This window comes from Lynx rufus, unplaced genomic scaffold, assembly GCF_022079265.1.
Source record: "Lynx rufus isolate CCGP_SWC_20201006 ecotype Redwood Valley unplaced genomic scaffold, mLynRuf1.p SCAF_13, whole genome shotgun sequence".
NCBI lineage: Eukaryota > Metazoa > Chordata > Mammalia > Carnivora > Felidae > Lynx > Lynx rufus.
Genome location: NW_025814827.1, coordinates 11,515,793 through 11,658,906, shown reverse-complemented (window position 1 = coordinate 11,658,906; position 143,114 = coordinate 11,515,793). Strand labels below are relative to the sequence as shown.

At 44.0% G+C, this 143,114-nt stretch overlaps 3 protein-coding genes across 7 annotated transcripts; 1 reads left to right on the top strand and 2 right to left on the bottom strand.

The window, feature by feature from the left end:
- The first annotated feature begins 38,635 nt into the window (after nucleotides 1–38,635).
- On the top strand, nucleotides 38,636–75,662 carry ANKDD1A (ankyrin repeat and death domain containing 1A). Its single transcript, XM_047074955.1, has 16 exons — nucleotides 38,636–38,669; nucleotides 42,285–42,388; nucleotides 44,422–44,527; nucleotides 47,302–47,435; nucleotides 52,282–52,386; nucleotides 53,120–53,218; nucleotides 57,850–57,948; nucleotides 58,340–58,438; nucleotides 60,441–60,539; nucleotides 67,314–67,412; nucleotides 68,437–68,535; nucleotides 69,567–69,662; nucleotides 69,763–69,773; nucleotides 72,118–72,296; nucleotides 74,437–74,568; nucleotides 75,529–75,662. The coding sequence occupies exons 1-16, from the start codon at nucleotides 38,636–38,638 to the stop codon at nucleotides 75,588–75,590; spliced, it is 1,557 nt and encodes a 518-aa protein (XP_046930911.1). The 3' UTR covers nucleotides 75,591–75,662.
- A 4,413-nt stretch (nucleotides 75,663–80,075) lies between these two features.
- On the bottom strand, nucleotides 80,076–100,289 carry SPG21 (SPG21 abhydrolase domain containing, maspardin). Of its 5 annotated transcripts, none has more exons than XM_047074950.1 (10): nucleotides 100,044–100,289; nucleotides 97,664–98,038; nucleotides 96,428–96,514; nucleotides 93,552–93,713; nucleotides 89,204–89,284; nucleotides 87,793–87,938; nucleotides 85,228–85,351; nucleotides 84,321–84,428; nucleotides 82,112–82,252; nucleotides 80,076–80,783 (listed from the first exon to the last, which is right to left on the bottom strand). In XM_047074950.1, the coding sequence occupies exons 3-10, from the start codon at nucleotides 96,488–96,490 to the stop codon at nucleotides 80,667–80,669; spliced, it is 942 nt and encodes a 313-aa protein (XP_046930906.1). In that variant the 5' UTR covers nucleotides 96,491–96,514; nucleotides 97,664–98,038; nucleotides 100,044–100,289; the 3' UTR covers nucleotides 80,076–80,666. The 5 variants fall into 5 exon arrangements, with proteins under 5 accessions (XP_046930906.1, XP_046930908.1, XP_046930909.1 ...); XM_047074952.1 differs by having other exon boundaries at nucleotides 97,664–97,919; XM_047074953.1 differs by having other exon boundaries at nucleotides 97,664–97,829.
- A 9,762-nt stretch (nucleotides 100,290–110,051) lies between these two features.
- On the bottom strand, nucleotides 110,052–132,932 carry MTFMT (mitochondrial methionyl-tRNA formyltransferase). Its single transcript, XM_047074949.1, has 9 exons — nucleotides 132,696–132,932; nucleotides 130,703–130,912; nucleotides 128,075–128,197; nucleotides 126,472–126,574; nucleotides 125,017–125,092; nucleotides 120,800–120,891; nucleotides 113,779–113,857; nucleotides 112,843–112,925; nucleotides 110,052–110,495 (listed from the first exon to the last, which is right to left on the bottom strand). Exons 1-9 carry the CDS (start codon nucleotides 132,914–132,916, stop codon nucleotides 110,298–110,300), a joined length of 1,185 nt encoding a protein of 394 aa, XP_046930905.1. The 5' UTR covers nucleotides 132,917–132,932; the 3' UTR covers nucleotides 110,052–110,297.
- Between the last annotated feature and the right edge of the window lie 10,182 nt (nucleotides 132,933–143,114).

Genomic DNA, 143,114 nt, shown 5'->3' with positions numbered 1-143,114 from the left:
GAGACAGAGGGAACAGCAGGCTACTGGCTTAAGAGCAAATTCTTTGTGTGGTATCCTGCAGGAGGAGATGCTGAGGAAGGGGTGGGGGGCTGGGACACGGGGTGGCAGAAGGTTGTGATGTTCATTCAGAAAGCTTGGACTTTGTCCTAGAGACCGAGGGGAGTCATGGGTGGGTTTTAAAGAGGGTAGAGACAGGCTGTGGTGTGGAGACTGGAGGCAGGGAGACCAGTTAGGTGGCAATGGACAAGGTGTGGAAGAGTAGAATATTTTAGGAAGCAGGATGGCTGGGGTGGGGGCGGGGAGGGTGGGTGTTGGGTCTCATGGATGTGGGAGGGCTAGAATAGGAGGGAGGAAAATCACATGACTCACAGAGTACTTGGGATATGGAGGTGCCCTTTCCTGAGATGGGGAGCACCAGGGAAGAGGCAGGTTGAGGAGAGGATGGAAGCTACATGGAGGGGTCCAGTGAACTACCAGAACTGAACTGGAGCAAATCTGAAGATCATGCGCATGCAGACAATGGGTGATTGAAGCCATGAGTATGGTAGAGTTATATCTTAGATGTTGTAGGATTAGATTTGACTGTGACTGGCTAGAGGCCATGGTGTCAGGAGAGTTCATCAGGGGCCAGAATCTGGGCTCTGGGGGTGTTAGGCCAAGATAACAGTGACACAAGTTTAATTTTTCTCATGTGAGTCAAGTCCGGCAGTTGAGTCCATCCCTATTATAGCAGCTCCATGATCATCTATTATAGCACCTCTTCTCTTACTGTTCTGCCATCTTATCACTTGACTCCTACTTCATGACCTACAAGCAACAAGATGCCAGTCACATAACTTGTATTCTAACTTCTGGGAAGGGAGAAGGGATCATAAGGACATACACCTTCCCTTTAAAGACACTTCCTGGATGGGGCGCCTGGGTGGCGCAGTCGGTTAAGCGTCCGACTTCAGCCAGGTCACGATCTCGCGGTCCGGGAGTTCGAGCCCCGCGTCAGGCTCTGGGCTGATGGCTCAGAGCCTGGAGCCTGTTTCCGATTCTGTGTCTCCCTCTCTCTCTGCCCCTCCCCCGTTCATGCTCTGTCTCTCTCTGTCCCAAAAATAAATAAACGTTGAAAAAAAAAAATTAAAAAAAAAAAATAATAAAGACACTTCCTGGAAAAAAAAGAGACACTTCCTGGAAGTTGCACTTTGCCGACCTCTCATTGATCACAAATGGCCACACCTAGCTGCAGGGGTGATCTTGCATTTTCTTGGTCTTTTTTTCCCTGGTGACTGTGTGCCAGCTGGAAATCAAAAGTCCTATTACCAAAGAAGACAGAAGAATGCATCTAGAGCAGTGGTGTCAACTGGGGGCCATGTTGCCCTCCAGGGAACATTTGGCAAAAACTGGAGGTATTTTTGTTTGTCACAACTGCGAGGGGTGCTACTGGCATCCAGTGGGTGAAGGCCAGGGATGCTGCTAAACGTCCTACAATGTACAGGATACCCCACCCCGTGCCCCCCCCCCCATGCCACAACATTTGGCCCAAGATGTCGGGGGTGCTGAGCTTGAGAAACCCTGACCTAGATGGACAATTTCTAGTCTCATTGCTGTAACCAGGAGAGCATGCGGAGTGAGCGGACAAGTCGCTTGTGGCCGTGTAAGACACCTGTCCCTGGCAGGCCACAATATCAGGGGAGTTCAGCAGCTCAGACTTAGGCTCTGGGCATTTGTTAGATTTGCCCCAGCTTGGTGGGGCTCCTGCCCTCACAGAAAAGCAAAGAAGCTTTGTTTGTGTCTCTTTGTTTCATTCATTTCTTTATAGTGAGCTCAGAAGTGCAGAGTTACAGGCTAGACTCTCAGGGAAGGGCTTATTTAACATATGGGCATTTCTTTGCCCACCAACCCGACTTGGCTGCTGGTGGAGGGAAAGCCCTATACACTGGGCCACCAGGGCCAGACACTGGTTCAGTCCCTTATTTTCAGTGTGACACTTCCCCCAGTGTGTTCAGGACTCTCACAGGACTCAGTGTTCAGGACTCTTCCCCCAGCCTCTTGGCCACAAACAGTGCTGGGTGGTCAAGGAGAGGCTCTTGTGGCCCTGAATCCACAGAGATACCCAGGCAGCTTTTCTGGCTTTGCCCATAGCGCTGGGCTGGGCCCTTCTGTGCTTCTTCCCTCTCAGTCAGCCTTCCAACCAAGTCAGCATTTCTGGGCCCCTCCCACCTTCATTTCCTTCCCGGCCTGTGGCCTTGGGACTGAAGGGAAGCCGACCTGCCCCAGCTGGGGCCAGTGCCAGGCCATGCTGAGGCTGAGGCCTGTGGGTCCCCAGAATCCCCAGGATGTGGTATGGCTGAGAGTGTGCCTATCAGTGGGGTGGGGAGTGTGTGAACAACTCTGTCTCTGGGGAGGGCTTTGGGAAAGGAATAGCCTCCAAGCCATTCTGAACTGTTTGGGGTCCTTGCTATGGGTGAGCAAAGGTCTCCCCAGGCCAAAGAGCCCCCCACTCTTGTCTGGCTGTAAAAAGTCCCCTGAAAGGAATTGGTCTCAGAATGACCCACTGGGCCTGGGCTAGGCCAATCCTTTCAGTGGGCCTGAGAATCACCGCCTCCATGAGCTTAGGAAGGGTTAAGCTCCCACCTTCCAACCTATTTCTGGAAGCCCAGAGGGACTCTGGAGGTTTTCAGCATTTTCAAATATCTTAGCTCTTCAACGGGACTGGGTGATGGATTTGATTGGTGGTACAGATCTTCTGCCCTGTGATCTCTGACCAGTTGCTGAACCTCTCTGATCCTCCAGTTTCCTCATTTGTTAAATGAGGAGAATAACACCCAGCTGAGGGTTGCGAGGATTAAGTAGGATCGTGCATGCATAGCATCACTGTGTTGTCGCCCTGTCTTTCTGGAGAGCGTCACTACTCCTCATCAGAAAGTCCTCCCCTGAGAGAGAGCCAAAGCATAAGAGACTGTTAAAAACTGAGAACAAACTGAGGGTTGATGGGGGGTGGGAGGGAGGGGAGGGTGGGTGATGGGTATTGAGGAGGGCACCTTTTGGGATGAGCACTGGGTGTTGTATGGAAACCAACTTGTCAATAAATTTCATATATATATATATAAAAAAAAAAAAAGAAAGTCCTCCCCTGAGCTGCCACTCTAATTCTTAGCATGGAAAGTTTACAGTGGGAATGACCCTGATAACCTGCAATTTACAGATGGAGAGGCCAGGGAAGAGAGTTGCCCAAGGTCACACAGGAGCCTGTGGCAGGGCATCAACCAGGTGGAATCTGCGCGCAACACTCTTCTCCTGCTCTCCCAAGGCTCTCATTTCCCACTCCCGCTCTTCTCGTTTGCACCCTTGTTGGCAAGAGCCCCAGACACCAAAAGGTTGTTTTCCTTCTGTCCAGTTCAGTGTTGATGCCTGCAGTCAGGAAATGGGGTGATGGGATGTCCTTTCTGACATCCTCCTGGGTCGGCGGGGAGCGGAGGGGGGGGAGGTTGGCGGCAACCCCACAGGGCTGGGCTTCCTGAAATATAGCTGCGGCAGCAGCTGCAGGAATTGGCATAACATTTAGCATTCGTTTTTAAAAAGTCAAATACTGAGAATGGGGTAAGAAGGGAGGAGAGACGGGGCAGATGCAAGGAAACTAACTTTTCCAGCAGAGAATGAATAGTTATTCTAGGGTGGATACATCAAGAAACAGAGGCATTAAGCATACCACTTGCAGATAGGGAGAGAATTCACAAAAGGTAAAAATCACTTACTACTAAAGTGGTACCTCTGGGCAGTGGTTCTGGAAGTGGGAGAATTTAACCTTTCATCTGATACTTTTCAGTACTATTTGAATTATTACCATTCGTATTATTATTTGCCATATATGTATGTTATGCCTACTAATGAAATAGTTAATGCTGAGCTCAGAAGCAGGCAGGTGTTACTTGGGCAAAGATGCAATGTGGTCTTTTTTTTGTCTCTAGACTCCTTGGATATGACCCCCTCAAGAAGTCCTTGGTCAGGTTTAGAGGGAATTCTGTGTCAGTCGGACTTCGCTGGGCCCTTCCTCCCTACCCCCTCAAAATCAGTTAAGATTGGTTCCAGGAAAAGAAAAAGAAAAAGATTGGCTCTAAGACTGTTCAACCTAGAAAATTCAGTTATCCATATGGAAGAGAAAGAACTCCTACCTCACACCACATACAAAAAAATCACTTTAGACTGGAGTGATGGATCGAGAACTTCAAAGTTAAACATGAAGCCCTTTAGAAAAAATCCGATATCTTTTTTTTTTTTTAATTTTTTTTTTCAACGTTTATTTATTTTTGGGACAGAGAGAGACAGAGCATGAACGGGGGAGGGGCAGAGAGAGAGGGAGACACAGAATCGGAAACAGTCTCCAGGCTCCGAGCCATCAGCCCAGAGCCCGACGCGGGGCTCGAACTCACGGACCGCGAGATCGTGACCTGGCTGAAGTCGGACGCTTAACCGACTGCGCCACCCAGGCGCCCCAAAAATCCGATATCTTAATTTGTTACAATTAAGAACTTCTCATCAAAAGATACGTTGAATAAAGTGAAAAGATAAGGCTACAACCTGGGAGAAGAGAAATTATTTTATATAACCAAAGGATTAGTAGTAAGAATATATAAGAAAAAATAGAGAACTCCTACAAATCAGTTAATAAAAAACATAAACAATACAAGAGAAAAATGAACCAAAGATATGAATAGGCATTTTACTGAAGGGAAAATATAAATGGCTAATAAACATGTGAGGGCATACCTAACCTCATCAGCATTCAGGAAAAGCAAATAAGCACCATAATAAATACCACTGTACATCCATTTTGCTGACAAAGTTTTCAAAGTTTGACAATACAAAGGTAGAAGGGGATGTGGACCATAACATATCTTAGGCAGTTATTGGGGATATAAATTGGCACAACCCCCTCAGAAAACAATTTGACAGGGGCGCCTGGGTGGCTCAGTCGGTTAAGCGTCCCACTTCACCTCAGGTCATGATCTCACAGTTTGTGGGTTCGAGCCCCGTGTCAGGCTCTATGCTGACAGCTCAGAGCCTGAAGCCCACTTCAGATTCTGTGTCTCCCTCTTTCTCTGCCCCTTCTCCACTCATGCTCTATTTCTCTCAAAACTAAATAAACTTAAAAAAAAAAAAAAAGAAAACCTGACATTTCTTAAAGGCTAAATATACTTCTATCCAATAGTAGATTGAATTATTATTCCCATTTTACAGAAGAGGAAACTCAGGCACAGAACGGTTAAGTGAGTTGGCCAAGGTTATAGCTAGTAAGTAACAGAGCTGGGGCTTGAATCAGACTGGCTCTAAGGAAGGAGAAAGGGCACTGATGAAACATTCCCAGACACTGGGCAACCGCTGGCTGGGCCCGAGGTTGTCTGTGACCCCAGAGGAGAACGCTAAATGAAATTTCTGAAAGCAACACAAATGCAGACATGTGATCATAGCCTCACAGGGAGGAAGGGGACTTCCCGAGCTTCTGGCCCTGCTGCAATGTGAGTTCTGGAATAGTAATCACAGGTGCACCGCCTTCCCTGCCTCCACTTGGCCAGTGTGCACAGTGGATGTGAGTATAAGATGGGAAGGCGCTGCTCTCTCGCAGGAATCAGCCCAACAAGGAGACAGACATGTAGGAAGCCTAGACAAGGGCTGTGCTGGGTGGAAGCATTGGCCCTGCAAACACTGGGAGGCAGGGTGGGTGCGCACCTTTCCCTGCAACTCACCTGTCTTGGGAACCCATAAATGCTCAGAAGATTCTGCTAACTTGAGGATTATCACAGGCCTTGTATAGGAAATCTAGGTCCAGAGATGACCAGCAACCTACCCACAGGCACACAGTTTGGGTGTGGCTTAGCAGGGTCTGCCATCCAGGCGTTCTGGGGCTAAACCCTGCAAGATTCCTAGCAGGTCACACTCCAAGCACCCAAGCCAACAAGTGGTTTGAAAATGCCTTCCTGTGAGCCAACAGCTCCGCACCTCCCAGGCTTTCCTCCTCAGAAACAGATGTTTCATTATTCCATTGTCTCTCCCCTCAACAATGGTTGAGACAGGCTGGGTGAATCACATCTAAAGCAGAAGCAAGTCTCTATCAACCCCAGTATCTACTCTGTCAATTTCCTGTTTTGGGTTGGGGGTGGTAGTGGTCATTCTTTGGGAGTTTTCAAACTCCTACCCATATTCAAGACCAGACTCTGCCTACATGTGTGGAGATATGATTTCAGGGCTGGGTAGGAATATGTGGTAGGGCCCTCTGGTTAGATGGATCTCCCCACCAACCACCACCCACCTGAAACACCATCCATTGTGTCATTTCTCCAGAAAGGCCCTGCTAATTGAACTTGTCAGCCATGAGTCCCATATTATAGCCATAAAAGTGCTTTATAGTTTATAAAGTGATTTCACATCTAAAAATGTTTTTGATTCTCATAACAGCTATGAATTTAAACATGGGTAACAATTTAAACTTGTCCATGCAATAGATGAGGACACTGAACAAGAATCCAAGAGGCAGTGGACTTTGTAGTTAATCAGATCCAATACTTGAATACAGATCTTTAATTCCAAATTCCATGTACCTCAGGTAACTGGGAGTTGTTCTGGAGAGCAGGGGCTGAAGGGACACAAAACAACTGTTTTTTATTTTTCATTGTTTGAGCAGGTGGGTTTTGATAAGAAAGCAGAAAGGAAAGGATGAGGGGAAGATGTTCAGGAGCAAGCAAGGATGGTGGTGGACCTGGGTCACATGGATGGGCACAAGTCCCCAGGTCACTGACAATGTGGGCATGGGGAAGAGTGTCCCAGCGGTGGGTAGGACGCTGCAAAGGAGTGGGGGATGAGCTCTGGGGAGTCAGAGCCTTGAGTTCTGGCTGAGCCACTTCCTGAGGCCTGAGGGGCCGGAGGGGACCTCTTCTCTAGGCTTCTGTTTGTTCCCTGGGCTCTGCGGGCCTCCCAGCTTGCCGCCAATGTCTGTGGCCTGATTCCCAGCCAAGTGTCTTGTGAGCCTGTCAGCGCTGACCTAGTCACACTGGCTCGTGACTGTGCTCCTCCTGCACGCGAATGAGTCAAGAGGGGAAACAGGCGCCTAAAGGCTTCCGGGGGATTCCCGTGATGCAGGCAGCTCTGGGCCCTGGGTGCAGAAGGCCTTGAGAGGCCTCAGAGTCCCCGGGAGGCTGGAGGTTCCCAGGGCTGGGCTGTGAAGCCACCCTTCTTCCTGGGTTGAGGGCAAGTCAAAATAACCCCAGACTTAACTCGATTCCTCTCCAGCTGACTGGTATCAGTGTGAGAAGGGACACATAAGCCACTCTGGTGGAGGAAGGTCTGGCTCAGGGCTGAGCAGTCTGTGGGCATCTGGGGCACAGTGCTTCAATGTAGCCCTAGGAGTCCATTTTCCCCAGAAGAATGCTGAGTGGAGTAACCACAGTAGATGCCTGAGGAGACTCTCAGTTATTGAAATCTACTATCTGCCAGGCACTTTGTTTGTAAATTTAATCAGATTTTTAAGAACTATGATATAGGGACGTCTGGGTGGCTCAGCCGGTTAAGTGTCCAACTTTGGCTCAGTCATGAACTCACAGTTTGTGAGTTCAAGCCCTGCACTGGGCTCTCTGGTCAGCACAGAGCCTGCTTCAGATTCTCTGTCCCCCCTCTCCCTCCCCCTCCCCCACTCATTCCCTCTTTCTCTCTCTCTCTAAATACAAATAAACAAACTTAAAAAAAAAAACAAAACTATGATACAATTACATATACATGCTATGAAATAAAAGCTAGAACTAGACCAGGAGTTCTAGTCTAGGAGTTGGGGAGTTGGGGTCTGTGGAATCCTCAAAGATCTGAGAATAGAATTCAAGGACTCTAACAATTTGGAAGAGAAAAAAAATACATCTTTATTTTCACTGAACTCTACCTGAATTTTTTCTCTTCAATGATGTGGCAACAAACCACAGCACTGTAGGCAGGACCTGGGATGGTGTCACTGATAGAATTACTGATATTTTCAAATCACCATTACGGCTTTTTCAGATATTTCACAATATGGTTTACGCTCATCACTATTTCAAAATTATAGTAGTTATCAGACCTATTGCTAGATCTTGGTATTTTGTGCATCAATTAGGAAGCACTGTTACTATATCAATGTTTTTTTTAATAAATTTTTGATAAATATATTTCAATATAGTTATTTTCCTGTATGTTATGTTATTTTATTGTGTGCATTTAACATTATTCTGAGACAGGGTCTATAGGTTTTACCAGATGACAAAGGAGGCTATGGCATGTTCTCACACAAAGGGTATGACCCCCTGATGTAGGCCTGTCCTGCAATATTTAGGAGATACCCACATTTAAAAAGTGGATCCTGGGGGCGCCTGGGTGGCGCAGTCGGTTAAGCGTCCGACTTCAGCCAGGTCACGATCTCGCGGTCCGGGAGTTCGGGCCCCGCGTCAGGCTCTGGGCTGATGGCTCAGAGCCTGGAGCCTGTTTCCGATTCTGTGTCTCCCTCTCTCTCTGCCCCTCCCCCGTTCATGCTCTGTCTCTCTCTGTCCCAAAAATAAATAAAAACGTTGAAAAAAAATAAAAAATAAAAATAAATAAATAAATAAAAAGTGGATCCTGATTTTTTTTAAGATTATTTTCCAGTTACATTGGAAAGTTGAACACTGATCTGGGTATTTTACTTAATCAAGTGAAATTCAACTCTCCACCATCACTGGACAGTGAGCAATCCACAGCTCTCCAGCTGAATGCTTCTAATAGTCCATTAGCCGAAAAATCTTTCCCCCAAACAGGCATTTACATTGTTGAACTTAACTGAAACAGCCTTGAGTCTTCTGTACATTTTTCTTCCTTTACATGTACACTCACCATAATTAGACAATGTCCTAAGAGGAATGGTTAAGGAACTGAAGGTCTTTTGGCTAGAAAACAGGCTGACAGTGGGAGAGCTAGTGGGGGAAGAGGACAAAGGAAGCTGTTTAGCTTTCACAAAGGGTCGTCCTCACATTCCTGCAGGTCCCTAGGAAGCCTAGGAAGGGCGTGAGGTTTAAAATTCAGGACGGCCCTAATGTCCAGAAAGTCTCTGTTCTCTCCTTACAGCCCACTTGTTCCCCCCCGCCCCCTTCCCGCTCCCAGGGCCCTGGGCCCTCCTGCTAGCTCCTCTCCCATCTATCAAAATGTGCTCTGGGAGAAAGGTCCAGAGAGAGACGGGCTGGCCAGGGCACTGCAGGACCCATCACCACTTTCCTGGGTCTTGGTTTCCTCTGTAAAATGGACATTATATCTGCTCTTGTTGGCATGGACTAAATGAGATGGTACGAAAACACTTATGATACTAAGGTCACAATGGTCATCAACTCACACTAAAGTAGAAAAAAGTGATAAAGCTTCAAGGGTGGCTTTTCCCAGTGAAAAAGCCCACCAGTGGGTGGGCTTTGTATTTAAACTGAGGATCAAGTGGGGTGCCTGGGTGGCTCAGTAGGTTAAGCGTCTGACTCTTGATTTTGGTTCAGGTCATGATCTCACAATTCATGGATTCAAGACCCATATCGGACTCCGTGCTGGCAACGCAGAGCCTGCTTGCTTGGGATTCTCTGTCTCCCTCTCTCTCTGCCTCTCCCCTGCTCTCTCTCCCTCTCTCCAAAAAAACAAAACAAAACAAAACAAAACAAAACAAAACAAAAAAACCACACCACTTTAAATTGGGGGTCAAGTCTAAGTTGAAGGACTGACTTCTTTTCCAATGGTGAGCTCTCCTTTCACGGGGATGGGGGAAACAGCAGAGGTTTAGAATCAGATTGAATCCTGGCTCTTTCTAGCCTTATGTCTGGCCTTGGGCAAGATAGCTCACTTCTCTGAAATACCATTATTCAGTGTTCCAGTCCTGAGTGAGTGAATAGGTCATGAGTGATTAAGGCAGACTGGGCAGGTCCGAGGGCTAGAATGGTAAGGGGGCTTAAGGAGAAATGGAGCTCCTCCCCATACCCCACACCACAGCTTTCTACTGACAGGGAAGATGCTGTCCTGCTGCCCCAGGGGCTCTTCTATGTTAGCTTTGGAGCGAGACACTCGACCTCCTTGATGACCTGCCCCCAAGGGACTGACCCCCAGACTGCAGGGTCAGCCAGGCAGGCCCTCGCTGGGCTCTGCATCCTCCCTCAGTCCCCTGGGTCCAGGAGGCCGGCCAGCTGCCAGGCTTGCTCTTCGGCCGTATGGAACTGGCTCCCTTGGCCAGGCCCCGAATGGAGGGCCCAGGAATGGAGTTGCCTCCTTAGGGAGGCCTAGAGCTTCCCTCTTGCCTGGATGGCTCCTCAGACAATGAGCAAAGCTGAAACTGATACACGGACAGAGGAGAGTAGGAACTGGGACTTAAAAACGAGGACCTAAAACTGAGGGAGGAAGGGACACCCACACTGGGCAGGCCAAGTGGAGAGCTTCAGCCTCTCCTCAGAGCTGACTGCAGGTGTTCTGTGGCTATATCTCATACTTCTGAGCCCCCACAGGCCTGCCCTTCTTCCTGCACAGTGCCTCCTTCCTCAGAAGCTGGGCCCATCCCCTTCCCCATCTCACATCTCCCTGGGAGTGGTGTTACCCAGGATGAACTGCCCCCTCCACACACACACACCTGATCCCAGGCCTGCATGGCCCAAAGGACTTGGGGGGGGGGGAGGGGCACGCTCAGGAATCACTCAGGTATTTGCCAACTAGGGTGGCCAGGCAAAGACCCACAGGCCTCTGACTAGGTAGTTTCAAGCACTGTTTCTAAATCTCCAGCCATTCACTCATCATTTTCCAGATTTTTGCTACCTAAATTATTATCCATTTAATATTTTTCTTTGAATCAACTCCTTTTCAAAACTTAGTCTAGAGAAAGAAGAACAAAGTTGTAGGTATCATGCTCCCTGATTTAAATCTCTATTACAAAGCAACAGTAATCAGTACAGTATTGGCATAAAAACAGACAGATCAATGGAACAGAATAGAGAGCCCAGAAATAAGCCCATGCATATATGGTCAATTAATTTTCAATAAAGGAGGCAAGAATATACAATGGGAAAAGGACAGTCTCTTTAATAAATGGTGTCAGGGAAACTGGACAACAGAATACAAAAGAATGAAACTGGGCTGTTATCTTATAGTACATACAAAAATTAACTCAAATTAGATTAAAGACTTGAATGTAAGACCTGAAACCACAAAACTCTTACAAGAAAACATAGGAGGTTGGGGCACCTGGGTGGCTCAGTCGGTTAAGTGTCTGACTTTGGCTCAGGTTATGATCTCACGGTTTGTGGGTTCGAGCCCCACATTGGGCTCTGTACTGACAGCTCAGAGCCTGGAGCCTGCTGCAGATTCTGCGTTTCCCTCTCTTTCTGCCCTATTCCAATCACACTCTGTCTCTGTCTCTCTCTCTTTCTCTCAAAAATAAATAAACATTAAAAAAAGAAAACGTAGGAGGCAAACCCCTTGACATAGGTCTTGGTGATGGTTTTTTGAATTTGACACCGAAAGTAACAAAAGGAAAAACAAATAGGACTACATCAAAATGAAAAGCTTCTGCACAGCAAAGGAAACCATCAACAAAAGAAAAAGGCAACTTCCTGAATAGGAGAAAATATTTGCCAATCATTTATCTGATAAGGAATTAGTATCTAAAATATATAGGGGTGCCTGGGTGGCTCAGTTGGTTAAGCATCCAACTTCGGCTCAGGTATGGTCTCACAGTTGGTGAGTTTGAACCCACATTGGCAGGCTCTGTGCTGTCAGTGCAGAGCCTGCTTCAGATCCTCTGTCTCCCTCTCTCTCTGTCCCTCCCCTGTTCTTGTGCACAAGCTCTCTCTTTCTCTCAGAAAAGTAAACATTAAAAAAAAAGTAAAATATATAAAGAACTCATACAACTCAGTAGCAAAAACACACAAACGATGTGATGGAAAAATGGGCAGAAGATCTGAATATGTATATTTCCAAACAAGATGGCTGACAGGTACATGGAAAAGCTGCTCAACAGCACTAACCATCAGGGAAATGCAAATCAGAACCACAATGAGATACCACCTCACACCAATCAGAATGGTTAGTATCAAAAAGACAAGAAATAACAAGTGTTGATGAGGATGTGGAGAAAAGGGAACCTTTGTGCACTCTTGGTGGGAATGTAAATTGGTGCAACCACTATGGAAAACAGTAGGGTGGTTCCTCAAAAAATTGAAAATAGAATGACCCTATGATCCAGCAGTTCCACTTCTGGGTATTTATCTGAAGAAAATGAAAACACTAATTTGAGAAGATATCTGCACTCCCATATTCACTGCAGCATTATTTACAATAGCCAAGATGAAAACAACCTGAGTGTCCACTGATGTATGAATAGATAAAGAAATTGGGGTGTATGTATGCAACAGAATATCATTCAGCCACAAAAAGGAATGAAGATCTGCTCATCTTGCTGCCATCTAAGACACACTTCTGTATGTAAGTCCCCTTAAATAAACCATTGCTTGTCAAACTGGAAAAAAGGATGAGATCTTGCCATTTGTGACAACACGGATAGGTCTCGAGGGCATTATGCTAAGTGCAATAAGTTGGATAGAGAAAGATAAATACCATATGACTTCTCTTACATATGAAATCTAAAAAAACAAAAACAAAACAACCTCAAGCCCCAAGCTCATAGAAAGAGAACAGACTGGTGGTTGCCAGAAGTGGGGGTTAGAGGGTGGCAGAAATGGGTGAAGGGCATCAAAAGATAAACAAAACATTTTTTCAGCCTATTTCTAAGCAATAATATCTGTGAAATCTTCAGTTTGATGAGCTGATTTATCTTTACTGACTTGCATTTGGATCAATGTATTATTAAAAGAAAAAAAAAAAAACAGTTCACACACCTATCACCTAAACTCATCTAATGGACCATGTTTTGAAATTCATCTTGTGGTCCATGTTTTGGGAAGTCATTTAGTGGAAAGAACAAAGATTTTGGCGTTGTACCACACAGGTCCTACAATAGCTGACCCTTGAACAGTATGGGTTTGAACTGTGCAGGTCTGCTTATATGCAGATTTTTTGTTTTACACAGTACAGTACTGTAAATGTATTTTCTCTCTTTTTTTAATTTTAAAAAATTATTTGTTTATTTATTTATTTATTTTGAGAGACAGAGACAGTGTGAGTGGAGAAGAGGCAGAGAGGGAGGAGGAAGAGAAAGACAGAATCCTAAGCAGGCTGCATGCTGCCAGCACAGAGCCTGATGCGAGGCTCAAACACACTAACTGTGAGTTCATGACCTAAGCCAAAATCAAGAGTCAGATACTTAACTGACTGAGCCACCCAGGTGCCCGTCTTATGATTTTATTAATAACATTTTATTTTCTCTAGCTTACTTTATTGTAAGACTGCAGTATATAATATGTATAATATACAAAATACATGTTAATAAAAAAAACCTAAACAAAAAAGCACCAAAATACATGTTAATCAACTGTTAATCAACTTATCAGTAAGGCTTTAGGTCAACAGTACACTATCAGTAGTTAAGTTTTGGGAGAATCAAAAGTTATACTTGCATTTTCAACTGTGCGGGGATGGTCAGCACCCTTAACCCCTGAGTTATTCAAGGATCAACTGTACTTTCTGGCTGTGTGACCTTGGGAAACTCACTTAACCTCTCTGAGCTTCAGTTTCCTCATCTAAAAATAGGGATTCTCTCTTCTACAGCTGTCATAGGCATAGGTGTGAGTCCTGAACATGGGGCCTGGCCAAAGTAGATTTCTTCCTCCTTCTAAAATCTTGCCCCCTTCCCTGCAAGATAACTTAAGCAGGAAACCTGGTCTCTCCAGCCATCTTCCTAACCACAAGGAGCTACTGCATTCCAGTGTATTCTACTTTAAAAACACATCTGGGAAGAGGTGTTACTTTGGCACCTGTCCAAGTCTATAAATCCTAGGTATAGAAGTGCTTCCTGGCATCTGCTCCAAGTCTCTGTGCTGCAATGTCAGCTCCTTTTCTTGTGCTCTACCCTCAGTAGAAATGAGAATTAGTTAGGGAGACTTCTTCATGGAGGGGTGGCCTGATGGTGTACAAAAGCCTGTGGGATTTTGCCTGTGGCAATTCTGGCATTGCCACCATCTCAACTGTGTGTCTTTGGCAAGTCACTGGTCCTCTTTGTTATATGGGTTTTCTCATCTGTTAAACGAGGGGGCCAGCTTTGACTGTGAAACCAGACTCTGCCCCGTGTATTCTCGCCCACTGTAGATGGGGTGGGTGGAAGGGGCAGGGACTCCTGCCTTTTCCTATTGAGGAACTAACTTGTTTCTCTTCTGGTTGAGGATGTGGGAACTGGGAGGGAGCAGGGCATGGTGGGGATGGGGGCGAAGAGGAAGTTACTGATGAGGGTGAGAGACTGGCTGCCACCAACTCCTTCCCAGTGGAAACTTCCTTCCTGTCCCCTCCCCTATAAAACCACAAGGAAGAGTCTAGGTGTTTCCAAGGATGGCCTGAGAAGGGTTAGATCAACAGAATGAGGGACACACTCCGTGGGATATCTGGATTGTGAGTGGTGTCTCCCTCTGAAGAGTATACTCTGGATACCAATCTGGGTCTCCAAAACTGAGGGAGTAGGAGGGTTCAGAGATCACCCAGTCTAATCCCCCATCCTTTTACAGAAAGGGAAACTGAGGCCCAGAGAGGTAGAGTGACTTGTTTAGGGTCATGCAATGACCTGGCAGCAGAAATAGGTAAGAACCTAGGACTCCTGCCCTCTGCTCCCATCCTCCTGCCCTGCCTTCCCACCTCTCTTCCCCCAACTCTGATGACACTTCTAGGGAGATGTGGGGCTTCTATAAAAAATGTTCTAATTGATACTCAACAGGAAGTGTGGGCTTTTTTGCTCTGAGTTGACAACCACAGCAATTACACACATACACACAAACAAGCACACGTGCCCCCACATAGACACACTCTCACACACCCCCAAATCTGTACACAGCTCTGTGTACACAAAGCCACTTGCTTATACTCATCAGCATTTAGGCGCACAGATGGGACACACCTATGCACTTCCTCCTGGGTGCCATGAGATGCCAAACTAGAGGCTCCCAGCTTGTCCCCTCTGACCTGCCTCACGCTTCCATAGTGGAAAGTGGATTTGAAAGGCAGAGAGCTGAGACATGGAGACCAGGACAGCTTCAGCAGGTAGCAAAGGCCCCCATGCCCCAGACAGTCTTGGGCCTAGAGGGGCTGCTCATAGTTCACAGGGCAGACTGATGGGGAAACCACCAATTTGTCACAGGGTTCCCAACGAGGCTGAAGAAATGGGGCATTGGAGGAGAGTCTGGGTGGCTCAGTCAGTTAAGCTTCCAACTTGATTTCAGCTCAGGTCATGATCTCACGGTCCATGGGTTTGAGTGCTGTGTCTGGCTCTGCACTGACAGTGCAGAGTCTGCTTGGGATTCTTTCTCTCCCTTGCTCTCTGCCCCTCCCCCACTCACTCACAGGCATGTTAGCATGTGCTGTCTCTCAAAATAAATAAATAGACTTAAAAAAAAAATTAATGGAGCGTTGGAAAGGTTAACTGACTTGCCCACAATGGCTCAGCATGCAAATGCAAAGCCTAGATTTGAACCTGGGTCTCTCTGACCAAGAGCCCAAGTTCTTGGTCCCACAACCAAACTTTTGTCATAACAAAGTACCTGGTCCAGGCAGTAGCAAACTTGTGTACCTATAAAATACCACAGAACTTCTCAACAACAAAATAAAGGAATCAATAATAGTACTGGGAGTCTAGGTAGGGTTGAGGGAAGCTTCATGGATGAGTTGGCATTTGAAACTAGTTTAAGGATTTGGAGGTGTCAGGGTGGCTCAGCCAGTTAAGCAACTTACTCTTGGTTTTGGCTCAGGTCATGATCTCATAGTTCAGAGGTTGTGGTTTAAGCTCTGCATTGGGCTCTGCACTGGCAGTGCGGAGAGCCTCCTCGGTATTTTCTCTCCCTTTCTTTGTCCCTTCCCCCCTCGTGTTCTCTCTCTCTCTCTCTCAAAATAAATAAATATTTAAAAAATTAAAAAAAAAAAGAACGAATGAAACTTTATTAGAGAGAAGAGTAGAAGGGATAGGGAAGGGCATTCCTAGCAGAGGGAACAGCACAAGCAAAGGCAGTACAAGAAAGTGTGAGGGGCAGGGCACAGAGGCAATGGAGTATGGGAGACTGGACAAACAGGTGTGGAGCCAGAACTCTGGGACAGGGCTGGAGGACTGACATGCATAGTCATGGGGGTTTTAAGGGCCTTGGGTGCCAGGCATGGCATTTGTGGGTGAGAATATCCTGGCAAATACTTAAGGAAAGGTGGGACTCCATTAGTCCTGTGTCCCAGAGGTTCACCCTGACTCCAGGAAGAAGGATGGTAGTGAGTAGATGCAAAGACACAAAGCTGAGGCAGGGAGACCTAGGAGCTGTTACAGGTGTTCAGGCAGAGGTCATGGGGCTAGAACTAGGCAGAGATCAGTAGGATGGAGAGGAGGGTGGGTGGGAGAAAAGGGATTGCATGAGAACAGACAGGGGCTCTCCAGGGGTTCAGGCAGGGATGATTATGCAGCCACAAGGTGGAGTCTTCGGAGACCACCCAGTGCCCACATCCACCCCAGCTCAGGCCACTGGGCTCAGGCTGGAAGGCCTCAGAGAAAGTCTCAACATCACCCCAGACCCCCTGCCATTTCTAGGTTCTACCCACCAACTCACTTCCTCTGGGGGGAAGCAGCAGGGATCCCCACCTACAGGCAGGGCAGGATTTTCTCCTTTCTCCACTAGCTCTAATGTTCAATCTCTCCACAGAGCTGGAAGGACAATACTACCTGCCACCATTGGGCACAGACGTTGGCTCCACCAGCAGTGAATGAGAGACTCTGTCCCTATGAATGGTTGTTGGTGTCTCTGGAAGCCAGATGGGGCTCCTATTGTCCTTAACTGACTGCCACGATGAATCAGTACAGTTACTGCTTCAACACAGAGTCTGGGGTGGTTGTACTAATCGGTCAAAGTTGGTCACATGCCCAGCCTCAAGCTGCATGGTAGGCTGAGAAATGGAGTATCTGGCATACTTAGTCTCAGTAGTGGAAGCTGGGCTCTTCCTCATGAGTGAAGAATACCCCCACACATAGGAAGGGATTTCAGGTGCTGGGTGGCCAACACAAACGACAAATGTCCAATATGCTACCTTATGGGGATGCTGGTGAGAATTAAAGTAATATTCCATGTAAAAGTGCTTTGTAAAGCATCTGGTGTACAGAACATGCTCAGGGGTGCCTGGATGGCTCAGTCGGTTAATCTTCTGACTCTCAATTTTGACTCAGGTCATGATGTCACAATGAGATTGAGCCCCAGGTAGGGCTCCATGCTGACAGTGCAGAGCCTGCTTGGGATTCTCTCTCTCCCTTTCTCTGCCCCTCCCCTGCTTGTGCTCAAGCACATGTGAGCACACAGATGCACTCACTCTCTCTTTCAAAATAAATAAACTTAAAAAACAAAACCATCCCCAATAAAAGTTAACTCTCATTCCATTTAACTGTAGAGCTCCATGGAGGCAGAAAGTGGACTTTTTGCTCCCTGCTATATCTCTAGTGTCCACTGTGGTGCCTGGTACATAGTAGGAGCTTGATAAGTGTTTGTTGCATGAATGTCTTGTTCTTTAAATCTGCGCTCTGTCCAACCTTTCTGTCTTCCCCTGTCTCTTTTTTGCCTTGGATGCAACCACAGCATTTTCCAAGGAGGAAATACATGCTAGAGGAGGAAGAACATCGTAGGAGGAGTCAGGTACCCACACCTCAGCTCCACAACCAGCTCACTGTGTGATCTTGGGCAAGACCTCACCTCTCTTGGTCTGGGTTTTGAATCTGCAAAATGGGTACAATAACTTCGCTGCTCTGCCCTGTATCTCTGGCGTAAAGGACAAATAGGAACCTGTGAGAAGCTGATTGTAAAGCAGCAAAAAGTCTTCTGCACCAAGGCAGGAGAGGAAACAGCTGCTGAAGCCATCCGCGGAGAAGTGTTAGGACTCCACCCCAGAGGATCCACTTTTGAAGAGGGGCTGAGGGAGAATACAGTGGAGAAATGGCCTTCCTCTTTGCTAAGTAGAAAGGCCTGGTGATCATGTAGCGTCTGTGAACTGAAGCTATTTTTAGGTAGCACAACTGCGATTATAACATGTCCTCTTCCTGAAGGGGAAGGGTGGGGAGTAGACCTGAGTCATCAGTGGGGTGGCAGGCTGCACAGGCTGCTACAAGGCTGCCCATGAAAATCAGACCTATCTCCCCAAAATTACTCCTTGCCTCTGCCTTCCTCAGAGAGAGGCTCCAAAAAGGGAAGTGGGGGGGGGGGGCCACTTGCTCCAGCAAGGACTAGGTCAATCATTGGATTTGGAGCCTGTCAATCATTGTTGGTGTCCAATGAGCAGTGGGCTGGAAGCGTCCCGGGGTGGGAAGAGCAGGAATAAATGGATGGAAAGGATGCCTGATCCACCCTTCCTGCTCCCTGCAGGGTTGGCTGGCTGGAATTGAACGTTCAGCTAGGGGTTATTGGGCATGGACTGCATGCCCACCCTATGCTTAGGGGCTTCATGTGTCCCCTTTTATTGAAGTCTTCCAACACCGTCCCCCTTAGGAATAGGTGATTTGCCAACATTTCGTAGGTAAGGGCACTGAGACCGGGGTGGGGGGGGGGGGGGAGTTTGGGGGGGGGGAGGCGCGATTGACGCAGCCCCACAGCACTCCTCACTGTGAGCCCTGAGTTGATGGAGCCAACAGGAAGGGTGATTATTTTCTTTACTGGGACGACAGGGAAAGGCTTCCCAGAGAAGGTGACATTTGAGCTGGCCTCTAAACAATGAATGGGATTTAGCTCCCTTGTGAGGCAGGGAGAGGGGAGAAGGCAGGGCATGTGACACAGAAGGGATAGAGCATGGCAAAGGCATGGAGGTGTGACAATGCTTGGCTTGTTTGGGGGTGTCAGGTGACTCAAGGTCGCTGGTGAACAGAAGGAGTGGTAGGGCAGAGGGTGGGGCTTGCATGCCAGGCTAAAGAGTTTGGGCCTTTTGGGGTTCCTGCAGAGCTGCGCAGTCCCTAGGCATACTGCCGGAAGTGTGGTCATGCAAAGAGGGGGTGGGGTAGCCCACAGCGGAGGAAGGATAGGGGGTGGCCTGTCAGGCCCAAAGGAAACCAGGTAGGTTTCCTGCTCTGGAGCATGAGCTCAGACCTTGCCAGGCCTGGTGGTCCTGCTGTGCTCCACAGGCCCAGCCTGAATCAGGGCTCTAGGGCTTGGCTCCTTGAGTCCTGCAGGGCCCCTCTCCTCTACTCTCTGAGCACCTTCTCTGTGCCAGCACGGCTGCATGGGGTATTCCCTTTATTCCACACACTTTCAAGGTGAGTATTAACACCCCCACTTCATTGGGGGAGGGGGCTGAGGTTTAGAGACGTTAGGGGACCTGCCCAGGTCACACAGCCTCTCTGGGTGACTTCATGGGGCTCCTACCATCATTCCACTTCCTTCCTTCAGGGTGAAAGGGACCCTGCCACTGAATTCAACTGTAACTTATTTGCTTCCCAGGCACCCTCAGCACAAACTCAAGATGTTAAATCTGGAGGGCCCTTTAGTGATCATTTTGTCCACTACACATATTACAGATGTGGAAACTGAGGCCTAGAAAGGAAGAGACTTGTTTTGGGGTGGTGCGAATTGCCCTGGAGGTGATTGGCCAGTCCATTTTGAACCAGTCTCTAACTGGAACTCTAGTCCAGCTGAGAAGTTGAGGAGTGAGGGACAAGTAGGTTAGAATGCAAGGATTTGGAGCTGGGAGGAAGTACGGGGTGGGGACAGGGGACAGCCTGGGGCTTCTGGGGGAATCAGAGCCCAAATCCACTTGGCCCCTTCATCTCACTTGAAACACCTCAGACAATTCAGGAAAAAAAATGCCTCTTCTCAGGACACTTTGATCTTCCTGAAAAGTATGCTAATAATGCAAACTTTGGTGGCATTGAAGGGACTGCGCCCCCTAGAGTTGTACAGTGCACAATTTGCACAACCGTGAGCAGCCTTGAAAATGGAGTGAGGTCTCTGGTAATTCTCTTCACTTCCCTATCCCCTCCCCTCTTTTCCTTACCCTTCCCTACAGAGCCAGGGACCAGAGGGCCATTTCTGACCAGGAAGGGAGAGGGGAAGGAAGGGCGGAGACAGAGGAAGAGAAAGGACAGTGTGAGGGGCAGCAGAGGGAAGGGGCAGGACTTGTTTCAACTTTCAGAAACTGAAACCAAAAGTCCTGACAGGAGTCCATGTGAAAGGCAGGTCTGCAGCAAAATGCTAAGGTTGCAAAGCTGTGCAGAGAGAACAAAGCCATTGTACCTGGGCAGCAGGTCCAGTCAGAGACACTCTAGGTGCAACCTTTTGATGCCTATGCCAGGCCTTGCCCCTCATCCTGACAAGAATTGTGCAAGGCAAGAGTCTGTTTTCTCTGAAGATTCAAACAGCCCCTCCAGACATCACAGTGCCCAGCACTGGGGTTAGGATCATTGCTTGAGTGGGGAGTGGGTGCTTACCCAAGCCAATGAGTCACTTAATGACCCCAGAATGGGTGACCCTCAGCTTTGGTTGGTGTTAGAGTCTGTGTGGACATACACACACCCATAAAGCTGAGACAGGTGGCATCTGTGTGGCTGGCCCTATTTCTCCAAGTTAAGCTGAGGACATGTGAAGTAACATAGATTTTTGTTGTGAGAGGTCATTTAGGTGCCACCATATTGAATTCTTTGGGGGCACTTGAAGCTTTATCCAATAATGGATTAGAATGGTTAAAACTTGGACTGTCTTAAAAAATTCAGATTGTGTGGTCACCATTTCTTGTGACCCATATGATTCAATGAGCCAACAACTGTGTCCTCTCCCTGGAGGTTTCCTGGATCTTCTATGTAGGGAAGGATGCTGCTCCTGGAGGTCTGTGGCTCCCAGCTCCAGACTGAGCGGCCCTTTGTGAGCTGAGACTGTGTTTCATTCATCTTTGTATCTCCCATGATGACAGGTGTCTTCCCTCCCTTAGGGGATTCTCAGAGTGTAAGCTTCTAGCTTCTCCATTTGCCTCCTCGTGGGCTGACACTCACCCTGTGCTGGCCTCAGACAGGGAAGAAGGGGACAAATACATGGGTGGGGATAGACTGATGGATCAGGGCACAGGGGAAACTGGTTCCACCATTTCCCAGCCTTGTGGCCTTGTACAAGTTCTATCCTCTCTGAGCCTCAGTTTCTTCATCTGGAGACAGGGATGATATTTAAAAAAAAAAATTTAATGTTTATTTATTTTTGAGAAAGAGAGAGAGAACACAAGCAGGGGATGGGCACAGAGAGAGGGAGACACATAGTCCGAGGCAGGCTCAAGGCTCTGATCTGTCAGTACAGAGCCTGATGTGGAGCTCAAACTCATGATCAGCAAGATCATGACCTGAGCTGAAGTCAGATGCTCAACTGACTGAGCCACCCAGGCACCCCATGAGATGAGGATGATTTAAATAGCTGACTTTTACCAAGTACGTACTGTGGGTCAAGCACTGTGTTAAGCATATTGCATTCAGTGACTTATTCAGAAAGTGCTTATGAGGGTCTCCAATGCAAGAGGGCCACCAGGAGGTCAGCTGAGGAAATGGAGGCTTGGAGAGTTAGGTGACTGTTCAAGGTCATATGCAGATGAGTGACAGAGTATGTACCCCAGAACCCACTCTTATAACCAGCCCTCTGTGCTGGATGGATGCCAGCAGACTTGGGTGGATAGCCTGAGGAGAGCTCGGCATGGAGCCGGCTCAGCGGAAGTCTATATGGTGGTTCTATTATCAATGGACGCCAGGCCCAGTTGGCCCAGAAGGCACTCAGCTGGTATCCAGTGGCTGGGCAGTGACAGCTTCACCAAGTGACCCCACAGGATGCTGTGGGAGGAGGCCCTCCAAACCGGAATTCTGAAAGACCATGTCCAGCAGGAGGGGCCAAGCACCACAATGTCCCTGAGGAAGGGCTGGGCCAGCCGTGGGCAGGCTCTTCACTTGTGGCCTCAGATGGCCCCACAGAGACCTGGAGCCTGAGAAGAAGCCAGCCGAGAGAGTGATGGAAGAAGAAGCAGGTCATATTGGGTCTGGCTGACCCATAGGGCTCAGGCTGAAGAGTGTGGATCTGGGAGTACCCCATAAAGCAGGTCACTGAAGCGGCAATAGTCAACTCACTGGGACTGCCTCTTGGGATCTGGCTTAGCCTCTGTTCCCAGTGCCCCAGGGGCAGAATCCACTCCTAACACTGGACCAAGGACTGGCAGAGAGATGGTCCCAAGCAGAGGGCACTGCAACTTGTTCAAGGATCCCTCCTGGCAGCGGCTGGCAGGCCTCTCAGAGAAGAGATGGGTCTGTGGTACCCAGAGGGATGGGACGTGAAGGCCAGGCTGGGTGGATGCAGGGAAGCCACAAGAAGCCTAGCAGCCCTGCTAAATCCAACAGGCCAGAAACCTTGAAGCATCCTTGCCTCCTTTCTCTAGCAGCCCACATCCAACCCTTTAGCAAATCCTGGGGGCTCATTCCTTCCTTGCTGCCATCCGAGCCACCAGGGATACTGCAAAGGCCTCCTCACTGGCCTCCCTGTTTCCACCCTTGAACTCTCACAGTTGGTTCTCCGTATGCAGCCAGAACGATAGTGTTAAAGATCAGTCTCTCCTCAGTCAGGGCCCTGCCTCCCAACACACACCTCTTTGATACCATGTTATACTCCTCCCCCCTTCCCTCTGCTCCAGCCACCCTGGCTTCTTGCTTTTCTTCAAAACGTTCAGACTTGCCTTCCCCTCTCCAGGCCTTTGTCCTGATATTTCCCCCTGCTCAGAACACTCTTCCCTTAGGTACCTACATGGCAGACCACCTTCCTGCCTTCCAGCCTGCTCAAATGCCACTGTATTTTCCAGTGTTCCAGCAGAATACAGAACTCAGATTAGGATTATTTGATGAATATTCACAAAGATGTGGATGTAAGGAAGCCCCAAGGGAGAGTGTAATGCCCAGGCCCAGAAGCATGGGGCACCTTTACTACTCCAGGCTTGAGGGGGAGGGAAGGAAATGGCTGCTGAAAATAGGAAGAAGAGCACTGTGGGAGAGGGCCACCTGACAGGAGCTGAGACTATGCAGGGAGGGAGCCAGGGGAGTGAGCACCTTCGTCATCTTCTTGGCTTTCCTGCATGGGTTCCCCACTGGTGGACCAGGCTGGAGGGCAAATGGATGTTCCCCAGCAATACTGACTGCCTTCTCTGCTGCTCCCACCCCAAACCCCAAGGCCTTTTACCTTGCCCTATTTTCTTCCGTGGCTTCTATCTCCTAACATTTTATATATCACCATAGTTATTTTATGTCTGTAAACTCCACAAGGGCAGGGATTTTGGTCTACTGCATCCCAAGAACATGGACTGGCACATCCCAAGCACTCATCAAATGATCCCTGAATAAATGAGTGCCCACTCAGGCTCCCTGGGTGCCTCTGGAAAAGCCTTTGGGTAAGCCTCAGTAAGGAGGGGGTGGAGAGAAGACAGCGGAGCCCAGCAGGGTTGGGAAGGCAAGCCTGAAACTCTGTGCTCAGAGCAGCCACGTGTACCTGTGGTTCCCAGAGCAGATCCCTGCCTCTCCCCAAGGCTGTGATGTGGAGACCAGTAGGATTGTCCTTGGCAAATGCCTTACTACTTGGTTTCTTGAACAAGGCGCCACTCTGTGAAATCTCCTACCTCATGAATCAGCTCTTTGAGGAAACATTTGGCCCCTCTCCTTGGCCTCTAAGGAATGTTTCCTTTAAGGAGGCCTGAACTCACCATGCATGGAGGTCCAGAGTTGTAGTGTGGGGTTCTATTGTAGGCCTCCCTTGGCCAAGCCTTGGGTTCCCAGGGATAGGCCTGTGCAGGGCCTGCCTGACCCCAGGGCTGCCTTTACTGGGCTCTTGGGCACCCTCCCTCAAGGTGCCCAGGGTACTGGGGCATTCCTGAGATGGCACTCTCACTCTCTCAATACGCCTCAATGTCCTACAGAAGAGAAGACTCAAAACAAGGTAACAATCAGCCCTGCCCTCCAATTCTAAAGTTGTGCATTTTCTCTAACGGGTTTATCAACTGAAAGTAATTTCAATCCAAATACCAATAAGATGGGGGAGGGAGCCTCAGAAAATGATATTAATCTTCCTCTGGAAAAATAAACAGTTGAAATGAGCAGAAAAATTCTGAAAAAGGAAAGGAACACACCACACAAAACCCAGAAGTGTTAAAGTAAGACTGACCATTTGAACATGTAACTAATTAAACCAAACGGAGAAAATTATCAAAAAACAAAGTCAAAAGGCTACACACTGGGGAAAACTATTTGTAACATAATGTCAGCTAAAGAGCTAGTTTCCTCAGTATACACATTTTAGATATTAACATGAAAAAAAGAGTACCCAAATTTTAAAATGGGCAATTTACAAGGAAAGAAAAGCTTCAGATGAACAGTAAATACATGAAAAGACGCTCACCTTCACTCATAATGAAAGAAACACATAACAAAATAACAGTGAAATGCCATTTTCCACTGCCAGATTAGCACCAGTGAAATGTTATACGATGTATAGTGTTGGTGAGGGGATGGGGAAAGACAGACCCAAACACTGTGGGAATGTAAATTGACCAGCATTTGGGAGGGCAATTTGGGAAAAGCTACCATGGTGGAGTAAAGATGGGCACAAATTCTTTGACACTTCGTCCATAGAGAGATGGGGTTGATGTTCCCTTCCCTTGAATTGGGCTGGTCTGTAAGTTCTCTGACCAACAAAATCTAGCAAAAGTGCTACTGTTCTAGTTTGAAGCATATCCCTTAATTTGCCCAGCAAGTTCCACTTCCCGCCTCTTACCTGAACTGCAATAACCTGACATCACCATGCTGTGAGAAGCCCAAACCATGTGGGGGAGCCCCGGAGGGTATGACATCACTTGGAGAGAGAGGTCAAGAAGTACTGAGACCTTGTCCTGTGAGTGATGAAGCCAGCCTGGCACAGAAGCAAAGATAAACCATCTCGCTGAGCCCTTCTTGAATTCCTCACCTACAAAATTATGAATAAAATAAAATGGTGGTAAGCATTGAGTTTAGGAGTGGTTTGTCATACAGCAATAGGTGTCTAGAGTAGCTATCCAAATTTAAATTTACCCTTTAACCCAGCAATTTCACTTCTGTGAATCTAATCTACCAAACTGTTTGCATAAGTGCACAAAAACACCTGATCAAAGACGTTCACTGCAGCAATGTTTGTGATAGCACAAGACTGGAAACAATCAATCTGTCCTCATTAGGGGAAAGGCTAACATATCTAGTTAATGGTATACGCTGTACCCATGGAAAGCCTGAACCAAGAAAAAGCACCATTTGTGGCCCTATGAGCCTAGAGTAACATAACAGAATAGTTAAAGGCATAGGTTCTGAAACTGTAAACACTGATTCTGCCATCTGTGATATGTGTGACTTTGGGAAAATTGTTTAACCTATCTATCCCATAATTTCTTTATCTGTAAATTGAGGATGATACTCATAGTGCCTATTTCAGAGGGCTGTGTCAGGAAAGAAATGTTTTGAAATGATAAGCCTGGTATGGATCGGTGCTATATGTACTTTGAAGATGCAAAGAGCTTGAATTTAAAGTGGGTTGGACCATGGGGGCACCTGGGTGGCTCAGTCGGTTGAGCGTCCGACTTCGGCTCAGGTCATGATCTCTCAGTCTGTGAGTTTGAGCCCCGCGTCAGGCTCTGTGCTGACAGCTCAGAGCCTGGAGCCCGATTCAGATTCTGTGTCTCCCTCTCTCTCTGCCCCTCCCCTGCTCATGCTCTGTCTCTGTCAAAAATAAATAAACATGAAAAAAAATTTTTTAAGTGGGTTGGACCAGACTTTTAATGTCCTTAAGGGACCACAAAGCAAAGGATCTGCCAGATTGCCATCCTGAGACGGGTTAGGGAGATGTGACAACTTGAAGGCAGTGGTGGGAGAATGTTTTTAAAGAAAGGGACTCATACTATACTTCCTGTTCTGTTTCTTGCTGTCTCTTAGACATTCTTCCTACCTCAGCACTTATAGACCCATTCATTTCTTTTTAACAACTGCTCAGTATTGCACTGTATGGCTGCATCTCCGTTTACTTGACCGTCCTCTATTTTTTTCCAGATTTATTGAGAAATAACTGACATATCACTGTGTAAGTTTAAAGCACACAGTGTGATGGTTTGATTTACATATACTGTAAAATGACCACCAATCCCTATTAGTGGTCTCTTGGGTTGTTTCCAGTTCTTTCCTGCAGTTACAAATAATACTGCAGCAAATGCCCTTGAACATTTATCTTGGCCCTATCACTGCTATTATTTGTGTGAAGGTTCTGCAAAATGGAGTTATTGAGTGTAAAGTATATGTACACTTAAAAAAAATTCTGATAGCTCTTTTTCAAATTGTCTCAATATCTGGTCCCATCCCCCATCCCCACTGCATTTGTTTTCACAACTCTGCTCCTTCTTTGTACTTTTTTTTTTTTTTAATGAACTTTAGTATCATTTTGCAAAGTATTATCTGGCCTTGTTTTTGAATTAATGCAGAGATGAATCAGCCACCATGTCTGCCTTGAGAAATTCAGTCTGGCAGGGATGTGGGCAGGAAAAGCGGTATAGTGGGATGGTGGTAGCTGCAAAATAAACAGTCACCCCATCAAGGCTATAGGTCTGGTATGGAAGGCTGGACCATGTGCTCTGGGAGCCCCCAGGAAAGAGCAGCATTCAGGGTCTGAGGCAATCAGGTAGGCTTCTATGGAAGAGGTTTCCTGCCTAGCCTTTGCACTGGTTACAGAGAATTATCTAGAACACTGACTCATTGAATGCTCACAGTAGCCCTTAGCATTATTATCTCCATCTTCCAGATGAGGAAACTGAGGCCTGGAGAACGAAGGTCTTGCCTAGCTCCAGCCTCTGAGCTCTTAACTTCCCTTTTCCTCTCTCATCACTGTGCTTCCACTATCATCCCACCAGCCCCAGCCTCTCCTGCCCGGACTCTGAGCCATGCTGGCAGGGCAGGCAGAGCCCTGGGTCTTTAGCACTGCTTCTGGACACTGCCTGTGGTTGGGTGACCTTCTGACAGAGGCTGAGACGCAGACCCCTTGTGCCCAGGTGGCACCCTGCCCCACCCTGCAGCCCATGTCACGCCGCGCTGCCTCACTTCCCAGCATGCAACACCCTATCATCCCAGCCCTCCTCCAGGGAAACACCTCTCAGAAATTGGGCCTTTAGAAGTTCTTCTGGGTGAAGCATTTGCTCCATGCTGCAGTGTTCTAAATGCCCATTACTCTGACAGGAGCCCATAGTCAGTTGCCAAACTTTCTATTTGAATAGCGTTATTGTATCTTTTCGCTCAGGTGGATGAAGGCCTGAGGCTCTCTGAGAGGCCCTTAGTGAAGGGGTAAGTCAGGGGACGGGGAATTAAACATGCAATTCCCCCTTCGGTCCTTACATCCCTGCAACTCTGCCCCTCTTTCACCCGCCCCCAAGGACCTGCACCTCGATTCTGGGGAAAGACTCAGAAAACAGAGCAGCAGCCAGTAGGCGTGAAGGACCAGCTCCGAGAGAGACTCGGAGCTGGCGGGCGGGAACCCGCTTCTCCGCGTGGAGCGTCCTCCTTGGCGGGCGGACCCAGCCAACCTCAGGTCAGACTACCGCCCCGTCATCCCCGGCAGCTCCCTCCTCACGCACTCTGGCTTCTGTCACGCTGGTGCCCGTGGTGGGGGCCCACTAGGGTGCGCACACCCGAGGCAATGAAAGTATTCACCGCCAGCAGCTCTTGGCCGGCTCTGGTTCTCCCGCGTGTAGACCACAGGAACGGCAGTCGGACGAGCTGCACAGCTGCAGAAGCGACGTGCGCGTCCTCTGCGTGCTTCCCACGTCTGGCTCCTCCGCTCCGGAGTACGTGACTGCGCTTGAGGTTTTCCTCCAAAACGCTTTCCTACCCCCGCGAGAGAGCGCCCCCTAGAGTCGGGGCGCCTCTGGGGACGCGACGGAAGAGACGTTCTTGGCCTCGCCTGGGGGCTACAGTGCCCTGTGGATCACCGAGTTAGCCTTCGGAGAGAGGCACCCCTGGATTCCAAGCTCAACTCCCCTGTTCGCAGTGTGCCCCTGGGCAAGTCATTAACCTCTCTGAACCTCACTTGCCTTGTCTGTAAAATGGAGCTTAGATTTACTAGTTCTTGCCTCACAGGATTGTCCGGATGATTCAGTGGGACGAGGTGGAGGGTAGAAAGCAGGGAGATAATAATTATCACGGTGATGAGTCACTCAGTATGTGCCGGGGACTGCTTTAGGCAGTTTGAAATGACCCTATAAAAAAGTATTATCCAAAGATGAAGAAATCGAGGGAAGAAATTGAGATGTAGTGATTTGCCCAAGGTCACACAGCTAGAGAGTGGCAGAGCTGGAACTAGCCTCAGGAAGACATGAGTACACAAGTGTTGGGAAGTGTGGGTGGGGTCCAAGGTTTGTAAGTTGAGGGGCTGCCCAGGGGCCTGAAAAAGAAAACAGCCCTGCCTTCCTTTGGGTCCTTAATCAATGCTTTCTTTTTCTAATGAATTATTCATCCCATCTTAGTATGATGCTTGCGTGGGCAGGGAACTAAAAGACCATCCAGGCCTATTTCCTTATGAGGAAATGGGGAGACTTTTCCAGGGTCACATGGATGGGCACTGCAGAACAGCACTGGAGCCCAGTTCCAACCTTGTGCTGCCTCCCCCTACCCTTCCCCTCTGGGTAAGCAACACTCAAACTACCCACTCAGTACTGGCACCTCTCCAGGGGCTGCCCACTGGCCACTCCTCACCCTACTTGGTCAGAACCTTCTGCCATCACCCTTCTCTTCTTTTTCCCAGGCATTCCAGGCCTCTCTCCCCCAACAGGGCTGATGTTCTAAGCAGAGAGACCAGTGCAGCCTCTGGCTTCCACGTGCTGGCACATGACCAGTAAATATTTTGCCGTTGCGTATGTGTGTGCTCGCGCGAGTATCTTCTTTCTTTTGTTAGAATGGAGCTAGCTATGGTAGCTACACTTATGGTGAGCATAGCATAACTTATAAACTTGTCCAAGGGTGCCTGGGTGGCTCAGTTGGTTAAGCATCTGACTTTGGCTCAGGTCATGATCTCGCAGTTTGTGAGTTTGTGTCGGGCTCTGTGTTAACAGCTCAGAGCCTGGAAGCCTGCTTCGGATTCTGTGTCTCCCTTTCTCTCTGCCCCTCCCCCACTCGTTGTCGTTCTTTCTCTCTCTCTCAAAAATAAATAAACCTTACAAAAATTCTTTTAAATTAAAAAAAATAAACTTGTCTAAACTTGCCGAATCATGATGTTGTTCATCTGAAACTAATGTAACACTGTGTGTCAGCTAAACTATACTCAGAAAAAAGAAAAAAGAAAGGAAAAGAGAAAGAGAAAGAAAGGGGCTAGCATAATATACAGCAAGTGATTACCAGTGTCATTTTTGGGTATATGAATTGTGGGTATAGTTTTCCTTGTTTAAAGCTGTACTTTAAATTTTCTTTGATAGGGGCGCCTGGGTGGCGCAGTCGGTTAAGCGTCCGACTTCAGCCAGGTCACGATCTCGTCGTCCGTGGGTTCAAGCCCCGCGTCAGGCTCTGGGCTGATGGCTCAGAGCCTGGAGCCTGTTTCCGATTCTGTGTCTCCCTCTCTCTCTGCCCCTCCCCCGTTCATGCTCTGTCTCTCTCTGTCCCAAAAATAAATAAACGTTGAAAAAAAAATTTTTTTTTTAAAAAATAAATTTTCTTTGATAATGAACAAACGTTTCTTCATTAATAAGACAGGAAATAAAAATTGTTTTAAAATTCTTTTAAGGAAAAGGCCAACAATCATAAAGAAAATGAGCTAGAAATAAGAACAGATTGTCCTCGGGGGGCCTGGGTTGCTCAGTTGGTTGGGTGTCCTACTCTGTCTCAGGTCATGATCTCACAGTTTGTGGGTTCGAGCCCTGAGTCAGGCTCTGTGCTGACGGCTCAAGGCCTGGAGCCTGCTTCAGATACTGTGTCTTCCTCTCTGCTTCTCCCCTGCTCACATTCTGTCTCTCTCTCAAAAATAAATAAATGTTAATTTAAAAAAAAAAAAAAGAACAGATTCTTCTCAGGAAAAAAATGAAAATAGTTCTTAAACATAGACAAGATAACCAACTTTGCTCAAAACACAAATTAAAATTACATGGAGTTACCATTTTTTACCTATCATATTGGCAAAAATCTGAGTTTGACAGCATGTTCTGTTGGGAAAGCTGTGAGGAAACAGGCACTCTCATACATTGCTGATAGAGTGCAAAATAGTACAGATTCCATGGAAGGGATTTGGCAATTGCTAGCAAAATCACATGTGCGTTTACCCTTTAACACAGCAACCCCGCTTCTAAGAATAGATCCCATAGATGCGCTGGTAAAAAAAAAAAAAATGCCAATGATACATGCATGAGGCTATTCATTATAACTATTGTAATAGCAAAAGATTGGAAATAGGGCACGTATCCATCAGCAGGGACTGGTTGACTAAGCCACACAATGAAGGACTCGGGCTGCAAAAAGAATAGGGAAGATCGCGACATACCCCTGCAGACAGATCACCCTGGTGGGTTCTATGAATAAAGCAATGTGGGTGTCCACAGTAGGCAAATCTGTAGAGACAGAAAGTAGGTTAGTGGTTGCCGGGGCCATGGTGGCAGCAGTAGTGGGATAACAAGAGCTATAAGGTATGGTGTTTCTTTTTTGGGTGATGAAAATGTTCTGAAATTGAATGGTGATGACAATACAACTCTGAACAATACTAAAAACCATTGGAATGAACACTTAAATGGGTGACTTGTATGGTCTCAATAAAGCTGTTCAAAAAAAGGCAAGGTGAGACAATTGTATATAGTATGCTATCGTAGGAAAGGGAGAAAAATATATGTTTACATCATGTTACATATACGTATATATGATTGAATTAAACAATATAAGGGTAAGCAACAACAACAAAAAAGTTTATTGTAGTCCATTAGGATTCAGTTGGAGAGCAAAATCACTCTGACATTACAGGATAGGGATTTTCTTTTCTCTTTTTTTTTTTTTAGGATGCAGACTTTCTTAATAGTAATTTGCTTTGCACAGTTGTGGAAGGAGCTGGCAAAGATAGTGACTGCAAGGGGGAGTTGGGGGATCAGAGGAGTCACTAGCAAGCCAATATGAGAAACCAAGTATGTCCAGCTGCCCAAACGATTACAGGGGAAGCTGCAGGGAGGTCTATAGGAAGCTCTTTCCTCAATAGAAGATGCCTCTCGGTCTGCTTCTGAGCATCTGTGGTGGCCTAGGGCCACTGTTGGTCAGTAGGGCCATCAAGTGGGAAGAAAAGCTAGACGTGAATGAAGGAGAGCAAGAACCAGCTGGAAGCTGCTGGTCTATGACAACTGACCATGACAACCTTCACAGACTTGACTTTGAAACTATATAAATATTTTACATATTATAAACAAAATTAACATTTAAAAAAAGCAAAAATGAAAGAGACCTATGCATTTTTTTTTTCAAACCTATGCACATTGAGTTGGTGGCATACCCACACAGGAACTATTCCAAGTGACTTCAAAATAGTGATGTGATTATATGCCCCTAGTGGGGTATATCCAAATGACAAGACAAACTTTTATACATTTTTTTACTTGCAAGTAATCTCTACACCCAACATGGGCTCGAACTCACAACCTCAAGACCAAGAGTGGCATGCTCTACCAGGCACCCCAACAAGACAAACTTAAAAATACCTAAACAGTTTTTAGGAATCGTGTTGTTGTTTTCTATGCTGGAATTGTTATTCTCAGACTGTTGTGAGTACTTTATAGGTAAAGTGAATGAGGAATTATGTTGGAGTCACTGAGAAGTGGGACTTCCAATATGGGAGAAAGAAAATACAGATGTAATTTTGATAATGTTAGGTAAAACCCTGTTGTCTTGAATTTGAGCTTATATTCAGTCATGAGTATGAATGCATTTCATCAGGAATGATAAATGATGCATTTTATCAGGAAACAAATGAAACATTTCCTAGCTCTATCCACTGAAAGGTCCTAGAAATAAGACCAACCCAGTAGCAGTGACCATCTCTAGAGCCCAGACTGGTCTCTAAAAATCTTTCCCATTAAAGGACCCAAGACTCCCTGGAGAGATGGCTGATTCCAGGTCTGGTGAGAGGAATGTGCTAGATGAATCTGGAGTATCTTGTCACACCAGAAGCAGGGAAGCTGACTATGGTTGAGGTAAAAAGGTTTAGGTGCCAGTTGGCCAAAGAGGACATAATTTGAGCATCAATAAGGAAAATAACTTCAATGGATAAAGCACATTGAATATGGTTGAATATGAATTTACTTCAAAATAATGCAGGGGAGGGCGCCTGGGTGGCTCAGTCCATGAAGCTTCAGACTTCAGGTCATGATCTCGCGGTTCATGGGTTCGAGCCCCGCGTCAGGCTCTGTGCTGAGAGCTCAGAGCCTGGAGCCTGCTTCAGAATCTGTGTCTCTCTCTCTGCCCCTCCCCTGCTCATGCTCATGCTCTGTCTCTCAAAAATAAGTAAACATTAAAAAAATTTTTCAAAATAGTGCAAGGGAGAGAAGGAAGTTAGGATTGTTAACAGCTAAATCTGGATGGTAGGTATATGAGGATTATTATATCATTCACTCTACTTTTATGTATATTTGAAATTTTCTATAGTAAAATTTTGTGTTTTTTTTTTTTTTCAACGTTTATTTATTTTTGGGACAGAGAGAGACAGAGCATGAACGGGGGAGGGGCAGAGAGAGAGGGAGACACAGAATCGGAAACGGGCTCCAGGCTCTGAGCCATCAGCCCAGAGCCCGACGCGGGGCTCGAACTCACGGACCGCGAGATCGTGACCTGGCTGAAGTCGGACGCTTAACCGACTGCGCCACCCAGGCGCCCCTGTGTTTTTTTTTTTTTTACAAAATTCCTGTCTCTTAGATAAGGCAAATATGGCAAAATATTAATATGTGGTACTATTCCTTCAACTCTTCTGTAAGTTTGAAATTTTTCTAAGTAAAACATTAGGAGAAAAAAATCGTCTCTTTGTCTTGATCCTTTTATCTCAGCTAGAGGCCTCACAGCTCAGACCTCGGGGCCCCAGGAACCACTCTGAGCAGTTCTTTGGAACTGAGAGAAGTCTTATGGTCACCGACCACCAAATGGAGCAGCCCCCAAACCCAGCAAGGTCAGAGCGAGGAGTAAAATCTAGGAGTCTCTGGACTCCTTCTAAATGTTGCTTGGGGCACTTAGAACTTCAAATCTACATGTCAGAGCTTCCATCAACTGAGTTGTGTGCTATTAAGACTTGCCTTCTACTGACCCTCTCATTGTCCTTCCCTCTCTCCCCATGATTTAGTGGTGAATAGAAGTAATTAAAGAAGTAGAGGAGGGGGCACCTGGCTTCCTTAGTCAGTGGAGCCTGGGATTACTCTTTAAGCCTCATGTTGGGTATAGAAATTGCTTTAAAAAAAAAGGGTGGGGCTGGTAAATAACAAGCAAGTAGACAAATAAATATTCACATGGCATGTTCAAAAGTATTAAACTATAAGTCTTTACAGCGTCTGAAGGAGGTGACTGGCTGCTTGTGGACACCCCATAGGGCTGTTGGGGTGATGGGGAAGATCCCAGTGGCAGGACTAGCTGAGCAGACAAAATTATTCTATATGAAAATTCAGGCTGTGCAGTGAACATTTGGACATTACAAACAGAGAATCTGATTAGAAGAGAAGCAGAGATTTGGGAGAAATGGGGGCCCCACTGGAATCAGTAGACCTTTGGGGAAAGAGATACTGAAGTATGGCTTTCAGGAAGTTTGGCTGTGTCTTGTTAAAAAAATGAAAAATCAACTGAGTAAAGTTTAAGATCTAATTGGCTTTCTTAAGCGCTTCAAGAATCAAACCACAGCTCATCTAGCACATAGAGGGGAGCTCCTGAGGAGTGCTACAAAAGGGAAGGTTTTTATAGGAAGGAGGGTGGGACAAGAAATTATTAGCAAAAGAAAAGAAAGGATTGTTCCAGGCAAGGAGAGGGCTCCTGTGACGGATTACCTCATTGGTGCTGACCAGAAAATTCCTGGCTGACCAGTTAGGACTACGTTTGGGGGGGGGGGGGACGTCAAAATTGCACTTAGGTATTAAGCTCCTGTTTGGTGACTTGGCCTAGCATAAGTGACACCATCTTGGACCTGCGATTTTCTTTTTAACAGTCTGAACTGTCCTGAATTCCCTGCCACTTTAAAAATAATGACTTGCATTATTTTTCAAGGCTTTGGACCAGACGAGTGTTTCTTTTGTGCGTGAAATGACAGGGCAATGAACTCTGAGTAGGAATAGGTAGACCCAGCTTGTTTTTTTTTTTTATCTTTTTTAAATCTTTATTTATACATATGTATACGTGTATATATATGGTTTTTTGGGGTTTTTTTTGTTTTTTTTTGAGAGAGAGAGCGTGCGCGCGCGGGGTGGAGGGGCAGAGAGAAAGACACAGAATCCGAAGCAGGCTCCAGGCTCTGAGCTGTCAGCACAGAGCCCAATGCAGGGCTCAGACTCATGGACTGTGAGATAGTGACTGAGCCAAAGTCAGATGCTTAATCGACTGAGCCACCCAGGTGCCCCGTCCCAGTGTTATTTGTGAGTCACAGAATTACAAATTGTAGCTGTGTCCTGGAGGAAAAGGCTGCTATGAGAGGGACAGTGAGGGTAGTGGTGGCACAACTAACATTGGGAAATTGACACTTAGGCCAGTCAAAAAATGACAAAGAGCTAGTCATGGAAAAGGAATGGGGAAGAATTGTTCCAAGTAAAAGGAAATGGTAAGTGCAAAGCTCCTGAGGCAGGGCAGAGAAAATTTCATTCTACTGAAGGAACTTTAGCAAGTTTAATTGTTTTTTTTCCTCCCCCAGAAAGAGGACTTCAACTACCTCCCTTTGACTCCATCTGTTCTTGATTGATTGATTTGTTGATTAAGTTCTTTCCAGTTTATCTCTTAACTCAGGCAAAAGACCCTGCAGGCAAAGCATCCGGTGAACCAAAACCACCCCCTCAAGCAATAGGGACTGCTCGAAGCCAGCGTGACTGACCCCAGGACAATGATGGACCTGACCTGTACTGCCCACCTGCACGTACCCACCAACCTTTGTCCCACATTTTCCTTATACAATCCTGCAAGTATTTTCAGCGCTTTGGAGATGCTAGTCCGCTATCTTCCCGGTGTTGGCCTCACTGAAATAAATTCCTTTCTTGTTCCACCACCACTCGTCTCTCTGCCTTTGGATTTTGTCTGCAGCCGTGGTCGGGCCTGGTCTGTCTGGGACCCCCAGAGCCACGTGCTCTTGCACCCCTGTGCCTCAGTTACATGGGGATTGAAAAACATTGAAATGATGTGCGTCATTACTAAGCTACAAAAAGGCTAAAACGATATGTAGAGCTCATAAATGACTCTAATTGACATTATTTTTCCACAGTCAAACCAGGTTTTCCATCTGTGTTTCCTCACTTTGATATTTCTTCATTATTTCTAGTCAGTGTTTAGGTCAATCATGTCCCCCTATCACACACACTCACACGGGTCCTGGAGCCACCCCACATGCCCTACCCCAAGCTCCAGCAACTGTGTTCTGAGGCTCTCTCCCTATCCCTGTCAACTGTGCTGGTCTCTGATTTACCTCTTCTTGTCCTCTGACCCCACAGTCCCTAATGCTAAAGGGATGGAGGCAGCATGTATGTGTGGAACTGGGTACTGTCTTCTTTGAGAATGACCTGGGGGTCACCAGAGTGAGTGAGTGCGTGGGGGAGGATGGGTGGGGGGGTTAGGCTGAAGACTGGAGAAGCAGAGTGAAAATGGGCTCTGCATACCCTCAGAGACAGGAAAAAGACAGAGCCAGGGTTTGGTTCCCCCAAATATCTCCCTCCAAATATTCCCAAAGATAGAGCAGTGTGAACACCCAAGACTCTGCGGCCCTTGTCCAAAGTGGCCCACTGGATTTTGCATCTTACTCTCTTGCTCATATAACCTTGGTTATTTAAAACTTTAAAAAATATTTTATTTATTATTGAGAGACAGAGAGAGAGAGAGAGCACACTCACCCATGCATACACACACGTAGAGGAGGGGCAGAGAGACAGGGACAGAGGACTGGAAGATGGCTCTGCACTGATAGCAGAGAGCCGGATGCAGGGCTTAAACTCATGAACTGTGAGATCATGAACTGAGCCAAAGTCGGACACTTAACCAACTGAGCCACCCAGGCGCCCCAACCATTTTTATGTTTTAATAAAAATGCAACTTTTCTATCCTCTTCCGGGCATCATGTAAAATTGAAGTCCTGACCGTGGTTTCTGTGGCCCTCATTCACCACCGTGTATCCCAAGATATGAGCATCCTTGTTTGAGATGCAGAAAGCAGCAGCCACTTCTTTCTGCTGGCCCAGGGCAGTGGATATCATAGATGGCAGGTGGACAGTCATGCCAGCCAACTGCTCCCTGGCACTTCTGCATCCATCTGGGAAGCCAGGGCTTACAGAGTGACTGACTGCCTGCTGTCTGTGCTTTGACTCCATCAGAGTCCTCTCCACCTGCCAGATGCTCCTGCTCTGGCTCTTGAATCAGACCACCCTGGCTCCAGCATTTACCCATGTGAGGAAGGGAGAGTTATTTACCCTCTTGTGCTTCAGTTTCTCTTCCATAAAATGGTAATGCCCATTTCACATAGGGTGGTTTTGGAGACAAAATGAGATAATTCACACAACGTGCTTAGCTTGAGGCTCATTAATTATTAGCTATTTTCATTATGTTATTTTTCAAAAGCCATCCCCAATACTTCCTCCTCCAGGAAGCCCTCCTGAACTACACTAACGACTAAAATATATTCTTCCTTCTCTGATCCCAGAACTAGTAACAGCTCTTTGCCTTGGGGTAGAGATGCCTGGGACTTCACTATCCCTAAATCTAAAAGGGCTGTAAATGCCTTAAAGCCAAAAAGGCAAAGAAGAGAAGACATGGACAGTCCCTCAGGGGTCTGATATGCCACCCATTCTGATGTTTAATGTGTATCTTTCTGTTTGTGTCTTTTCAATCTGTGTTGTCTTGTGTGCATGCGTTTATTGGTATTGTATTAAGGGTCTCATTGGGTTCTTCTACTTTTTCAGCTCAGCACTGGATGTTTGTTTGAATCCCCGTTGCTATGAACACACCTGGTTGTAGAGGCTGCTTTTAGGTAACAGACTTGAGCAATGGAAACTTGAGCAAGGCAAAAGGACCCACAGTGACCACCAAGCTGAATACAAACAGGCTCATTAAGTGACCCACCTCGAAACAGCCCTAAATGACCAATGGGTTACTTGTATACAACCAAGCACAGTTACCAAAAAAGGGGAAAATTCCATATATTCCCATACTCCCTCACTCCACCCTATAACTATACCCTCCCCGCCCATCGCCTTGTTGCAGTCTCTCCTTTGTTGTCCTGCCCCCTGCTCCCTTGCAGTGTATCCAAGAAACTTCTATCTCTTTTGTTCTGCCTTGAGTGAATTCTTTCATGGTCTGTGCCCTCAGCCCCCACCCAAACCGGAGGCCTCACACTGATATCTCTGGTTGTATACTACCACATTTTACCCATCCACTCCCTCAATGCTGACCCTCAAGTCACCTCCAACTCCCAGCAACCACAAAACAACAACACAGCGAAGAACATCCTTTTACATGTCCTTTTCTGAGGCTGTAACAGAAAGAGCTGCATTTTAGGGCCAAAGTTCGCTGTGTTTAGTTTCCTTCATTACTGCCAGACTGTTTTTCCAGAATGGTTGCCCCAGGGTACTCCCACCAGCAGTCCACCTGACTGTCACAGCTCCTCATTCCCCTACCTACCAACATCTACCTTTCTAATTTTGCCAGTCTAATTGAAAATTATATTTCATTGTCATTTTAACTTGTATTTTTCTGATCATAAATAATCTGACCATCTCTTCATATGCTTACAGGCTTGCTGGGGTGTCTGTGCCTTAAATGCCCGCCTAAGCCCTTGAAGTCTTTTAGCTTCTCCGGGCAGCTGAGCAGGCTCCAGAGTCTTGAGGATGGGGCCTGCCAGAGGCCTTGCACGAATGTCCAGGCCCTGGAGGCTGGGACAATCCCCCCCCCCCCAACCACGGGGACCTGCAGAGCCCAGAGTGGCCCCGACCCCCCAGACTTGGATGTGAAAGGCGCGGGGCCATCGGCATGGGATGTCGAGGGAGCTCCAGGAGGCACCTGCAGCCTGGTCGGGGATGGGGACGGGGGTAGGTGATGTGCAGCTGCGCCCACATCATGCTCAAGGGCCAGGAGGGACCGAAGGGTCTGGAGCAGCGGCTTTCGCGCGCACCCTGGCGCTCCTGGGAACCCATGCCCTTCGATCCCAACTCAGCGCCCCCTTCCCTCCGCTCGCGGCGCCGCGCCCAGGCGGACGCGCGGCGGGCGGCGGGCGGTGGGGCAGAGGCGCGCGCCCGGGCTGCGGAGCGGCGGCATGGAGGAGCCCCCGGCGTGGGAGAACGACGGCCGTGAGTCAGCCGCGCCGCGGGACCCGGGGGCGGGCGCGGGCAGAGCCCAGAGGATCCCCGAACCCCCGCGGGGAGCGACCAAGCCTGCGATTGGCGCTGTCCTCGTGGCCACCTCGGTCGTGGGCTTCTTTGTGGCGCCCAGAGGAACGCACACCGGGGTGGGGGGAGCATTGGCTGCGCGTCTGGGACTTGGCGGCGCCATCGGTCCCGAGAGCAGGGAGCTGCTGCGGTGGAGACATTAGCTAGAAATAAGATGGTTATGCGATCCTTTATTGAGTACTTACTTTGTGTGCCGGGAAGAGCCAGGACAGGCATGTTATTTGATCTTCACAGAGGCCCTATGGGTAAGACATATTGTTATCGCCATTTTGCAGAAGAGAAAGCTGAGGCCCAGGGTGATTAAATAAGTTACCCAAGGTCACACAGCCGTTAAGTGGTAGAAATGCTGAAGGCCCCAGCTCTGCCAGAATGTTGAGATTGGTTGGGGAATGAAGACCATAGTAGATGGGGAAAATGAAACCCACAGGAGGGGAGCTGTGGTGTGCTGCAGGTGGGATGAGGGCACCTGAGAGTCTTGCTCAAGGAGTGTGCTCAGTGCCAGTGTCTCTGGGCCGGACAGCATCTATGTGGGCATCAGCCAGCCTGGGAGGCTTTGGCTGCACACCCTGGGAGGGGGAGAGAGAAAGATTGTGCCAATGTCCTCACACTGGGTTAAGGGGCTCTATCAAGGTGCTGTTTCAAAGGGTGCAGGGTTCTGCCTGGGTCAGAGGATCTCTTGAACCCACCCTCAAAGAATGTACAGCAATGGAGCATTAGTGTGTGGGGGAGGGAATTCTGGGCAGACCATGCATCATGGGGAAGGTCTCCCAGGCCAGGGTACAGTGTATATTTGATGTGGCCAGAAAGAGGATGCATGGGTTGAGATGGATGGTAAAGAGATTAGGGTTGATTTCACTGGGGTCATGCAGGGTCTGCTTGCTCCCATTCAGACCCTTGGCTGTTTGCTGACACAAGCCACTAAAAGGCCACCTGTAGGCTTCCACTAAGAGAAAGGGAGTCAGAGCTGGAAGGGATCTCTACAGATACCTTTCTTCACCCTTCTGCAGTTTTACAACCAAAGAAACCAAGGCCTCTGAGGGTCACATGGCTAGCCTTAGGAACTGCTAGAAAGTAGCAGACTGGGTACTAGATCCCCAGCTTCTCTAAACTCACATCTAAAGTGCTAGCTTTTTTCCTGAACTTGGATCATGGTGTTGTTCAGCCAAGAGGTTAAGGAAACAAAAGCTCGGGACCCAGTGCTTTTGGAGGTGTTTGAGATCTGAGAAGGGTTCTTCCAGAAGAGCCCTCTTCTCACCTTTAAGAAAGGCATCCCCGGGGCGCCTGGGTGGCGCAGTCGGTTAAACGTCCGACTTCAGCCAGGTCACGATCTCGCGGTCCGTGAGTTCGAGCCCCGCGTCGGGCTCTGGGCTGATGGCTCGGAGCCTGGAGCCTGTTTCCGATTCTGTGTCTCCCTCTCTCTCTGCCCCTCCCCCGTTCATGCTCTGTCTCTCTCTGTCCCCCCAAAAAATAAATAAACGTTGAAAAAAAAAAAAAAAAAAAGAAAGGCATCCCCTTTGGGGGTGGGAAAGCTAGCAGTGGAGACCACACTTGGAAGATGGTGTTTTCCCCACTCCCCTGCAATATTGACCTGAAGCTGCCTCTCCCTCAAAGCCTCTTTCCTTCCATTTACTTGAGCTTGTGGTTTGATTTTCTAGGGGACTAATGAGTCTTAATTGGGACAGCATCTTATGGTTCCAATGCCTGTGAAGAGTTTTAATGATTTGTATGTCACTCATTCATTCAACAAATGTGTGCCAAGGCCTGAATTTGGGGATTCAGCAATTAACAAATAAGACCTCCCCTGTCATGGGCTTATAATGGGGGAAGCAGACAATAAACCTCATCAATATGTAAGTATAGCATATGTCTGTGGTGAGGGGTGCTATAGAAAAAATAATGCAGGGGGGCAGGTAGGAAAGGTGCTTTCTTTGGTTGGGATTTCACAGGCTTAGAGAGCCCTGAGTGAAGGAGGCCCTGCCACTTCCATGTCTTTGGCCACCAGAATTTATTCTCTGACCCCTTTGCCTTGGAGAAATAATAGTGATGATGATGATGATGGCTCTATTTGCCAGATACCATGCTAGGGGCTTTTCATATCTTATATCTAATCATTACAATAACCCTACAGGGTGGCACACGTTCCCCATTTTGCAGATGAGGGAACTGAGGCACAGGATAATTAAGTAACTCAAGTCACATGGCCGGGAAGTGACTCAGAGCTGAACTTAGGGCCATGTGATCGCCCAAGGGCAGCAGCTCCAAGGTCCTTAGGTTTTATCTATGAGGCCCAGGAAAGCACAAGACCCTCTCCCATATCTGGAAAGCAAATTGATGGCAGGCCTGTCACCTCAGTGCTTTCCAGCCTTCTCTAACAGGTCACTGGCCACCTGTCCCTGGATACACCAATGGGCTAGATCTGGACATTCACATTGGACCAAACATGTAGGATGATGTGGGTTTGGGGGCAATCAAACCACAGATTACCTGCCCTGTGATGACTGTGCAAAGGGCCAGCAAATATTTGTGCCTTGTGCTAGTGTATCTAAACCTTTCTGGAGGAGGGACAGGTATCTATTAGTCTGAGGATTTTTGTGTCACTGATAGAAGCAGAATCTTATGGGTTCTTCCTTATGCCCAGCTTTGGGCCTGCTGTGAGCTGTAGGTGGATCAGCAAGGGTCAGATGTGGCCAGGGCCCCAAGGAGCTTGCAGTCCAGCCAAGGACACCAGACATCCTCACAAGACAAGAGCAGTCAGGATGACAGCAGTGTGGGGGTCTGGTGAGAGGTGCCCTGGACCACATCACCAGGCCTGGATCCTCCTGGCTTGGCCACCACCCCTCTGAGCAGAGCCCACCGCTGCCAATGGCAGGAGGCCAGCAGGGGGAGCTCTGAGGCTCCCTCTAGTCGGAGATGATGGTGCAGCATTGAGGCAAGAGGAGCCCTGAGAGAAGGCAAATCAGGGTGGGCCCCACAGCTGGGAGGCAACAGCTGGTTAGGATTGGGGATGAAGAGAGATGAGATGGAGGGACGAGGACAGAGAAGCCGGGTGATATGCCTCTGGCCTTGCCCGTGCCTGATGAAGTAGGTGGCTCAGTAAATCCTGGCTGCCTTCTTCACTGGACAAAGCCATAGAAAGGTAGTCATCAACTCCAGTGGGAATGAATTCCATTCCCTTCCTCAAGAGCTGCTCTTAGGGTCGTGAAAACTGGATGATGGGGCACCTCTGAGGGCCATGACAGGCACACACCTGGCTCCTGTGGATGGTCTTGCCGTGCTGTCCCATCTTTAGGGTTTTGCTGAGTCCTGGTTGTGTGGACATGGGTTGAGTTAGTGAAGAAAAGCAGCTTGTCTGGGGACGTCCCCTAAAAGGGGGGAGAGGCATTCCTGCCACCATTTCCAGCTGGAAGACCCCCTGTCTGGGACACGTTCAGGGCCAGGGAGGAGCTGTTCACCTCTCCTCTGTATGCAGTGTGGGGTGCTCTCCCCCTCATTCCATATCCCCTTTTCTGCCCCTAGTGCTTCCTCTGGAAAGGCAGCTCCATGAAGCTGCCCGTCGGAACAACATCGGAAGGATGAAGGAACTGATCGAGAGGAAAGTCAACATCAGGGCCAGAAACCACGTTCGTAAAGGGGCTCTTCCAAATCAGGGTGCCTGGATAGGAATAGTGCCTGCATGATGACACCTCCACGCAGGAGGAACAGTTCCTGGAGCCGGAGGCAGGAGCATTTGCATATGTTACTTGGGGGAGGCTCAGATTGTCCACTTTGGCTTAAGGTCTCTGAGGCCTCTCTGAAGTCAGGGATTCCTAGCCAGGCTTGGGCAATTTGAGAACTCACGCGCTCAATCCCCATCCCCCACCTGAAAGGCACACACAAGGAACAAAGGTTAGAGTCAGGAGGGCAGGGGGGTTGAAGGTCAGGAATCAGAGGCTGACAGATAGGCAGATAGGGGCAGAAGACTGGAGGGAGAAAGATGAAATGATGCCTATGGTCAGAAATCCAGGGGTTCAAGACCATGAAAGGCCAGACCAAGACAGGCTGAGCATGTGTGAGGAAGCAATTTAGTTTAGATCTCTGAGCGCCCACTATGGGCCCAGGCAGGTCCTGGGGGGCTCAAAGACCAGACAGGGAGGCAGACCTAGCCCACTGATCAGACCTCAGGGAAGGCTGCCGATGGGGTGATCTATAGCCCCGCTGGGGGAGGAGACAGAGAAAAGCCATTCCTTCTGATGGGGAGCCCTGGGGATAGTCCTGGGTGCCACTCAGGGTAGCTTTTCCCTACCTTGGGGCTTCTGGCTGCCAGGCTTGTCTTAGGGGGATGTCAGCCTGGGTGGGAGGTCAGCGGAGGCTGAAAGGGTTGGATGTAGGATTCCTGCATGCAGCAGAGGCTGCTCTGTCTGGGGCGACACGACAAGGGTATGACCTGGGTCTTCAGGGCCTGCCTGGGGCCCAGTAAGAGTAAGAGGAATTCCCAGGGATGTCTGATGTGCTCATCCACCTGTTTCCTGGTGGTCCTCACTCACCCCCTTAGAGGTGAGGAGGGCAGGAAGGATTAGTCCTATTTATAGATCAAGGCAGGCACAGACAGTCAACAAGTCACCTCAGGTCACACATTTCATGGATAATTGGAGCCTCAGTCTCAGCTCCTGGGCAAACACTTGCAAGGAAGCATGGACTTGTAGGATGATAGGATGCTAATGCCAGATTCATTCATTTACTTGTTTGTTTATTCATTCAATCCGTCAGTATTTCTGAAGGGCTTACTCTGTGCCGACACTGTGCTAGGTGCTGGGGACAGAGCAGAACTTGTGCAGATGGCGTCCCTGCCCTCTTGGAGTCTGGGTGGGGAGAACAGATATTAAACAATGTGTCTCATGAACAGTTGTTCCCACTGTGATTAAGTTGAGAGCATGTGGAGGGTCTGAGGGGGCCCCCCTACCTGTAGCAACCAGGGATTTTTGCAGGAGCCTGAGTGAACACAGGAAGAGGGGATAGTGTGGGCAGAAGCCTTGAGGAAGGAAGACCACACAGAAAATTAGCATTTCCTTTCGTTGTTCCCTTATAAGCTAAAAACTGCAGGTCATGAGCTGGAGGAAGGAGGATTCCCCCAGTCCTGCTCACATGTGCTGAGGCCAAAGACCATGATGAACTTCCAGGGTAGTCTGACAAAGGGGTGGGGGACCAGGCCCCTTCAGCCCATTCTGAAGGAAGAAGGGGATTGACCCAGGTAGTCAGGGGCTCTCAGGGACTAGGACAATAATCCTCCGACTGGTGGCTGTCCAGCAGAGGGAGCAGCAGGAACAAAGACAGGCCGTGGGGGAGTAGTTTGGCATTTCTAAGCCGTGCCAGGCAGGGCCTCACAGGGCCTAGGGTTAGGAGTTTGTCCCAAGAGCAGTGGGAAGCTGTGCAGTTTTAGGTGAGAGACGGATGGGTCTAGTCATTGTGTTTGACTATGTTCATTTCAGCTGCTGTCATGTGGAGGAGGAGGAAGGGGCCTGAGTGGGGCTGGGGCCCTGCCCTCTTGTCACTAGAGCCAGCAAAGGCCCTTCCACCCTGCAGACCAGCTGAATTGCAGCTAAGGAAGTGGGAGGGGGTGGGGAGGTGGGCCAGGCAGGCAGCTGGTGCCTCACAGCTCTTCTCTCCCTCCTGGCAGGTGGGCAGGGTAGCCCTGCACTGGGCTGCGGGTGCAGGGCATGAGCAAGCTGTGCGGCTGCTCCTGGAGCATGAGGTTGCTGTGGACGATGAGGATGCGGTAGGGGACCCCTCATTCGGGTTAATATTTCCAAATGATCCTGAGATCATATTGTCTGCCTCTCTGCCTCTCTGCCTCTCCCCTCACCCCTCTCCCCTCAGTCTTCAAGGGCCAGTGACACTGCAATGATCCCAGTTTTCCCCTGTACAGCCATAAGGACCTCTCCATTTTCAAGAGCTTTTTAGTTCTCAGCCTTTCAGTCCCACATGATACCATGTGAACAGGGAGAGATATGGGCTGTAGAACAAATAATTGGGTGGATTGATAAAGGACTTTTTAGTAAAATACTCAGGAGGTAGGTCTCTCATGATATGCCACGGGACTCTGCTCTTTAACACTTTAACCAGAGACTGGAATGAAGACTAACAGTCTTACTAACAAATTGGCAGGTGACACATTGCCGAGAGAGAGCACTAAAGAATAACAGGGTCTAGGTTTGAGGAAAGGGCTGGGTCTGACAATGACATTTGACAGCGATACACTTAAGAATCTAAGCTTAGGGGCACGTGGGTAGCTCAGGGGATTGAATGTCCAACTCCTAATGTATTATTATTTTTAATTTTTTTAAATGTTTATTTATTTTTGAGAGAGAGAGAGAGAGAGAGAGAGAGAGAGCAGGGGAGGGCCAGAGAGAGAGGGAGACACAGAATCTGAAGCAGCCTCCAGGCTCTGAGCGGTCAGCACAGAGCCGGATGCAGGGCTTGAACTCAAGAACGGTGAGATCATGACCTGAGCCAAAGTAGATGCTCAACCAACTGAGCCACCCAGGCACTCCTGAGTGTTCAACTCTTGATTTCGGCTCAGGTCATAATCCCAGCACTGTGGGATCAAACCCCATGTCGGGCTCCATGCTGAGTGTGGCGCCTGCTTAAGATTCTCTCTTTCTCTCCCTCTGCCCCTCTCCCCAGTTCACTCTCTCTCTCACTCTAAAATTAAAAAAAAAAAAGGGACACCTGGGTGGCTCAGTCTAAGTATCTGACTCTTGATTTTGAAGGCTCAGGTCATGATCTCACAGTTTGTAAGTTTGAGCCCTGTGTCGGGCTCCGTGCTGACAGTGTAGAGCCTGCTTGGAATTCTCTCCCTCTCTCTTTGCCCCTCCTCTGCTTGCATTCTCCTTGTCTCTCACAAAATAATTAAATAATGGGGTGCCTGGGTGGCTCCTCTCTGTCTGCCCATCCCCCCACCCCCCCACTCACATTCTATCTCTCTCTGTCTCTCAAAAATAAATAAATTAAAAAAAATCTCTTAAAAGGAGAATATCTAGGATCCTTAGTCTGAGTTTTCCAATAAAATACTGGAATGTCATGCGATAGGCCTTTGCCCCCAAAGACCCCTCCACTGTCACCACTGTGCTCTGTTATTTCTTATTTCTTCCTTGAGGGAATGAGTGAGAAAAGAAGGTATGAGGAAGAATAGTTAAGAGAGAGTGCTTTTATAACTCTTCTCTATTTTCTTTGCAAATAGTAATAAATGTATTTTGAAAATTAAGAAAGGTGATGAATATGCCTACTTTAGTAACAGAAGGGTGAGGGAGACAAGAGAGGGAAATCCTGCTGTTGGGGGGAAGGTCTCTAGGGATATGCCCTAGGGCTCTGTCCTGGACAGTTCTTGGAACTAGGATGCAGAAATATCCCTGGGGTTCCCACTGATAGGAGGCTCTGGCTCTCATGACTCTCCTCTCCCAGCCCTGAGCCTTGATCCTTTTCATTCCTTCCCAGTTTCCTGTGGGCTTCCCGCCCCCACCCGCCCGGGGCTGGGGATGAGTATACATTCTCTCCCTCAGCCAGCCAGCCCACAATTACTGATATTCTACCCAGTGCTGGGTCTTCCGCATAACCCCATGAGGGCGGAGGTCAGGGAAGGGGCTCTGATGATCTCAGAGTGCTTCACAGATGCTGGGGAAGAGCTCCTGCAAACAGGTGGTGAGCCGCCATCAGAAAAGGGCCCAGACATATTCTCAGTTGTTCCAAAGGGCATGTGGGGTGGAAAGCACCAGGGATTCAGATTTTAGTACAGCGGAAAGAGGGACTTTCCAACAGTGAGTGGTGTTTTTCAGTTCAGTGGATGTCTTTGTAAGGTGGCAAGGCGTCTGCTGGCTTAAGCCATCTGCCTGGAGGACGTCCTGTAGGAGATTCAAACAGTTGGTTCTCAAACACCAGTCCAGGGTGAGGTCTTTACCAGTCACAGCAAATCAGAAAATAAGAACAATGTAGTGTGTTTTTCATGAAGCTGTATTTGGAAAGAGCATCTTCTCTAATTAGTTTCTCCCCAACTTTTTGTATTAAAATGTTCCTGCTTTTTTTTTTAAAGAACTTTTTTAGTGTTTATTCATTTTTGAGGGGGGGATGAGGGGCAGACAGAGAGGAGGACAGAGGATCCAAACCAGGTTCTGTGCTGACAGCACAGACAGTGTGGGGCTTGAACTCATGAACTGTGAGATCATGACCCGACCTGAAGTTGGACGCTCACCCGACTGAGCCACCCAGGCATCCCTAAAATGTTCCTTGTTTATTACATGATGGGGAGAATAGATGGTAGCTGTTTTCTTTTTAAATTTTATTTAGCAAAAACAAAAGTTTGCAATAATCAGCTCCTATTTTGGGCTTTACTAAAAAGTCCTATTTCTATATTTTGTCTCAGCCCCTATTTTTAAAAAATGCCATGGTTTTTATATTCCTAAATCTTGGTGCTCCCCAGCCTGGGTGGCACTTATGGTCCCTTATGGTTGTATGATTTTCAGTGCAGACATGGGCCCAGGTGGCACAGCCATACCTGCTTACATTCTTCTCACCTCCTCCCTGTGTCCTCTCCCCCAGTTTGGGATGAACTCGCTTCTCCTGTCTGCCTGGTTCGGCCACTTACAGATCCTGCAGATCTTGGTCAACTCTGGGGCCAAGATCCATTGCAAGAACAAGGTAAGGCCTCGGATGGCAGACCCCTTGCTCCCGGAGTCTCTGCCGCCTCTGTGCCCTGCCCCTGCAGCATGGGTCTGCCCCCACCTCTGCTCCCTCCTACTCCCCAGGTGACTCTGCTGCCCCAGCTTGCCCCTGCCTTCTGAGAACCCTCTGGAAGTCGCAGCTGAGCTCAGCCCCGTGAAGTTGGGACGCTCAGTGTTTCCACTGGGGCTGGGAGAAGCTGCTGGGGTGGTTCTTCCATCAGCATTAAAAGCCTCTTTCTTCTAATGCCCCCGACCCTTTACCACTCTGCCATGTTGGAACAGTCCCTAGCCCTCTGGGCAGCCTCCTTATTCACACAGGAGGAGTCAAAGTAACACCCTCAGAGGGTGGTTAGGAAGATTTAATGAGAGAGGTTGGGGCCTCCTCCCCTCTTCTTCTGGGCCCTGTCTCCCTTGTGGGGTGGAAGGAGGAAAGTTCTGGTTACCAAACCCTGGGACCTTGGGCAAATTACTTCAGCATCCTGAGCCTCAGTTTTCACAGTGGGGAAATGGGGACGCTAGTACCCACCTCTGAGCTGAGGGAGAAACTCAGTACTCTGTGTAAAGTACCTGGCTCAGTGCCTGGCACATTAGGGAACCTGGCAGTCTCTCCCGGCTCATTGGTGTGCTCTGTGGTATGAGGGAGGAGGGTCCCCAGCAAGTCAGATCTCTGCTGGGGATCTCTGCACTGGTGTCTCACCTTTTAGGGGGTCATTGGCCCTTATGAAAATGCAAACATTTCTGGACCAAACGCTGTCAGCCAGGGGTTCTCAATCTGGAGATCCTTAGAACTCAGTGTGGGGAAAAAAGGGACATTTTTATTTTTACAAACTTCTATTTAAAGGTTTAGTATTAGTTGCAATGATGAGCGAATGCAAGAGTGGAAGTGGCATGGTCTTTTGAAGCCAAGGCTGGGAAGTCACACGATACCACTTCGACCATATTTTATTGCTTGAAGCCCCTTGCAGGGCCAGCCTGGATTCAGGGGATAGAGAATATTGGATTCTCCCCCTTAATGAGAAGAGTACACAATCCCATTGCTTTGGGTGTTTCCAGAGGTGTGAGGAATAGTTGTGTCCATCTTTGCAAGCAGTCCCACCCACTACTTTTCTATTCCTTGTTCGAGGACCTCCCTGGAGGTATTTATCTCACCTGTAGAGGAACCTTGAGCCAGGCCATGACTGCGCCACACTCTGTTTGGCCCTGGAGTTTTCTTTTCCCCCGCTGTTTACCTGGCTGTACTTTGCCAGGTACCGGTGATATCTAGAGTTTTACGAAACTATAGGCTGTATTAACATTTCAGCAGTTTTTCTGTTAATGTCCTACAAAGTATTTAATCATCTTGTCTCCTTACTCTCCACCAATTTTATGACAATTTCTCAGTCTTTCCTTGTTTTTCACGACCTTGACACTTTTGAATAGCACTGGTCAGGTATTGTGCACAATGTCCTTTAATGTGGGTTTGTCTGATGTTTTTCTCATGATTAGAATGGGGTCATGGAATTTGGAGTAGAAAACCACAGAGGTTAAGTGTCCTTCATTGCCTCCTGTCAGGGGATATATGATACTGTCCAGTGACAAAACAAAAATAATTTATTTAAATAAACTCTGCCATTGAGCCACCCAGGCACTCCTGAGTGTCCAATGCAAGGCCTTGGTAGTGTGGGACTCGAACTCCCAACCTAAAGATCAACTGAGCCAGCCAGGTGCCCCCAAAAGGCAGCTTTGTAGCAAGTTTGATGTCCTTTATTCGAAAGAAAACAGTCCCTGGGTTGGGGGAGTACAGCCCTTCACAACAATTGAACACTCTTCTGGAGAGATTTTGGGTAAGAGCGAATTTTATAGAGCCCCCAAAGCAGCAACACAGAAATGGCAGGATTGGCTGCTAGAGGGATTTCTTTGTAAGGCTAGTGGGTCCTGTTTTCTAGGGTCAAGGGAGCTAGTACAGCTGAGTGTGTGTTAGATTGTCATTGTTCTACGTTAGGTTTCCTGTAAGTGCAGGCTGAGGTAGATTTAGATTTGTGACCTGGGCCAGGTCACTGGTGATGTTACCTTGATCCAGTTCTGACACCAACTCCAATGTGTGTGCTTTTTTCCACACCACCGAGCAATTAAGTCAATTCTCCATGGACACTCCAGATCACTGGTGATGTTACCTTGATCCAGTTCTGACACCAACTCCAATGTGTGTGCTTTTTTCCACACCACCGAGCAATTAAGTCAATTCTCCATGGACACTGACTGGGTTTCCCACAAATTTAACTCAATTCCAATACTATCTGCCTAAAGATAGTGTCAGATTCCACTGGTTAAGGGTTTAGACCTCCAAGACCACCCCCATTTCAGAAGCCAATCCCAAGTCCAGGCTGTTACCTGGGCTTCTGACCGATTAGCTATAAATCAGAGGTTCCTACCACCCCCTCCTCAGTTTTGATTAATTTGCTAGAGCAGCTCACAGAACTCAGGAAACTGGTTTACTCACTAGATCATAAATGTATTACAAAGGATATTAAAGGATACAAATCAATAGCCAGATGAAGAGATACATAAGGTGAGGTCCTGAACAAAGGAATTTCTGTCCTTGTGGATCATGGGACCCAGCACGTGGCTGTGTTCTTGAGTTCACCAACCTGGAAGTTCTCCGAACCCGGTCTTTTCCCGTTTTTATGGCGGCTTCGTTTCATAGACAGGATAGATTAAATTCTTGACCATTGGTGATTGACTCAACCTCCAGCCTCTCTCCCCTCCCTGGAGGTCAGGGGGTGGGGCTGAAAGTTCCAACCCTCTGGTCTAGTTGGTTCCCCAGGCAACCAGTCCCCCATCCCCCTCCCCCCACCACGTCTTCAGTTACCTTGGGGCTTCCCTTGTCACCAAATTAACGTTAACAATAGACGTCTTAACCGCCCTGTACACTTAGAAAATTCCAAAGGTTTTAGGACCTATGTGCCAGAAACAGGATCAAGCCCAAATATATATTTCTTATTATAAACCATAATTTCACGCTTGATCACGTGGTTAAGTGGTGTCGCCCAGGTTTCTCCATTGGAGTGTTAGCATTTTTCCCTTCCCAAACTCTATTGTCAGAAATGCTTTGTGGTTTTAATTTACATTTCAATAATGACTAATGATGTTAGATATCTTTTCATATGCTTCTTTGCCACCTATATATCTTCTTTGTGTCCAAATGACTTTTTAATTGGGTTGTTTAATATCTCATCGATGAGTTTTTAGAGTTCTTTATAAATTTTGGAAGTGTTTCAAGATAAATTATAGACATCACTATACTTCCCTCTAAATACTCCTTATGCATAACATTCACTAGAATTCAATTTCTTTGCTTAAAATGAAATATACACGTCTTAAGTTTATATTCACTGGGATTTGACAAATTTTACTTCAGCGTAATCCAAATTACTGTCAAGATGTACAACATCATTCTGTTGATTTTTATGATCTATCGATGGTTGCAATCCATTTGAAAAACAGTGCTCTAAACAATCTAGCTATAATGCAATGCCTTGGTAGAAGCTCTGGGCTATAAACAGGATTTGCAAACCTCCCTCACTAAAATATTGCTTCTGGAGCCAAGAGACCATCTTTCTGCCGACCCCTTTTCCCACCCTGGCCACTTCTGTCTGTTAAAGAACAAAATTCAAGTGAGTAAATTTAAAGATCTAATTGGCTTTATTCAATGATTCATGAATTGGGCAGCATCCCATCTAGCAAATAGAAAGGAGCTCCAGGGAGCTGTATAAAATGAAAGACTTTTATAGGCAAAAGGAAGTGGGGCAAAGAAGTTATTCCAGCAAAGACTGGATTGTTTTAGGAAAGATCACCTTCCTTCAGGGGACAGTGGGGGTGGTCTATCAGGTGGTTGTTTGTTTTTTTTAAGTTTATTTATTTATTTGGAGAATGGGGGAGTGACAGAGAGAGAGAGGGAGAAAGAGAGAGAGAGAGAGAGAGGGAAAATCCCAGGCAGGCTCTGCACTGTCAGTGCAGAGCCCAATGCAGGGCTCCAACTCATGAACCATTAGACCCTTAACCAACTAAGCCATTCAGGTGCCCCTGTCAGGTGGATTTCCTCCCTATTGTTGACCAGGAAGATCCAGACTGACTGGCTAAGATGACTTATCTGGGAGAGGCTGAAGCTGCAGTTAGCTTAGGTATTAAAGTCTAGATTTGGTGATGGGTGGGCCTTAGCACAGGTGACTCCATTTTGGGTCTGTTTTCTCCTTTTTAACACCTCCTAGTCCTTGCAGACCCCATCAGCTCTCACTCCTCCCCAGAAGGTTAGGAGGTTATCACCTAGAGACAGACACTGGGTGCTTAGTCACCTCCTTCTTCTTTTGGGGCCGTGTCAAGGTAAGCAGATGCTAGAACCTTATAACAATGTCCTGTGGTGGGTAGTATTCTGAGGACTATTAGTGCTATACAGCGTCACCTTACATCCCGAATTATTTTTCAGCGTATAACAAAACTTGCTGTAGAGGATGCTGTCCAACCCCCTCAGCCACCCACTGAGGTAGTCAGGGGTTATTATCCTGATTTGACCTATAAGAAAATGGAGGCTTATAGAGGTACAGATAACTTGGTCAAGACCAGACTGCATTGCTGACTGGAGCTGGGATTTTAACTCTGGCATCCCAATTCCTACCAGGCTCTGTGAGGCTGAGTGGGCACTTGTGGTTTTCCCCATTTATATACTGTGTTGTTTCCATGGTAAAGCTGTGTTCTAGGTTGCAAACATTCACCGTTTGGGAGACAGCCAGTGGGTGAGAAGGGTCCTCCTTGGTAGACTGTAGGGACCACCCTGGGCTTGTTTCCAGGACGGCCTGACATTACTACACTGTGCAGCCCAAAAAGGCCACGTGCCAGTGCTCGCATTCATAATAGAAGACCTGGAGGATGTGCCCCTGGACCAAGCTGACAAGGTAAGAGTGGCCTCAAGGCTGTTTGTCCTTCCCGTTGGGCTTGGGGCTCCTGGGGCCACTCCTGCCCATTCCTTAAGTGCATCCTTTGGGCTATGAGGGTAGTGCAGACTGGACCCTCCCTCAGGGAACTGAGGGCCTAGAAGGGGCATTAGGGCACAGATGAGTCAGATAAAGGAGGAACATGATCAGTTCCCTCAGAGAGGTTCTGATAAGGACTAACTAGGTAGGTTAGAGATTGGAGCCACTGCTTTCTGCTCCCTGGAAGAGGTGGCATTTGGTGAATGAACTGGGTTAATGAACTGGGTTTTGTTGGTAAGATTGGAAAGCGGGGAGGTTTTATAGAGAGAAGAGCATTGCTAAAGCTTTAGAGGTAGAAAAGGGCCCTTTGTGTGTGAGTTTGGATGGTTTGGGATTTGGGGAGTGAGAGCCAGGGGGCTTGTTGGGAACCCCGCATGGAAATCTCCGCTGACTTCAAGCCTCAGAAATCTGTCCTTTATTCAGTATGCAGCAGGGAGCCACAGAAGGATTTAAGTGGGGGAGGAACCCCACCCAGTGGGATCTTGTTGGAGAGTTCAGTCTGGGCTTTCCAGGGAAAGCATGTAGGGGAAGGGGAAGGGAGAGCTTCTGGGTCAGGAGAGGCCCTCCGCAAGCCCAGAGTAGTTGGCTAGGTGGGCAGGGTGGGCGTGCCCACTGCAGGGTGCAGAAGGGCCACTTTCTTCCCCTCCCCCGTCAGCTGGGAAGGACAGCGTTTCACAGGGCTGCTGAGCATGGGCAGCTGGACGCTCTGGACTTCCTTGTGGGCTCTGGCTGCGAGCACAGTGTGAAAGACAAGGTACTGTAACTGGGTCCCAGGGGAGGGAGGTGACCAGTGTGGCACTGGCAGCTTACCTGTGCTGCCTTCTTCTTCTTCGTCTTCTTCTTCTTTTAAAAGCTTATTTATTTATTTTGAGAGAGAGCGCAAGAGATCATGCATGCAAATGCATGCAAGCTGGGGAGGGGCAGAGAGAGAGGGAGAGAGACAATCCCAAGCAGGCCCCGCACTGTTGACACGGGGCTTGAACCCATGAGCCATGAGATCATGACCTGAGCTGAAATCAAGAGTTGGATGCTTAACTGACTGAGCCACCTAGGCGTCCCTTACCTGCACCTACTTCTGACTCCAGTGTGCTGGAGGGGCAGGCAGCTTAAGGATCAGAGAGTGTCTGATGTTCACCCGGCAGCCATTTCTTGAGCACATGCTATGGGTCCTCCCTGTGCTGCTGGTGAGAAGCACAGATATCCAAGAGTCATAGTTTTGTTTTTTTTTTCTTAACTTTTTTATATTTATTTTTGAGAGAGAGAGCGAGTGAGCAGGGGAGGGGCAGAGAGAGAGGGAGACACAGAATCAGAAGCAGGCTCCAGGCTTCACACTGTCAGCACAGAGCCTGACACGGGGCTCGAACCCACGAACCGTGAGATCATGACCTGAGCTGAAGTCAGGCGCTTAACCAACTGAGCCACCCAGGCGTCCCCCTAAGACATAGTTTTTCACTCAAGGAACCTGATGCCACAGCCCTAGTGGAAACCTGTGATCAGATGTGGGGAGCCAGGATGGCACATCTTTTGGCTGGTGGTGCTGTCTGGAGTGGTTTTGAGCAGCACTGTGATGCCCCTGAGGATGTCTATTGTTGGGGGTGAGGGGAAGAGTTAGGGGGTGGTGGTGGCCCCACACCTGCTGGTTATTTGCTTTCTTTGTGATTTAGTCTTCTACTATAGTTATGGCAAAAATAGAATGAGAGCCGGAGGAGGGAGCAGTTCGTTCAGGGTGGAGAGTTTATTAGCAGGATTTCACCAATCTGAGAAGAGGGGAGGGCTGGGGATTGAAGAGGTGACCCTGCAAATGACTCCTATCAGGGGCCATTGTGAATCATTAGGCAAGTATGTTGCAGCAAATCCTAAACAATGCTTCCAACAAAGGGACAGACTTCATTATTTTTTTATTAAAAAAATTTTTTTTTAAGTTTATTTTGAGAGAGAAATAGAGCACAAGCGGGGGAGGGGCAGAGAGAGAGGAAGAGAGAGAATCCTAAGCAACTTCATGCTGTTAGGCTTAGGAGTGAGACTTGAACACATAAATTGTGAGATCATGACCTGAGCTGAAACCCAGAGTCGAAAGCTTAACTGACTGAGCCACCTAGGCACCCTGGGACCGACTTCATTATTAATCTTCTGATTAATGTGCTTGGCCAGCATAAAGGAGTTCTGTTTATAAGTTAGTGACAGAGAGCTCATAGATAAATTCACCACAGGGTCTTAGAACTGGAAGTGTTCTTCATTAAGGGCCAATTCAACATTCTCATTTTATAGATGTGGAAACTAAGGTCCAGAGAGGGGGATGCTTTAGCCAAGGTCACACAGCAAAGACAGAGGTTCATCTGGGTTTGGAATTAGTAACCTAATGTCCAGCCCTGGGCTGCTGCCTCTCTTCAAGCTGCCTCATGAGGCACTAAGCCCTTGGGGTCTGCACTCAATCCAGCTGTCCACACTCATCCTTTTGGTCCTGAGAATCAGATCAGGCTGATTTCCTTCATTCTGGAAACATGGGCTGAGCAGGTCACGCTCTGGACTAGGCTGTGGGCCAGGAACTGGGAGTACAGAGAGGAGTAAAGGACTGCGCCTGCCAGGACCCATCTACCCAGGAGGCAAAAACATGATTGTACTCAGGGTGCCAGGAAGGCTGCAGCACCAAAACCGGAAACCAAGCAAAGCCCAGCTTTGATGAGCTTACCCAGAATCTTGCAATCAGAAATTCTAGAAAGAAGATTTTAAAATTGCATGCCCCTGTTATGTTTTGTATTTTCAGGTGAAAAGTGTTTTTATTTTGAATTTCTTTGAGGGAGGAGGCATAGTAAGCTTCTCTAGGCTCTGGGCCACTGAATGTCTGACTCCTGCTAGGACCCCACGGCCTGCTAAGGTAGACCTCTAAGAACCCTGCCCCCCCCCCCCCCCCAGCAACAACACAGGGCACACCACAGGCCTTGTGATGATAAGGAAGCTTTGAGAGCCCGAGAGAGTGATTAGTTCCACTGGGAACAAGGAGGAGCTGCTGACAAGGCCTCCCAGAGGTGGACAGGCTGGGCATCCTCACAGGAGGAGAGAAGACGGCAGGCACTGGGCCCAAGGCCATGGCCTCCTTCTGCCTAGCTCCCCTGCCTCTGAGCCCCCCTGCCCTGCTCAGATAGAGAGCTGAGTGCTCTGTTAGGGGGTCTGTGCCACCTGCACCCTCAAAGAGCATGATGTGGATATTTATAACCCAGAAGGAGGACAAAACTCTGCCCCTGTCTCCACAGTCCTGCTACCTGGGGCGTGTGTTGGCCCCCCACGGCTCACCACTTCCTTTGTGTCTCTTTGAACACAGACTTCACAGCGTGGCCACCTTCCCACAGCCTGGTCCTTGCTTGCAGCAGCCAGGCAGCTGTGTGCACATCTGCAGAGAAGGTGAGAAAGGAGTGAACAAAGCTGTCCAGGGGATATTTCATTGTTGTTGAGAGGATGTTTTAAACTCAACTTTTATTTATTAACACAAAATGGTAATGATCATAGAAGAAATTTAAATGTTTCATCTTGCAGCCCAGAAGGTAGTTATAGTTGTTTTATGTATGTGTGGACTTACCTTGAGGGGAGGTATGTCTATATCTATTTAAAGTACTCCTTTGGCATTGGCATATGTTCACACCCTCATTGGGCCCTTAAGAGTTCCGTGCCCTGGGGCACCGGGATGGCTCTGTTGGTTAAGCGTTGACTTCAGCTTAGGTCATGATCTCATGGTTTGTGAGTTTGAGCCCCCTGTTGGGCTCTGTGCTGATAACTCAGATCCTGGAGCCTACTTCGGATTCTGTGTCCCTCTCTCTCTGCCCCTCTTGGCTCACAATCTGTCACTCTCTCTCTCTCAAAAATAAATACAACTTTAAAAAAGTTTTTTCAAAAAGAGTTCTGTGCCTGATGTGAATATCTTGATTCCTTCCTCAGGAAGGTACTGAGGTAGACCAGGGCTGAGGAAAAGACCTTGAGCTAGAAGCCCCCATGACTGGTAGAGCTAGATATGTCCTAGAGCCCTTGTGGGTATGATGAATGGCTAAAGCTGGATTATCTCTTCTCATGCCTTTGTGGGTTCCCTCAGGGGCCACTGCTCTGGTCTTCCATCTGTGGTTCTTCCTTAGGGACATACTTCTTCTCTGGCTGGTCCCTTCCAGCTCTTCTCCTTCTTGCTTGGGCCCCTTTACCATCCACTTGCCCTCTGCAGAAAGATCCTTTTAAGGACAACCCCACCAGGGGCACATGGGTGGCTCAGTTGGTTAAGCGTCTGAGTCTGGCTCAGATCATGATCTCACAGTTTGTGGGTTCAAGACCCACGTTGGGCTGTGTGCTGACGGCCTGGAGCCTGCTTTGGATTCTGTGTCTCTCTTTCTGTCTCTCTGTCCCTCCCCTATTCCCCCCCTTCACTTGCTCTCTTTCTCTCAAAAATAAATAAACATTTTTTAAAAAATTAAAAAAAAAGGACAACCCCACCTGACTACCCTTGACAGGAGCCAATTGTGATACAAAGAAGTTGGGGAGCCTTTGCCCCACCCAGTGGCACCACCTCTCTTGGCTCTGTTGCTGTCACCTTTGGACTTCTCAAGTGTGAGACAACTACCAGCCCTGTGGCTCTCAAGTTCCAGGAGACACATGTCAGTCTCTCCATCATAGTATTTACTCATTGAACAACTATTTTATTGAATGTCTGGCACATGCCCCAGGCCCCAAACATTGAAGAACAAAGTAGACAGAAATCCCTGCCCTTGAGGCATTTATGTTCTAGCAGGAAGAGTCAGACAATAAACAATAAGCAAAGTATATAAGCAAATTATAGAATGTGTTAGGTTATCAGTGCTATGGGGGAAGAGGGAGAGAAGAGCAGAGCAGGATCAGGGGATCAGGAGGACACGGGGTGGAAGTTGCGGTTTTAAATAGTGTGGTCAGTGTGGCCACACTATTCGGTGAGAAGCTACCATCTTGAACTAGGCCATGTGGCTGGCTGCCTGGGCACAGCCTGAGCGTAGAGGAGAGCCTTGGCCTTGAGCAGGGGAGGGGATGGATCTAGGAGCGACTGGCTTTAGAGAGGAGCATGGAAAGGTTTTTTGTTTTTTGTTTTTTTCCCCAGGTAATGTATCTGCCTTGACATGTAATAGGAAAAACCAGGACTTGGCCCTTGTAAGTGCCCCTGGTTGTAGTTTGAGGCACACTTCTCAGGGGCAGGGAGATACTGGCCCAGTGTTCAGGGCTGCAGTTTGTTATACACTTGCTCTGTGACCCTAGATAAGTCACTTCCCCTCTTTGGAACTCAGCTTCCATATCTATAAAATGAGGGTGGTTCCAGCAGGTCCCCGTGGCCTTCAAGGGTCTATGATTCTACTGGTCCCTCAGGAGCCCTTCTGCCTGCAGGAGGGGAACACAGCCCTTCACCTGGCTGCTAGCCGCGGCCACCTGACTGTGTTGCAGCGACTCGTGGACATCAGGCTGGACCTGGAGGAGCAGAATGTGGTGAGTCACCACCCAGAAGATGCAGAGATGCGTGATGCTTGCTCACTCCCTGCTTTCAAGGAACCCCAGCCTGTGGTGCAGCCTGATTTTCCCCTGCTAGAGACTTTCTGGAGTAAAAGGGAATAGACAGAGGGCAGGGGGTGAGGCAGCTTGGAGGGTGAGAACATGAGCAGGGGTGTGGGGGCGGGAGTGAATATATCACATGCTCCTCAAGGTGAGAAAATCAGGTATGGGGCTCAGGGAACCACAAATAACCCAGGTTATTGTCCTGAGTAGCATGGTGGTGGAGAGCTTCAATAGCCCTGGAGCCATGGTGCCAGGGGGGCCTTCTCATCTCAGGGCCTGGCCTCAGCCTCCCTGCCATCCTCATACCTCTCCCCTTGTGTTTCAGGAAGGTCTGACTGCCCTACACGCAGCGGTTGAAGGCAGCCACCCTGACTGTGTGCAGCTGCTCCTTGAGGCTGGGAGCAGCGTGAACGCCCTCACCCAGGTAGTCAGGCCTCCCCAGGACTAATGTCTTCCCTTGGCTACTGAGCTCGCCCTGACCCTAATTGTGTGGGAATAGAGGCTCTGAGGGCAGGCCCAGGGTGTGGTCTTGGCTTCTCCACTACTGAGCACTGTGACAGTGGGCAAGTTACTTAAATTCTCTGAGCCTCATTTCCCAAAATGGAGATGCTATGTAGTTACTTTTTTTACATTGCTGTTGAGGAGTAAATACCCCTCATGGTGTCTGGGATGTATTAGGAGCTCAACACCTGTTGGTGTCTTCTTATTGCTGGGTATGTGGTAGTTCATGAGTCCCCTTGATAACTATTACTTCAGAAAAATTTCCCCTGTTTTACCTATGAAGAAACTGAAGCTGTAGAGAGATTCAGTGCCTTTGCAGGTCACAAGCTGGTAAGAAGCAAAGCTGAGTCTGAAAAGCCCATTCCCCTGACCCCAGAGCTCATGGCCTGGAAAGTTTGCCCTGTCTGTGAAGGGGCCACACCAGCCCTCAGAGCTGGAGCCTGGGAGAGGCCTCCTCTCTCTCACTACTGTATTCCTTAAGTCAGCTGTTGGAAATTCTCCTCTGTGCCCTGGAAAGGGAGGTTGTAGCCTTTCTTTAGGTAGGAAGTTGGTGTTTTTGTTTTGTTTTGTTTTTGCTTTTTGTTTTTAGATCAATGACCAATCATCTTTCTTGGCTGATTGAATGGCTTCAGGATCTGGAATTCTCTATTTGTTCTAAATTTCAATCAGAAGGCGATAATACTAATAAATAAAAATAATAGCAAAAATAGTTAAAGAGCAGAGGAATTAAAATATGCTAAAAATGTTTAACACAAAAGAAGGCAGTCAAGGAGAAGCAGAAGAGCAAAAAAGACAGGAGACATATAGAAAATAAATAGAAAAATGGCAAATGTAAATTTAATAATGATATCAGTGTTAAAGTCCCCTGAATGTGAATAATGCTTAAAAGTCACAAAACACTTAATTTGCAGAACTTCCCTAGCAGGTAGCACCCTCTGCCCCAGGGTGTCGGGGTGACACCAAGGCCCACCCAGAGGGGGAAAGCACCTGCCCCAGGGCACCCAACTATGTCCTTCCATCTGCCCGACATTGCTCTTTGGTCAGCAGCCCTTTCTCTGTGCCCAGCACAGTGCTCAGTACTGAGAGGGGGCAAAAGAAGTGAAATGTCAAGGCTATCTCCCCAACAGTAGCAGCATAGAAGTTGAGAGACTGGGGAGGTGGTGTCCAGCTGGCAGTCATTGGCAGGGCTGGAGCTGCCCACTGCACTGGGCCTCATGCTCCAGCCTTGGCTTGAGGTTTCTGGCAGAAGGCACATTCTATTTGGACACTCCCACCCCTTGCAGGCTCTCTGAGAAGGGGGCTGACCCAAAGCGATTACATTTCCCATTGGGAGGTGGACTGGTTCCCATTCACCCTTGTGCACTCAGCTCAGATAGGACTTTGGGAGGACGACCAGCTCGTCCCACTTTGCCCCATACTGGCCTGGTTTTGAAAGTGAAAGTCCTGGGGAACAGTCTGGGCAGTCTGCAACAGTTGGCTACCTAGAAGGGTCTGCCCGGAGGAGTGGAGGGGTATTTCACGTGAGCTCGTCGTTTGGCCAGGGGCGTGCTCTGATTGAAGAAGAGCACTTAGAAAGCCCATCAAGGTGAAGCCCTTGCACTGGCTCTGCCAGGCTCCTGCCTGGGCACGTTGAGACCCACTCCAGCAGGTGTGCACCAGGTGGGGTTTACTCTGTACTGACAAATCTTATTTGTTCCCCTCTTTGATGTACATTCTCAAGTTTGTGAAAGAAGGCACGGAAAAGCTCAGACCACAGTGAGCTCCTCTTACCAGTCACCAGGCCTAGGCAAGACATTGATTTCTCCAGCTTCAGGGTTTAATGGGGTAATAGTCCCGGGGTTGTGAGACATAAATGGAATAATGGATCCCAAAGCCCCACTGTGAGGGGCTTTCAGGACATTGCACTGATGCCTGTTTCCCTCTAGAAAAAGCAAAGCTGCCTCCACTACGCAGCCCTTGGTGGCTCTGAGGATGTGGCCCGGGCCCTCATCCATGCAGGAGGCCACACCAACATAGCTGATCATGTAAGTGTGGGGGCTTGGGTTGAGGGGGGTCCCCACTGCAAAGTCTTCATGACCTCACTGGTGAAGCACAACAGGCAGAGATGAGCACTTTAGGTCCTTGGGGTTGGGATGGGGGCCAGGACTGGGGGACCTGGCCACATGAGGGTGGGCCAGATAAGCTTCTAGCTAGAACAGGGTTAGCAACCAAGTTGCATTTCCTCCCAAGTGAATTATCTGCTTGTGTTCTCCACTCATTTATCCATTGGGACCTAGTGATGATCTTTCATATTACAAATCTAGCCTCTTGGTTGTTCATTTTGTCCTGTTATATTGTGTGGTATACTCACAGGTGACAGTATATCCTGTGGTTAAGACATGGACTTTGTCAGATAACCTGGCTTGGAGGCCTAGCCCTGCCATGCACTGAACGACCTTGGGCAAGTTGCTTTGACCTCCCTGGGCCTTTGTTTCTTTATCTATAGGCACTCTTATTATTCCCATTATGTAAATGAGGAACTATCTGTTGTTTAGATTAGAAAGAGGTCATATTGTAGCTGAAATAAACACTATATTTAAAATTACTGTAAAAGCAGTATAACACAATTCTTTGGAATATAGAGATCCCTAATCCCAGCACCCTAGTAAAGCAATGACTTTTCCTTATTCCCTACCAGTTTTCCTCATATGTGTGGTAACTAGGCTAAGGCAGAATTCTGGAAAGGGTGATGCTTATTTGTTTTTACCCATAAAGACATCAGAAGTTTGATTCCAGTCCAGTGGAGATTATCCAGCTCAGGTATCAAAGGTTACGAGTTTTTCTAGCAACCATTTTTAATGCCAGATGTAGTTCAGTGACCACATCACACTTAACGGTACTTCAACTGTTTGGTATTTAAGTTGTTTCTAACTTTGCCAGGATAAATGATGATTTTATGAACATTTTTTTTTTTGAGAGAGAGAGAGGGTGCAAGTGAGCGAGGGTGGAGAGAGAGAGAATCCCATGAGGGGCAGAGAGAGAGATAGGGAGAGAGAGAAGTGGGGCTCACCCAAAGCGGAGCTTGAGCTCACCCAAAGCAGGCCTCAGTATCTTCTAGTTATGATTTGATTTTTTATGTTTAACTCTTTAATTCTCCTAAAGTGAATTTTTGTATATGGTGTGATATATTACTCAATAGATTTCCCCTCCAATTTTTTAATACTTCTATGTCAAGTGAATTTATTAAATAATTATAACATTTCTTAGTGCTTTTTCCTTCTTTCCTTTATCACATATTTGCAGTTTGATATATGATGGGCTTTATATCTGGGCAAGTGATTCTCTTTCGGTAAGTTGTATATCTAATCTTGAGCTGGTACCATATTATTTTAATTATTATTGCCTTATAATTTATTTTAAAGGCATATAAAGTTAGTCTCCTTTAATTATCCTTGTCTCTTAGTATAATCTTTTATCCTTTTGTATTCTCAAATTTTTTTTCCCCAGCTGAAATTTAAAGTATTTTTTCAATTAAAAAATTCAACTTAAGGATACAAAATCAATGTACAGAAATCTGTTGCATTCCTGTATACTCATAATGAAACAGCAGGGTGAAATTAAGAAAAAAAATCCCATATCACATCAGTAAGAGAAAGTATAGAAACCATATGATCATTTCAATAGACGCAAAAAAGCATTTGACAAAGTACACATCCATTCATGATAAAAACCCTCTGCAAAGTAGGTCTAGCGGGAACATATATCAACATAATAAAAGGCTTTATATGAAAAGCCCACAGCCAATGGTGAAAAACTGAGAGTTTTCCACTAAGGTCAGGAATAAGACAAGGATATCCATTCTCACCACTTTTATTCAACTTAGCACTGGAAGTCCTAGCCCTAGCAATTAGACAACATAAAGAAATAAAAGGCATCCAAATTGGTCAGGAAGAAGTAAAACCTTCATTATTTGCAGATGACGTGATACTACATATAGAAAACCCAAAAGATTCCATCAAAAAAACTACTAGAGTTGATAAATGAATTCAGTAAAGTCACAGGATATAAAATCAATGTACAGAAATCTGTTGCTTTCCTATACACTAATAATGAAACCGCAGAAAGTGAAACTAAGAAAATAATCCCATCTGCAATTGCACTAAAAACAATAAAATATCTAGGAATAAACTTAACCAAAGAGATAAAAGACCTACGCTCTGAAAGCTATAAAACACTGATGAAAGAAATTCCAGACAATGCAAAGAAATGGAAAGATATTCTATGCTCATGGGTTGGAAGAACAAATATTGTTAAGATGTCCATATTACCCAAATCAATGTACAGATTTAATGGAATCCCTATCAAAATACCAACAGCATTTTTCACAGAACTAGAACAAAAAATCCCCAAAATTGTATGACACCCAAAAGACCCTGAATAGCCAAAGGAATCTTAAAAAAGGAAAACAAAACGGGCGGTATCAAGTTGTATTTCAAAGCTGTAGTAATTAAAACAGTATAGTACTGGCATAAAAATAAACACAAAGATCAATAGAATAGAAAGGAAAACCCAGAAATGAACCCACAATGTCATGGTCAATTAGTTTTTGACAAAGGAGCAATGAACATACAATGGGAAAAAGTCTCTTCAACAAATGGTGTGGGGAAATCTGGACAGCCACATGCAAAAGAATGAAACTGGATCCCTTTCTTTCACCATACACAAAAATAAGCTCAAAATGGATTAAAGAACTCAATGTGACACTTGGAACCATAAAAATCCTTGAAGAGAGCACAGACAGTAATTTCTCTGACATCAACCATAGCAACTTTTTTCTACTTAGGTGTCCTGACACAAAGGAATCAAAAGCAAAAGTAAACTATTGGGACTACATCAAAATAAAAAGTTTCTACACAGTGAAGGAAACAGTCAACAAAACTAATAAGGAACCTACAGAATGGGAGAAGATATTTGTAAATGACATATCTGATAAAGGGTTAGTATCCAAAATATATAAAGAACTGATACAACTCAACACCCCCCAAAATAAATAATCCAATTAAAAAACAGGCAGAAGAAATGAACAGACATTTCTCCAAAGATGACATATGGATGGACAACAGACATATGAAAAGATGTTCAACATCACTCATTGTCAGGGAAATGCAAATCAAAACTACAATGAGAGATCACCTCACACCAATCAGAATGGCTAAAATCAAAAACATAAGAAATAAGTGTTGGCGAGGGTATGGACAAAAAGGAACCCTCATGCCCTGTTGGTGGGAATGCACACTGTGCAGCCACTGTGAAGAACAGCATGGAGGTTCCTCAGAGCCTACTGATGATGACATTTGGTCTGATGAATGGAGGCACCATGATTTATTAACCTCCTCGACTGTGGTAGAGCATCAGGTTTACTTGCTAATGCAGGTAGCATAGTTTTGTGTATATGACCTCTTTGGGGGCAAGATTCTCAGAAATAGGGAATTTGAGGTCAAATATTGTGAGCATCTTTCTAGCTCTTGATATGTAAGCCGAACCCTTCCTAGAAGTGTTGTGCCAATCTGCAGAGTCACTGGCAGTGTCCAGGCTGCTTGTTTCTTAGTCCTCTCACCCGAAGTGTGTATTAGCTTTTTCGTTTTCTCCCAATTAAAAAAGACCCCAGGAGTGCCTGGCTGGCTCAGTCAGAAAGAGCATGGGACCCTTGATCTTGGAGCCATGAGTTCAAGCCCCACGTTGGGTGTAGAGATTACTTTAAAAAATGAACACCTGGGTGCCTCAGTCCGTTACTCAGTGTATGACTCTTGATTTCATCTTAGGACATCATCTCACAGTTCATAGGTTCAAGCCCCCACATTGGGCTCTGCACTGATGGTGCAGAGACTTCTTGGAATTCTCTCTCCCCAGTGCTCTCAAAAATAAACATAAATAAATAAATAAATAAACTTAAAAAATTAAGATCTTAAAAAAAAAGAACAACACAGGACCTTGTGAGGAAACTGTTGTGTATCTTGACTATGTAGTGGATACATGAACATACACATGTGATAAAATGGTGTAGAACTAAACGTACATGTACAAATGACTACAAGTGAAGCTGGGGGATCTGAATAAGATGGTGGATGTTGTCAGAGTCATTATCCTGCTTGGGATATTACTAGGGTTTTGTAAGATATTACCATTGGGGAAAAGTGGGTGAAGGATACACCAGAACTCTCTATATTATTTCTTTTTTTTTTTTTAATTTTTTTTAACGTTTATTTATTTTTGAGACAGAGAGAGACAGAGCATGAACAGGGGAGGGGCAGAGAGAGAGGGAGACACAGAATCCGAAGCAGGCTCCAGGCTCTGAGCCATCAGCCCAGAGCCCGATGCGGGGCTCGAACTCACGGACCGCGAGATCGTGACCTGAGCCGAAGTCGGACGCTTAACCAACTGAGCCACCCAGGCGCCCCTCTATATTATTTCTTAATTGCATGTGATGCTATAATTATTTCAAAATAAAAATAGAAAGTTCTGCCCCGTTAAAAAAATTTAAAAGTCTCTGGAAGGATACACATAAAAGCAGAGATTTAGGTTACCGATGGGGTTTAGGAGTAGGGGGTATGAGCAGGTGTGTGAATGCAGGTAGAAGAAAGCTTTTCACTAGATACCTGTGTACTTTTTGGCTCTTTTGGTTTTTATAAATAAAATGTAAAACAACTAAAAGCCATATTTGCTCTCTTTCCACTCCCCTTTCTGACCACATTCCCCCAGATGCATTTCCAGGACGACTGAGGCTATATCCAGTGTATTTGGTTGTTTTATCTTCATGGCCTTCTGCTTCCTGGAAAGCCCAGACTTGTAGTTCTGGACAGATTTCCAGGCTCACCTGAGTCGTGCATTTGAGCCAGTTTCTAGTTTTTGCCCGTTCACTGTCACAGCAGACCTTTTTGGGGCCTGATTTTTATTTCTATTATCTGGCAATGATCTGAGGCCATTGTTGAAGTTGAAATTCTTGTGGTAGTTTTTACCTGTGTTCAAATTTTTTTTCTAGACGTGTTTCAGAATAATTTTTGGTATTTATTGAAATTTGAGTTTGGGATTACGTTAAGCTTATAAATAATATAAAATAGTCATCTTTGTAATATGTTTTTTTATACATTTTTTTCAATGTTTATTTTTGAGAGAGCGTGAGCAGGGGAGGGGCATAGAGAGAAGGAGAGACAGAAGCCGAGGCAAGCTTTAGGTCTGAGCTGTCAGCACAGAGCCTGATGCAGGGCTCGAACTCACAAACCATGAGATCATGACCTGAGCCTAAGTCAGATGTTTAACTGTCTGAGCCACCCAGGAGCCCCTCTAATATATTTTCACTAGGAGCATGAAGTCTTGCCATTTCTTTATGTCTTATTTTATATCCTTCAGTGATGTTATATAGCTTTTAGTTTGCCTTTGATATGTCCATTTCCAATTATACTCTACATAAATACTTGATATTGTGAATATTTTTTTTAATTATGTCATTTCTTGTAGCATTCAATATAGGAATGCTCTATGACTTTTAATTTTACTAGAGTTTTTTTTTTTTTAGGGGGTAATAGCTTTTTTAAACCTGTCTAGATATACAATCACATTGCCTACAAATAATTGTATAGTTTAAATATTCTTTTCCAATATCAATAAACCTTTTTTTTTTTAATTTGCTGGCCTAAACGAATAGACATTGGTAGTGGACATTTTTGGGGTGTGTGTCTATGTGTGTGTGTGTGTGTACTCTGTTCTGTAATCTTTTTACACTTAAAATGTGAGCCTGTTTTTCCACCATCAGTGTTTTGGCTTTGTACTCTTCCACTATGTGTGTGTCACTATATCACCTAGAGGGAAGAAAGCTATTGCAGTATCTCTACTTTGCCATGTGGTCAGGCATCAGAGGGGACGACTGATGAAGGAGTCTTCCAGCCTTGAGTGAGGCCTTGGATGTGTGTTGCCTTGGAGTGAGGTCTCTGTTCTGGTCCTGGCTGGCTCCCTCGTTCCTTCCTTCCACTACATTACATAACAGTAATCAGGCACCTACCTGAGTATTGAAGGGAGAAACTCCAATAACACAAGGTTCCTATTAGCTGTTGGGCAAGTCACTTACGTCTTGTGAACCTCAGTGTTCTTGTCTGTAAGTTGAAAATACTAGTAACACCATTCCTATATGGTGAGGCCTTGGATGTGTGTTGCCTTGGAGTGAGGTCTCTGTTCTGGTCCTGGCTGGCTCCCTCGTTCCTTCCTTCCACTTCCATTACATAAACAGTAATCAGGCACCTACCTGAGTATTGAAGGGAGAAACTCCAATAACACAAGGTTCCTATTAGCTGTTGGGCAAGTCACTTACGTCTTGTGAACCTCAGTGTTCTTGTCTGTAAGTTGAAAATACTAGTAACACCATTCCTATATATACTTCCTAGGTTCGTGTGTGGATTCAATAAGATATTAGAGAAGTTTAAGTGTGGTTGCTACAAGGGACCTCAGCAAACGTTACTTGCTAGGTGAAGAGGAGCAGAGAAGGGAAATGACTTGCCCACAGTTCCACAGTGAGTTTCTGGCATAGCAAGGTCTCAAACTTGGGTCTTCAAGCTCCCACCCACCTTGAGGATCAGTTTTGGGCTCCAGGGATTCAGCCTTTGGGGTTATAGATTCCTCAAGCCACCCATGTCCTCTGAGGAGCAAGAAGGGACAAACCTAGAAGCACTATATCTATATACTCCTCCCTACTTCGATCCCCCAGCACCAAGCTGTGCTGGACAGTCCTGGAGGGACCGTTCAATTGATTCATGTGTTTTCTCCCCCAGCAGGGAGCCTCTCCTATGCACCTCGCTGTGAGGCACAACTTCCCCGCCTTGGTCCAGCTCCTCATTGACGCAGGCAGTGACCTGGATGCCACTGACAATGTAAGTGGTTGCACAAACCATCTGGGCACCCTCCCAGGTGGGCAGGGCTTGGCTGTAATCTCCTAGCATGGCCTAGAGTTGAGGAATTAATTTTTTGAGCTTGTAAAAAGCTGTCTAATATTTGTTGAAGAGAACATCATTTTATGAACCACTCTATTTTGAACATTTTGGTGGTTTTCAAGCTGTTGCCATGGTCTATATAACACTGTAGTAAACATCTTCCTGTGTTCAACCATTTCCTTTTATTGATTCTATTTTCCTTTGGGAAAATTCCCAGGACAGGGGTGACTGGGGCAGTCTTGTGTAACAAGAAGCTTCTGAGTCCTGAAGTTGTGCTCAGTCAGGCACCCTTTTAATTCCCCATCCCCACAACTCTCCCCCTGACCATCTAGTAGTCCTCAGTGCCAGCACGTACAGCCACTAGTGGTGGAAAGCAGCTTTGCAGGATATATCACGTACCTTCAAAATTGTATTTGCACTTCAGCAAATTGAGCCTCAAGAAATACATTAAAAGCTCATGCACAAAGATATCTATTGCAGCATTGCTTATCAATCTTCAACATCAATCTTGCCCAAATATTTAATAAGAGAGAAGTGGTCAGGTAGACTATGGTTATAGACGTAGACTACTATGGAGCTGTTAAAAACAGTGTTTATAATATGTGGAAATGTTATGTTAGGTAGAAAAATGAATGCAAAATGTATATACGGGATGATCTCATATAAAACCAGTAAACCAAAAGCATTCTGCATTAAAGACTAGAAGAAATATATTAGGATCATTACAGAGGTTGACTTAGCCAGCAAGTGGTATTTTTTCCTTTGTTCTTTCTGCTTTTTGTTTTTACCAAGTTTTCTCTGGTATTAGGCTTATGACTAAACCCAGCCTACCCTCTCCCATAACTTCTTAGAGAAACTTTTTAAGGCCCAGGTAAGAGTGTACTCACCTTGGAACTGTCCTGGCTTTGAGTCTTGGGCCACTCATACATGCTTTTGTACTCCCCTGTCCCTTTGGCTTCTCCAGAGGCAGCAGACGCCCCTCCACCTTGCTGCTGAGCACGCCTGGCAGGACATAGCAGAGATGCTCCTCGTCACTGGGGTTAACTTAAACCTGAGAGATAAGGTACCTCTCCTCCCAACCAGCCTCCCTTTCAAGCTTTCATGGCTCCCTCTTTGCCAGAGACCCTATTACAAATGCCTCGTGCTCTCAGACTATTCAAGGCTTCCCATCCTTTATATACTAGCTCAAAAGCATCCTCCTCCGGGAAGTCTTCCTGCCCCTCCATTACTTTCCCCTTCCTCCTCTGAGGTCCCTCAGGACTTGGCCTGCCCTTCTCCTGGTCTAGAATTGTGATGTGGTCACCTTCTGTTTCATGGCTCCTCAGACTTTGAGCTCCTTGAGTCGCCTGGTGGGGAGGGGGAGAGGGAGTAGAGGAGCAGGGTCCCACAGCCCCCTAAATATAGGACAGGGGTGGGGAAGCTACCTGGCTCTTTGTGCCTCTGGGCTGACTACTTCCTCAGGTGCTGGAGGTTCCAGACCAGCTGAAGATTTGGTCTGAGGCCGAGAATGTCACAGGCTCATGAGTGGAAGGGGCTTGCACCTGTGGCCCAGTATGGTGTGGGGAAGAATTGGGGGCAGAAATGGGCCCTGAGGCTGAATCTGGGAGGGGCTCCCTGCTTTGAGCTGGGCCCTAGCGTAGCTGGCCATATGTAAAGAGGAGCTTCCCAGCTCCCTGCAGGTGCCTGGAGAGATTGAGGCCAGCCCTGTGCCGGAGGTCTGGAGCGAAGGGCCTGGGAGCATGAAGTGAGGAGGACAAATGGACCTAATGAACCTGGTCCCCTTCCCTGGGCTCTGGTTTCATCTGAGAAGTGGGGCAGGTAACCGCTATTTCAGAGGTAATGTTGAGGAGTTGTGTAGGCTGAGTTTCATAAGCTCTAAGACTTTCTAAATTCTAAAGAAACAAGAGGTGGTTACTGGAATTATTATTATTGCCTCGTTCAATCCTTCCCTATGCCCAGAAAACTTTTCTGCTCTCTGGTGTAGACTGCTGGAAACTGCTTTCTTTGGGCAGGAATGTTTGCAGTCAGTACTAGAGGCTACCCTATGCCCCACCTGTAGCAACTTTGGCTTCCATTCTTACTTCTTACTTGCAGCAAGGGAAAACTGCCCTGGCAGTGGCCGCCCGCAGCAACCACATCAGCCTGGTGGACATGATTATAAAAGCTGATCGCCTCTACAAATGGGAGAAGGTACTGAGACCCTGCACTTGGTCTCTCCATGTTGCAAAGGGACTGTGTGGGCTTGGCTGTAGGTGGGGCTGGCTTTGAACCCCAGCCCTGACCAATTCAGGACCACCCTCAGTTTCTGAGGAGGTGATAATCCCTGCCTTACCTAACACCAGGGTTGTTTGTGAGCATCTGGAGATGAGTGAGCACCTAAACCACACTGAAACAAAGCAGACTGAGGTCCATGCCAGTGTGGAGATGTTACTGGACACTGTTACAGCCCCTGGTTGATGGATTCATGTGTGCATGCCAGCATGCATGAATAAAGAGATGGCAAGTTGGTTTTAGCTCACTGCCATCTTCAGGTGATTGGAATTGCTGTTCGGGGTGTTCTATTCAGGCAACTTTCTGAGCCCAGAAGGAAAGTGTGCTGGGATTAATTAGTGATGTCTGCTAAAGAACTGGGGAAGAGTAGCAGGTGTTAAGGCTATGTTTTTCCAGTCCTCAGGAAATGGGGGTGGGGTGGGGTTTTTTTTTTGACATCTTTGAAGGTTGTTTTTGTATACAGAAAACAATTTTTGCATTTACTTGAGTTTTAAAAATTAATACTAAATTTATTATGAACTTGAAAACCTAGTTTTCCTTAAACTTTTAAAATTATTTTATAAATCTTTTTTTTTTAATGTGTATTTATTTTTGAGAGAGACGGAGACAGAATGAGAGTGGGGAAGGGGCAGAGAGAGGGAGACACAGAATCTGAAGCAGGCTCCAGGCTCTGAGCTGTCAGCACAGAGCCCGACGCAGGGCTCGAACTCACGGACCGTGAGATCATGACCTGAGCCGCAGTCGGACGCTCAACAGACTGAGCCCCCCAGGCGCCCCTCATGTTATAAATCTTATTCCATTTATACAGCTACTATATTTTAGGAATTTTAGGAATTTCCACTTTCAAGGAAGCCTTTTGATTAATGTTTGGATCCATGTTTAAACTTAGTTAATTAAACTATCTTAAACATTCTAAACTGAGTGAATAATAGATTTTTTTTTTTAAATTTTTTTTTTTCAACGTTTATTTATTTTTGGGACAGAGAGAGACAGAGCATGAACGGGGGAGGGGCAGAGAGAGAGGGAGACACAGAATCGGAAACAGGCTCCAGGCTCTGAGCCATCAGCCCAGAGCCCGACGCGGGGCTCGAACTCGCGGACCGCGAGATCGTGACCTGGCTGAAGTCGGACGCTTAACCGACTGCGCCACCCAGGCGCCCCAATAATAGATTTTTAAAAGTACTTTGAATGCTTCCTAAATTCTTAAGTTATCCTAGTATATCCAGTAAATTAAACCTATAAATAAAGTAAGTCTCAAATATCTTAAACATTTCAATATTGTTTGCAAACTGAGTAAACTTCTCTTATACCTCTCAAATTAAAAAAAAAAATCACTATTCCAAAATTAGTTAATAACACATTTCAATAGCAATCATAAGATATTCTCTTTCATGGACATGCTAGATTCTCAAAAACATTATAGCCCCTTTATGTCTAACAGGTTACTCCTCAATGTAACCCCAAAATATTAATACCAAGGGTGTGATTAACTGATTCATCTCTGTGTGTAATTCTAACACCTCACACTTCAAAAGTTCTCAACGTCAAGGTGGCGGGGTGGTGAGAATCACAGCCTGCCCCCCACTCCCACCCTAAGGCCAGTTCATTCAGAATCTCTGGTGTGTGAACCAAGCATCAGTAGTTCTTAAAGCTCCTGGATGATCCCAATGTACAGATGCGGCTAAGAACACTGCTCTGAGGAACCACCCACATGAGAACCAGTCTCCCTGGTCACCATGTCATAGGTGACTGAACATTGTTGACCAGGATGTAAGATTTGCAGCTGCAGACACCATAACTCACCTGAGCTTTTTAACAACCAGAACTCTGTATCCACATCCTTTAGAGGGGCTTACTTAGGCTTTTGTGGGTTTAACCGATGCTATCACATAGTTCTTTTATAACTTCTCATTTTATCACCTGCTTTGCATAGAAAGAATTCTGTAACCCCACCCTTCACTACTTGTTGAGATTCTGCAAATCTGCTTAAGTACCTGATCCTTGGCTTGACTGGTGTTAGCCACAGCTGCTGAGTCCTTCTGCTGGCACTTGTGCTGTGAGAACACAGAGAAAAGAGAGGAATTGGGAAGGCTGCCTGGAAGAGATGGCATGTAGATGGTCTCTTGACTGTGGTGATGGGGTTGAGGGACAGGGAGGTGAGAAAAGGAGTTCTGGATGGAGGAACAAAGTGAGCAGCTGGGGTTCTAGAGGTCAAAGCAAGGCACAGAGTGAGAAACCAGAAACCCCAGGCCTGTGATGATGCCAGTACCCCATCCAGGATCCCGAGGGAGAGCCTGGCAGGGATGTCCCCCCGGGTGGCAGCTGCACTTTTGGGATCTGCCCCACAGGATCACGTGTTGTGCAGGGACCCCAGGGATCCCTCTGGGAAGAACTTGACCTTTAAGCAGGACCATCGGCAGGAAACGCAGCAATTCCACTCTGTGCTGTGGCGACTGGCTTCCAGGCATCTGCGGCCTCAAGAGTGGAAGAAGCTTGCATATTGCTGGGAGTTCACCGAGGCCCACGTCCATGCCATCGAGCAGCAGTGGACAGGTACCACCCGGCCTCTCCCCACCCCAGAGCAACCAGTGGGTGGAAGGGGGGCACTTGTGTGTTCAGTTTTCTGCATTTCTGGGGGAAAAGCCAGTGCAACCTGGCAAAGTTGGATGGCAAGCCACATGTCATCGCCAACATCCCGTGTGCTCCTCCATCCTTCCAGGCCTTTGCTCAGGCTGAGCCCTCTGCCTCTCCCTCTCCCTTGACCTGTAAACTTCACATTCTTTGTGAATGAGCTCATCATTTACACAAACTAAAGGCACTCTCCATAAAAAGTAGAAGACCAGCTCTTGCCACCAGTATTTAACTTCTACTTGGAAATGTTGGCTCTGGTACTAAGGGAGAAAACAGAAACAGAAATAAAGACTGAAAATATTGGAAAGGAAGAGAGATTTACTAACTTCAGGTGCTATAATCCTATACATGAGCAGTCCAGAAGAATCAGCTGAAAAACTTAGCATAAAATAATTCAGTGAAATGGCTAAAGATATGATAAAGTATACAAACACCACAGTATTCCTATGTACTATCAGTAAGTGGGGAAAAATATATAGGGGTATTTTTGAAAAGATATTCCATTTACAATAGTGTTTCTAAAAAGAAGTATGAATGGCATATGAGTAAAACAGTAAAAATTAGTTCAACTATTAAAAAAAGACTTGGGTAAATGGAATGACATTCTGTATTCTTGGCTAGAAAGTGTCAGGTAGACATTGATTTTTCCCAAACTAGATTAAAAATTTGAATCAGTTTTTTAAAAAGTTTTTTTTAATGTTTATATATTTTATTTTATTTTTAAAACTTTTAAATTAAGTTTATTTATTTATTTTGGAAGAGAGAGCAAGCAGGGTAGGGGCAGAGAGAGAGAGAGGAGAGAGAGAATCCCAAGCAGGCTCTGCACTGTCAGCACAGAGCCCAATGCGGGCTCAAACTCATGAAACTATGAGATCATGACCTTAGCCAAAATCAAGAGATGCTTAACCGACTAAGCCACCACCCAGGTGTCCCCAAAATTGATTGTTTAAATCAAATCAAATCAAAATAGAAAGTTTTTGAAACTTGACTAAAGGATTCTAGAGTTCACTTGAGAGAATAAAGAGGGAATATTTAAATGAATATTCTGGGGGGGAAAGTGAAGAAGGTCTAATCCAACCAGACCCAACCTTTTATAAAGCTCCAATAAAGCACAGAGAGATACCCGACATATATTTTCCCAAACATAAAAATATGCACACCAGTTAGTGAAATAGAGCAGGGAGTCCAAAAGTAGCATCTATAATGGATAAGAACTTTCACAGATGATAAAGGAGTACTGGTAAATTATGGGGCTGGGGCGAGGAATAGTGAATAAATGGGTCAAATGAAACAGCTACACCAAGGGCAGCACCATGAGGAAGTGCCTGCTGAATGTGCCAGTGAATGGACTGATTTGGCCCTGATGGCTGTGCCCAAACATGTGTGTCCCGACTGGGAGAGCAGACCTTGTCACAGAGTTTAGTAACAAGTTAACGCCCTCCTCCGGCACTGAAGAGTGTGGGCAATTATTTTCAAACATGGCTGTACATTGGAATTACCTGGGAAGATGTAACACTGCTTAGCGCCCAGGCTGCACCCAGACCCAAGTAGGTTGGAATCTCTGGGGAGGGTAATGGAACCCAGGTGTCAGTGTTTTCTAAGACTTCCCAAGGGTTTCCAATGAGCAGTTACAGCTAAGAATCACTGGTGCAGGGGCGAGAATATGGCCACCTGTGTCTCCCACTATGCTGGTTTTCTCATCTGTAAAATAGGGCCGCTAGCGTGCAAGGCACAGATGAGCAGCCAGAGATGAAGGGAACAGTCATGTGCATCACATGATGTGAATCACAACAACAAGTGCCAAATCTTTCTCTCTTCAGAGCAACACCAACAGGATGCATGGTGGATGCTCAGGAGAAAGCCTGGGGTTGGGGACGTTCTAGGATACAAAACCTCCACCCTCACCCCATCTGAGGCTGTCTCTTCCCTCCTCTCCCCATCTCTGGGCTGAGCTCCACCGGAGCTTGGAAAAGGGCCTCTTGGCTCTTTCCCACCTGGACATGTGTACTACAGACATCTGCTCAGACTTGGCTCCTTCTCTTTCTCTCCTCATGGTCCTCAGGCATCAAGAGCTACCAGGAGCATGGCCACCGGATGCTGCTTATCTGGCTGCACGGTGTGGCCATAGCCGGTGAGAACCCCAACAAAGCACTGTTCGAGGGCCTCGTGGCCATTGGCAGGAGGGACCTGGCTGGTAAGAGTGTCCTCTGCTCAGGGCAATAGTGGGCCCCAGAGTCAGAGCTGCATGGCCCACCTTGGAGTGTGACAGGGTCCCCAAAGTTCTGCCCAGGCCATAATGCTGTGGGGCAGCACCTTCCAGATTGCTGGTCCTAGCCTTGTCTACTGGAATTCAGGCAGAGCCCTGAGCAAACCACAGTACCTCCTGGCCCCCATTTCCCCATCTGTGCCATGAGGGTTTGGGCTCAGATGATGCCTGCAACTTTCACAGCCCCAAAGCCACTGGTGTTATCATCTCTGGCCCTCTGTACTTTGATTTTTGTTTTTGTTTCTAGTTTAAAATAAGGCTGGAACAGCCTATAGACTTCTTTTTTCACAAGCAGTAATATATATAGGCCAGAAGTAGCTTAATATGAGTTGAACCAGTCAGAGCTGGTCAAATAAATAAAATATCTGAGGCCATCACGACCTTTTGAGTCTGTCAATTCCAAAAGCCTGGTTTGAGATTCAGGGCACCCTGTGGAATCATCAGGCAAGCGAGATAAAAGATTCAGTACTAATCCCTCATTAAAAACAAAATCAGCTCATGATGAAAGAACCTTAAATACTGTAATACACGTCCCTGGCATGGTGCATTACGGGGCTACCACAGGACAGGGTGTTAGGCGGTCACCAATAATAACGAAGGCTAGGTTAGTCACGCACCAACAGTAAAAACATGGGTAGCATGTTATTGAGAGGAAAAAGGAAAGCCCCCCTTTGTAGTATCTCACAGCTGCTGCAGGCAAAGTGGGAAACAGTTACTTCAGAGTGGAGGAATTAGGGATGACTTTTTCTTTTTCAAAACGTTCTTAAATATTATTGCTCTATCTTTTTTTTAACACAAACTCTGGCAGGCAATTAAAACATTTTTAAAACCAGCTCTGTGAGGCAGAGCTTAGGCAACATGAAGCAATAGGATTCTTCTGTCTTGCAGAAAGCATCAGGAAGAAAGCAAATGCTGACCCGGGTACCCCCAGGAGGTGTACAGCCATGTAACTGGAGAGGCCAGACCTTCAGGGGCATGGAGACTCAGAATGGGGGCCCCTGAACAGAAGAGGACCACCATTTAAGGGCTTTTAAAAAATCACTGTTAACAGACCTCCAGCTGCTTGTACTGAAACACCCAGCCCTGCAGGACCAGCAGGCACTGTTTGTAATCTCTTTCACAGGGGTTAGTCCAGGGGCCAGTTCAGGTTTTGCAGGTAATCCCTTCCCACAGGTGCAGTCCTTTGCAGCTCTTGGAGCATCACAGCAGTCCCCTGAGATGCAAGGGCCATCTTTTCAGAAAGGACACTGAGGCTCAGAATGGATAAGCAGCTAATCGGCTGTTGAGGTCAGGTGCCAAACCCAGCATTCCTGTCTCCCCAACCTGGCAAAAGGACTCCAACTGTCACTTACAAAACGGACCTCCTTTAACTCATTCACTGGCTTTTAATGAATGCTGTGCTTACAAAAACAGTGTTTCTGTTCACAAGCTTATTTATATACTTTGACAGTTCTAAGAGGTACACACATTCTTTTTTCCCCATTTTGTTTAGAAATTTAATTTTAAAAATTTATTTTTATTATTTTTTTGAGAGAGAGAGAGAGAGAGCACGCACATGCATGGGAGAGAGGGAGAGAGAGAATCCCAAGCAGGTTCCATGCTCGGTGCACAGCCCCACGTGGGGCTCAATCCTACAACTAAGATCATGATCTGAGCTGAAATCAAGAGTTGGATGCTTAACCGACTAAGCCACCCAGGCACCCCTAGAATTATTTTTAACTTTAAAATTTTATTTTGAAATCATTTCAGACTTACAAAAACATTGCAGAAACAGTATGAAGAATTTCTGAATATGCTTCACAATACAGCTTCCCCAAATATTACCATCTTATGTAATCACAGTATAATTTTCAAAACCAGGAAATTAACACTGATACCATACTATTAACTCATCTTCAGACCTTATTCCAATTTTGTTAGTTGAACCGTTCATGTCCTTTTTCTGGACCAGGATCCAGTCCAGAATCACACCTTGCATTTAGTTGTCATTCTTTTTTTTTTTTTTTTAAGTTGTTTTTAAAAGACAGAGAGACTGCGTGTGCACAGGGTGGGAGGGGCAGAGAGAGAGGGAGAGACAGAATTCCAAGCAGTCTCCACACCCTCAGCGCAGAGGCTGATGCAGGGCTTGAACTCCTAAATTCAAGACCTGAGCCAAGATCAAGAGCTGGATGCTTAATCAACTGAGCTACCCAGGTGCCCCAGGGACCCCTGTCTTAGAAAAACTCCCCACAGAGTTATCCACTGGGTCTGAGTCTCAGGAGGGAGAGACAGAATAAAAAATGTTAAGAGCTGAAAGGGGCTTCAACCGTCACACATGGCCAGTGGGAGGTCACAGTGGAACAATCCTCTGAAAGGCAGGCGGCATTATATCTACCAAAATTACAAATGCATTTGCCCTTTGACCCAGCAATCCCACGTGGAGGAATTTATCCTACAGATAAACCTGCAAACATTAGATACCAAGACCAATGCAAGTTAGTATGGCAGAAATTGCTGGGCAGAGGGGTGTATGGGAACTCTGTGCTATCTGCTCAGATTTTTATTTTTTATTTTTACTATTAACATTTTTGAGAGACAGAGTGTGAGTGGGGGAGGGGCAGAGAGAGAAGACACAGAATCCAAAGCAGGCTTTAAGGTCTGAGCTGTCAGCACAGGGCCCAACACGAGGCTCAAACCCACAAACCATGAGATCATGACCTGAGCTGAAGTTGGACACTTAAGTGACTGAGCCACCCAGGCATCCCTGCTCAGGTTTTATTTTTAACTGTTTTTAAAAATAAAGCCTATTAACAATTTTTAAAAAATACCCAAGGCTTATGAAAAGAAAGAAAAAGAGGCTTTGAAACCAACCTATTTTACACACAATCACCTATAGGACTGAGGCTGCACAGTCACAGCATGATTTGGATCCCCAGTGCAGCATGTGGCCTCTATGCCCTTCCTCTTCAAGTGCTGTGTTGAGGGGGAGAAACCTTCTCTTCTATATATTCCATTTAGGAAATGTATTTTGTACCACATGGGATTTAGACTATTTATCTGGATGAATTTTGTGAAATGGATTTTGTGTTTTGAGACAAAAAAGCAAGTTCTTAAAGAAAATAAAATTGAAATGTTGAAATACATCTTTCACATTCAATATGGTTTTTTTGTTTGGGAGAAGTATGGCAAAATTTCAAGTCAGACAAGCTGTTGTGGATTGGTTCTCTGTAACCACACCACTCAACTCACTACCACCAGTCAATATTTACTGAGTGTGTTCCATGCCGGGCAGTCTGCTGGGAGCTGGGCTGCAGAGCTGAATAGCCACAGTTCCTGCCCTCTGAGACCTTGTGATGGGGTGAGGGGGGGCTGGGACAACAATAATGTACTATCATGTGTTGGGTGTATACAGAAAACTGTGGGATTTGTTCTTCCTCGGGGAAGGGAAAGGGGAAGAGAAAGAGGAAGGAGAAGGGGAAGGGAAAGGAGAGGAAGGTCTGAGAAGCTCACAGAGAAGGCAGAAGTGGGGGGAAGCACATTCCAAGCAAAAAAACCAGTCTGCGTGATGGCGAGGAGGTGTGATGTATCTATTTGGGGGATGGTGTGGTTGGAACACAGGAAGCATGGAAAGAGGAGGAGAGAGGAGCTGGAGAGGCAGGAGGGCCTGGCTATTTCAGCCCCTCGGGAGACTATTCCAATGGGCACTCTTAGCTCAAGAGCCCTCTATGTGGTCAGCCGGTGCTTGGGGACGCCTGTATCACAGCTCAGCTTCTCCCCTGCCCAATCCACTTCCCTTCACAACCTCTTCTCTTTGACCCTAAATAACCATCTTGCTCCCAAAGTTTCATCTTGGTATCTGCTTCACCTTGAGACTTGGGGATGGGGTGGGATCCAAGATGGCTGTTTCTAGCTGGGGCATCTGGGGAACAGTGATGCTGGGAGTTGGGGCGGTGGGTTAAGGAGAGAAGGGTTAGATTTGGGCAGTGGGGTCATGGGTGTGGCTTTTGACAGGTGGAGTCTGGTGTGCCTGTAGAAGGCTGGCCTGATGTACAGGCATTCAAGGCCAGCTCAGAATCCGTTGGGGCTGGAAATGGCAATCCTCAGGGCAGAGAACCAGGGAGTAGTTAAAGCTGTTAGGGAAAAATGGCTCCCACGGGGAGAATGTGAAAAGAAAGCAGAGGGCAGTCTCACAGTTCATTGCTGTACCAGGAGAGGAAGGGGCTACTGGCCATGTGTGGCCTGGCTCTGCCCAGAGGAGTTCCTGTTGGTTGGGAAGTAGTCTCAGATGCTAATAGTTAAAAACATTAAGCTCCTACCTTCATGGCTTCCCAAGTGCTTCCCATAACTCACGACTGTTCTCGAGTCACAAGACAGTCAGAGCAGACACTGGCCTACGTGGAAAGATCCTTGGTTTTGTGATGGTCAGATCCAAGTTAACATCCCAGATCTGCCCTTTCCTGTGTGATGATGAGCAAGTCTCTTGGCTCCTCCCAGTCTCCATGACCTCACCTGTAAAAATCAGTTTAATCAGGGTTGTGGTGGCGATTAAGTCAGAAATAGGATGGCTAACTCAATATTCTTAAAACTTAAAGGGAAAGAAGCATTCATGATGATTTTTCTGTCTCACTTGTACCTCAGAGAAACCAAATAATTGATGAGGGGAAGACTTTTGTTTTTAAATCAGAGAACTCTAGTTAATAAATGGAATGATAAAAATTAGAGTTATTGTCACTGTTTTGCATCCTCCAATGAAACAACACATCTGTGCCGTGATAAGCAGGGGCAGCTAAACCATCATGTTAACCACTTAGAAACCACCAGATGTTATGTGCCTCCTGAATGACATAATGGGAAGCACGCAGCCGTATGAAGCATTCCTGCCAAAAAGACTGAATTTGAGCCTGACTGACCCTCTAGATGTATGTACCAGCTTATGGGAAATACCAGGGACACAGAAACAAGTTAAAGGACACCATGAGGCTGCAATCAGCCAAATCTAGATCGTGGGGAATTCCATAGAGCAAATGAGCCTATTTCTTCAACAAATTAATGGCAAGGAAAAAAAAAAAAGGAATATATAGTTTGAAAGAGATTTGGGGCAGTTGGCTGGTTCAGTAGGTGCAGCATGCAACTCTCAATCTCAGGGTCATGAGTTCAAGCTCCAAGTTGGGCGTGGAACCTACTTTAAAAAAATGTAAAAAAAAAAAATTAAAAGAGTTTTAAGACACATTCCCATTGAGGGGGAAGAAAGAAGGTATGAAAAGTAACTGGCACATAGTAACAGCTCAATAAATGAGACCTACTGTTACTTTACAATGAGCAAACTGCAACTTAGAGAGATTAAGTAACTTATGTAATGTCATACCAAATTGGCCAACACCACCACGGTTTCTTGTCAGAAAGTCCTATGTCTATGTAGCCCAGTTGGGCAGCTACAATAATCACCAAAGCCATTTGCTGAAAGTGAGTTTTTATTCCAAATGACTCTAATGGCTAGAAAGACAACAGATAAAACTGAAAATGATTCTGCATAATTGGAAAGTAGAAGTAGTTGATGTTGCAGGGAGCACACAGTAGGGTAACAGCTTGGCACTTGATAACGGCAATAACCAAGAATTCATAAAAATAACTGATGTCCTTCTGATACACAATCTGGATGTGCAGCATTTACAGCAAATAACATAAAAAGAAAGAAAGGAGGAAAGAAAAAGGAAACAAACCCTCACAAAATCCCAAACTTCAGAAATTAATATTTGCTTAAGAACACAGTGGTGATGACTTTTGGTAGCAAAATTTTCACAATTCTTAAAATGGGAGTCTTCAAAAGTACTTCCTCAAATTCAAAAGCTAAAAAAACCGAAGAGGGAACAGTTACACTGGCTTAGAAGAGCTGCCGCCTGTCACAAAGACGACAATCAGTCCTACTTCCAAACACAGTGATAACCGGTGAACCTGACAGCCGAATGGAGAGGCCACCGGGCGGGCACTGACGCCATGATTGTACAAGAACTCTCTGGGTCACGCATCATTAACAACGAACACCACAACTATTGCTCCTCCTGACTGACGCTGAGGCTGCCTTTCTGCACCTCAAGTTCCTCGGCACTGACCATCGACGGATCAATGGCCGCGTATTTGGTTCCATGGAATTGCAGCAAATGTATCTGTAGAAACACAGAATTGTTCTTTTAAATGTCACTATGGCATATTTTATACTTCTAAAATTACGCAGTAATATGTACTAATAAGAGACAAATTGGAAAACAAAGAGAAAAACAAGTATTTTTAAAAACCACAATTTGAGGGACGCCTGGGTGGCTCAGTCAGTTAGGCATCTGATTCTTGATTTTGGGCCTGGGTCATGATCTTGCAGTTTTTGAGTTCAAGCTCTGTGTCAGATTCTGCGCTGACAGAGCAGAGCCCGTGTGGGATTCTCTTTTCCTCTCTCTCTGCTCCTCCCGATCCCCTCTCTCAAAATAAATAAGCATTAAAAAATAACACCCACAATTTGGGATCTTTGTTCCTTATTTAACATGTAACAGGTCTCTCCCAAGTTCCTATAAATTTCATCATCTTAAATGGTGGCACACCACTCCATAAGTTGTTGTTTACCCTCCTGTCCTGCTGCTGTGACTCAGGTCTTTCCCATCCTCTGCTGTTCAGAGCAAGATCATCACGAAGGGCTCCAGGCATCAAGTTTTTCTGAATTTAGGGTCCTCTACTTAGGATCCACTGCCACAAGTGGATGACAGGACCAAAGGACATGACTGTTTTTTGAAGTTCTTGATACTTCTTGCCAAACTGCCAAAGCAGTAATTTCTCATTGCTATTTAAACTTAAAAAAAAAAAAATTTTTTTTTAATGTTTATTTATTTTTGAGAAAGAGAGAGGGAACACAAGTGGGGGAGGGGCAGAGAGAGAGAGGGAGACACAGAATCTGAAGCAGGCTCCAGGCTCCAAGCTGTTGGCACAGAGCCCTATGCAGGGTTTGAACCCATGAACCGTGAGATCATGACCTGAGCCCAAGTTGGACGTTTAGCCGACTGAGCCACCCACACACCCCCTCACTGCTATTTTAATATCCATTTAAGGTAGAGGACAAAGTGGCAGTTTTTGTCAGTTTTTGCGTGTATTATTTTAATGCACTAAAAATGGATCAGGAAGTTGCTTCATGAATCTGGTATCCTGTTCTGATTGAATTCATTGTATCCAGGAGGCAAGGTCACATCATACCAAATGGCTACTTCTAGGTATGTGGATATAGGCCTGCTGTTCTTAGAAAAGAGATGGTAGGCAGAGAGTCACCTGTCTCTAACACACCTGCTTGAATTCTGCTTTAAATTAATGCAAACCACTTTTCTCAAGCAAGTGCCTCATTCTTACAGAGAATTCTGTAGTTCTCCTATTCCACCATTAAAAAAAAAAACAAGCTTTGTGTTTCAAACTATACACTGTGGGTTCAAAGTGCCCTGGCTTCCAAGCTGGGACTTACCTGTACATAAAGATTCACCTCTGCACTTCTGCACAGGTATGGGAAATTGCCTCCTGTTTTAAGGTGAGCCCTCCGGGCATTAGGATACAGTTTGTACATTTCTTCTTTAGCTTCGGTTGAAAGTGCACTCTGGTCAAATACCTTTAAAAAAAAAACAAAGGCTGAAACCTACTGGTATTTTAATATGTTCTTTCCACATCATGGAAAATGCTTCCCAAAGCATTTCTTTCTTGTGAAGAGATGCTGCTGAACCTTGGCCAGCCTGGGCCACCTCCTCCTACTGATCCCTGGTGATTTCTAACATAAGCTACAGAATTTGTTGTTGCATTCTTTGGGAGAAAAGTCTACCATGAATTTTTTCCCCTCAAACAGAGTTAACTGAATTAAAAGAATATTAATAGTGAACAATCATTATTGAAAATGCCAGTTAATTTCAAAAAGATCACTAAAATCCCAAAAGAACGTGTGAATTTTATTACTACTTAAAAACAGTTACATAAATACTATATGCTTAGTGAAAAACAAAAATAAAAACAAAAAACAAAATTTTTAAGAGTATAAGAAAAAGTCCAGATCCTTTCCTGGGGGAACTACTGTTAACAGTTTGGAGTGTATGATTCTAGACATCATTTACTGCCCACATAAACTTATGTTTACACACACATTCAAGCAAGTTTTCAGAAAGTAATTTTTTTTCAAAAAGTAATTTTTTTAATCGTGCGCGCACGCACACACACGCACACACACACGGCACTTCCAACTTGCCAAAGCTTAAACAGTTTCCAGTGACCCAAGCTTTGGGTACATGAGCTCAGCTTTGAAAGATGGGCAAACAGAGCAAACGCACTGTGAGGACCAAATATTTTACCAACAGTACTGAAAAGCTTGTTCTGTGTCATGGTCAATGTCAGAATGTAGAGATTACAGTGAAGAATGAGAAGTTATTATTTACATGCTTGTAAATTTCTGGACAAAAATCAATTCTTAAAAAACATTATTTGAATCTAGGAATAAACCCGTTTATGAGGCAAAAATAGTTACATGATTTAAAAAAAAAAATAAGCCAAACCACAATGAAATACCACTTCACATCCATTAGAATCACCATTATCAAAAAACAAAAAATAACGAGTGTTGGGGAGGATGTGGAACAATTCGACCCCTTGTGCATTGCTGGTGGGAATGTAAAATGGTACAACCACTGTGGAAGATGGTACCACGGTTTCTCAAAAAGTTAAACACAGAATTACATATGGCTCAGCAATTCCACTTCTCCGTATATACCCACAAGATGTGAAAGTAGGTACTCAAACAGATATTTGTACACCAATGCTCACAGCAGCATTATTCACAATAGCCCAGAGGTGGAATAACCCAAATGTCCATCAACAGATGCTGGATAAACCAAATGTGGTACCTGCATACAAGAGAGTATTATTCAGCGTTTAATACACGCCACGACATGAATAGACTTTGAAAACATTCTGCTAAGTGAATTCAGCCAGACACAGAAGTACAAATATTATGTGATTCCTTACAGTCTATGTACCTTACGTGAGGTACATAGAATAGTCAAATACATAGAGACAGAAAGTATAATGTTGGGTACCAGGGTCTGGAAGGAGGGGGGAATGGCGAGCTAGTGTTTAATGGGTACAGAGCTTCAGTTTGGGATGATGAAAAGTTCTGGAAATGGATGATGGTGACGGTTGCACAACACTGTAAATGTACTTAATGCCACTTAAGTTTACTTAATATACACTTAAAAATGGTTAAAATGGTAAATTTTGTAACATATATTTTACCACAACTCGAGCATATAAGAAGCAAGCTTTTGTGCTAATTAGATTTTATGGAATTCTTGATTCTCTGCCTCCATGAGGCAACTTTTCTTTGCTACATAGATGTGTAATAGCTAAAGTGCAATATCTGTTGATGACTGTAGCAAAAATATATCAGAATGGGTAAGGACTACCATGTTTGTTTATGTTTATTCCTACTTCAATGGTGTTAATTCCTATCAGGAAAAAAATAGGGTAAGCAATACGTTGATTGTTTTAGAACTGAAAAAGTGGGTGGGGGGAGGGTGTAAAAAAAATCCAAGGCAGCATTGGAAGAGGTACACTGAAAAATTATAAAATAATTATGAGGATTTTGATATATACAGTTAAAAGGGTAAAGCATCTATTTGACTTAAAAGGAAGCTTACATCCATAATGGTTACAGGGATGTCCCGAATTTTATGAGGTTCCACATAAGAATTTTGACAATTCAGGGTCAGTCTTGAAGCCAGTTCACTCTGACCCAAACTTTCCAGCTGTAGGAAGAAACACAGGCAAAGGTTTTGAATTAATTTTGTTTCCCACATTTCCATTAAGTGTAATATTTGTGCTTATAAAGGTGGTATCACGTGTGGTGGGTCCAGAAAGATCACCAAGGAGGAAATATAATGTATCTGTGAGACCATGGGCCTCCCAGGTGGTGGCATTTTTCTACTGTGGGAACCTGGCATCCAGAGCCCTCAACATGAATTGCTTCTTCAACCAGGTACCTGTGGGCAGCAAGCCACTTCCTATAACTCACAAGTGACAGATAAACATTTTTAAGAGATTTTGGAGCTGGAAGAGACCTCAGAAAAACCAACTAGCCCCGTAGTCCCTAAATCCAAGTCTGTAGACCTGCTACTTCAGATTCACCTCAAGGAGAAAGAGGGGAAACAGAGTAAAAATACAGGTTCCCAGATCCCACACCCAGGGATTCCAGTTCAATGGGCTGGAGAGGCCTTGGAATCTGTTTTTGTTTTTTTTTTTTAAATGTAGGCTCCATGCCCAACATGGGGCTCGAACTCATGATCCCCAGATCAAGAGTCCCATGCTATACTGACTGAGCCAGTCAGGTGCCCCTGGAATCTGTATTTTTAAAAGCTTCCCCCAAGTGATTCTGTTGAATTACTTACCAACAGTAATAATCTGTGTGGCTGTGTTAAAGTTAATATGGAAGGCTGTTTAGCAAACATCTCTAATACATACTCAATGAGACAGATATATCATCAGGAAGCAAGGAGACACAAAAATTTCTAGTATAAGGTGTCCCCACCCCAACGCCATGATCCTTACCCTGTCCACCATGAAATCAATAGCATCAGCCATCAAAGGGTCCACTGGGCCAGATGAAAAGTTTCCAAGAACTATTTTTTTGAGCATAAATGATGGCATCAGCCAAAAGCTGTAAAACAAGGACCTGATAATTTAAATTTGCAAGGTTACACAAAAGTAGCAAATATTCATTCAATATTGAAGCTTTGTATTAGCTATGTTCTTGGGATCTAGAGATAAAAAGACCTATCTCTTCTTCCAAAGAGCTAGCTTTAAAGCATCTTGTTTTTATATACATTTTCCCGAGCTCCCAAAGAGTTATGGTTTAATATGATTAAAGTTTTATTTGAGAATTTAGAATAATTATAAGTGGTATTTCAAGTTTCTTTGCCAAGGTAGACATTTTGATAATACTGATAATTTTTTATTTATTATTATTATTATTATTACTATTTTTTTTCTTTTTTTACTATTTGGCTTTATTTCCAATGGCTAAACTATTTCCTTTAGAAAAGTGAAAAATTAAGATCCCAACCTTCAGGTTTATATCACCTTGATTGATTGATATTTCAAAATAGCAAAATGAAGGAGCTGTTATATTGCCAAAGTTTTCTCCTAGTAGATTCAATTAGGCTAATTCAAGGCAATTCAATCTATGGATTTCTGTAAGTGATTTTTAGTTGATATTTATTCCATTAATTACAAGAATTGAGCGCCATTATATACAGTAAACACTACTTTCTCTAAACCTATGGTGAAAATGACTTATAAAAAGTGCAGACCACCTTCTGATGCGTGTTCTCAATGGACTGGCTTGTTGGAAGTTGAGCTTCCCTCACAAGGCCAGTGGGCCCTCTTTCAGTTAACTTTCTCCATCCCGCCCATGGGTTTCCTTATTTTCTCAAGGTGATGTTGCCTAGGTACCCTCTGTGAGGGGTAGACCCTGTTGGCTTTGCTTGCCCCTGTAGCCTCAATGTGTGGCACAAAGTAAGCACTCAGATATTTGATAAAATGTAGCTCATATGCAGGGGCACAAACAAAGTAGGGGCAGTCTTGGCTTGTGACAGTTAAAACAACATTAAAAATCATCAAAAATAATCAATGAGCTTTAGTGCATTGTCCGGACATGAACTATTTGTAGCTAATGTATGTAAGAAATTGTTGCACAGATGCTGAGTAAACTACTGAGATAACACCAGAAAACATTTTTAAAGAGAACAGAGTACAACTTGTTTTTGAGTAAGCTATACACCCAATGTGGTGCTCAAACTCATGATCCAGAGATCAAGAGTTGCATGCTCTACCTACAATTTTAAAGAAATGTGAAAATAACAAACACAATGTTTACCTAGAGAATTCTGTGAAAAATCAACCTGATCATACAGGTATGATGTCTTTGTCTTTTAGGGTAGAGTCTAACCTTGCTAGCAATGAAGAAAAATCACATTAAATTAGCTTTAAGGTACTATCAGATACTTATCAAATTACTTAAAATGTTATCTTCAGGGTGCCTGGGTGGCTCAGTCGGTTAAGCATTTGACTTGAGCTCAGGTCATGATCTTGAGGTCTGTGGGTTCGAGCTCCATGTCAGGCTCTCTACCGATAGCTCAGAGCCTGGAGCCTACTTTGGATTCTGTATCTGTCTCCCTCCCTCTCTCTCTCTCTCTGCCCCTCCCCCGCTCATGCTAGGTCTCTGTCTCTTAAAAAAATGAATAAACATTGAAAAAAATTAAAAATAAACAAAATGTTATCTTCAATAACTTTTCTTTTTCCAGTGGGGGGAGGGGGAGGGGGATAGGAAGAGAAAGAGAATCCCAAGCAGGCTCCACACTGTCAGAGCAGAGCCTGACATGGGGCTCAATCCCACAAACTGTGAGATTATGACCCGAGTCAAAATCAAGAGTCGGACACTCAACTGACTGAGGCACCCAGGCACTCCTAAAGTGGAATCTTCAATGAAAGGATGACTCAGAGGAAACAAGCGCCCCATGGGTGGCCCCACAAAGCAGGCCACCATTTCCATCTTTCCGAAAGCAGACTAACGCTAAAGTGTCATGATGTGCAAGACGTGCTGGCAGACGAAATGTATTCTCTCTGTTTTTGGAAACGCATTTCAAGGAAATAACCCAGAAAGGGAAGAAAAAAAGCAACGTGTACAATGATTTGCAGAACGTGATGAAAAATTGGGGGAAGCCAAAATGCCTAAAAACACCGTGTCAGTCAATATACAGAACTGTTTAACAACACAGTAGGCGGAACAAGCAGAACACCATATTAGTTACATATGCAACTGAAGAGGACCTGTTAGGATCACATGAATGTATAGTAAACAAAGCTAACCCATAATTCAGAGTAATAGAAATAGCTAAATTCAGAGTTCATTCCATTCTTTTCTTTGGCAAAGGTGATTGTTTCTAGTTTTAAAAGCCAGGGCAGTTTCAGAAGACAGAGGTAGATACAAGCCCTTTCCACCCCCACACCCCCACCGCTTAGTGCAACAACCCCCCGCCCCCCGCCAAGCCAACATTTTCAAAATTCCACTGAATGAAAATCCTAAGAATTTTGGCCAAATGTTCATGTTCTTACCTGTTTGCAGTCCAAGTTTGGTTGAAGATGGAGGTGTCACTGAAAGAATTGCAGAGGATGAGGGAATGGACTCTGGGAGATGTGTGTGTGTATTCAGCAAATTTCTGGGCCAAAAAGCCTCCCAAAGAAGCCCCAAACAGGTGAACCTAATTGCAAACAAACACAAGAAGGATACTACAACAACAATCAATCCTGAACATAAATACCAAAAAAAAAAAAAAAAAAAGTAGTTTTACTTCTCACCAACCACAGAATACATAACGTCATCATAGTCCTTAGATGAAAATATCAATAGCAGTTCAACATTTAGGAAACACTGCACTTAAGTACCATTTATACATCCCGTCAAGAAAACAATCTGTGCATGCAAATACAAGTAAGAAAATATTATCTACAGATTACACTAGAAAATGAAACCACTCAGTAATTTATATTTAAGAAAACTATGATTTGGTAATTCTACTCCTAGGTACAAACTCAAAAGAACTGAAAACACATGTCCACGTTCGTGTGTCCACGAATGTTCACAGCAGTGTTCTTTTTTTTTTTTTAATTTTTAAAAATGTTTTACTTTTTATTTTTGAGAGAGAGAGAGACAGAGAGAGAGACAGAGTGCAGCGGAGGGGCAAAGAGACAGAGAGACACAGAATCTGAAGCAGGCTCCAGGCTCTGAGCTGTCAGCACAGACCCTGATGCAGGGCTCAAACTCACAAGCTGTGAGATCATGACCTGAGTCGAAGTCAGATGCTTAACCGACTGAGCCACCCAGGCACCCCACAGCAGTGTTACTTCTAATAGCCAAACAATGGCAACAATCCAAACGTGCATCAACTGACAAATGGATAAATAAAATGGGGTACACCTATATAGTGGGATATTATTTGACAATAAAAAGGTGGAGTACTGATACACACTACAACATAGACGGGCCTTGCAAACTTTATGCTAAATGAAAGAAGTCAGTTAGAAAAGATGAACACTAAGAAAGAAAATTAAAAAAAAAAGATGAATACTGTATGATTCCATTTATATAAAATACCTAGAATGGGTACATCTACACAGGCAGAAAGGAGATTAAGTTGTCAGGGGTAGGAGAAGAAAGGTGAGGAGTCAGTAATAATGAATATGCGGTTTCTTTTTGGGGTGAAAAAAATGACCTAAAATTGACCCTATTTGTGAATATATTATATTTATTTATATATAAATATATTTATGTTTACATATAAATATATATCGCACCTATCTACGAATATATTAAAAACCAAACTCACACACTTGAAAAGGGTAAATTGTATGGTATGTGAATTATATCTCAAAAGAAGTATCATTTAAAAACAAAGACAATACCAGGCTTTACAATGTAAATGCTGCATTAAAATCACATGTAAATATTTAGTTTTAGGGTACTCACTTTATCCAGTTGTAAATGATCTAAAAGTTTTCTAAATCCATCACAGAATTCAAGATGGTCCCAATAAACTGGATACTGCAACTGAAATAATAACATTATTAATTAATAATAAATATAGGGGAGCCTGAGTGGCTCAGTCAATTCAAGCGTCTGACTTTGGCTCAGGTCAAGATCTCACAGCTCGTGAATTTGAGCCCCATGTCGGGCATTGTGCTAACAGCTCAGAGCCTGGAACCTGCTTCGGACTCTGTGTCTCCCTCTCTGCCCCTCCCACACTTGCACTCTGTCTCTCAAAAATAAATAAATATTTAAAAATTAAAAAAAAATATATATATATGCAAAATTTAGGACTCCCATAATAGCATTTCTCATTTGCTCAAGCTCTGCTCCTTTTATTTTTGAGAGAGAGAGAGACACACACACACACACACACAGCATGAGCAGGGGACGGGCAGAGAGAGAGGGAGACACACAATCTGAAGCAGGCTCCAGGCTCTGAGCTGACAGCACAGAGCCCAATGCAGGGCTCACACCCATGAACCATGAGATCATGACCTGAGCTGAAGTCAAATGCTTAACCAACTAAGCCACCCAGGTGCCCCTAGACCAATTTATTTTATTATTATTATTTTTTCAATGTTTTATTTATTTTTTGAGAAAGAGAGGGTAAGTAGGGCAAGGGCAGAGAGAGTGGGGGACAGAGGATCTGAAGCAGGCTCCGCACTGAAAGCAGCAAGCCCAATGTGAGGCTTGAACCCATGAACGGCAAGATCAAGACCTAAACTGGTCTGCTGTTCAACCGAGTGAGCCTCCCAGGTGCCCCCCTAACAGACCAATTTAAAAAAAGAATAGCACACAAGAGATATTATGTGAATAATAATTTCAATTCATGTCTGTTTCCTTTCCAAATAGCTAAGAAACTCTGAGGTTCAAGGGTGAATAGGAGCAGAACCCTTTCAAGTAAAAAAATACTGTTTTCCCTTTAATCCAATTTAATTCTAAAAGTATGGCCCAGGAGAACTCGAAATAAAATCCTAAGGAGAATTCCCTCTCTTTTTGGCAGCATTGCTTGAAGTGCGTATTCAATAAAATTGTTCCTCTTTTCTTAATTGACTCAGGCATTATATCTGATTTCTTGTACCTTTATTTGTGGCCAAAAAAGTATGGTGCTTGACCTTAAGTAGCCTATAAAAGCTGAGGAGGGGGAGGAAAAGAAATACAAGTCACTACCTCCTTTCTAGAGGACTCCAGCTTGTCACCAAAGAATTTCACTCTCTTTAATAATAAGCAAAACCTGTCTGACAGGCTAGTTGTTTCAAGAACTTAGATTCCTTTTGTCATTAACAAGTTGCTGGAATTGATACTATCATGTATATAATAGGATAACTTTAGATTTGTTGTAATTATGTTACTTTTACTATTAAAAATTTCATTTGTGGATGAGATTCCACTATTCTGACAGGATGAAGAACAGCTGCTCACTAGCAGATAATCTGAGAACTGGAGTCAGATGATAGAAAAGAAAGCTATTATAGGGCATCTGGGTGGCTCAATCAGTTAAGTGTCTGACTTTGGCTCAGGTCATGCTATCTTGGTTTGTGGGATCGAACCCCGCGTCAGGCACTACGCTGACAGCTTGGAGCCTGGCGCCTGCTTCGGATTCTCTGTCTCCCTCTCTCTCTACCCGACCCCCAAATGTGCTCTCTCTCTCTCAAAAATAAACAAACATTAAAAACAAAACAAAAAAAAAAAAAAGGAAAAGAAACCTATATTGTAAAAATATTTTTTTTATGAAGCCTTTAATTTAAAAATATCTATGCCCAAGATAGGGGATAAAACTGTACACAACTTAACACACACACACATACACACACACACACACTGAGTACAAGTAAAACTGGAAATCTAAGATTGGTGGATTGTATTAATATCATACCCTGATTACAATATCCTACTACAGTTTTATAAAATGTTACTATTGAGACAAATTGGGCAAAGTATAAAAGGGATATCTCTGTATCATTTCTGAAAACTACAGGTGAACCTATAATTATCTCAATAAAAATGTAAATGACAAAAAGACTGGTACCTTTCAACTGCTAGATAAGTATGTAATAAGTTTTAAAATCTTGTGAGGTAGGGGCACCTGGGTGGCTCAGTGGGTTAGCCAAAACAGACATGTTTTGGCTCAGGTCATGATCTCACGGTTCATGGGTTCAAGCCCCTCATTGGGCTCCTTGCTGACAGTGTGGAGACTGCTTGGGATTCTCTCTCTCTGCCTCCCTCTCTGCCCCTTTCTCACTCTCTCAAAAATGAATACATACATTTTAATAACTACATAAATAAAACCTCGTGGGGTTAGGCACATAAGGACAAAGTAACTTTGAAGACATCACTGGCCTTTTCTTTTTTAAGTTTTATTTTTAAGTAATCTCTGCACCCAATATGGGGCTCAAACCCACAACCCCGAGATCAAGGGTTACATGCTGCACCAGCTGAGCCAGCCAGGTGCCCCTGGCCCTTTCTTGATTCATTATCTACCTAATGAAATAAGGAAATCCCACATCAAGAAGCTTGAGGGCAAGAAGAAATATCCAGCCAAAAGGCAAAGCAATTTGGACTTGCCAGCTTGGAGCAAAAAACACACAGTCAACTTCAGACAGTGCTCTGAAGTGGGAGAGACGTCTGTGGCCGCTCAGTTTCCCCTCCCCGGCTGATCAACAGGCTACCAGGAAAGGTACTGTCGTATCTTAGGCTGTGGAGGGCTGGGATGAGTGTGCTTGCCACCCCGCTTTCTTGAAATGCCGTCAACCAAGAGGAATTATGAAAACCCAGAACAAGGGAGGATTATGTTGCAGAGACTCAAAACATGCCACATGAAGAATGATCAAAGAATGTGGAGAATTTCTCCTGAAAGAAAAGACCTGGGGGGAAGGCAGCAAGCTGACAATAACTAGTTTTCTCGAGAAGGGCTGTCAGGAAGAAGAACTGGATTTGTTCCGTGTGGCCCCAGTTGGTGGTAAACCCAGTAAAACTTAAAGTTACCTTCCGAGAAAAGAGATCTGGTCCACATTTTCTCTCCTTCAGATAGTAAATAAAATGTACAGTAACAGCAATATTCCCACAGGGAGACCCGTTTTACATGTTACTGTTCCGGCTCCCGGAAACAAGTGCCAACTCCAAAGCCCAAGAGTCTCTCCTTCCTGAGAAGTAAGGAGACCAGCCTCCATTATTTTTTGTTTTTAACGTTTATTTATTTATTATTGAGAGAGAGAGAGACAGACAGAGAGGCAGATTGTGAGATCAGGTTTGATCTCACAAACCTGAGCAGAAATCAAGAGTTGTACACTCAACCGACTGAGCCACCCAGGAGCCCCTGGCCAGCCTCCGTTGTTACACAGTCGAGGCGTCATGAACAATGGTGCCTTCCTCACCTACACTGTTCTTCCAGAAGAGATTCAAGAATGACCAATGGGAAACTAGATTTAGACCAAACTCAGTGATAAAATAACAATTAGAAACAAAAAACTTCTTAAGTAAATGCTGAGAGTATGGGCTATAATAAGACCCATCCCAACAGTCAAAGACTTACATTAAAGCAAGCTTTCAGTCAGTTGAATGTCAGCAGACCCCTCTGCTGTATAATATTGCACATTCAGCTCCCTTGCAGGCAGTGGTGTAATGAACCAGGAGTGGAAATGGAGTCAGAAGACTCAGACTGGTTCTCCTTCCACCACCTAGTGGTCATGGCCTGCCACGATCACCAAAATGGCTGGACCTCCATTTCCTCATCTATAAACAAGGACAATGCTTCCTACCATTCAGAGTTAAGAGAATGTACATAAAAGCTGGGCACTGAGGTTTCCATAGAAGTTTGTATCCTCTGCATCTCTGTATGTCTGTGTACTACACCGCCTTCCTTCCAAAGGCTTTATTTCACATTTTATTTCTCTTTTTTTTTTTTTTTTTTCAACGTTTATTTATTTTTGGGACAGAGAGAGACAGAGCATGAACGGGGGAGGGGCAGAGAGAGAGGGAGACACAGAATCGGAAACAGGTTCCAGGCTCTGAGCCATCAGCCCAGAGCCTGATGCGGGGCTCGAACTCACGGACCGTGAGATCGTGACCTGGCTGAAGTCGGACGCCTAACCGACTGCGCCACCCAGGCGCCCCTATTTCACATTTTAAAGAAGGAAAACAATCTTACCTCAACTAAAAAAAAAAAAAAAAGCCCATTATGATAGTTAATCAGGAACAGAAGTACCCACATACAAAACAAAAACAAAAACACACAAATAAACCCAAAAAGTGTGGACTTGAACTGTAATACTGAATCAATAATACTTACAGCTATAACCCGGTAACCCCATCCAGTCAAAGCCAAAATCTGCCGGAAAAATACATCTGCAGTTCCGCTGACAGGGGGAAGAAATATCAGAGGACACCTGATATTTCTGGGGCCTGCATCATAGAGCGACCATATTTTACTATCATCATCATCCACGATAATCTGGAGGGAAAGTTATAAGAAAAAAAATGGAAAACCTTATGGATTTGGTTTGATATTGTTACTTTACACTATAATTTCTGTGACAATTTTAATGCCACCGCCTTGGTTGTTACAAGGTACCGTGGGGATCACACCAGACTAGCGTGTATAATAAATAAACTGCTTTGGTCTCTTTTTCCTTCTTCTATGTGCTAACATACTGTACAGAATTGCCTTATATCCTTCCAAAGACTATAAAGCTTTTTTTAAAATCAGTTTTTCATTTTCCTTCCCATCCATGATTATAAAAGCCTGTTTTGTTTACCATTAAACAGTAAACCCTGTAATTGGCATCTTATTTCTTCCCCATACTTCTGGCTTTGTGTGTGTGTAGGAGGCAATTTGCAGAGTCATTCTCCAGTGCTGTCCGGAGGGGAGGAAAGACTCCAGGCTCTAGGGACAAACTAGGGAGAGATGGTACCACTCAGGAGATGGTTCTGGAACCTGATCTACACCACGTCTTTGAGGGGGAGACTTTTGCTAAAGAGGAAGGACACAGCAGGTGTAGGTGTCCCTGTTCTGGAAGAATGTTTCAAACCAGTCAGTCAGGTGTAGGGAATGGGCACAGGGAAAAACTGGTTTTCTTGAGAAAAGAGGGTTGGGAGGAGGAAGGGCATCAGAAACCTTCCTGAATTAGTAGTTCTTAACCCAAAGGGAAAAAAGATGAGCATTAAGTGAGCTGAGACAAGTCAAGGGCTCAGCGTGGAGTTTGGCAGGGAGAGTTTCAGTGAGTGTTAGATATTAGTATTATTCACTGCATGATAGTTTACTTTTTGTTTTCTGTGGCTGACTTTTTCGTGATATTTGGAAAAGTACCTGAAATTCCTGAACTTTTGCCAGTGCAAATCAATTATTTATCCTACTTTTACATTAAAAAATTCAAGGCCTCCAGGTTCTATTTTCTGAGAGCTCCTAGCTGGCAGTGCTGTGGGCCCCTGGTGTCACTGTGGATGGCAACACACTGACTGGGATCACTGGCATCACTGGGAGCAGACAAACGGGGCAAGGCACAGTCCAGAGGAACCTAACAATTCCCTTTTAGACATCCCCAGGTCACAGATGATGACAGTAATATCTCATACTCATGTTTCTGCCCTTGGTATCTTGCCACGCACAATTTTGCTCTTATTTTATTTTGGGAGGCTATGATTGTGGTAAAAATCTCTTAATGGCTTTTGACAGTGCACACAGTAAATCCCAATCTTGTAATAATAAAACTAATATGAGGTAAGAATATTTAGATCTCTGAAATTTTCCAGGAAGTTATTTCAATAATCTATTTGGGAGAAAAGTAACAAAAATAGCATGTTCTCTCCCCCCCTTTACTGAGATATAATTGACATAGTATGTTCTGAATATAAGCCATAAATACTTAAAAGTTGTTTATCACTTCAATTTTCTCAGAGTTCTCTGAATGGCAATTTTGTCAGAAATCCCTTAGAAGATGCAATATCTACCTGATAATTTAAAATCTAGCACCACGAAATTTCAAGCAAACTTATCATGACTTGTGGACCAAACTGATCTCACAACTGGAGAAAATCACATCAACCAAACTACCTCCTATAACTACTCCTAAGAATATTTAGAGAAGTGTGGGTTGTTTGGGGTCTGGTGATCAGCTTGCTGAGAAAGTGAGCTATCAAGATGAGCGCACATGAATTATTTGAGGGGATGGGACAAGGCAGAGGGACTGCAAGACCCAATTATCATTTAGTACGGGCAGGAGTTTCCCAGAGAACAAGAAGGAAGGGCAGCTCCCTTTGGTAAGCAGTCAAGTACTTCTGACTCTGAAGTCAGATTAATTTGATTTTAATGGGCAGACTCTACCAGGCTGAGTGACCTTTAACATGTTAACCTCTCTGGACCTTGGTTTTCTTATCTGCAAGAGGGGCACATCACTACCAGCTTTGTTAAACTGTTAAGAATGAAATAAGGTATCTGCTGACCTCCTACAACAGTGCCAGTTGTCTAGCAGATACTCTGTTTACACTTGGAGAACTGTATCTCAAGTTTCTATATGGAGAATAGTTTTGTTGTTAATTCAAACCTGCATGGCACTTCCACAGATGTCTACCCTGACAAAATAATTATAACAGAGACATAGATGATTTTCATCTCATACTTTTGCAAAGGGATCAGCAAAGACTTTGCTCTGTGACTTAACTAGCTTTTGTCCAGTATGATCCCCAAACATTTGGGATTAATTAGGGACTCAGAGTCGACAGTCAAACTTCACTGTGAATGACATCTCAGGCAAATAAGATTTCCTGAAAATGGCTACCATTACAGAGGACCTATAATGTGGCCCATTGAAAATCTTAAATCTGAGGAACAGGAAAAGGCTTTATAATCGAATCTGACTGCACGTACTATATAGTTGCTGTTGCGGCAAGCTTTCCACTATCTACAGAGTACACATATTCCTGTTTGCTTGAATACACAAAAGCAATTATAAACTAATGAGTACAGTTATACCCACTTTTACTCTTGAATGCGTCTCAAGAGTTCACTGCACTTGACAAAGAAGGGGTGAACTTTATGCCCTACGACCCAGACTCCTGATATTTGGCAATAACCGTTACTCTCAAACACTGTTAAGGCATAACATCTAAGTCACAAACAAAAACAATACAAGATTTTGCAAATAAGAGGTGTAGTAAAACCATACATACCTTTTTAAGGGGAACTGTACTTCTAAACCAGTTATAATCAGGAGAGACTTTAATCTCTCCCATGATTAGCTGAAATGGAGGTTAACCCTGAAATAAAAGCATGTGATGTTTCATGTCAAGAATTCATGTTTACATCAGAACCAAATGTAGAGTCTGGTCTAGCTATAAAAACAATACTTTAAATGGTAAAACCAAAGAAATGGGCTATTTTACCTTGTCAGTATATACTTAAACTACAGAAAACAATTTGGTGAAGTCCTAAAGTCACAGAGCAGGAGGGGGCCCTGAGAGATAATTACTTTCTTAGTTCCTCCGGATGAAGAACCTGGTCTAGAAAACTTAAATGACTTACCAGCGATCTCCTGTCTATTGCAGAGCTAGGACCAGAGGTAGGACAGTGTGTTCTGACACCAGAATGCCTGTCCTAGGTAAATGATTCCAAACTGCAGTACCATCACCTATGTGTTGACAGTATCTTAAGAATCCATTTTAACAAAGATGTCTGATAGAGTTTCAGGGAACAGTCCACACTAGAGAAAGGGGGTAATAGAAGCCTGCGTCCTGATCAAGTCACAAAATGCCATAAATCTAACTCTAGCAGAACATAGTTTCAGAACCTCACATGTAGTTCTTAATGCAGTTCTTGATGTGATTAAATGTGATATACCCTCCTCTGAAAGATCTATGATCAAATACCAGGACAGGCTTGAAGGTACTATAACCAGCAACAAAACATGGGTCTTTAGAAGAAATACGCAGTCTCTTGTGGTGAGATTAGTGATTTCTAGCTTTATTATAGCTGCGTGACCTTGGAAGAGTCACTGACCTTCTTTGAGCTTGCTTTCCCATCTATGACTGTTTCACCACTGTATTTTCAAAGCCTAGAACAGTGCTTGGCACAGAACAGGCATTATCTGTTGACTAAATGGATGACTATGTCCTAAGGAGACTGGATCAGGCAATCCTAGAGTCTCTTCTGACCCAGGGATCTAACAGCTTTGGAATGGCTGGGCATCTTCAAGGGAAAGGCTGCCCCTCCTTGCTCAGGCATCTGTATTGTCGTAACAGGAACTTGAAATTATAGCTCCCTGTTGCAGATTCTTATTGCCAAACGAGGAACTTCCACCCCCTGGTTTGGAAGGATTCAAATACTTGCTGTGTATCCTGTCCTCTACCCCCAGAGCAAGTCAGGATTTCCTAACAAGGCTAGGATGTGTTCAAGACCATAACACTTACCTCCTGGGCTGACTCTGAATTGTTATTTTGAGTGGTTGGTCAGCGGGTGCAGTTCTCTGGACTGGCCAGGAGCTGGGGACTCCTTTTTGGCCCTCCACATCTGCCAACTCAGGAGTTCAGGGAACTTAGCAATCATAACAGTTACCTCTAATCTTGGGGGGGGTTACTAAACCCCAAGGAGATGGGAGACGTAGGCATCCGTTATTAAACTTGATTTACAACCTTGACATTGCAATAATGGTCTGTTCCCTCAAGGCTAGGATGGTAATTTTAGAAAAGTTTGTTAAAATCATAAGCTGTTCTCAAAAGTACCAAGAATATCATTAGCCAGTCTTATGCTGAAATCAGTGTGCACAGATGTAGTTATAATTCATCCTGGAATAAAGAAAATCGTTCTTTGCATATCCATTTTCTCTTAACGAATATTAACATGTTAAAAAAAAATCTAAGCCACTGGAATCTACTCAGTAGGTTTATAAAACATCTAAGCTACTTAAAGCCAGAAAGGCAGCTTCTAGATTTGCCAGACTTGGGATAAATTAATTCAGTTTTGGAATCAGCTGCAAGGTACAAACCAAACTATCATAGACATACAGATCATACACAGGCACACACATTCACTGACATCCACTTCTTCCCAGAGCAACAAGTAGAAAGATGTGTCTTACCACAGTCCTCAGCATTATTCACAACCACCTCAGTATAACATTTTATAACAAATCTCACTGGATGGAGAGATTCCACCCAACTGTGACCAAATTTTTGTAGAGGCAAGTGATTTTAACACTTGTGTTAGTTTGGCAATACATGAAAGGTAAGATAGATACCAAATGTTGCATCTGACCAACTGACATCTAAGTTTAAAAAAAAAACAACAACAACAAAACTCACTGCTGCAAAGAGAAAGCAGCTGTGAGTGGTATGAAAAGGAAGTCTGTTCTCCGAGCTCTCTTTCATTCACTAAAGGGGTATACTTTTCCAAGTCACGAGAGGAACATTCTGTATATGGCAAAAAAAGGTTAACTGAGATTGTGACCAAACTGGTCAGTATTAAATAAGAAAGAATGTCGACCAGGAGCTCAACACTGATCTGATCTCTCACAATTCAATTCTTCGCAAAAACAAAAGCACCTGTTCATGCTGGTGGGAAAAGGGCTACAGAGATCAGCCTTAATCTTGCCTAAAGAAATCCCTCCTCAGGGAGTACTTTGGACAGTCAGTCCTCTCTGGCCCTGTGGTGCTAGACAATAAAATTGCCAATTGTGAGTGTGCATCAGGAATTACATGCACTTACCCCTCAGGGATTCAACAGAACCTGCCAGTTTACAGTCAATGAAATCATCTTTAAAAATGTTTAAGTCACATAACCAGATTAACTAGCCACAGGTTTTTGGATCCTTTATCTCAATCTGTAGTTGATCCACATATGGACAGTCTGTGATTATTAATGCCAGCAGTAACTAAATATTAGGACCTGAGAGTCTCTAGGCAATGCAGTTGGCTTTTTTAATGCAAATCTCAACAGCTCACCACACCAGTACACAGCTATCCTTTCTTCCTCCAGATTTCTTTAGGGGAACATTTATCCCTCTTTTCTTCAGGAACTTACTCCATTATTGTCTAAACCTCATGGGAGGAAAAGCTGCCAACTTGACATTTCTTCTGTGACACCTCATCTTGTACTGTCTTGGTATAAAAGCTCTTGGAAATTTGCACACAGCTATTAAGTTACTCCTCGGTCTCTTGAATCATGCTGCTAACAGGAGCTGGAACATTGTACAAGGAGACAAAGCAGCAGCATAAATGCAGAATTTATAACTCCCTAGGAAAGCCAGAAGAAGGAAAGCAACGCACTCTAGTCCTGTTACTTTCCTCATCCCCCATTCACAAGTCTCACACCAGGTACTGAGCAATGACAAAGACATTTGTCACTTTCAGGCTGAGGTGCAATCTTCAAAATAACTAGCTTCTGCTCAGAGTTCTTAAAAGTTGAAAAACATATTCCTGGGCTGCAGCAGTGTATCCCCGGGACCAGATTACAATAGTATGCCCTGGTCAAGAGACCCGCACCCCCATCCCCAGATGATCCAAACACAGACCCCACCCTTTCCCAGTCCCGCCTGTGAAAGCCACAACAAGGCAGGGTCACAGTACAACGACCACCTCAGGAAGTCAAACTTGACCTCAGACAGATAGACAGATACACATACACAGAGGGACATGCGGTCACGTGCATGATCACATGGACCGGCCCACTAGGGGCCACACTAACAAAGTCACACCAACAGAGGCAGCCGCACACAGTACATACACACCCACCTGCAAACCTATACACATCACACACCCACACCCCGCTTCCAGGGCCTCGCCCACCCCTCACCTGCCGTGGCCTCCCCCACGTCCCTTTCCCTCCTCCCCAAAGCGGCTCTTCCCTCCAGTAGGGGCGCGGGCCGGGGAGGCGGCTGGTCCGGATCACCGCCGGCTGCCGGAGCGCTCAGTACCCGCAGGCACAGCGGGCTGTGGGGGCGAGCTGGAGGGCGGGCCTCAGAGGGGCGGGGCGCGCGGCCCGGCGAGCCTCAGCTGCCGCGCTCCCCCCTCCCGAACGGTTCGAGCAGTGGGCGCGAGCCTCGCGCTTCCGGGTTCGGAGGAGGCGGGGCCACGTCATGAGGAAGGGGCGGGGCTGCGTGGCTCCGGCGGTCACCATGACGACAGCGAGGGATGGAGACCAAGGTGAGACCCTCCCGGCCGGCTCGGTACATCCTGCCGGTTGGGAGTCGGCGTCCGCCCTGGAGGTGGTGGAGGGCGCGGGGAGGAGGTTCGAGTTCCCTTTGGGTCAGCTCTAGGTCACCCATTTGATGTGGGCACCGAGGGAGAGATTGTGCGAGTGGCAGAAGGAGACGCCTGGCCCCTTGGGACCTCCCTCTGCCTTCAGTTCGCGCCCTCCTGGAGGAAGCAGGTGCGGACCATTTTCTCTCCGCTACGTAAAGCTTTGAGGGGACCCCCTTTGGGTCACAGGCTTTAGTGAGCAGCGCTTTGTATACTCTCTTTGCTTGGCAAGATTTTTTCCTCTTGGCACGAGCATAGTCGTCCTCCATAGTCCTCCACTGTAACACCCCTCACAGCACTTTGCAGACTTGTGCTGTCATTCTCCAACCACGCCTCCAGCTCCTGCATCACTTTCCTTTAAAAGAATAGAGAATATTAATATATTTATAAACTTTCTTCTTAAGCAAAATGTAATGGAGATTACTCAGTAAAACATTTGCAGTTTGCTGAAAGAATGTATGATAAGGATGGATAACATGGAAATCTTGTTTGAAGTCTTTTTGTGATCCTGCAACAAGGTCCTGTTGGAAGTGCCTGCCCTAATCTTGTTTTAGGGAAAGCTTATACCCTATTTTAAAGGCCTTTGGTTTTTGCCCTTACCCAGGCAACTGTTTATGGGATTAAGGTCAGGGGAGAATCTGAGTAAATTGCATCCTTAGTCATGACCTCTGCTTTCCTGCTCTTGAGTGTTGGGTCCTAGTCTAGAACTTTGACAAATCCCAGATGCATTCCCCAGGAGCACAGTAACTCGTTAGCCTCTGGCTCCCCACCCCATTACTTCTTTCAGAATTTCCAGTCAGTGTAATGACCAGGAAGTGGTCATTTATTATAAGTACCACATAAGTGTATAGGGCATGTTTCTACAGAAGATTTTTAACCTTGTGGCTTTTTTTCAAAACTTCAGAATAGTTTAATGAATGGAATAACTGGCAAATCACTGGTTGCACGTAAAGACCACTATGGGTACTCATTACATTATTTGTGTCTCCCCGGGTGTGTTGTGAACTTCACTTTAGGGCAAAAGGAACAAACCAGTGTCTTAGTACATGATTTGGCTCATAGGAGGTACTAAATGTATATTCAGTGAGTTAATGAGAGAATAAATAAATCTATCCACATGTATTCCTAACTCCGGATTCCTTATGTCCCACGCCCCCAGACCTCACTCTAGTAATACCCTAATGAGATTTAAGGTATGGATATGCCTAATTAGAAGTCCTTATTCTGTTAATTTGATAATAATTTTTAACTCAACTGTTGATAATGAATAGCCATTTCATTATGTAGACTTTTTGTTGCATGTGAACTTTTGTTACAGTGTAAAAGATCAAACCCAAAGTAATGAATGTTTTTTTTTCCCCTGAGAAAAGGACCCCATGGTCATGTTTGGATATTCAGTTGCTCTATAACACATGGCAGGCACATTATCCATTCCCTAATCTGAACAAGGAACATTTAATCTCTGTGAATTCCAGCTGTCCTGTAATTGCACAACTGCAGGGAGCAAACTTTTGACCCAGGGCAGGCCATAGTGCAGGCAGACCCAGTGGATATGGCTTTGAGGGTTTGCAGCTGTCATGGTTGGGGTCTTCCAGATGGTTCCCACACACCAATCCCTGTGTGAGAATCTCACTTAAAAACTGGAATGTTCACAAAATACTCTGTGAACACCAACAAAGTAAACAGATGGCCAGCTGGTTCTCAGAATTGTCCAAACCGAGCTCTAACCTTCAAATTGATCTTTTGGTAGAATAGTACTTGTTTTAAAACACTTGTGCAAAATAATCCTAGCTGTATATCCTATGCATGTATGTATATACACCAAATGGAATAGTGGTTACCTCTGAGGAAAACCAGAGGATGGAAGGGTAAAGAACCTTGGCTTTAGATTTAGTATTTGTTTTCATTTTCATTTTTATTTTTGAGGGGGGGGGCAAAGAGAGAGGGAGACAGAGGATCTGAAGCAGGCTCTGTGCTGATAGCAGAGAGCCCGATGTGGGGCTCGAACCCACAAACCATGAGATCATGACCTGAGCCCAAGTCGGACACTTAACTGACGGAGCCACCCAGGTATCTCTAGATTTAGTATTTCAATTTATGTAAGAATGTATTCATATATTATTGTGTGATTCAAAAATAATTAAGGGCCGTCTGGGTGACTCAGTTGGTTAAGTGTCTGACTCTTGATTTCAGCTCAGGTCACGATCTCAGGGTCGTGAGATCGAGCCCCACGTTGGGCTCCATGCTCAGCATGGACCCTGCTTGGGATCATCTCTCTTTCTCCCTCTCTGCCCCTTACCCATTCATGTTCTCCCTCCCTCTCTCTCTCAAATAAAAAATAATAATAATTAAAAGCAACTATATTCATACCCTAAACCCTGCTCTTCCTTTAATAGTTCCCTACTGCCTTCAAACTAAAGTCCAAGGTCCACAGGCGAGAGAAGGTCAGGCTCTCTGAAAGGACCCCAAATACCCAATGAGGTCTCAAACCTCTGGGTGATTATATACTTTTCCCTCCATTTAGAATGCCTCCTCCACTTAACCCACTGGAGTGAAATACCTCTATTTTATCCCAGAAACCATGGATGTGTGAAAAAGTGAAACAGAAACAAAACACGTAAGTTTTTTAAACTAATACCAGTTCTTGGAATACCATCCTTTAAAGCTGTCCAGGATACATTATATGTCAGCATTGTATATCAAATTATGCTGAGATCCAAGACTGAAAAATGAATGCTGTTTCCTTATTGCCAGACCCAGTCTGTGTCAGATACATACTACACTGAATTATGGGGATCAGACACAGAATGGGGATTCGGGAACTGCCCAAGAAAGATGCTGACATGTCTACTCTATAGCTTGCTTCCTAACGAACAAAGGTCATATCAAACAAGTTATATACAGTTATTTATAATTAATAATTCATTATCATCTGGGAGTTAAGAAATCTGAGTTCTATTTTTGGGCGAGACATTTCTTCTCTCCAGTGTGGTTTCCTTCTCTGTAAAATGAGTCCAAGGTTAGACTAAATGATCTCTAAATTCTTTGCAAATCTGAGATTTTATTTTATATATTTTTAATATTTTTACTTTGTTTTGTTTGAGAGAGAGAAAGAGCACGTGAGTGGGAGAGAGGGGCAGAGGAAAAGAGAGAGAGAGAATTTTAAGCAGACTCCATGCTCAGTGCAGAGCCTGACATGGGGCTCGATCCCACGACCCTGGGATCATGACCTGAGCCAAAATCAAGAGTTAGACACTCAACTTGCTCAACTGACTGAGCCACCCAGGTGCCTCTCCTTTTCTGAGATTTTAGATTCTATATATTTATGACAGATATATCACAGAATCTTTATAAATAGCCTTGCCTCAAAGCTGCTCTTCTCTGATAGTCTCCCACTGCCTCTCCCTTCCAATCAAACTTACCAAAAAAAAGTAGCCTGCACACAAAAATGCTTCTCTACAGAAACAATATTTTAACTTCTTGGATAACACTTGTCCATTGTTTTTTTAAAAAAAATTATTTCTTTATTTTTGAGAGAGACAGAGATAGAATGCGAGTGGGTTAGGGGCAGAGAGAGAGGGAGACACAGAATCCGAAGAAGGCTCCAGGCTCTGAGCTGTCAGCATGGGGCTGATGCGGGGCTGAAGTCACGAGCTGAGCCGTGAGATCATGACCTGAGCCGAAGTCAGACGCTCAACTAACCGAGCCACCAAGGCGCCCCAACATTTGTCCATTGTTAACTTTTTAAATTTTTTTTTTCAACGTTTATTTATTTTTTGTGGGACAGAGAGAGACACAGCATGAACGGGGAGGGGCAGAGAGAGAGGGAGACACAGAATCGGAAACAGGCTCCAGGCTCTGAGCCATCAGCCCAGAGCCCGACGCGGGGCTCGAACTCACGGACCGAGAGATCGTGACCTGGCTGAAGTCGGACGCTTAACCGACTGCGCCACCCAGGCGCCCCTGTTAACTTTTTAATATAAACTTTCCTGAACAAAGGTATCAAATCTTTAAAAAAATTTTTTTTAAGTTTATTTTTTTATTTTGAGAGAGCACATGCAAGCAGGAGAGGGGCAGAGAGAGGGATAGAGGGAATCCCAAGCAGGCTCCGCATTGTCAGCACAGAGCCTGACATGGGCTTGAACCCACAAACTGTGAGATCAGGACCTGAGCTGAAATCAAGGGCCAGACACTTAACTGACTTAGCCATCCAGGAGCCCCTCACATCTTTTTTTTTTTTTTCTTAATGTGACAGTTTAGCATCTCATTAATGTTTCTTCTGTAAATAACAATGTGATAATCTGTCTTCTGGAAGAAAAACTGCAATAAGGAATCTTGGAAAACAAGAACTGTACTATTTTTTTTTTTTTAATTTTTTTTTTTAACGTTTATTTATTTTTGAGACAGAGAGAGACAGAGCATGAACGGGGGAGGGTCAGAGAGAGGCAGACACAGAATCTGAAACAGGCTCCGGGCTCCGAGCTGTCAGCACAGAGCCCGATGCGGGGCTCGAACTCACGGACCGCGAGATCGTGACCTGAGCCGAAGTCGGCTGCTTAACCGACTGAGCCACCCAGGCGCCCCAAGAACTGTACTATTATACTACAAAATAAGCTTCTGTCTGTAAAGTTCTAGAAAGCTTTATGAATTCTTAGAGGTGGTAAAGAGAGTGATTAAATAGTAATTGAAATGAGAAAATCTTTTTGAAAGAAGTTGTGTAGCATATTGCCTGCATATAATAGGCACTCAATTAACAACAGCTCCCATTTCTTTATTCCTGAGCACTAAGGCCTAACACATTAAATTCCCTAATCAAAGATAAAAACATTTGCAAATAGAGGCAGGGTAGGAAAGTGGTTAGGCCCATAGACTGGTGTCAGACCAGTGGAGTGTGAACTCTGTATGTACCGCTTATTAGCTATTTAATGTTCTGGAAAAATGAAGATTGAGAGCATTACCTGCCTCACAAGGTTATTTGTAATGATAAAATGAGATAGTTTAGGTCAAGTCCTTGGAAATCTGGCTGGCACTCAATGTTAGCTAATAATGCTTTTGAGAACCTGCTGCGTTCCAGACACTGTACCAGATGCATTACATATATATATATATATATATATATATATATATATATATATTTTTTTTTTTTTCCCTCATGACACCCATTGCAAAGTCGGTACAATTTTCATTTCATAAATAAGGAAACACATTTAGAGAAGGTGAGTAACCAGCCTAGAATTAGGGTCAGTGGCAGGGCCAGGGCTCATGCCATGTTTGTTGAATCTAAGACTCTGCTTCTCCAAATTGTATATCTTTACTTTGAAATTGTTTGATGACTATTAAGAAAAATGGTGAAAAGAAGCTTAAATATAAAGTATAAAACAATAAACATCTTTCAGCAGCCATTCTCAAGAGCTCAAGTTTATGCTCAGATATACTTTTTTTGTCACCCAAACCAAACCAAGAGTAAAATTCTTGTTTTTAACAGAATTTACTGTGGTCTTGAGGTTCTAATCCTAGTATTGTCACTAGCAAACTGTTGCTGAGTCCTTGTTTCATCATCTCTTAAATGAAAAAATTTTAAAGATCTTTTTTGTTCTTTTTTAAAATGTTTATTTATTTTTGAGAGAGAGAAGAGAGATAGAGTAGAAGCGGGAGAGGGGCAGAGAGAGGGAGACATGGAATCCGAAGCAGGCTCCAGGCCCTGAGATGTCAGCACAGATCCCGATGCGGGGCTCAATCCCACATACTGCAAGATCATGACCTGAGCCGAAGTCAGACGCTTAACTGACTGAGCCATCCAAGCACCCCTAAAGATTTCTTTAAATGTTTATTGAGAAAGAGAGAGAGAGAAAGAGGATCTCAAGCAGAATGTATGCCCAGGACAGAGCCCGATTTGGGGCTTCATCCCACAACCCTAGGATCATGACCTGAGCTGAAATCAAGAGCTGGATGCCCGACCAACTAAGCCACCTAGGTGCCCCTCTTAAATGAAATTTTGAGTTACTAAATTATAGATCCTTTCCCCCTCTAAAAGTCTTTTCCTCCTGTTGGTCTAAAGGCATCTCAGCAAGCTGTTGCTGCCATCCAGAGGAGGAAATATTGTTGCAAGCCCAAAGAAGGCATTATAGCAGTGTTAGACTGTGGTGACAGTAATAGCTAGCACTTATGGAGTATCTACTATGTGCCAGGCACTTCCTTGGGCATATTCTATATGTATTTCTATTCTGCAGCATAGGTATTACCCATGTTTTAAACTGAGAAATCAGAGTTTAAAGAATTTAAGTAACTTGGGGCACCTGGGTGGCTCAGTTGGTTAAGCATCCGACTTCGGCTCAGGTCATGATCTCACACTCTGTGCGTTCAAGCCCCGTGTCAAGCTCTGTGCTGACAGCTTGGAGCCTGGAACCTGCTTCAGATTCTGTGTCTCCCTCTCTCTGACCCTCCCCTGTTCACGCTCTGTCTTTCCCTGTCTCAAAAATAAATAAACAATTAAAAAAATAAAAAAAAAAAAAGAATTTAAGTAACCTGTCCCAAGTCACTCAACTTGTAATGAGTAACTGAATTGTTTTGGGTCTGATTTTTTTCTGCGATGACAAGAATTCAAATAGAAGCATCTTGCATAAGGAGGCAATGTTTTTGCAAATCCATCCTTTCAGCCAGAGCACAGAATGGGCTGTGTTCCACTCTTCCCGGGAGGACCCTGGACCTAGGGGTCAGCCCATAGTTCCATGTGCTAGTTAAAGCTGTTACTACTCTAGCATAAAAATTATTTGTTGAGTGTGATAAAAGGCAGAGTCCCATATCCACAGACTCAGATTCAAGGTCTGGAGTTGGGCCCAGGAATCCACATTTTATTATTTTGTTTTATTTTTAGATTTAATTGTTAATTTTTTTTTTGAGAGAGAAAAAGAGAGAGAGAGAGAGAGAGCGAGCACAAGCAGGGGAGGGACAGAGAGAGAGGGAGACACAGAATCTGAAGCAGGCTCCAGGCTCTGAGCTGTCAGCACAGAGCCCAACGCAGGACTCGAACCCATGAACTGTGAGTTCATGACCTGAGCTGAAGTTGGATGCTTAACCGACAGCCACCCAGGCGCCCCAATTTTATTTTTTAAAGTTTATTTATTTTGGGGTGCCTTGGGTTACTGTCTTGTTTAGCTAATTACCGTTGCCCTTGCTGAGCAGAATCTTTGGTGGTAGACCACCTCTAGCCCTTGGCCAGACTGTGAGTCAAGGCCCAGCCCAGTCCAATGATTTTACCTGCACAAAAAATACAGCCTAATACTGAGTAGGGGGCTGTAAGTGAGGCTGTGTGAGTTGGAAAGGGAAGCTGGACGTCATAATTAGCGTAGTGGGTATACCATGAAATACCTTTTATACTAATGAAATAGTATAAAATGTGGGGTGCAGACCTGAGACCATTCACCATTCACCATTAGGTAGCGGGAGATCAGAAGAGATAAGCGGAAAGCTGTGCCCTCAGTGAGGTTCTCCACTCCCTGTGGTAGTGTCTGAGTGGGCACTTAGGTCGCCTGTAATCACTCCTACTGCACACCTGCAGACTCCTAGATGGCACTGATTCTCACTCTCTCTGAAATAACATGACAGTAGCCCCTACAGGAGGAAGGAGGGGGGGAAGTGCTCCATGCATATTAACTGAAAAACAACAGCAAAAAAGCACTTCCACACAGTCACTGATTCTCAAAACTACTTGGGTAGTGTTTTGTTGTTGTTGTTGTTGTTGTTGAACCTTCAGCCTCATTTCACATATGAGGAAGCTAAAGTTCAGTGATATTAAGGGACTTGTTAGAGACCAAAGAGCTAGTCAGTGGTGGAGCCAAAACTCTCCATCACGCGATATAATACCCGAACTATAACCCACATTCTCACGTCTGAAAGCAAAAATCTTGTAAATCCTTTTCCTCTCCCTCATAACTGCTGCTATAACTCAGATATTCATACTTCTAACCTCCCAACAGATCTTCCTGCCACAGGTTTTACCTCCACTCTGTCTTCCACCCCACTACCAAAGTTACCTTTCCAGAATGCAAATCTGGTCTTCTCTGATTATTGCATGCAAGACAAAGGTCCGATTCTCATGGTTTTCACAGCCCTCCACGAAGTGGCCCTCCTGATTTGCTCTTCCAGTCTCATCTCCATCCATCCTATTCCTTTCATGTCAGTTCTTTCAGGTTCTTCAAAACATTGTGCTTCCCCACCCCACCCCCCACCCCGTGTTTGACATGACATTTGTTTCTCTTCCATGATCCAGTTAGCTTTTTTCCAGCTAGCTGCATATGTCTGTAAGTTTATATAACTGGCTCATACAATGAAGAGAATGCATAGCAAATTTATAGTTTAGAAAATGATAATAAAAGGCTATCATGCTCCCACCATCCAGTTAACATTTCCATAACCCCCTATGAGAGATAGTGTTCTTTTATGCCTCCATACCTCTGCACATGCTAGAATGCCTTAGTCTGCATGGTGAACTCATCATTTGGAACCTCAGGTCAGCTCTACCTCCTCTAGAAAGCCTCCACTGAGTCCCTTGAGAGAGACTTAATGCTTCCATTATGCCTCCATTATGTCATTCCTAACAGTATTATATTTGCTTACATGTTTGTCTCCCCAGTAGATTGAAGATTCCAAGTATTACTTAATCTCTGAATCTCCAGCAAGCAGCATAAAGGCTGGTAACACTGTAAGCGTTCAGTAAATAGAATGGATGTCCATACAATCTGGTTTGCCTAGGAGAGTCCTGGTTTATGCTTGTTGTCCAAGAGTGATTTTTCTAAGTGCTTCCTTTACTCACGAATGTGTCTAATGTAAATGACCAATTACGTGATCACCCTGTCAATACATGTGAAATGGATGAATTAATGAATGGAAGATTTTCAGGAAGAGCCAATATGTAAAGATTTTAAAAAATTCAACAGCTGGCCACTGTATCTCCTTCCTGTTCGAGAAGTGCTTGACTTTCTTGGAGACAGAGATGAATTTGTACAGACCAGATGCTCAATAACCTATATTGCACAATTAAGTTGAAAAATGTTAGCATATTCCTACTTTAAGAAAACCTAGATGTAAAATATGCATTTATACTATAAATCCATGTGACAGAGATGATTAAATATTGTTTACTACATTGTAAAAATTAGAAGGTGTATAAATTTTTATTTTTTTATTTAAAAAAAAAATGTTTATTTATTTTTGACAGAGAGAGAGAGAGCATGAGCGGGAGAGGGGCAGAGAGAGAGGGAGACACAGAATCCGAAGCAGGCTCCAGGCTCCGAGCTGTCAGCACAGAGCCCGACGCGGGGCTCGAACTCACAGACCGCGAGATCGTGACCTGAGCCGAAGTCGGACGCTCAACCGACAGCCACCCAGCCGCCCCGAAGGTGTATAAATTTTTAAGAGCTGACTTTACTGCTTGTTGAAAGTCAGAAATGTAGATTAAATACTGCTGAAATGATAGCATAATCAATGGGGGCACACACACACACACACACACACACATACACTAGTTGCATTTGCTTTTATGGAAAGATAAAATCTCCTTGAGTTTCACATTATAAATAAAAATTTTATTTTAATTAAATTTTATTTAAAGCTTTTTTTGGTTATTCAAATAGAAAAGTAGTCTTTAATTACTGTTAAACAAAAAATGGGAAGTGAGGTAATTCATCTTTTGACAATAATCTTTCCCTCCAACAGTGTCATCTTCTTTGAAAGTCAAGGTAATTCCCTGTAAAGAAGGCTTTTAATAAATTACAAATATGTAGTAGATTCTTGTCCATCTACTTCCTAACTACTTAATGCACTGTTGCATAGCAACAATTTTGTTTTCCTGCTTCTTCTTTGTTGGCAGTGTGAGAGTCTGAAATCTGCACTGGCTTGGTCGAGCTCGGGAATCTTTCTGGTACCAGGGGTGCAGGTATCCATTGTAGAAATCAGTAGCTGTTAGCGTTTTCTTGAACATCACTGATCGAACACCAATCCAACCGTCCTAAAGAGCAAAAGACAGTGACTAGACAGTGGTGGCAAAACTCTTACATTTTAGTTTATAGAACTTTTATCATGAGAACAAACAAACCTACAAATCTTACCAAATGCCTAGCTGCAGACAGCACTGTACTAAGTAACATACACGTTTCTTTGACTGCATTTATTACTGAGTGATAACAAATGTACAGACCTGAATAAATTAAACCTATTTAAACATAAAGGAAGCAGAATAAAGATGTTATATTTGCATGGTACTTTACAGTTTTTAGAGTATGTCCATATATCTTACTATGACTGGTCATCAAAAATAGAACTGCTCTAAAAGGCAGATCCACTATCATCCCCAGAGGGAATTGATTTTAGAAGAGAAAACCGATGCTCAGAGGTGAGTGATTTGTCCGACGTGACATAACTGGTGGCACTCAAACTCATATGTTCAGACAACCCCATCTTCTATGAGAGTAAACTGCAGATTTGCAATACAGATATATAAAGACCCAGACAAGGACAGCAAACATGTGCACCCTACATTGTTCGAGAATAAGTTGAAGAAAGATGAAGAGAGGTTGATGTGGAAGCTCTGTATCTATAGTCTGTGTAGGTCAGATCACTCTACCACTCTTTCATTCATTCATTAATAAGTTTATTATTTATTTATGTTTACTTATTTTGAGAGAGAGCAAGCGAGCACACAAGTGGGGGAGGGAAGAAAGGGGGAGAGAGAGAATCCCAAGCAGGTTCTGTGCTGTCAGGGCACAGCCCAATGTGGGTCTTGAACTCATAAGCTGTGAGATATGACCTGAGCTGAAACCAAGAGTTGGACACTTAACCAACTGAGCCACCCAGGCGCTCTTATCACACATTTCAAACACAACCTCTTGAGCATGAAACATTGCACATAAACACCATGAAGGAAAATACCAGGAAATGGAAAAAATGTGCAACAGCTCTCAGGCCACTGTCATTAAATAATAATGGTTCTAAAGTCATTTTATTTTGTTTTATTTCATTTTTTAATGTTTATTTTTGAGAGAGAGAGAGAGACTGTAAGCAGGGGAAGGGCAGAGAGAGAGAGAAGACACAGAATCCAAAGCAAGCTTCAGGCTCTGAGCTGTGAGCTGTCTGCACAGAGCCCGATGCATGGCTCAAACTCACCAACAGTGAGATCATGACCTGAGCCGAAGTCAGATGCTCAACTGACTGAGCCACCCAGGTGCCCCTCAAGTCATTTTAAATAGTTAAGAAATCCCCTCTTTAACCACTGTTGAACACTAAAAGCAAGTAGGATACCAGCACTGTGGTAGTTTGACTACATACTTTCATATGTCTGTCTTCTGTGATCATCATATTAGCAAGACAACTTGCTAGTTAAACAAGACTTGTTAGTTTGTTTTTTTTAAGTTTGTTTGTTTGTTTAGAGAGAAAAAGAGAGAGAGAGAGAGAGAGAGAAAACAGGGGAGGGACAGAGAGGATCCCAAGCAGGCTCTGTGCCATCAGCATGGGGCTCAAAGTCATGAGCTGTGAGATCATGACCTGAGCCAAAATCAAGAGTTAGTTGCTTAACCAACTGATCCACCCAGGTGCCCCAAGACTTGTTAGTTTTTTGTTTTTTAATTTTTTTAATGTTTTATTTATTTTTGAGACAGAGAGAGACAGAGCATGAACGGGGGAGGGTCAGAGAGAGAGGGAGACACAGAATCCGAAGCAGGCTCCAGGCTCTGAGCTGTCAGCACAGAGCCCAATGCGGGGCTCGAACTCACGGACCGTAAGATCATGACCTGAGCCGAAGTTGGACGCTCAACTGACTGAGCCACCCAGGCGCCCCAAGACTTGTTAGTTTTAACAAGATCTTGTTAATTAACAATGGATTAGTGAGAATATACAAATTTCTTTTAAGAAAGCACTAAGGTTACTGAATCTTCTTTGAGTAATAATGCTTTGGTAAAACATCACTTTAAAAAAATTATACGAGAGATTCAACTATTTCTTAAGAAAATTAAACTGCCCAGATTGAGGGGTGCCTGGGTGGCTCAGTCGGTTGAGCGTCCGACTTCGACTCAGGTCATGATCTCACGGTCTGTGAGTTCGAGCCCCGCGTCGGGCTCTGTGCTGACAGCTCGGAGCCTGGAGCCTGCTTCGGATTCTGTGTCTCCCTCTCTCTCTGACCGTCCCCCGTTCATGCTCTGTCTCAAAAAACTAAATAAATATTAAAAAAAAAAAACAAAAACAAAAACTGCCCAGATTGAGCCAATGTTCAATCTGATGGATAAATAGTTGAGTAAAATCTTAACTAAAAATGATTAAACTCAGTAAAACAAGTATAGTTTAAAACTAAAAGAAAAATGTACCTTGCAACAAACCAGCAGTATTTGTGACTGTTTGTGATATATTACTGATCCTGGAATAACAGGTTGTCCTGTTAATTTTGGATCTAAAGAATGGGGGGGAAAAGGATATTAGAATAAATAATTATTATAAATAACTTCATGGCGCTTCTGAAAAATCAAACAAACATCCTGGGAGGCAGTACTAATACTGGAGAGGGCATACCTGCTGATGTCCTGACTTTGTAATCCAAACTTACAATGGAGCCATAATGCTGTGTGTATCTCAAACTCAAAGGGAAGCTTTCAGTATGCATAGGAACTTATGAGTCCTTCACCCAGTCTCCCAAGATAAACTAAAAATGCTGAATTTAGAAATTTTGACCATTTGGGGGAAATAACTATCTACCAGTGGAGAGGTATACAGGAAGCTTAGGATCTAAGCTGGCCCTTCTATCCATGACCAAACAAGTCTTAGATTCCTGGGGAACTCTGACTCCTTCTGTGCTGGGCCAGCTCCCTCTGTGACTCACACTCCTTCAGTCCACCACATTTGGAGGCACTGATGGGCTTTAGAATGAACAGACTGTGTCATGAAATGCTACACCCTGGTCTAGGATTCTCACTAAGATTTTCATTATGATACTCACCAGAATGAAACTGACCAAATCATTTTGCACTCCCTGAAAACCTTAGTATAAAGAATCAGAGCTTAAAATAGGATAGTAACACTGCTTTGCCTACTTCCCACATTCTTATAATGACTGAATGAAAAAATACATGTGAATGGACACTGCAAAGAGCAAGACAATAAATGAATATAAAATATAATTATTATTGAACTGACACAAACTAAAAGAACTCTTATTTTTAGTAACTGTAACCTGTGGTAAAAAAGACACATATTCAAATGGACTATAGTGAAAACATTTTCCACATCAGCTATTCAAAAGTTAGTACCAGTGAGGATTGAACTATTAACTTCTACCAGTTCCAGAAGTTTAATGGCATTATCCATCCAGAGTGTCTGCAACGGAATCTGCAAAGAAAATTAAAGAAGGTATAATAAAAGAATACACTTAACCCCCAAACCCTTTTCAACTCCTATTTTGTATTATTATGGTCTGACTTCTCTCCCAATTACAGAGGAATTGGGAGCGAAGTCTCTAAACCTTACAAAACAGAACACAGGTGTGGCCTTCTACATAAGTCTCCAAGATTGTAAGACCTTAAAACACTCTTTTAAAATCAATGTTTGGGCCGCCTGGGTGGCTCAGTCGGTTGAGCGTCTGAATTTGGCTCAGGTCATGATCTCACGGTTCGTGAGTTCGAGCCCCGTGTCGGACTCTGTGCTGACAGCCAGACCCTGGAGCCTGCTTCGGATTCTGTGTCTCCCTCTCTTTCTGCTCCTCCTCTATCAAAAATAAATAAACATTTAAAAATTTTTTTAAAATAAACAAATAAAATAAATAAATAAAAATCAATAGGGGTGCCTGGGTGGCTCAGTTGGTTAAGCGACCAACTTTGGATTTCAGCTCAGGTCATGATCTCCATGCTGGCAGTGTATACTTGGGATTCTCGGATTCTCTCTCTCTCTCTCTCTCTCTCTCTCTCTCTCTCTGCCCCTTTCCAGCTTGCTCTCTCTCTCAAAGTCAATAAATAAACTTAAAAAAAAAATCAATGTTTATATCTTTATTAACATTTCTAATGTAAGGGGCGCCTGGGTGGTTCAGTTGGTTAAGCGGCTGACTTCGGCTCAGGTCATGATCTCATAGTTCATGGATTCAAGCCCCATGTCAGGCTGTGTGCTGATAGCTTGGAGCCTGAAGCCTGCTTCGGATTCTGCATCTCCCTCTCTCTCTGCCCCACCCCTGCTCACGCTCTGTCTCTCTCTCGAAAATAAACATTAAAAAAAACCAAAACATTTCTAATGTAAGATTTATGTTCATTATAAAAAATGCATTACCACAATTACATTAAAAAAACTCAGTAAGTATTCTATACTCCCATCCCTAGAAGTAACCACTGTTAACAATTTGATGTGTATAACCTTGTAGTTTTTTCTACAAATATTACAAAAATCTAGAGCGTACTGTTTTTCAAAGGGACTTTTTTGCTTAACAATAAGCGTGGGCAACTTTCATCAGTGCATGCATGTCTATTTCAGTCTTTATCTGCTGTATTTGTACAATATTCCATTTTCTGACTATGCCATAATTTATGCAACCAAAACCTTTATGATGGACATTTCAATTACTTTCCATTTCTTACTACTATTAATAGTTTTTTCCCAGTGTGTAGACTTTGAATCTTGGGTACAGTAATTTTTTCCTATGTGTAACTTTTTTTAGTTTTTTGTAGTAATATTAGCCAATCTTTTCTCCCATGACTCCAGTGGTTCATGTCAAACTTAAAAGTGCTATCCCACACTTTAAGATTACTAATATTGTAAAATTATTCAACTGTGTTTTTTCCCCAGTTCTTTGTGGCTTTACTCTTTTATATTTAAATGCTTGATCCATCTACATTTTATGTTGACTTTGAAAGGCAGGATTTGAGGGCTTCCTCCTCTAATGGCTAACCAGTTCAGTTGTCCCAATCCGATTTACTGGACAATCCATCTCACCTTTCCCCACAGTGTGAAATGCCACTTTTGTCACTTTTGATTTTAGACTCATAAAAATTAACACATACCAGGACACAAGTTCTCTCAAATTTCTGAAGTAAATAAATTGATTTTCAGGCTGTAGTTCAATCCTCCATTTCATAGATGAGGAAAGTGAGGCCCAGAGAATGCAGCTATATTCCCAAGTTTAGACACAGTTAGTTAGGAGAGCCAAGCACCAGAATCTGTGTTTTCTCATTCTCAGCTCAATGCTCTTTTTATGAGATTCCCTAAAGAGGACATTTAATTTTCAGAAGAATTAGGTTGTTGCAAAGATTTGAACATTGCATCAAAGAATTAAATACATTTGGTTCATAGGTGTTCATGATCTTCAATGTGACATGTCTTGGTACAATATCCTCTTTTTTTTTTTAATTTTTTTTTTTTAATTTTTAAACATTTTTTAAGTAGGCTTCATGCCAGTTTGGGTCTTGAACTCACGACCCTGATTTCGATATCTGAGCTGAGATAAACAGTCGGACACTTAACCGACTGAGCCACCCAAGGCGCCCCAGTACAATATCCTCTTCTCAAATTTGCTGACTTATTTTTCTTTCACCCACTTCCAGTAAGAGTTATGAAACAATGTTCATGTATGTAACTTCTTTCTTTCAAAGAAATCAAAATATTTTTGAAACATGCTGACTAAAAAAAGGTTTATGTTTACTGAGAGTTATAAACATGCAAGACATATAGTTCTTGTTCAGAATATATTCTTCTTGCTCTTGAGGAGGGTAAAGATCATCTTCACCTTATCATCACAGCATTACAGAAAGCAAAGGGATGGTAAGAATATAGTCATTTCAGTATCCACCATCATTACTGTCAAAATCATATGTTTGCATGGATTTAATTCACAAGGTTTATCTCCTTTGATCTTGGCAGCTGTGGACATGGTCATTAACCCCATTTTAGAGGTAAAAAAGCAGAAACCCAGAAAAGAGTTTTGCTCTTGGTTAGTAAGTGGGAGCGCTAGGAATCAAATTTTACCTCCTGGCTCCTAGGTTCTCATTCTGTTATAGCACAAGCTTGTTCTCAGTAGAGAGAAAAGGTTAATTATAGAAGATAAGGATCATTATATAGTAACTGTGTTTAATATTTTAAGGAACTATCAAACTATTTTCCATAGCACCTGCACCCATTTACATTCCCACCAACAATGTATGACGGTTCCCAATTTCTCCCTATCCATGTCAACACTTGTTATTGTTTTTTTAATTATAGCAATCCTAGTGGGTTAGCTCTGATAGTGATAGCTCTGTACAGTTTTGATTTGTATTTTTGTAGCAACTAATGAAAATCATCACTTTTTCATGTTGTTAGTGGCCATTTATAGATCTTCTTGGAAGAAATATCTATTCAGATGCTTGGCCCATTTTCTAATGACGATGTTTTGTCTTTTTGTTGTAAGATCTTTATATATTCTGGATACTAGACAATTATCAGATAGGTGATTTGCCAATATTTTCTTCCACTCTGTAAGCTGTCTTTTCATTTTCTTGATAATGTTCTTTGAAGCCCCAGTAGGTTTTAATTTTAAAATCCAATTTCTGGGGCGCCTGGGTGGCTCAGTCAGTTGAGCATCCGACTTCAGCTCAGGTCATGATCTCACAGTCTGTGGGTTCGGGCCCCGCGTCAGGCTCTGTGCTGACAGCTCGGGAGCCTGGAGCCTGTTTCCAATCCTGTATCTCCCTCTCTCTCTGCCCTTCCCCCAGTCTCACTTTGTCTCAGTCTCTCAAAAATAAATAAATATTAAAAAAAAATCCAATTTCTCTATTTTTAGTTTGGTTACTTAAGCTTTAGGCAACATATTTAAGAACCATTGCCTAATTCAAGATCATGAAGATTTATCCCTAGGTTTTCTTTCAAGAGTCTTATCATTTCAGCTCTTATATTTAGGTCTCTGATCCATTTGGAGTTCGTTTTTATACATGGTGTGAGGTAGGAATCCAAATTTGTTTGAGTGTGGATATCCAGTTGTCCAAGCACCACGTGTTAAAAAGACTATTCTTTCCCGGGGTGCCTGGGTGGCTCAGTCAGTTAAGTGTCCGACTCTTGGTTTTGGCTCAGGTCATGATCTCAACTTTGAGCCACGTCGGGCTCTGCACTGACAGCACAGAGCCTACTTGGGATTCTCTCTCTTCCTCTCTCTCTCTGCCCCTCCCCTGCTCATACTTTCTATCTAAAAAAATAAACTTAAAAAAAAAAAAAAGACTATTCTTTTCCCATCAAATTATGGTGGCACCCTTATCAAAAATTGATTGACCACAAATGTGAAGGTTTATTTCTGGGCTCTCAATTCTATCCCATTGAGAAACAGGTCTATTCTTATATCAGTACCCAACTGTCTTCATTAGTGAAGCTTTGTAGTAAGTTCTGAAATTAGGAATGGTGAGTTCTTTAATCTTGTCCTTCTTTTTCAAGATTTTTTGGCTATTCCGGGTCTCTTGGGATCCCATATGAATTTTACGATAAGCATGTCAACTTCTGCAAAGACATCAACTGGGATTTTTATAGGAACTGCGTTGAGTCTGTGGATCAATTGGGGAATAGTGCCATCTTAACAATATTCTTCCAACCCATGAACAACGAGGTCTCTCCATTTACTTAGGTCTTCTTTACTGCCTATTAGCTCTAAAAGTTTCTTTTGGATTCTTTATGATTCTGTACATAGAGCTTTAGTTATTCCTTTCCAGTCTGATTCTGTATTGTTTCTTTTTTCTTGCCTGATAGCCTTAGCTATAACCTCCAGTAGAATGTTGAAGAGAAGTGGTGAGTGTGGACATTTTTGTTTCATTCCTGATCTTAGGGGGAAAGCTTTCAGGCCTTCACCATTAAATATGTTAGCTGTGGGTTTTTGTCAGGTTGAGGAAGTTCCCTTCTATTCTTAGTTTGTTGAACATTTTTATCCTGAAATAGTGTTGGATTTTGTCAAATGCTTTTTCTGCCTCTATTGAGTAAATTATATGCTCTTTATTCTATTAATATGGTATGTTAATAGATTGATTTTTTTATGTTGATTCAATCTTGCATTCCTTAGATAAATCCCACTTGGTCATGGAATATAATCCTTTTTTATACATTGTTTGATTTGGTTTGGTAATTCTGCTGAGGATTTTTGCTGCTATATTCATAAGGTGGTTTTCTTTTCTTGTAAAGTCTATATTGTAAAGCCTATTTTATTGTGAAGTCTATTCTTGTGAAGCCACTATATTCACGTGGCTTTCTTTTCTTGTGAGGTCTATTGTTTAGTCTTCCTTAGGTTTTGTACTAGCTGCTCCCTCTGTCTGAAATGCTCTTTTCCTGATCTTGGCATGACTGGCTCCTTATTGTCTTTCAGATCTAAACTTAAATTTCAGTTCAGAGATTCCTTCCCCATCTACCAAATCTAAAATAACCTCCAGTTAATCTATCACATTATCCTATTTTAATTTTCATCAAAAAATTTATCACACTGATATGTTTCTTATTTGCTTGTTTCCATCTTCTCACATCATTTGTATTTCTAGTACCTAGAACAATGCCTGACACATAATAGGCTCTCAAAAAATATTTTGTTTAATGAATGCATGAATACGTGAATAATAGCAGATAACATTTAATGAGTACCTACTCTTTGCCAGAAACTATACTAGATGCTTCTTATACATTATATCAGCCCTAATTTTCAGATGAACAAACTAAAGCTCAGAAGCTAAATAACTTTCCCAAGTCTACCAAACTAGGAAGTGGCAGAGACAAGAGGGAACCCAGCTCTGTCTGGCTCTAAAGTCCATGTTCCTTTCCCTACATCATTCTGCTGCAATGGGGAAAGTACAAGGTTTATAGTGAGACAGATCTGGTTCAAAACCTGACTCTCACTAACTAAAAATGTGACCTTGTGCAACATCATTCAATAACCATCCATTCTCTACTTCAAGCCTCAATTTCATCAACTTAAAATCAGATAATACCCACAATATGCGATTGTGATCTTCACTGAAGAACTTGGCATGCTAGAGATATTCAGTGACAGCTCTCCTTTTTAACCAACATTAATAACAGGTGGTCCATTAAAAATCCCACACTTGGTAGGCCTGGAGTTCAAACAACACAAGAGGCTATCAAAATGAAGGGGAAAAAAAAACAGTAAATTTGTCAAAGAACTGAGAATTTAACTCAGGCATTTTATTTATTTATTTTTATTTATTTATTTTTTAAAGTTTATTCTCATTTATTTTGAGAGAGAGAGAGGGAGAGAGAGAGAATCCCAAGCAGGCTCTGCACTGTGCAGAGCCTGACATGGGGCTCGAACCCACAAACCACGAGATCATGACCTGAGCTGAAATCAAGAGTCAGACGTTTAACCTACTAAACCACCCAGGCGTCCCTCAGGCATTTTAATAAGTATTTATTTTTAGTTTTTTAAAAAGATTTTAAGTAATCTCTACACCCTCAATGTGGGGCTTGAACTTAACAACCTCGAGACTGAGAGTCACATCCTCCACTAACTGAGGCAGCCCAGCACCCCAGGTATTTTAGTAAGTATTTAATAAATACTGTAAGTACAAATAAAGAATTATGTAATAAGTAAGTAATTTAAAGTTACAACTCCATTTGGTATACTATCTGTAGAAACTGAGTATTGAAGAATTCTGTTGTAAAAAATTGGCTACAGGCAGAAAGACGTACTGGAAAAAGCAATAGATTAGGAATGAGATTTATATTATTTAGTGATGGGGCACCCATCATTCCCCTCATCCATGAAATGGGTAATAAAACTTGGTTATGGGAAACTGCAATATATATATATTCAAAAGTGCTTTGTAATTCTAAAGCCCATATAAAAACTTAAAGGAATGACATTCTGATACATGCTACAACATTGATGAACCTTGAAGACATTATGCAAAGTGAAACAAGCCAGACACAAAAGGACAAATATCGTATGATTCCATTTATATGAGGTACCTAGAATAAGCAAATTCTAAGAGACAGAAAGCAGGACAGTGGTTACCAGAGACTGTGGGAAGGGGAGATGGGGGAATCAGTGTTCAGTGGGTACAGAGTTTCAGTATGGGATGATGAACAAGTTCTGGAGATGGACAGTGGCAATGGTTTGCACAATGAAATGAATGTACTTAATGCTACTGATTTACACACTTAAAAATTGTTGAAATGGTAAATTTATGTTATATTTGACCAAAATTTTTTTTTAAGTTTTAAAAATAAAATGAATTTCAGGATTCTTAGGTTTGAGATTCAGTCCTAAATAAAAATATTTACACACACACACAAAGATAATTAAGTAAAACTGCAATCTGACTTCCAACTTACTATATTTCCAATGGCACGATAAAGTCTGAATATTTGCTCTGAAGTTTGCTCCTCCCATTTTATACAGCTGGTACCAGCAGAAATCTTAGGGGCTGAAAGATAAAGCCAACAGCAAGAATAAATATCAGGTTCGATGGCCATGAATTGGTAACATTGACGCTGAATGATAGATATAAGAGAACTTGTATTATTTTCTCAACTTTTGAATATGTTTGAAATTTTCCATAATATGAAGTAAAAATAAACAAATTAACTATACAAATACTATAAGAAAAATGAGTGAATTTCTTTATAACCTGGGTGTAGAAAAAGCCCTCCTAAGAATGACTCAAAATCCAGAAGCAATTAAAGAATGATAAATATGACTACATAAAAGTAAGCTTTTACTAAAAACAACCTCTTGTAAGACAGAGAGGTCATAAATTAAGTGAAAAAACAAACTGAAAGTATCTATAATTTTTATCACAATACTTTAGATTTATAACAAATATAAGTTATATGCTAATCTATATATATATCTATGTAATATTATAATAATATATCTAGGAGTACTTTATATCATATAGATTTATTTAAATCTATTACATAGAGGCACCTGGGTGGCTCAGTCAGTTAAGTGAAGTCTGACTTTGGCTCAGGTCATGCTCTCACAGTTCCTGAGTTCAAGCCCCATATCAGGCTTTGTGCTGATGGTTCAGAGCCTGGAGCCTGCTTCAGATTCTGTGTCTCCCTCACTCTCTGGCCCTCCCCTGCTTGCGCTCTGTCTCTCTCTCAAAAATAAACAAACATTAAAGAAAAATTTTTCAAAATCTATTATATAAAGTACTCCTAAAAGCTGAGAAGACCAAAAATGTGATAGAAAAATGGGCAAAAGATATAATGTCCTTTCCCAGAAAAAAGAAATGCAATTAGTCCTTAAACATATAAAAAGATCCTCAACCTCACTCATAGAAGTAACGTAAACTAAAACTACTCCAAGATGCAATTTCTCATCTATTTGATTACAAAGTAAAATATGCTCCAAGTTATCTACAATGGCATTATTTGAAATAGCAAAAGCTTGAAAACACCCAAAGTGCCCATCAATAGGGGATCTATTGAATAAATTATGATCTACCCACACAAGTAAGAACTATGCTGCTATAAAAAGGAACAAGGTGGGGCGCCTGGATGGCTGTCAGTTAAGCATCTGACTTCAGCTCAGGTCATGATCTCATAGTTTGTGGGTTAGAGCCCCACATGAGGCTCTGTGCTGACAGCTCAGAGCCTGGAGCCTGCTTCACATCCTGTGTCTCCCTCTCTCTCTACCCCTACCCACTCACTCTCTGTCTCTCTCTCAAAAATAAATAAACATTAAAAAAAATTAAAAAAAAAAAAAGGAACAAGGAAAATCTCTTCTTACTGATAGGAAAGGGTTTCCAGGGTACACTGTTAAGTTAAAAAAAACCCAAAGGTACAAAAGAGTGTATATTTTATGCCACCTTTTGTGAAAGAAAAAAAGGAAAAATCAATAAAAAAATATGTGGTTTTGCTTATTTTGATAAAAGGAAACAACTGGAAGGCTAAATCAGAAACTCATAAAATTAGTTACTTACAGAGGGAGGGAAACCGGAAGGAGGAACTAGGGATGGAAGTGAAACGCCTCTGAGTATAATTCCTCAAATGGCTTAAATTTTTTAATCACAGAGATGTTTTATGTGATTCAAAAAATCAAATTTAATCATAAAGAGGAAAAAAAGCAACTCTGAAAATTAAAAACAAACTGAAGCAAATAAATTTAACTATATATCAAACTAGATAACAAAACCACATGGAAAAAATAATCATCTCCAGTAAGTTTTGAACACGGTACTCTGCACACTCTTAGCAGGATATATAGTCTATGGACAAAAAAACTGCAGAGAAATCTGAAATATTACTCAGTAGTTTTAATGAGTAAAACTCTCAAGGCTGAGAATTCACAAAGTGAGCCTGGGACATCTTAGAAAAAGAAAGCAAAGAAGCACTCAAAAACTACCTGGAGTTGTCAAAGGATACAGAACCAGGGGTACCTGGGTGGCTCAGTCGGTTAAGCATCTGACTTTGGCTCAGGTCATGATCCAGAGTTCGAGCCCCGTGTCCGGCTCTGTGCTGACAGCTCAGAGCCTGGAGCCTGCTTCAGATTCTGTGTTTCCGCCTCTCTCTTTCTGCCCCTCCCCTACTCACACTGTCCTCTGTCTCTCTCAAAAGTAAATAAACATTAAAAAAAAATTTTTTTTTAATAAAAACAAAATAAAGGATACAGGACCCAACTTTAAGGGGCTCCCACTGGCCAAATTTGGGATGACTTGAGCAGTACAAAGAATTATAAATGCAACTAACTGTAAAACACAATAAATGAAAATTCATGAGTCATATAATAATTTATTTATTTTTGGGACAGAGAGAGACAGAGCATGAACGGGGGAGGGGCAGAGAGAGAGGGAGACACAGAACCCGAAACAGGCTCCAGGCTCTGAGCCATCAGCCCAGAGCCTGACGCGGGGCTCGAACTCGCGGACCGCGAGATAGTGACCTGGCTGAAGTCGGACGCTTAACCGACTGCGCCACCCAGGCGCCCCAAGTCATATAATAATTTAAAAATCTCATTTGCTACCATAATTGAAGGTGATTATGGCACCCACTTCTTACTCTAAAAATTGGTAGTTACAGAAAGAATTAAGCATTGATCCTACCATTTTTGGATGAACTAAAATTCATCTTCAATTAATGATGAAAAGCTCTTCTTTACAGAATAATGTCAAGTATTAAAGGTAAAAGGAATTGGAAAATCACCATTTTTGCAACCCCTAATGAAATAAATCATTTAACAAAGAAGCATCGACCCATGCCAAAATTATTATGTGAAAGGTTGTTAGAGAACAGGATGTTTGCATGGTGCCAAAGCATTACGCCACAGATTACCTACCACTGCAAAAGCGGAAACAAATCTTTGTACTGGACTCAACCAAGTGATCCAACTTAACCTCACCAGCCTCGATACAACCCTGGTATTATGGCTCACTGATGTGACATCCAAAGACTGGAGTAGACAGAGGCAACACTTCTCTGAGTATATCCTTTTAAACAGTTTTGACTTTTGAATCACGTAAATGTTTTACATGTTCAAGAAACAAATCATAAAAATAAAAAGCAATCCTTAAAACTAAAAACAAACTGAAACAAATATCATTGGAACACAATATCATCTATGAAATACTCTTTCCAAAAACTTCAAGCCTGAGTCTAATCAAGCCTTTAAAACTTCCAATTCACAAGAAATCTAAGGGCTAGAAAAACAAGTTAAAACAACACTGGAAGGAAAGACAACTAGCCTGGTCTCTTCAAAAAGTCAATGACATGGAAGGAAAAAAATTTATGGAGAAATTACTCTAGATTAAGGAGACATAACAACTAATTACAATTAGATGTTAGTTTGAAAAAAACATATGGCTAAAAAATAAGTTTTTAGACAATTAGCAACATTTAAATATGCACTGGATATTAGATGCTATTAGGGAACTGTTCATTTCTCTTAAGAGATGCATGCTGAAGTATTTAGGGATGACAGGTTACGATGCATACTTCCAAACGATTAAGCAGAAATCTAAAAATATGTACTAAATAGGGGTGCCTGGGTGGCTCAGTTGGTTAAGCGTCAGACTTCAGCTCAGGTCATAACCTCTTGGTTCATGAGTTTGAGCCCCATGTCAGGCTCTGTGCTGACAGCTCAGAGCCTGCTCCTGCTTCAGATTCTGTGTCTTCCTCTCTCTCTGCCCCTCCCCCACTCACACAGTCTCTCTCTCTCTCTCTCTCTCAAAAAAAAAAACTAAAAAAAGATTAAAAAAAAAATATGTACTAAATACACACACACACACACAGAAAGAAAATGTGGCCAAACATTAAATAATTGTTGACTCTGGATAAAACAGGTATTCACCATCTTTTAACTTCACTCTGTTTGGTACTTTTCCATATAAAGAAGTGGGAAAAAATTTCTACACCTTCATGAGGCTACAAGGGTAAGAGGGGAAGGGAGACCATACCAACCATTCTTTGGAAAGGGACATACAGGTGGGCACTAAATCTTTAGTCAAAATTAAGAGAAATGTTCAAGTGAGGAAGTCAGGACGTTCAGGTGCTATCATGACAGACAAAACCTCATGGAGGAGGGAAGGGTCTCCGCAGTCCTCGCTCACCATGTGTCACTCCCTCAGTTGGCTGCTGCCTTCCATTGCTCAAACTCTCAGGCAAATTTTTCAAAACTGAAATAAGCTTAAAAAAAAAAGAGAGAGCAACACATTCAAGATGAGAACAAAAACAGAAATACATTATAATTCAGTACCATGACACTATCAAACGTTTTGAAGGAGCTGTGTGGCAGGGCAGGGCAGGGCAGTAAACTGGCTTAAGCTGTGATGACACATGTCTACTCAATGGAGTTTGAGTGTGGATGTTGCTCTCTGCAGGGTATGGGGCAATGTTATGCTTTTAGAGAACGCTGAGCTTTGCCTGGCTATGCAAGCTCTGGTGTCAGGACAGCATGTGCTCCAGAATCCACACTCTGACCCTGAGGGAGGGAAGGGAGTGGAGCCTCAAAGAAGGAGAATGTACTCTGGAGTCACACAGTTCTGGGTTCAAATCCCAATTCCACCACCTACTAGCATGTATTGTGGAAAAGTTATTTGAGAAGTTTATTGGGAAGGTAAAATAATAATAATAATAATAATAATAATAATAATAATAAGTCTACAGAGTTTCTAGAATAGTCCTGGCACACTAGCCAGTGCTCGATAAATGAGAGCCACTATTACAAAAACACTTCTGAGGCGAGTGCCTAGATTAGAAAGCACCATCTAGATGGGGGAAAACTGTCCTCTATAGAAAATTAACTAGTTCATGTGAAAATCATTAATTTGGTCACTAAGCATTCACTCAGACCTACTGTATGCAGATTCAAGCTACACAAAGCTGAAGAGCTCGTGTATAGCCAGGGGGTCCACAGAGCTCCAGTGTGTGTGGAGGCAATGGCGGCTGCACAGGCACAGAAGTGGGAGAAGTGCCCAGTCACCGAGTGAATGGCCGCTGGCCAGTCTGACAGGGGCACCAGGTGATTCTATGAGACTGAGGGTGAGACTGGGAAGAAGAGTCTAAAGGCCTCTGAAACGTGGTGTGGTGGACCACAGAAACACACACATTTCATTTGAGGGCCTTTATTAAGCACCTACTCGATAAATTTCTCAAAGACTTACATGAGAAATGCCAACCTAAATTTTAGAAAGCCAGGGATAGAAATCACTTAAAAGAGGGGCGCCTGGGTGGCGCAGTCGGTTAAGCGTCCGACTTCAGCCAGGTCACGATCTCGCGGTCCGTGAGTTCGAGCCCCGCGTCAGGCTCTGGGCTGATGGCTCGGAGCCTGGAGCCTGTTTCCGATTCTGTGTCTCCCTCTCTCTCTGCCCCTCCCCTGTTCATGCTCTGTCTCTCTCTGTCCCAAAAATAAATAAACGTTGAAAAAAAAAAATTAAAAAAAAAAAAAGAAATCACTTAAAAGAAAACAGCTGAAAATTTCACATCATGGAAGTGTTCCTTTCATCATAAACAGTTAGGAGACCTACTGAATGAGTAGAAAGCAGTGGGATATGGGAGAACTGTACCATGTTGGCACCCAGTCTTGACAGCACTGCCTCCAGTTCCTTTGCGGTGCTCTTAGGTGGCACAGGAACCGTTTCCTGTTTGAGAATTGGGCCTACGTCAAACCTATAGAAAAGCAAAAGCAAATGATAACATTACTATTTTTTAAGATCGGTGTGTTTGTCTACATGAGTGTTTACACATCACAAGAATAGTTTAACCCTGGCTGTGAATTTGACTGTTAGCCATTAGCCAAAGAGAAAGGTCAGTCTGAAGTAAGTAAAATCTTGCCTGTATTTAGATCTTAAATCTATTTTTTCCCAAAGGAAATAAGTATGAAGCTGCACATTAGGGATTTAATTGCAGTTACAAATAATTCCACCTTGGTGCTCCTGGGTGGCTCAGCCTGTTAAGCGTCCATCTTTGGCTCAGGTCATGATCTCATGGTTCATGGGTTTGAGCCCCGCTTCGGGCTCTGTGCTAACAGCTCAGAGCCTAGAGCCTGCTTTGGATTCTTTGTCTCCCTCTCTCTCTGTCCCTCCCCTGCTCACACACTGTCTCTCTCTCAAAAATAAAAAATAAAAAACATTAAAAATAATAATTCTACCTTTAGCAATAAATAGTATTTAAAAAGTTTCTATTCATACAATGAAGGCATAGAGCAAAAAATTGATTTTCCAAGGAAGTACAATTAAATTCATAATGATTTCTTCCTGTAATTCCTTTCTCAAAAGACAAGAGTTTTGCCTGGATTATAATCACTGGTGATTATAAGTAGGCACAAGTGTATTTGCATTCCCATAGTCTTACATTTTTACATCTAGCTCTGTAAATACTGGCTATCAACTTTTATTAGAAATATGCTTTATTTTAAATATTTAACTTTGTGGTTGTTAATTATAGTTCCAATTTAATTTCAATTTAATTTCTATTCTATAAGCTTTAATAAAATTCTTACTATGAAAAATTACAAACATCCATAAAACTAGAGTGAATTGTCACCTGATCCCCAAATAACATCACCCAGATTTTAGAATCATCAAAGTTTTGCAACTTGTTTCACATGTTCCTCCCTTTTTCTGAAGTTAGTTAAAGCAAATCCCAGATATGCAGCTGTTCTTGTGAACCTGTGAATTATTTTCTATGGGGACATTAGGTGATAACAGATAGCAACTTAATATAATCCTGTTTCTTAAACCATAGTATGATTTTTAAAAAATTAAATGTTTAAGACAGCTATATTACACATTGGCATACAATATAGTCTTATTTCAGGTTCCAAAAATTTTTGACCACAGAAACCTAGGCTAACAGAACTGAGATTTGTAACAACTAATATACAAAAATCCACCTCTCGTTTACACATCTTTTAAAGAAATCCACTTGTTAATGGTATAATTTATTTCAATCAACAAGCCACACATTTCACAAGGACTTTAAAGAGATACTTCATAATACAAAACCACATATAGTTTGTGTTAGAAACCAGGAAAAGACAGAAAGGGAAGGCACTCTGGAGTTAAAGGGAATTAGCACCATCCATTCATCTACTTCCATGTCCCTTCCAAACAGATTGACAGCAACATTGAAAATTACAAAGTCTAGAGAAAAGAAAATATCTTCTACCTTTTAGGTCTAATTTGCATAATTGTCACTCCAGTAACTGTGTCTCCATGAAGCACGGTATGGATTATAGGCGCTGGACCACGCCACCTCGGGAGGCAACTGGGATGGACATTCAATATGCCACTGAGTCAGAAAAAGGCAGAAATTAGTGTGCAAATGGGCTTTACCATTTAGTTCCTGCTACCTAAACAAATATGCTACTTTTTATCATTATACTTCCCGAGAAAGTTTGAAAAACAAAGTTAAATCTAGTCTTATACCTGAGGTGCCTGGGTGGCTCAGCTGGTTAAGCACCTTACTCTCAATTTCAGTTCAGGTCATGATCTCACGGTTGGTGAGTTTGAGCCCTGCGTCGGGCTCTGCACTGACAGTGCAGAGCCTGCTTGGGATTCTGTGTCTCCTCTCTCTCTGCCCCTTCCCTGCTCGTGTGTTCTCTCTTTCTCAAAAATAAATAAAAGAAAATCTAGTCTTATATCATCAGTAAAGGGAGCCAGAGATTAAGTTTACTTTATTACCATAAAAGGCCAATGAAACTCAATTAAAAACAGAACAAGAACAAACTCACTGTTCCAAAGGTGTTCCACAATAATCTGTGATGTCTGGGAGTTCTTAAAGATTTTACTTTTTAAGTAATCTCTACGCCCAACATGGGGCTTGAATTTAAAACCCCAAGATCAAGAATCACATACTCCACTGACTGAGCCAGCCAGGCGCCTCTTGGAGTTTTTAAATAAAAGCAAAAAATACCTTTTATACTGTATGAGAAGAACTACTCAAACCCTACTGTGCATCTCATGGACAATGTGAATGTTTATAGTTTAGTCACATAATTACACCTGTTTCACTTAGTTTGCATATAGAATGCCTAAAACAAGCTTCTTGAATCCCCATCCAATGATGTATTTTTTTTACCCTAACACACGTATTGCCCATAGATGAGCAACTTAAATCATTTACTAAGTAAGCTATCTTAGTTTAATGATGTCTCCACCACAGGAATATGCACTTGGGAGTATATGTCTAAGAGATAAGAGTCTTATATTCAAAGCTCTGTTCAGACCAGTCTCATTGATCCAACAAATATTTACTGAGCACAGTTCATGTGCTGGCATTGTTCTAAGTGCCGGGATACAAGCAACACTGAACCAAAGGAGAAGAAATTCTGCCCTCAGGGAGCTTACGCGCAAAGGGTGGGAGATAAACAACAACAAAAAAGTGCAAAAAGTCTGCCAGATGGTTCTAAGGGCTGTGGGGAAAAATAAAGCAGAGGAGTAGGAGTATTAGGTAGGAGACTACAATTTTAATAGGAGTCACAGAAAATTTTACCAGTAAGATGTGAAGAGGTGAGGGAATAAGACATGCAAACATATTCCAGGCAGAGGGAATAAGTACGGAGATCTTGAAGAAGGTAAATGCTGGGCAAGTTCAAGAACAGCAGAGAAGCCAGTGTAGTGTGGCTGGAGCAGAGTGAACCTGAGAATAACACTAAGACAGCAAGGAGGGGACCAAACCCAGTAGGTAGGCCCATATAAGGACTCTGACCTCTTCTGAGACGGGAAAACACCAGAGAATTTTGAACAGAATGATATGATCAAACTTCTGCTTTAAAAGGATCATTTTGGGGCACCTAGGTGGCTCAGTCAGTCACTGTCTGACTCTTGAGTTTGGCTCAGGTCATGATGACTTCACAGTTGTGAGACTGAGCCCCGAACCGGGCTCTGCGATGGGCATGGAGCCTGCTTAAGATTCTCTCTCTCTCCCTCTGCCTCTCCCCTGCTTGGCTGCTGGGTTGGTAAAAGACTGAGAAGGCCAAGGACAGGAATAGACGCCAGTTAGGGGGCTACTGCAGAATGACAGTGAGAACAGCAGTAAAAGTGTTGAGAGAGCCAGTCAGATTCTAGATAGAATTTGAAGGCAGAGCCAATAGAATTTCCTGATGGACTGGATGTGTGGGGTGAGATAAGCAATAAGAATGACTGAAAGGTTTTGAGTCTCAACAACTAGAAGGGTGGAGTTGTCATTTGCTGAGATGAAGACGTAGGGAGAAGCAGGTTTGGGGAACAAGTTCAGGAATGCAGTTTAGGACATCTTATGTGTAAGGTGCCTATCAGACACCCAAGCAGAACTGTGGAGGAGGCAGTGTGCATCAGCGGCCTGGAATTCAGGGAGAAATCTGAACTGGAGGGACAAATTTGGGAGCCGTCAGCATATACATGGAGTTTATTTTATTATTCTTGTTAATGTTTATCTATTTTTGAGAGAGAGATGACGCAAGGAGGGGAGAGGCACAGAGAGGGGGGTAGAGGATTGGAACCAGGCTGTGTGCTGACAGGAGCAGAGCCCGATGGGGGGCTCGAACTCATGAGCTGTGAGATCATGACCTGAGCTGAAATCAGAAGCTCAACCCACTGAGCCACCCAGGTGTCCCCATAAACAAGGAACTTAAGTGAGGGTGAGTGAGAGCCCATAGATGAAGAGCATCATATATTCGTGACACCAACACAATTTTTTTTTACCTTAAAATACTAAAGACAGCAGAACTAGAATTCAAGTCATTGCACTTTAAACACCAGGCCCATATGCAAAGACCAAGTCCTCTATACTTTATTTCCTTTAAAAAAAACTTACTAGGGAAATTTAAGAATAAGAGCCTCACTCAAAAGTCGGCCAAATGAAGCTACCACTCCAACGTCATATTCTCCAGATCCCACATCTGGCCACTCATACACGGGAAGCTGAGATTGGACAGCATATTGCTTCACTGGCAGTCCTTTTGGTGATGGGGAGGGCACTGTGACCACCTCCAATTTTTCAATTAACTCTTCCTCTTTGTTTTCCCTACGTTGGAAAGATTGGAAGAAAATGTTAAGACAATGACTCAAAGCTAAACTACCTCCCATACTTCCACAGTACTTTTGTGGTTAAATTCACAAAACATTTAAGGGTAAGTGATTAAAACTAGTACAACTGACTGAGTTTTTATTTTGTATTTAATTTTAATTATTTTTAAAGAGCCACATGTGGCTAGTGGCTACTGTTTGGATGCCATGACTCTAGAAATTTCCTGTGCATACAGAAACACATACAGTACAGACATTTTACACAACTAGGATATTATATATATTGCTCTGCATTTTGTTTTTTTCCTCTTAACACTATATATACCATTTTATGAGTCTTTTTAAAAAGTGGGTTAAATATACACTTGCTTGTATATCTGTCGAACATTTCTAAAATAAAAAACTGGAAACAGTAGCTGTCTGTGAAGAGAGGAACTGGGAAGTGATAGAGGCAGAAGGAACTGACTTTTCACTGTATATCCTTTGAACCTTTTGAATTTTGTACCACAACCACGTGCTAGTCAAACAATAAATACTTTACACACAACACACACACACCCATGGGCATCATTTCATAGCAGTACATTTAGTACTACTACTTTCTTTTTACCTGCTGTGTAGTATTCCAGTACCCGGGGGGTGGGGTTAATTAATTTAGCAGGTATCGCATCAGGTATGGAGAAGTAATAAGAAAATGAGTATATAGCGACAAAGCACAAGAATAATGGAGTTGCCAAGTGAGACATCAGCAGAAAGGTCAGCACACAAGCAGTGCGATTCTGGAGGCAATTTGGGGAAAGCAGCATGTGGAGAGTACATCAGGGAGGGTATGCAAAGGGAACATGTATGAAGGGAGTGTTTCTGGGTGCCAGGGCAGAGCACTGGAGGGAGGGATATGATACAAGGGGATTGACGGGGGAGTCAATAGGAGGGCTGCTGTGTAGAATCTGCAGGGAAGACTTGAAGAAGGCAGAAATGAGTGTTGGGGACACATCAGGAAAAAACGGAGTGGGGAAATAACAAACGGAAGTTGGGAGAAAGAAGGCAGAGCAGTATATTTGGGTAGAGCCACTACGATATACCATATGGACTTTCAGAACAGAGTGGGTCTCAATTTTTTCCCCTGTAAATAAGATTTGTTAAATTTCAGAAATACTAAATGTATACCTAAGAGTTCTGATTTGTAAATTTATTCAGTTGAAAGTAGTTCGGTTGTGGACTATGTCCTCATTTTGGCTCCAGAAAACTGAGTCCCGTTGCATACAAGGAGATGGGGGGCAGGGAAGTGAGACATGGGTATGCCTGTGACCGGCAAGAAGCCCAAAGGATTGGAGGGTACAAATTAGATGAAGAGGAGGCAGAAGGAGTAAGTGGAAAGGGGAGGACTTTGAAGTCAGACCCCGTTTCAAGGCCGAACCAGCTCATTTGATGACCTTGGGCAATCTCCTAACCTCTCCGAGCTCCGGTTTCCTTACACATAAATGGGGCAAGGGGGTGGTGGCTGTGGTGGATGAGGTATGCAAAACGACTAGCGCGGGCTTGGCCCCTTGAAGCGCCCGGTAGCGCTAGGAGAACGGATAAAGCCGGCAGCCGGAGTGTAGACCGGAGGGACCAGACGGGAACGGTGCACCTTCCGGGAGCCCGGAGACGCCAAGATCGGGGCCCAGACCCTTCCGGCGCCGCTGCTATCCCTGACGAGGAGTCCAAGCCCTCGGAGCTGGCGCAGTGGCTCGGCAGCAGCGCCTTCGGCAGCCGGGCCCCCCAAGCCCCGGCCCCGGTACCTGGCGGCGTGCAGCGCCCGCAACGCCTCTCGGGCAAACTGGTCCGTACCGAAGAAGAGCACCCGCCAGGGCGGCTTCTCGCGGACTCGGACGCCCCGGCCGTCTTCCCCGCCAGGGGACGCACCACGCCCGGCCAGCGCTCGCCACTGGGGGATCTGCCTTGCGTCCGGACCTCCGCCAGCCGGCCGAGAACCCCAGCAACGCCGCACCAGCACCCTCATAGCCTCTGAAGGAAGCCTACCCTGCGCAGGCGCGTCGGAATGGGAGGCGTGCGCGTGCTAGGCCGGAGGGGCGGGGCCGGGGAGGAGAGCTGAAGGGCGGGTTCTGCTAGCGACTGGGGGCGTGGCCTGCACGGTTGGAGGCGTGGCCCGCCTGTGTTGGCGTTAACTAGGAATTTGCGGGCTCATGGGTCCCCGTGAATTTTGTTGCATTTGTTTGCACGATTTAGGCAGTCTCCCAAAAGAAGTCTTTTGGGAACAAATCATGTGTTTTCAGACAATAAAATATCATTCATTAAGTAATTATGATAAGTAATATTTACTGAGTATTGTATGCCATGCTTTGGCTAAGAATTTTATAGCCATTTTATCAGTTAATCTTCATATCAAGCATACAAGGTAAATATTATCATTTTATTGAAGAGAATCCGAGGTTCAATGAAATTAAGAGAATTACCTACCTGAGGTCCTGACATCTAGTTCATGTTGTTCCAAAGTCTGTGATCCTAACCACTTGGTCTTCATCGCAATCCTATGTACCAGGCAAGTCAATGTCCCCATTTTTTACCTGAGGAAACTGAGGCTCAGTTATTTCCTCACATTCTGATGAATCGAAGGCTCCAGTCTTGCCCCTATCCTGTGGGTTCCCTCCCACACAGAACGATGCTATGGGGGAGATTCTCAGGGGAAAAAATCAGAGAAGCTGTCTCCAGAAGACCTGTAAGGGCCATTAGTGCTTAGATTCTGTATTCTGGAGGCCCACACAGTGGCTTTCTCATGTATGATCACACATCTTTTTTATGGCTATAGAGTGAAGATTAGATTCCTTTCTAATCTTACTCTTAACACATTTTCCCATCACATAGTCTTAGACCCAGCGACCTTGGATCAGTCCTTTTCCCTAAATTATGAGCTCTGCACATCCCTACTTCTGTGTCTTTGCTTGCTATTCTTTCTAGGCTGCTCTCCTCACATCACTTACTCTCTAAATGATATCCATTATTCAATGCCAAGTTCAGATATGCTCCCAGAAACCTCTAGCTCTTGCCTGCATGGATTTAATGTGCTTTTCCATGTGCCTCCTTCATGTTCTGTGGGAATCACTGCTTCTCACCACAGTTTGGAATTACTGAGGGAAGTTGTCTTATTATGCATAAACATTGACAAATTCATCTGTGTGTGGAATAGAAAAGAGAGAAGCAAAGAGGAAGTGAGAGACTGTATTTCCAGTGATTCTGCTCATCTGATCACATATGAGGAGGGTGAACTGGGAACCCAAACCTTCTATTCCTTCAATCTAGTTTTGTTCCAGTATCCTCTGCAAGTAAGCAAAATATGATTCTAATATATTAAAAATGGTCTTTTTCCATACCACATGACCTATAAATGCAACCCACATAGTCATTTGGGTTTTCACCCCAGAATCTGGCTGCTGTCTAAAGTGTGACTCTTTTTTTTTTTTTAAGTTTATTTATTTATTTTGAGAGAGGGAGAAAGAATCCCAAGCAGGCTCCACTCTGTCAGTGCAGAGCCATGAACTGTGAAATCATGACCTGAGCTGAAATGAAGAGTTGGGCGCTTAACCGACTGAACCACCCAGGTGCCTCTAAAATGTGACTGTTTGTATTTACGTCATCTCCTTGAGCTAACCTGCATTATGCTACGATTAATTTTCTGCAATCCAAGGTCCCCACAGCTAGTCCTGTTCCCTAGAGTTGCAGAAGCTGTTCACAGCGCCCTCTGCCGACCACAGAGCGACTGCTTGGTCTGAGGACCAAGGCCAATCCGGTTTCTTTCCCTTACAGGGTTGTCTCCTGCCATTGACTTCTTATTTTCTAGTGGATGGTCTTTTTTTTCTTTTTCACGTTTATTTATTTTTGAGAGAGCGAGAGAGCACGAGCTGGGGAGCGGCAGAGAGAGAGAGAGAGAGAGGGAGACACAGAATCCGAAGCAGGCTCCAGACTCTGAGCTGTTAGCACAATGCAGGGTTTAAACCATCAACCATGAGATCATGACCTGAGCTGAAGTCGGTTTCTCAACCGACTCAGCCACCTACGCGCCTCTCTAGTGGGTGGTCTTTTGATTTGCAGCAAACTTCTTTTTAAAAAATTGAACATGATATGATTGTAATGGCTGAAGTTTTCCCACGATGCTAAAATGGAAATATTTCTGAAACCCGTGGTAGTAATTTAGGAATGTATGGGGAGGTCCACTTCTACATCCAGAAAATCCATTGATGGAACTACAATAAAGCACACAGAGACAATGTGAACTCCAGCCCCTGATGGCAAGGAGTTTTAGGTAATAACTTAAGATGTCCAGAAAGCACACCCAAGAGGACTGGGATATAATATTACCCTGGTACTCCAGTTTCCAGGGAGTTCTCTCTCCTGATGAGCGGAATTAGTGTGTATGCTGAATCAGTGAAATTTCTCCACATTCTGAGTCTGGGTGACAAGACAAGAGCAGGGTCATTGACAAACAGGAAGACTGCTCGGTGGTAACTGTGATGACGGTTCAGCTTCATATGCTTTGGAATGGAAGTGGAGATGTTTGGTGGAAATCTAGAATGTTAGATTGACCTTAATGTCTGGAGGGTGGGAGAGCTGATCTAGAGAGGAAGCAGGAACATCTCCTCTCCCTATTCCCCATCATTTCACCCTAATCCTGAATATGTGTATCTGATTTCTGAGGAGTGGGGAGACCTGTTACAGATTAAATTTCTGTGTGTGCGTGTGTGTGTGTGATCAGCCCTTTAGTGCTGAGAGTCAAAAAGGAGGAACAGAACAGCAAGAGCACTGGGAAAGATGGAGAAGGGGCACAAGGAGGAAAATGGTCAGAGCTCTGATTGGTAAAATGGCCAATGCCTGAATCCACAAGAATTCCTGAATGTGGTCTGGACGGCAATGCCACATGTGACCAGGAGAAGGTCTACCGTACACAGGCATCTGGCCAGTGCCACAGTCAGGAACCCAACCACAGGGTGCAGTCCAATGAAGCCTTTTGGGATGCCAACCCCTTAGTGAGAAGTTCCATGTTATTACCACCTTCTGCCTGTGATTGCATCAGAATTCCGCAAGGGGGCACTGCTCACCAACCTTTCCTGTCGTTGAGACTGCTGGACAATTAATTCACAAGCTCCAGTGCTTTTCACTTAGATTTGGCTGTCAGTGTTGTTACTGCCCTCTTTACTTTCAGTAGACGTCCCTCATCAAGTGTCCAGCTGCTCTGTAAAGCAGGACTGGGACTGCAAGGCCACCTGCTGGGGACAGACAGGGATAGGTTGCCCCAACCACCTCTTATAGATGATGACACAAATAGTAAGGAGGCTGTTTTCTGGACAGACTGTCCCCTGCTAGGAGCCTGAGTGTCCTTCCGTCCCAGGAAAGAGCTTAAGAGGCAGCGTGGGCCCACAGGATTGGGTGTCCTTGAGGAGAGAGATTGGAGAGATCAAATGACATTTGATGAATGTCAGAGCCCCAGGAAGGGAAGCCAGTTGTGGTACTATGGGAATGGGGAGCAGCCTAAGGGTAAGGAAGTTTTCCTTTGCTGCTGTAGGTAACCTAGTAAACCAAGAGAAATACCAAAATAGACACAAAGAGATCAAATCTTAAAATCTTTGGTTCCCCTCCCCCCAGGCAAAGAGCTGTACAATATTAACAAAGGGAAGGAGTATTTCTTTTTTTTATAAAGTACATTTTTCTAGCTCTGCAAGGAAATTGACAAGATAGTAATACCTCTCACATTTCATGGAATTCATAATTTGACTGGTCTAGAGACTGGTAACCATTTATAAAAATTATTCTTGAGAATAAGGGTCTCAAGAACTGCTGGGAAAATAATAGGAGGAAAAAAAAAGAACAATGGAGTTTTTGTTAATAGAAAGTGTCTGGTTACAATATAAGGAATGAAAGATATCCAAATAGATATTAGGCCAGTCCTAAGAAATCTTTCTGTATATGACTTTTATTTTTTTTTTTTTTTAATTTTTTTTTTTTTCAACGTTTATTTATTTTTGGGACAGAGAGAGACAGAGCACGAACGGGGGAGGGGCAGAGAGAGAGGGAGACACAGAATCGGAAACAGGCTCCAGGCTCCGAGCCATCAGCCCAGAGCCCGACGCGGGGCTCGAACTCCCGGACCGCGAGATCGTGACCTGGCTGAAGTCGGACGCTTAACCGACTGCGCCACCCAGGCGCCCCGTATGACTTTTAAACCAACGTCTTAAAAGTTGTATCAATACTTGATAAACAAATAGAACAGATTATACAAAATTATAGTTTCACTTAATACTCTTGATTATGGTGAGGCGCCAGGGTGGCTCAGTTGATTAAGCGTCTGACTCTTGATTTCGGCTCAGCTCATGATCCCAGGGTTATGGGATCGAGCCTCACGTCTGGCTCTGTGCTGAGCATGGAGCTGGCTTAAGATTCTCTTTCTCTCTGTCCATCTCCCCCACTTGTGCTCTACTTAAAAAAACAAACAAAACTCTTGATTATGGTAAGTACTTGGACAAGTTAAATATGTTTTAAATAGGTGTTAAATATGGTTTAAAAGAAATCCATTGCATATATCTAGAAAAGGGCTTGTATTCAGAATATTAAAGAATTTCCATAGATCGATTTTAAAAGGCAGGTAACCCAGTGGGAAAAAGAGCTGGACGCCCCACAAAAGAGGATATCCCAAGGGTCAATAAGCATATTAGTCAGCAAGGAAATGCATATTGAAACTACAATGAGATATAAACACATGACTATCAGAATGGCCAAAACCAAAAAAGATAATACCAAATTTTGGCACTGATGTAGAACAACTGGAATTCTCATACACGATCGGTGGGAGAGCTACTCTGGAAGATCATTTAGCAGTGTCTACTAAGGCTGAAAATATGCATATGCTGTGACCAGCAACTCCACTCCTAGTGTATACATGTTCACCAAAAGACAAATTCACAAATGTTATAGCTGGACTCTTCATAATAGCCCCAAACTGGAAGCAATCGAATGGATAAACAATTTATGGACTTGTCAAAAATTGGAATACCATACAGCAATGGGAATGAACCAGCTATCCCTATGTGCAACAACATGGATAGATGTCACCAACATAACACTGAGTCAAAGAAGCCAGACACAAAAGGGTATATATTCTGTGTGGTTCCACATACATAAGGTTCAAAACACTCACTAATCCACGGTGTTAGAATCAAGACAGTTGTTATCCTTGTAGGGAGTTTGGTAGCAGTGATTGGAAGGGAGCCCAGGAGGACTCCTAGGTGGCTTGTCACACTCCATTTCTTGGTCTGGGAGCTGATTGCACAGTTGTGAAAATTTATCAAGGTATGCATTTGTGACTTATGGATTCTATGTGTATAGTATACTCCAATTTTTAAAAAGACTCTGATTTTATAACAATATGAGTAAAGTGCCAAAAAAGCCATTTTAGCTCATGTAAGGATTGGATTTATATTCTGATAAGCCTAATTAATTGAAATTTCAAAATTCCTTACACTGTGCTTGTTTTACAGCCATTGAAATTGTTAACGCTAAAAATATAAGACTATGTAGATATAACCATGGGGTCTCAGCTAAATTTAATTATAATAACAAGTATAGTATGTAAACCCCAGGCAATGTTGTAAACCATGTGGAACCACAGAATTACATTGCTTGCATTACCTGAGTAATATTTAGCTTGTGTATTTAATACCAACAGCTATTCACTTAGTAGTTAATGTCAATTTAAATCATAATTCCAAGATAACCAATTAACTTTAAGAGCTAGGCATATTAATCTAAAATACTTAATAAATGAATTTTTGGTTATCTGAAAAAAAATTAAGTAATTAAAAGAAGTAGCTTGAGACAATACAAATACTTGGAGATTGCACAATATATTTTACAACCAGTCACAGAGACCAAATAAATGTAGGGTTCCATCTACATGAAATGTCCAGAACAGGCAAATTTATAGAGACAGAAAGTAGGGTAGGGGTGGGTGTTGGTTGAAATGAGGGGTGCCTGCCATTGGCACAATGTTCCTTTTGGGGTGGATGAAAACGCTCTGAAATTAATTGTTGGTAATGGCTACATGACTCTGAACATACTAAAAGCCATTGAGGTACACTTTCTTTTCTTTTCTTTTTTAAGTTTATTTATTTGTTATGTGAGAGAAAGAGAGAGAGAGAATCCCAAGGAGGCTCTGCACTGTCAGCACAAAGCCCAATGCAGGGCTTAATCTCACCAGAGATCACGACCTGAGCTGAAATCAATAGTCAGAGGCTTGGGGCACCTGGGTGGCTCAGGTTGAGCATCCGACTTCAGCTCAAGTCATGATCTCACAGTTTGTGGATTTGAGCCCCATATCAAGCTCTGTGCTGACAGCTCAGAGCCTGGAGCCTGCTTCAGATTCTGTGTCTCCCTCTCTCTGCCCCTCCCCTGCTAGCACTCTGTCTCTCGGTCTGGCTCTCAAAAATGAATAAAAACGTGGGGCGCCTGGGTGGCGCAGTCGGTTAAGCGTCCGACTTCAGCCAGGTCACGATCTCACGGTCCGTGAGTTCGAGCCCCGCGTCGGGCTCTGGGCTGATGGCTCAGAGCCTGGAGCCTGTTTCCGATTCTATGTCTCCCTCTCTCTGCCCCTCCCCCGTTCATGCTCTGTCTCTCTCTGTCCCAAAAATAAATAAACGTGGAAAAAAAAAATGAATAAAAACGTTAAAAATTAAAACAAACAAACATTAAAAACAAATCGTCGAAGGCTTAACCAACTGAGCCCCCCAGGCACCCCTAAAGTACACTTTAAATGAGTGAATTGTATGTTATATAAATTATCAATAAATTGTATGCTATATAAAAAATCATGCTATGCTATGTAAAAAATCAATAAACCTGTTTAAAAGTTGTTTTCAGATACTCTTGTATGTATGAAATGTACTTTTTGCCTCATATTCAAGTTACAAGAATAAAATTAATGCAGTAAAATTGTCTTAACATATACTTCACAAGGATAATTTCATTTTTTAAACCAAAATTTAAAGCTTTAAACAATATTGTACCTATCATTATTTAGTACACTTATTTATTTATTTATATTTAAAATTTTTTAATGTTTATTTTATTTCTGAGAGAGACAGAGCACGAGCAGGGGAGGGGCAGAGACAGAGGGAGACACAGAACCGAAAGCAGGCTCTAGGCTCCGAGCAGTCAGCAAAGAACCCGACTCGGGGCTCGAATTCACAAACTGTGTGAGATCATGATCTGAGCAGAAGTCAGACGCTCAACCAACTGAGCCACCCAGGTGCCCATAGTACACTTATTTAAAATATATATGTAATGAGGCATATTAGTACACTTAATGAGGTATATTTAGTAGACTTATTTAAAATACACATGTAATAGGTATATCAAAATTAATTAAATAATTGGGACGCTTATATATAATAGAGTATTAATAATGCAACTTAGTACACTGATCACATGCCTGACCGTGTGTATATATAGTCATGAGTCAGTGTGAGGTAGTGAAATGCATTTTTATTTTTCCTTTGTATAGATGACAGAAATTTTTTGTTGTAACTTCCAAAATGTAGACTATTAAAAGAACCCATTAACTTCCATGAAGTTTTTGGAGATATAAAATCTGCAAACAATGATAAGCAAACAAACAGAATGATAAGTGATTCCTCATTTCATATACACAAATGACACCACAAAGTCTTCCAAGGAAATGGCTTATGGATTCATAACCTTACAGGTAGTAAAGGCTGCCATTTCTGGGCAGGCCAGAAACACTGACAAACTTTAGGGAGCTAGAGAAGAGATTTGGAAACTGATGACCAAACCTGGTGAGGTGATTAGATGGTGCTTGTTTTCTGGCCTCAGAGCAAACACACTGATAAGGTCAGTAGAAAGCATTTCTGGCACCATGGAAAGAATGGGAACTTGCCCCCAAGGCCTTATAAAATTTACAGGGAAGAGTTAATTTTCTGCTTCTAATCTTATGGTTCTAATTTGGCTCACCATTCAGCAAGGTCTTTGTGCATTTATTGATGCCTCTTTTGGATCTGTGAATTAAAACATGGCACATAGAGGGGCCACCTGGATGGCTCAGTCGGTTAATCATCCAACTGTTGGTTTCCACTCAGGTCATGATCTCAAAGTTCGTGAGTTTGAGCCCCACATTGGGCTCTGTGCTGACAATGCTGAGCCTGCTTCGGACTCCCTCTCCTTCTCTCTCTGCCCCTTCCTTGCTCGCTCTCTCTGTCTCTCTTTTAAAAATAAACTTAAAAAAATAAATAAATAAATAAAACATGATACATAGAATAACACTTAAATAATTCAGGCTCGTAAACTGCATGAAATTGTTACCACCAGAATGAATCATCATACAATACTCATTTAGGAACTCTTCCCGAATATGCAAAGCTGGTTGAAAGGAATAATATTAATGTGATCATGAATACTTCTGGCAACGATGATTGTGTATGTTTTGTATGCCTACTTGCCTCCATTTTTAAGAAAATGCAGGGGTACCTGGGTGGCTCAGTCAGTTAAGTGTCTGACTCTTGATTTCAGCTCAGGTTATGATCTCACAGTTTATGGGTTCCAGCCACACATGGGGCTCTGGGTGGACAACACGGAACCTGCTTGGGATCTTCTCTCTGCCCCTCCCCAGCTTGTGTGCACGTGCTCTCTCTCTCTCTCTCTCTTTCAAAATAAATAGATAAATTTTAAAAGATGTAAAAAGTGATCAACTAGGTAAGAAATGTAATTAACATAGAGACAGCTCTTTTTTTTTTTTTTTTTTTTTTTTTTTACCAAGACATATCTTTAAAAATAATCTGAGACAAAAGGAGAGGCTTTAAAAGAAAAATTGTCAACTGAGGGTTTATGGGGGGTGGGAGGGAGGGATGGGTGGGTGATGGGTATTGAGGGCACCTGTTGGCACGAGCACTGGGTGTCGTATGGAAACCAATTTGACAACAAATTTCATAATAAAAAAAAAAAAAGAAAAAGAAAAATTGTCCCAAACCTGGTTGAGGAAAGAACTTTTCTCCCTTTTTAATGATTTAATTCACAACTTCCTTCTGGAAAGAAATTATGATTCCTGGTAAAAAAAAAAAATGCTTAGAAAATTTTCTGCTAAATTTAAGACAATTAAGACTTGTTCTAGAAAACGGTCACCCACCCACCCAACTGACACCAGTTAAGAGTCTTAGTGACCTTTTCAATCAAACATTCTTCTCCTTTTAAAAATCTAGTCTAACAATGATTATCTAACCATTTACCAAAGGTGAATTTGTAAACTAGGAGTGCCAGAGGCCTTTCCCCTTATAGCAAGATTGTAATAAAACTTTAAATGGTCCTAACTAAAGTGTCAGAAATGTTTTCTTTGGGGCACCTGGGTGGCTCAGTCGGTTAAGCATCTGACTCTTGATCTCAGCTCAGGTCATGACCTCATGCATGGTTTGTGAGTTGGAGCCCTGCATTGGGCTCTGCACCTACAGGCAGAGCCTGCTTGGGATTCTCTCTGCTTCTCTTTCTGCCCCTCCCCTGCTCATGAGCACACATGCACTCTTTCTCTCTCTCTCAAAAATAAATAAATAAACATTAAAAAAAAAAAAAGTGTTTCCTTTAATGCTGGTGCCAACTGTATGCTATGTAGTTCCCCTGAAAGAATACTTGCTTGTGAAAGGTGATAACAAAATTCAGACAGATTAATATACAAGGCTTTCTTACCAAATGGTTACTCATTCCTCACATTATTTAGCAATTCATTTTCAAACGAAGCTATTCCTACAGGGCTGTCTACAGGAATGATTAAACTTCACATGTCCCATATAATTAAAATGAAAGGCTGAGAGACTGATTTTATTCTGCTTACTCTTGGACTTTGATTTAGTCAGGAACTGAAGGAGATAACTGGTTAGACTGTAACCAGGAGCAAAAGGTCAAAGACAGAAAAGTGAGGATTATAAAGAAGGGTCAGCAACATAGAAAGTTTCAAATGCTTATAGCTAAGATGAAAGTGGTGGCTGCAGAATGTCCTCTCTTGGAGAAAGTACATACTTTGTTCCATTGCTATACACCAGTCTGCCCAAACTTCCAATACTTTGCAAATGTTCCTGAAATGCTTCCAGCAAGTTATGGATCTGCTGAAAAAGAATTTGCTCTCTTATATCATTTTACTTCAGCATAAAGATGGC

Coding starts and splice junctions, on each gene's coding strand:
- ANKDD1A (XM_047074955.1), top strand. CDS start 38,636: ATGGAGGAGCCCCCGGCGTGGGAGAACGACGGCC. Junction 52,387..53,119: donor CCCTGGACCAAGCTGACAAG/GTAAGAGTGGCC, acceptor CTCCCCCGTCAG/CTGGGAAGGACAGCGTTTCA. Junction 53,219..57,849: donor AGCACAGTGTGAAAGACAAG/GTACTGTAACTG, acceptor TTCTGCCTGCAG/GAGGGGAACACAGCCCTTCA.
- SPG21 (XM_047074950.1), bottom strand. CDS start 96,490: ATGGGAGAGATTAAAGTCTCTCCTGATTATAACTGGTTTAGAAGTACA. Junction 93,714..96,427: donor GTACAGTTCCCCTTAAAAAG/GTATGTATGGTT, acceptor CTTTCCCTCCAG/ATTATCGTGGATGATGATGA. Junction 85,352..87,792: donor CAAACTTGGACTGCAAACAG/GTAAGAACATGA, acceptor TTAAATTATCAG/GTCCTTGTTTTACAGCTTTT.
- MTFMT (XM_047074949.1), bottom strand. CDS start 132,916: ATGAGGGTGCTGGTGCGGCGTTGCTGGGGTTCTCGGCCGGCTGGCGGA. Junction 126,575..128,074: donor ATGCAAATTAGACCTAAAAG/GTAGAAGATATT, acceptor GCTTTTCTATAG/GTTTGACGTAGGCCCAATTC. Junction 125,093..126,471: donor CAAGACTGGGTGCCAACATG/GTACAGTTCTCC, acceptor TTTTTTTTTAAG/CTTATTTCAGTTTTGAAAAA.